The sequence below is a fragment of the Dendrobates tinctorius genome, unplaced genomic scaffold (genome assembly GCF_039654945.1).
Source record: "Dendrobates tinctorius isolate UK_male_01 unplaced genomic scaffold, ASM3965494v1 ptg000155l, whole genome shotgun sequence".
NCBI lineage: Eukaryota > Metazoa > Chordata > Amphibia > Anura > Dendrobatidae > Dendrobates > Dendrobates tinctorius.
This window is the reverse complement of record NW_027361822.1, coordinates 4782958-4915553: the sequence shown is the minus strand read 5'-3', so window position 1 is coordinate 4915553 and position 132596 is coordinate 4782958. Positions and strand designations below refer to the sequence as shown.

The window sequence follows — 132596 nt, the reverse complement described above, 5'->3', positions numbered from 1 at the left end:
TTAGAATGGCACCAGATAAAACTTCCAGAATCATCTCCTTTACCCACTGTATCCTAGATTCCTTTTTGTTATCCAGGCCGGCTAATTAAAAGAAGATCCACATATTCTGACAAGTAAGAGGCAGTTTTCATGGCTCTCATCCAGGAAGCACTGAAAACTGACCTGGCCACTAAACCAGGGCCCTGGCAATTTATTAGCTCATCTCAACTCTTTGCAACAATAGCCACAAACTGTTGTGCTGTACAGTTGTGTCCCAAAAGTTTAGATTGACACAAATTTTGGTTTTCACAAAATTTCTACTTCAGCATTTTTTATTGTTATTGAAGTACATTTATACAAATTTCAGTTTCTAAACGTTTATTAACAAATATATCAAACATATGCAAAGATACAATATTTACAGTGTTGACCATTATTTTTCCAGACTTCGGCAATTCGCCTTGACAAATTCTGGGCCAATTCCTGACTGATAGCAACCTATTCTTGTCTAATCACTTCTTGGAGTTTATCCCAATTTCTGTGTTTTAGGTTTGTCCACCCATATTTTGAGGTCTGTTCACAGGTTCTCAATGGGATTGAGATCATCACAGAGTTTCTGGTCATGGACCCAAATTAACAATGATTTGTTCAACGATTCACTTATCCCTTTTGCCTTGCAACATGGTCTTATGATGCTGGAAAAAGTATTCTTCATCACCAAGTTGCTCCGGGATGGTTTGGAGAAGTTTCTCTTGGAGGATATTTAGAAACAATTCTTTATTCATGGCAGTGTTCTTAGTCAAATTGTGAACGGGCCCTTTCCATGGCTGAAAAGTCCCCACACATGAATGGTCTCAGAACACTTGATTTATTTGCATGACACAGGACTCATGGTAGAGCTCAATTTTTCTTTTTCTTCAGACAACTATTCAGCTGTCCCTAACACTCTAAAGGGGGCTTCACCAGAGAATATTTATTCTCGTTCTCTGCCGTGCAATCTTAGTACTTCTTCAGACTGTTAGTCTGTCCTTGATGTTTCTGTCTTGGGGAGTTTATTTTTTTGCTGACATTCTTAATATTGTTTGTAAAACAAGACTTAGACTTTAACTTAATTTTCAATGCAATTCATCTGATCACTTTTTATAACAATCTAAAGTTAATACAAATTTTCACTATAAAAACAGAAGCCGCAAACTTTTTGAAAAACAAAATTTGTGTCCGTTTCATCTTTTGGCTACGAGTGTTCAGCTCAGAAGGAATCTTGCACTGAAAGAGGCAATTCAGAAATCTGCCAACAGAGCTTACACTTGTTTCCTTTTCTATGAACCAGGTAAAAGTGCTACCAAATTTAATAAGTGGGTGTACCATTTAGATGTTGGTGGTGATGGGGGGGGGGGGGGTGCCTCATCATTTTGGAGTGGTTTGAAATCCAACTTCTAGAGGGCATTATTCAAACTCCACATCCTCTTTGGGCTTATAGGTGGAGCTGAACTTCTGCATGTACAACTTCCTGTACTCCTTGGTTTCATTGTCAAGCTAGATATCTAATTTATAGTAATGTTTCTTGTCACTCTAATTTCATCTTGTCGTAATAGCAAAATATATTAATATATTATTTACATTACAGTGTCCTCTGAATAAAAACTTCTCCAACACTTGGCACACATTTTTAATGACTTGTAGAAAATGAATTTTTTTATGATAAGCCGCTACACAATTTGATTTTTCAAAACCACTTAGTCCTGTCTTCTCTAATAAATGTGTATATTAGAAACCATTTCCCAATTTATGATGTGAGAATGGGAAGGTGGATTAACGATATTGGAAAAGTAGACGTAAAATGTCTTAATCTCTTTTAAAGAGTTTACCAGGTTATAGAGAAATAGGAATACATCTTGTACAGGGATTTCTGGTTTGATTTCAGTGAGATTCTTATCTGAAGGTGGTGTGTATAGTGTATATAATATATATTGATCTTCTTTGGGTCAAAAGTTTTTGTGCAACATAGTTGTTTTGGTTTTTTTTTCAAAGGTACAGTATGTAATACCCTTGCCACAAGGAAACCTAAACATCTAATGTCCAATCTCCCATTAACCACTTCCTATTGCACCCAGTTTTGTTCCTCTGCATAGTGCCACATTTTTTTTCAATTTGACATGTCATTTTTGTGATTAATAAAGATTAGCAAATGAATTAAATTGACCGTGTGTCTGCTTTCCGTTGCTATCATTATTTAATGCTTTTACGATATTAGGAGGCTTTGACGTTTAGCAGCAATTTTCTGTATTTTCAAAGAAATGTCCAAAACCTTTTTTCCAGGTCATCCCTCCTGACAGCACCAATGGAGGTTGTCCTTCTTATCCTTGCTGGGACAGGAAACACATGAGAGGTTTAAAGGACCCTCCCACCTTCACCCCTTAGTGTCTTTTTTCAAGTACCACACCAAGATGGATGCAACCAAATTTTATTAAACAGTATTTGTAAAAACGTTAAGTCACATAAGTATAGAGAGGTAACTAATCGTCCTGTCAGGATGGAAATGTAATTACCGGTAGGTTAGGTCTAATTACCATTTTCCAGGTCATCCCTCCTTATCAGCACCAATGGAGAATACCAAAGTATGGGGCTTTGGTGGGACAGTTGCATGAAGAAACTTGCTACCAAAGTCAACTGAATGTGCTGTCAAGATGGTCTTCTGGAAATACAATTACCAGAAGGTCAAATTACGGTTTTTAGGGACCAATTCAGTTTTTAAGTGGCTTTGAGGGGCTTAAATATTTGAAATCCCACAAAAGTGACCCCATTTTAAAAAACGCATTAAGGAAGTTTGTTAAAGCCGTTATTCACTACTTAGACAAGTCCTTCTCAATAGCTATGTTCACAATTATAAATTAACAGCCTATGCTCCACTGTGGTGCTAGTGAACACAGTTCTTTGGACATCCAGAGGAAGCCAGAGAGCAGCAACACACTCTCACTTGTTCCTGGTGTCCGTTTCATCCAAAGGAAGTGAGAATGAAGTGGCCGCTGATTGGCTGCAGGGCTTGCATGACATAATGTCTCATGAGCCTCAGGAAAGCAGGTGCCGATATGGCTGGAACGGTGCCGATACTGGAGGTGACAATAGACTGTTGTTATTTTGTAAAAAGGAATATAGCAATTGACAAGGGCTTGTACAAGAAGTGTATAACCCCTTTAGTACTTCATGTGCTTGTCAGAAGTTAGCGTGTAGAGTGAAAATATTTTTTTTTTCGACTAATGTGGATTTAACCCCAAATTTTACGTTTTGACTAGATGAATTAGGAGAAAAACATTTCAGAAGACAAAGTGCAGCTATGCTCAATATGTGTTAATGATGTGTTAGCACACGACATACTGTATATTAATGTCATATCATTTATGAAAATACCCTATGTGTGGTTGCACACTATTATTTAGGCACATGACAGAGCCAATAAGGGAAGGATCACCATTTGCAATTTGCAAAGCCTCTGAGGTACTAATACCAATTTTGGAAACTACACCCTCATGAAATTATATGCAGATTTTGGGGGCGTGGCGATGGTTCCAGGTGGATGTGTTCACTAAAGCTCCAGGGGATTCAAGGACCCAAAGCTAAACGCAAAAAAAGAGCTCTAGGACATCAGGCATCGAGTAGCAGCAAAGGAGAGGTGAGGAGGATGAGCAGCTGTGTATTTGTGGTGATAGGGAAGCCTGTGAGAGGAGATTGAAGAGGGCCATGTGCTTTCAAGCTTGCAGCAGAGCAAGATCCCTCCTGCTGAAACTGTCTTAGTCCCCTTGGGACAAATATACTGCAGCCTACTGTGTGGAGAAAAGCAGGTAGGGAGCTGCGTGTCTGTGCTTCAGGTCCCGGTGTGCTCCCCCTGGCAATGCTTATCAGAGATGTCCCTGGACGGCCACACAGAATCTGAGAAGGTTTACCCTCCCCATCAGCACTTAACAGGATGCTCTGCTCTCTAGCTGGCCACATCAAAGCTTGGGATGCTGTGAATAGTGCTGGACAGCCGTCCTTTCCCCTTCCCTCCTGTCAGTGCTTATCAGAAGTCTCTAGCTGCCACATAGATTCTTTGACTCTGAGAAAAGTGCATGGCAGGCAGGAAGACCAGGTGGCAAAAGAAAGCTGATTGTTTATACACTGGAGGCAACAAATCCTCCCTGCGGAACTCTGCCAGAGCCCCCTCTGTATGAACTGAGGGTAGTGTATATGTAAAATCCACTGAGCTCTTTATAGCTAAGAGTTAACTGGATCCTGTGTCACTGAGGGGTTAAGAAGTGAAAGTAAACATTGTGCCCTAAAGACACTGTTAGGCTCCTCAGTCTGGAAGACCAGTGTGTGTGGGATATGGGCAGGAAATGCATGAAGCCCTCCACATCATTAACCCCAGCTTCTTCCAGATCCGATGACATCTAAAGATACTTAACTGAGAAGCCAAGCTCTGCCCCAGATCAAGATTCTAAAATGGCATAAAATGCTCCCTCTCCAACTGCCTCCCCTTCCTCACAAAGGATCTCTCCAGAGAAAATATGCAAGAAGACACAGGAAGGAGACACACCCACTCCAACACCTCTTCTATACCTTCATCAAGCTCTGCTAATGCCCCTGATGGTGACACCATCTCAGAATTTGGCATGGATGATGGAAGAAACCAAAGATCTCCGTTCTCAAATGGGGAATATTCTGACCAAAACAGATATGGATGATTATATTACCCGCTTGGAAAATCTACATAAGTGTGAACTACAAGGCCTGAATGCGTCAATCTCACAAGTCGCCGACAGTGACCCAGTTGGAATCTTCATCTGCCATAGCTGCCGCAGAACAAAAGGTGCAAAGTCAAATAATAGAACACCATTCTATACAGATTGACTCATTATTTGGTATGATAGAGGACCTTTGCAGCATCTTTAATATGCTCCTGGAAAGGTCACCTACCGAAGAAATACTTATTGACAGAGCACACAGAGCTTAAGACCCGCAACAATGACTCAGACATCCCCAGTCATATAATTTGCCAAGTTTGTTGTTTCATAACCAAAGAAGAAATTATGAGACCGGCTCAGTCTGAACGACCAATGGATTTTGTTGAGGCCCATTTACATTTTATGGTGGACTTATCTAGGTAAACCTTAGCAAAACGTAGGGCTCTGTGCCCACTGTTGGAAGTTCTCAGAGAAAGAAATGTCCTCTACTCGTAGCGTTTTCCCTTCCAATTACAAGTGCGCAACCAGCATGTAACTATCTTTCTGAGGAACCCACACGGATTGCGGTCATTCTTAGAGGACCTGGATCTGCCAGAAATTACTATGTCTGATTGGCCTACAAACCCATTGATTCCTTCAGACTCCTACGTGATTCATCGACAAGTACAATTCCAAAGACAAAGAAAACGACCATCCTCGTGTTCTCGTCCAGTTGAACAATATCGCTGGTTGTTTCTGTTTCATTCTAGGAGATACAATGAAAACTTGTCTATTGAATTTTATATATGACTCACCAAGTTCCTTTTTTTAGTGTTTATATTGTGGACTTAGGTGTAACTGGACCTGTTAGAATCATAAGACACTTTATTTTATATAATGTGATCTACATTGTGGATAACCGAGGGTAATGTCATTCGATCTATTTTGCCTTTAAAGGAGATTCTACTGAGCCCTTAGACTAATAATTTACACACAAATATGCAATCTACTCCATGTGAATGTGAGAAGATTTATGAACATACAAGTAGATACTTGTAGTTAGTATGATAGACTAAAACAACTTTCAGAAACACCTAATGGTCTAGAATGACACTGATATGGCACCTTTAAATGGGAATGATCCTTGTCATAGTTGGAACATAGGGTTCTTGTTTTTGTTATCATTTTTATATGCTTCTTGCAATCTTTATTTTGCCCGGGCCAAGATCCCCGGGAGTTATTCAATGTTGCCTTGAAAGACTTCTATCTTTGTTCTTTACCTATATCTTCTCTATCTGTCATTTCTTCCTTGTCCATCCACCCACACTAAGTTGAAATTGGTAATATAAGGTATGGAATCAATTAAGGTTGCTTCTCTAAATGTTAGAGGGTTTAATGTCTCTCAAAAATGTTCTCAAATTCTATATGGGATGCATAAAATGGGAGTTCAAATTCTTTTCTTACAGGAGACCCATTTTAAAAGTAATCACTTCCCAGAAATGAAGAACCAGTACTACACAACCTGGTATCATAGTTTGAATCATACTGCTAAATCGAAAGGGGTGAGCATTGCTATTCACCAAAATTTCCCCTTCACCCTACTAGGGCTTGAAACTGATGATAATGGACTTTTTTGTCATTGAAGATCTCTTTTTTTTTAAATCAAATCTACACACACTAGCTAATTTTATCTTCCCAACAAAAAGCAGGTGAGGACCGACATGAGATACCTGTGGCAACTGGAGGGTCTTATGGAAGGCCTTTTGATTTTGGGGAGACCTCAACCTAACGATGGATAAGATGTGGGACTCCTCAGTGGGTAAGTCTACGATTCCCACTACACACTTATCCTCCGGGAAAAAAAATCTCTTCAAATTGCAGCGAGTGGATGTGTGGCGTGTCTTACATCCTAAAGATAGAGATTACATCCTCTACTCATCAGTTGACAACTCATATAGTAAAATTCACTACTTTTTGGTTAGTTATCATTTGCTTAGCTGGAGTCCCTCCACTTCTGTGGGTGCTATGACCTGGTCAGACCATGCTCCCATCTTCTTTACTTTCCAGCCACCCATCTCTGTACAACGTCCATGGCAATGGCGTTAAACCCAAACCTTCTTGAAGACATTAACTCCAAAAATGCTATAGAACAAGCCATTTCTGAGTTTCTGCATGATCATGGAACGGATGATACCCCCCTCCCCATCCAATGGGAAGTTCTAAAATGCCTAATTAGGGGTGTCCTAATCAAAGAAGACACTAGACTTAAGAATGCAAAAACCCATTTTGAAGCAAATACATTCCCTTGAATAATCCCATAAAAAATCCATCTACTGATATCTTGATTAACTTGAACAAGCAAAAAGATGACCTGAAGGGACTTCTAGACCAAAGTTACTCAAAACATGGGAAAAGGTTACAGCAGTTCTTTTATGAATTTGCAAACAAATGTGGTGGCCCTCTAGCTAGAAGCATCCATCCTAAAACCCCAACGACATTTATCCAATCTACACAGGGTACTACAGAATCCGTAATCAATGAATCCAAACAAGTTGCTGAGGCATTCAATGGATATTATAGCTCCCTGTACAATATTGAGGGCCAATATGTAGATGTCACCAACCCAACTTCATTTGAAAATTGATCAATGCATGTAAGACACTGCTCTGCCCTCAATACCAGATGACACAAATGCATCCCTAGAGCAATCATTTGAAGAAGAAGAGGTACTTCAGGTCATCAAAAGCTCCCCATCTAATAAATGCCCAGGTCCAGATGGTTAGTCTGCCATATTTTTTTAAATATTTACTACACAATTAACACCATTCTTATTCAAAGTATTTAATTCAGGTTTAACTTCAAACCATTTTCCCAGACAATCTCTGGAAGCCCATATTTTGGTGATACCGAAACCTTGGAAAGACCAAACATTATGCTCAAGTTACAGGTCAATATCCTTAATTAACATTGATGTTAAACTTTTCTCTAAAATCATAGAGACCAGATTAGCCCCCTGATTCCTCATATTGTGCACAATGATCACATAGGATTTGTGCCCCAGAAGGAGGCAAGAGACAACACTATTAAAACGATGCTGCTTATCAGGGGCGGACACTGACAGCTTGGTTCCCCTGTGGAAAAAATGTGTCTGGGACCCCTTCCTTTTATGGCGACAAAGCTACATATATATATATATATATATATATATATATATATATATATATATAGCCACACACACATGTATATATATTACATAGTCTCCTTGATTATGTACAGTCATATGTTAAAGTTTGGGCACCCCTATTAATGTTAACCTTTTTTCTTTATAACAATTTTGGTTTTTGCAACAGCTATTTCAGTTTCATATATTTAATGACTGATGGACTCAGTTATATTTCTGGATTCAAATGAGGTTTATTGTACTAAAAGAAAATGTGCAATCTGCATTTAAACAAAATTTGACCGGTGCAAAAGTATGGGCACCCTTATCATTTTCTTGATTTGAACACTCCTAACTACTTTTTACTGACTTCCTCAAGCACTAAATTGGTTTTGTAACCTCATTGAGCTTTGAACTTCATAGCCAGGTGTATCAAATCATGAGAAAAGGTATTTAAGGTGGCCACTTGCAAGTAGTTCTCCTATTTGATTCTCCTATGAAGAGTGGCATCATGGGCTCCTCAAAACAACTCTCAAATGATCTGAAAACAAAGATTATTCAACATAGCTTTTCAGGGGAAGGATACAAAAAGTTGTCTCAGAGATTTAACCTGTCAGTTTCCACTGTGAGGAACATAGTAAGGATATGGAAGAACACAGGTACAGTTCTTGTTAAGCCCAGAAGTGGCAGGCCAAGAAAAATATCAGAAAGGCAGGGAAGAAGAATGGTGAGAACAGTCAAGGACAATCCACAGACCACCTCCAAAGACCTGCAGCATCATCTTGCTGCAGATGGTGTCACTGTGTATCAGTCAACAATACAGCGCACTTTGCACAAGGAGAAGCTGTATGGGAGAGTGATGCGAAAGAAGCCGTTTCTGCAAGCATGCCACAAACAGAGTCGCCTGAGGTATGCAAAAGCACATTTGGACAAGCCAGTAACATTTCGGAAGAAGGTCCTGTGGACTGATGAAACAAAGATTGAGTTGTTTGGTCATACAAAAAGGCGTTATGCATGGAGGCTAAAAAACACAGCATTCCAAGAAAAACACTTGCTACCCACAGTAAAATTTGGTGGAGGTTCCATCATGCTTTGGGGCTGTGTGGCCAATGCTGGCACCGGGAATCTTGTTAAAGTTGAGGGTTGCATGGATTCAACTCAAGAATCAGCAGATTCTTGAAAATAATGTGCAAGAATCAGTGACAAAGTTGAAGTTACGCAGGGGATGGATATTTCAGCAAGACAATGATCCAAAACACCGCTCCAAATCTACTCAGGCATTCATGCAGAGGAACAATTACAATGTTCTGGAATGGCCATCCCAGTCCCCAGACCTGAATATCATTGAACATCTGTGGGATGATTTGAAGCGGGCTGTCCATGCTCGGCGACCATCAAACTTAACTGAACTGGAATTGTTTTGTAAACAGGAATGGTCACAAATACCTTCATCCAGGATCCAGGAATTCATTAAAAGCTACAGAAAGCGACTAGAGGCTGTTATTTTTGCAAAAGGAGGATCTACGAAATATTAATGTCACTTTTATGTTGAGGTGCCCATACTTTTGCACCGGTCAAATTTTGTTTAAATGCAGATTGCACATTTTTTGTTAGTACAGTAAACCTCATTTGAATCCAGAAATATAACGGAGTCCATCCGTTATTAGATATATGAAACTGAAATAGCTGTTGCAAAAACCAAAATTGTTATAAAGAAAAAAGGTTAACATTAATAGGGGTGCCCAAACGTTAACATTTGACTGTTTATTGCTGTCCCTTTTACAGTGCCCTCTCTTGTTATGTACAGTACCGTCCCTTACATATTGGATTATATAGAGCCCTGTTTTTTATTACATACCGTCCTGTCTTGTTAGCTGAATAATGCAATGATGGCTGATGGAGCATGGGAAAGCTTCCTTTCTAATGGAGGAGCTGATGGACTGGTAGTCTGGTCACTGGCTCCTCGATCAGCAGTCATTTTATATCTAAAAAGAGAGGGGTCTATGTAATAAAAGAGGGCGCTGTAAATAACAAAATTATCAAGAATACACTATGTAAGCGACAGCACTATACATAACAGCAATAGATGCTATATAATAAGGCACAGCACCATATATAACTAGAGAGGATGGTACGTAATAAGGGATAATGTCATACATAGTAAAAGAGGAAATTATGTAACTAAGGATGGTGTTATACTGAATTAGTGAGTATACTATATGCTAAGGGACTGTGTTATACATCATAAGTACATACACTATATGCTAAGGGACTGTGTTAGACATAGTGAGTACACTATATACTAAGGGACTGCGTTAGACACAATAAGTGATGTCTTCCTCCACCTCCCCCTGTTCCTAAGGCCATTATAAGTCCCCCTTCCTCCCATCCCAAGCCCCCACACCCCTCATTGTCCCCCCACATCCCATTATTGTCCTCTCCCCCACCCCATCATTGCCCTCTTCACCACCTCCATCATTGCCTTCTCCCCACCACTATTATTATTATTTATTATTATAGCGCCATTTATTCCATGGCGCTTTACATGTGAGGAGGGATATACATAATACATACAAGTACAGTAATCTTAAACAATACAAGTCACGACTGGTACAGGATGAGAGAGGACCCTGCCCCTGAGGGCTCACAATCTAGAAGGGATGGGTGAGGATACAGTAGGCAAGGGTAGAGCTGGTCGCGCAGCGGTTTGGTGGATCGGTGGTTACTGCAGGTTGTAGGCTTATCGGAAGAGGTAGGTCACCCCTATCTTTGCTTTCTCCCCCGCCACTCCCATCATTGCCCATTCCACCACCTCCATCATTTCCTCCTCCTCCACCACCCCATTATTGCCCTTTCCACCACCACCATCATTGCATTCTCCCCCACCACCCCATCATCATTTCTTTTTCCCCCCACCCCATCATTGCCCTTTCCACCACCTCCATCATTGCCTTCTCCCCTACCACCCCATCATTGCCCTCTCCATCACCCCTATCATCGCCCTTTCCACCACCTCTATCCTTGCCTTCTCATCCACCCCATCATTGTCTCCTTCCCCACCACTCCCATCATTGTCTTTTCCACTACCACCATCATTGCCTTCTCCCCCACCCCATCATTGCCCTTCCCACCCCCATCATTTCCTCCACCACATCCCCATCCTTGCCCATTTCACCACTTCCATCATTTCCTCCACCAACATCCCCATCAGTGCCTTCTCCCCATCACCCCATCATTGCCTTCTCCATCACCCCATCATTGCCTTTTTACCCATCACCCCATCATTGCCTTCTCCCCATCACCCCCATCATTGCCTTTTCCCCATCTCCTCCACCTACACACACACAGCACCATTGACCTCTCTGCATATTCTCCCGCAGCGCTATGCATGCAAGCACGCACACACACACCACCACTCATCTCTACACACACACACATATACATACATATAAAACACACACAGCACCTCTCACCTGTCTGCAGCATCGCCGACACCAGCTGCATCCTCGCTCTGGCACAGCCGGCCACTGAATGATGACATCATCCAATGACGTCATCCATCGACGCTGCTCTCTATGTCAGAGACAGGAAGCGCAGGTGCTGGACAGGAAGCAGGACGAATCCTTGCAGCTCCGCTCCTGCTATTTCCTCTTGCAGGCAGCGGAGCTGCTGGGATCGCTCCCTGCCCACCGCACATGAGGGCAATCTGGCCAGCGGCCCTGAGAAACTGGCCAAATTGCCCTCATTATTAGCCGCACCGGTTGAATTGGCGGTATGTCTGCCCATGCTGCTTATGTCCTATATGAAATTGAAAAAGATCCCAGCATGCATTCTGTCGGTTGATGCTGAAAAAGTATTTGACCGGGTTAGCTGGCCATTTCTACACAGTGCTCTTAAACAAATCAATTTAGGTCCCAACATTCTCAACAAAATAATGGCTTTATACCAAGACCCCTGCCAAGGTCCGTTGCAATGGCACCTATTCAGAATCTTTTGGAGTGTCGAATGGAACAAGACATGGGTGTCCACTCTCCCCGTTTGTGTACGTTATTGTGATGGAACATCTGGCAAAGATCCTCAGGAAAAACTCCAAAACTCAAGGAATCCCAGTTGGGCACGAATTTCATAACTTGGCGCTATGTGCAGATGACCTCCTATTTTACATTACTAATCCTAAAACATCACTGCCTTCTATTCTGAAAGAATTTGAGACATGTAGTCGAATGAGTAATTTTAAGGTAAATCTTTCTAAGTCAAGAGATTTTGAACATCAATATCCCACAGGAGGAGACACAATTGTTATAGGGGGCCATTCCTTTCTGTTGGTTTAATGGTTCTGTGAAATATCTTGGGGTCCAATTGACCTCAGACTTGTCCCAGCTCTTCCATCTGAATCATGAGCCTTTGTTCAGTCATGTCAAAGCTGAGCTCAAGGCTCATGACAAATCACAATTCTCTTGGTTCGGTAGAATTAACGTATTAATGATGGACATTCTTCCGAAGCTGCTTTATGTATTTCAAGCGGTTCCTATTGCATTCCCCTGTTCTTTTTTAAGCAACTGAATACAGTCTGTAACAATTTCATTTGGAGATCAAAAATATTGAGACTGGTCATTAAGTTTTTGGCTAGATCTAAATCTCAAGGTGGGCCGGCCTCCCAAATTTTCAACTCCACCATGCTGCTGCTGTGCCGGGGAAGGTGGTGGACTGATTTCATGATGCAAATCAGAAGTGTTGGGTCACACTAGAGTAATTCCTATCATGTTTAGACTTATCTTCTCTACCCTGGATTTCTAAGCACTTTTGTTCTTCAAAGGGACCACCCCCCCATTAACAGTTGGTCTTCTCAGAATTTGGGACCAATTGGCAAAGAAATTTAAGATTTCTAATATTCCAGGACCTATGACACCGATCATTGACAATCCAGAATCCCCCCAGGAGTTAGAGTGAGTAAATTACTGATCTTCAACTATAAAACTAGACTCCATCAGGTCTTTGCAAATTTCATAAATATACCATCGCGAAACGAGCTTAAAGCTCTCTTCCCTGATCAAACCATACCTTGGTTTTCATACCTCCAGTTCCGGTCATTCATTGATTCACTTCAGTCGTTCTCTTTGCTCAAGTCTGACCCTTCTCAGTTTGATTCATTGCTGATCAGAGAAGTTGCACCCAAGCATACGATCTCCAAAATATATTATATTTTGTCATCTCAGACTAATACAGATCTCCTATGGTTCAAGAAAGAGTGGGAGAGATTGGGATGACCTTCCTGGATGAGCAATGGAACAAAACATTCTTTTGCACACACAGACTTACTTTGGCTTGCAAAGCTCAAGAAAAAAAATTACAAAATCATGACTAGATGGTACCGTTGCCCAGCAGATTTCCCTCTGTCGCCAATAAATGCTGGAGATGTGAAAATGGTGAAGGCGCTATGCTTCTTATCTGGTGGGAATGCCCTCAAATAAGTGGCCTCTGGAGCAAAGTTTTTGATGTTCCCAAACACATTTCAGGGGAATCATCATGCAGAACTCCCCAGATCGGACTTCTTCTTTCTATGATACCAGGGTCTTTTAAATCTATCAAGAGTATTGCTGAGACACTGTTTATCCACCACTAGAACAGTCATTCCCAGACACTGATGTTCTAGAATCACTCCATCTATCCAAGAATGGTCTCTTGAATTGGATTTTTGTGCAGAATGGAAAGACTCTCTGCTCATAATAAAATAAGCTCAATTTTTTCTGTACTTGGCAAGGATGAATTTTATTCAGAGATTCCCCAGAGTACTCCTCAATCCTTCTGTCCTGATGAAGATATATTGTACTTGTACATACGTGAATCTGGGTGGATCCATAAAACCTTGCTCATCTCTTCTTCTCTCCTTAGGATCTCTTCTTGACTTTTCTATTTTGTTATTATTTTCTACTAAAAGTTCTTTTCTTTCCTATGTCAGGCTTGACAAAGCCAGACTTGATTGCAAGAAGTTAATGAACAATTTGTTAATGTCATCGTTTTCTTAAAAAAAGGGGGTATTCTGATATGTGATTTGATGTTATCATATTATCTTGGTATTTTTGAAACCTTTTGACAGTATCACTATGGTCTGTACCACTATAATGAAAACTACCTCTTTGGTTGTATTTAGAAATGTAACTATATGCTGTTCTCAATAAATAAACTAGTTTATGAAAAAAAATTCTTTGCAGATTTCGAAGAGGTAAAAAGTACACCATAATTTATTACACAATTTCTCCTGAGTACGGAAATACATGGTCATACACGACTGTTTGGGATCATGGTATGGCTAAGTAGGGAAGAAGCACAATTTGGCATTTGAAGTACAGATTTTGCTGGAAAAGTTTTCAATCACCCTATCAAATTTAAGAGTCCCTGAGGTACCAGTACAGTGAAAATCTCCTAGAAGTGACACCATTTTGAAAAGTCGAACCTCATGAAATTCATCTAGAGGTGTAGTGAGTAGTGACCTTTTTAGATATCACAGGTGTTTTCCAGATATTATTACAAAACGTGTAATTTCAGCGTCCAGTTGTAAAATACAGCTTCGTTATTATGCTGTGATTCCTGGTTTCAAAACCACCCTATATTGTATGGTCCTTTTTGCCTAGAAGTAGAACTGCGCTCATAAGTGAAAGCGCATCATGCACATTTGAGGCTTAATTTTTTTATTTATATCGCATTGACTAACAATTGCTTATGTTCTGAGATAAAATAATAAAAGAAACCCCTGAGGTCTGGCCACGTTTTGCAAACTGTAGCCCACAAGCTATTAATTTATGGGTACAGTGAACATTTTGACTCAACTGATGTCTTCTAGAAATTATCGTGCAGTGCATGTTGCAAAGTTAAAATTGCAAATATGCCATTTTAGTGCCCAATACACTGTACTGAGCTTCTTCTTCCCAAGACATGAACCCTACAAATTAAGTTGGTTTCTTCCCGCTACAGCAATGCCATACATGTAGAAGCGGCTAGGGCACAATGCAAGTGTCACCCGGTGGACGACACAACATATACCAACAGCGGGATGGAATGGGGAGAGGAAGGTCCTCACAGTAGGGAACGAGGGATGGGACACCTCCTGAACTCCAATCTGTGCCTGTCCCTTAATGCCCTATGCGGGTACTTCCCCCCCTCCGCCATCACATGCCTAGTCCCTGATTTTCTCCACTATTCCCTGGCTTGCAAGGACGCTTACCTCGCCACTGCAGATGGTGAACCGCAAAGGAAGAGTGACAAACAAGACAGAAAAAGGGGAAATAGTGCTTAACTACAGTCTCTGCTGCAAAGCACCACACAGCAGGGGATAAGGCTCAGAAGGAAGGAAGGAGAACATTTGGCTTTTAGAGTGCAGATTTTTTTAAACTAGATGTTGGGAGCCATGTTGCTTTTGCAGAACCAAAATGTTCCTTTTTTGGGGGCTTTTCTGGTATTTCAATTTAAGATTTTGGGTTACTGAATTTGTCTGATCTAACTTGCCACTAGTTGACTCCATGGCTTAATTTTGGGTGATAGAGCAGCAGTTTGGGTTTGTATTCTCAGACTAGAAGTGCTATACAAGCAGGGGCTTATTCCTGAGCTGGTGTTGGAATTAACTTCTTTTTATAAGCCTTGGATGAGGCTGACAATATTTAAACACTTGGCTTCCTGCCTCTAGTGGCCAGTATTAAGTTCACTTACTCAGGTTCACATGTATTTCTCTGCCACTGCCCTGCTTATTGATTTCTATTTCTGACCTTGGCATGTGTTTAGAATTTTTATCTGCATGACACTTCTGTTGCTGACTTTCTGGTATCAGCGTGGCTTTCTGACCATCCCCTACCAGCTTGCTCCATCATTCAGAAATAACACCATAAACCCAACCTATGGGCCCCTGCTTAAGTCCAGATCCTTGTGCAAAGGTTAAATGCTGAAGGCCAGGAAGCCTCCCTAGATCTGCTAGATGGAGTGGCTAGCACAAAGCCTGTCTGTGGAAGCCCTAGGCTACCAAATACAGTGCTCCTGTGACAACACTCAATTCAGGACACTGTGCATCATAATTTTTTACTGCATCAATATGACTGTGGTACTTGCAAAATAATTTGTGCTCTAGTATTGTCTAGTTTTTTTCTTCTTCCATAGACCCACAAGCACCAAATATGTAATCACGGCTACATCGATGGTGGCTCTATGAGGGGTTCTAGGTAATGTAATTCAAGTGTCGGGATGCAACTCACAGAGGACACTAGGCAGGAACAATCAGCAAATGGTATTATTCGGTTTAAATGCAATAATAATTTACAGTAAGTCTAAACTATATGTGAAAATAACAAAGTGCATCAAACATGAACGAAACAACAAGATTGAAATAGCACTGCAAGTTCTTCTCTATATAATACTAATGTCCCTTCTACAGAGGTGGTACGCCGATTGAAGGGGTTTACTTCACAAGTTATTCTTGTAGGTCTGGCCCTAGCAGGGGTCATCGGGTTTTCCTGCTAGGCCGCCAGTCTTTCTGACGTAGCCTACTAAAGCACGTTGAGCCTCCCTCACATCATCTGGCCACCTTCCAACCTATTGACCTAACCCGGACCATCCCCGGTACCGTTTGTGAGAGCTGGAATAGACGACCCTGCTTTCACGAGCTCTTCCCCTGCAACCACAGGTATGTCTTTCTAGTCGTCACCTCTCCTTGCGGGTCTTTATGGCTTGACCGTCGAAGGCAGTCTCTTGGGCTTAGGGTGGAAAGGGCTGGGCCTCGGCTCCCGATTAGTGGAGTCTGGTATTTGGGCCTTGACTGGCATAGGGCGCAGATCCAGTCCTTGACTGACATAGCCGGAATGCTGGGTTTTCTTGGCTGTAGCCTGGACCACGTCAGACGGTGCCTGGCACGTTAGCGACTTGAACTTCTCGCTGAGGCTTGCTTCTCTTGCCTCGGCGTCAGCTCTGGGCTGCGTTTACTTTGATCTCCTTCCTGGTGCCAAATCTGCCTGCTGTTGGGTGCGCAAGCCTTTTATATTCTGGAACTCTGTGTTACCGGTCACCAGATCAGGTCCAGCACCCAAAGCTGCTCCGCTCCCCCTGCAAATCTGGAGCAAATTAGTTCCACCTTATTCCACCTGGCCATCTTTCTCCACTAATGAGACCTTCTGCAGTGACTCCTCAGGGATATTTCTGCTTCTCCTTTCAGTAACTTAAACATATAAGTTAGTGCGTGTTGGTACATCACTATATTCCAAAAGCCGTAATGTTAATTAATAAACAAAGTTGTAAGAGGGCTTATTTTTGGGGATGACAAGTTCAGGTCTAGCTAAACCTTTTGTGGATCCTTTTACAGTTTTAGAGATTAGGAAAAAACAGCAACGTTGGGCCCGATTCATTAGAACTTGACTTAGGCCAGGATCACACATTCGAGACACACGGCCGAGTCTCGCATGTTAAAGGGAATCTGTCACCCCATTTTTGGCCTATAAGATGCGGCCACCGCCATCAGGGGCTTATCTACAGCAGGAGCAGCGGCAGGAGTAAGGAGGAGGACATCATCTCTAGAAGATGGGAGGCACTGGACCGGACCACAACACCCACCGCACCCGCCACCGCCGAGTATAATCTAACTTGTTTTTCTGCAATTTCAGGTTACATTGGGGGCTTATCTACAGCATTACAGAATGCTGTAGATAAGCCCCTGATGGCGGTGGCCGCAGCTTATAGGCCAAAAATGGGGTGACAGATTCCCATTAATACCCGGCACTGCCGCCGTCACTCAAGAACGGAGCGTTAAGCTGCATGTTTTTAATACACAAAAAAAATCTACGAAAAAAATCACAGCAGGTTGCTGGGTTTAGTAAGCGCCAGAACCACTCAATATTATCGATTCAGAAAAACGGTTGCAAAGGAGGACCGCACTGGACACCTGAACATGGAAGAATTAATCGAATTGCCTTCTCAAATGTATTACACCTGGCAGTTTTACTCTGAGATAGGACTGTGGTGAGGTCAATGGGCTAAAAGAGGGAGCCCCCTCATACACACACTGCTTGGCTCTCTATACATAGTAAATACATGACTCCTCTCCGTACACTTCATACACACACGCCTCTGCTCTGTACATGTCATACTCACATGGGTCGGCTCTGTACAAACATAGCTCCTCTCCGTACACCTTGTACACACAGTGATCCGCTCCATACACCTTGTACACGCGCGGGTCCGCTCCGTACACCCCGTACATGCGCGGCTCCGCTCCGTACGCTCCGTACACCCCATACACGCGCGGCTCCGCTCCGTACACCCCGTACACGCACGGCTCCGCTCCGTACACCCCGTACACGCACGGCTCCGCTCAATACAAATCATACACGCGCGGCTCTGCTCCGTATACCTCATACACACGTGGCTTCGCTCCGTACACACACGGATCCCCTCCGTACACACACGGCTCTGCTCTGTACACGTGCGGCTCCGCTCCGTACACCTGGTACACGCACGGCTCCGCTCCCTACACCTCGTACATGCGTAGCTCCGCTCCGTACACCTCGTACACACGTGGCTCATGTCCGTACACCTCGTACACACGGCTCCGCTCCGTACACCTCATACACACACGGCTCTGCTCCATACACCCCGTACACACACGGCTCTGCTCCATACACCTCGTACACACACGGCTCTGCTTCATACACCCCGTACACACGTGGCTCCGCTCCATACACTCCGTACACACGCGGCTCTGCTACATCCACCCTGTAAACCCCTCCTAACCCCACACAGAAACTTCCCCTCATCCAGCACCATGACATGCAGGACTCTGCTGTGCTGGTTACCAGTGGCGGATTAAGTGGACTATGGGCCCGGGGCTATTCATAAAACCTGGGCCCCTGTACCCCCCTTCCCACCTGAGCGCTGCGGTCCCCGTGCGGGAATTGACAGCCGTACGGACCGCAGCACTTGGTTTGCTGCGGGTCCATACGGAAAACCCGCCACCATTCCACCACGTGTGAACATGGCCTAAAAAGACGTTGCACATAAGCTGTAGTCCTACGGCCAATACGCACAAAATTGCCCAACGTGATCCTGGCCATAGGGGATCCACGTTAATGTCCCCACTTTAATTTGAAGTCCCCTTACTTCATCCATTGCAGTCCCCTATCACCCACTCACTTCATCTGCAGTGCCGCTTCATCATTTGCAGCCCCTTATCCCCCCTTCCATTTTATCATGTGCAGTCCCCTTCCCCCCAACTTCATGTGCAGCCCCACTCCCCCATCATCATGTGCAGTTAATTTTACCCCCACATCATGTGCAGTCCCCCTTACCCCCAATTCATCATGTGCAGTCCCCCTTACCCCCAATTCATCATGTGCAGTCCCCCTTACCCCCAATTCATCATGTTCAGTCCCACTTATCCCTTAATTCATCATGTGCAGTCCCACTTACCCCTTAATTCATCATGTGCAGTCCCACTTACCCCTTAATTCATCATGTGCAGTCCCACTTACCCCTTAATTCATCATGTGCAGTCCCACTTACCCCTTAATTCATCATGTGCAGTCCCACTTACCCCTTAATTCATCATGTGCAGTCCCACTTACCCCTTAATTCATCATGTGCAGTCCCACTTACCCCTTAGTTCATCATGTGCAGTCCCACTTACCCCTTAATTCATCATGTGCAGTCCCACTTACCCCTTAATTCATCATGTGCAGTCCCACTTACCCCTTAATTCATCATGTGCAGTCCCACTTACCCCTTAGTTCATCATGTGCAGTCCCCCTTATCCCCCACTTCATCATGTGCAGCCCCACTTATCCCCCACTTCATCATGTGCAGCCCCACTCACCCCCCCTTCATCATGTGCAGCCCCACTCACCCCCCCTTCATCATGTGAAGCCCCCACTCATCCCCCCTTCATCCTGTGAAGCCCCCACTCACCCCCTTCATCCTGTACAACCCCAGTCACCCCCCCTTCATCATATACAGCCCCCAGTCACCCCCCTTCATCATATACAGCCCCCAGTCACCCCCCTTCATCATATACAGCCCCCAGACACCCCCCTTCATCATATACAGCCCCCAGTCACCCCCCCTTCATCATATACAGCCCCCAGTCACCCCCCTTCATCATATACAGCCCCGTCACCCCCCCTTCATCATATACAGCCCCCAGTCACCCCCCTTCATCATATACAGCCCCCAGTCACCCCCCCTTCATCATATACAGGCCCCATTACAATGGCGGATCTTAATAGGGGCGGATGGGGCGGTCGCCCCGGGCCCAAGGTTTTTTGGGGGCCCAGGGGCAGGGGCAGGGGCGGGCTGGGCCGGGTGGCAGAGAGGCAAATGCCCCCCGGACCGCTCCCCCAGCACCTATACAGGGCCGGCCGTGCCCTGTGCTGTGACGCCGCCGGCGTCACATTCTATGAGGCCGGGGCCGGGAGCTGTGCACGGCCGTCACCTTGACAGCTGCTCAGCTCCGGCTGTACTTCCGGGTCAGATGTCGGGCGTGCGCGATGACGTCATCGTGCACGCGCCGACATGTCCCGGAGGATGCTGAAAGCAGAGGCGCTGCTGGGGAGCGAGCCGGCTGTGAGGTAAGTATGGGGAACTTTTTTTATTTTTTATTTATAAAATGAATTAAATGGGGGAGGGGGTGAGTGGGGGCTGTACACAATGAAGGGGGGGGGGTGACTGGGGCCTGTATATGATGAAGGGGGGGTGACTGGGGCCTGTATATGATGAAGGGGGGGTGACTGGGGCCTGTATATGATGAAGGGGGGGTGACTGGGGCCTGTATATGATGAAGGGGGGTGACTGGGGCCTGTATATGATGAAGGGGGGTGACTGGGGGCTGTATATGATGAAGGGGGTGTGACTGGGGGCTGTATATGATGAAGGGGGGTGACTGGGGGCTGTATATGATGAAGGGGGGGTGATTGGGGGCTGTATATGATGAAGGGGGGTGACTGGGGGCTGTATATGATGAAGGGGGGGTGATTGGGGGCTGTATATGATGAAGGGGGGTGACTGGGGGCTGTATATGATGAAGGGGGGGTGACTGGGGGCTGTATATGATAAAGGGGGGTGACTGGGGGCTGTATATGATGAAGGGGGGTGACTGGGGGCTGTATATGATGAAGGGGGGGTGACTGGGGTTGTACAGGATGAAGGGGGTGAGTGGGGGCTTCACAGGATGAAGGGGGGATGAGTGGGGGCTTCACAGGATGAAGGGGGGTGAGTGGGGCTGCACATGATGAAGGGGGGGTGAGTGGGGCTGCACATGATGAAGGGGGGGTGAGTGGGGCTGCACATGATGAAGTGGGGGATAAGTGGGGCTGCACATGATGAAGTGGGGGATAAGGGGGACTGCACATGATGAACTAAGGGGTAAGTGGGACTGCACATGATGAACTAAGGGGTAAGTGGGACTGCACATGATGAATTAAGGGGTAAGTGGGACTGCACATGATGAATTAAGGGGTCAGTGGGACTGCACATGATGAATTAAGGGGTCAGTGGGACTGCACATGATGAATTAAGGGATAAGTGGGACTGAACATGATGAATTGGGGGTAAGAGGGACTGCACATGATGAATTGGGGGTAAGGGGGACTGCACATGATGAATTGGGGGTAAGGGGGACTGCACATGATGTGGGGTAAAATTAACTGCACATGATGATGGGGGAGTGGGTCTGCACATGAAGTTGGGGGGGAAGGGGACTGCACATGATAAAATGGAAGGGGGGATAAGGGGCTGCAAATGATGAAGCGGCACTGCAGATGAAGTGAGTGGGTGATAGGGGACTGCAATGGATGAAGTAAGGGGACTTCAAATTAAAGTGGGGACATTAAAGTGGATCCCCTATGGCCAGGATCACGTTGGGCGATTTTGTGCGTATTGGCCGTAGGACTACAGCTTATGTGCAACGTCTTTTTAGGCCATGTCCACACGTGGTGGAATGGTGGCGGGTTTTCCGTATGGACCCGCAGCAAACCAAGTGCTGCGGTCCGTACGGCTGTCAATTCCCGCACGGGGACCGCAGCGCTCAGGTGGGAAGGGGGGTACAGGGGCCCAGGTTTTATGAACAGCCCCGGGCCCATAGTCCACTTAATCCGCCACTGCCCCATTAACCCCCCTTCATCATATACAGGCCCCAGTCACCCCCCCTTCATCATATACAGGCCCCAGTCACCCCCCCTTCATCATATACAGGCCCCAGTCACCCCCCCTTCATCATATACAGGCCCCAGTCACCCCCCCTTCATCATATACAGGCCCCAGTCACCCCCCCTTCATCATATACAGGCCCCAGTCACCCCCCCTTCATCATATACAGGCCCCAGTCACCCCCCCTTCATCATATACAGGCCCCAGTCACCCCCCCTTCATCATATACAGCCCCCAGTCACCCCCCTTCATCATATACAGGCCCCAGTCACCCCCCCTTCATCATATACAGGCCCCAGTCACCCCCCCTTCATCATATACAGGCCCCAGTCACCCCCCCTTCATCATATACAGGCCCCAGTCACCCCCCCTTCATCATATACAGGCCCCAGTCACCCCCCCTTCATTGTGTACAGCCCCCACTCACCCCCTCCCCCATTTAATTCATTTTATAAATAAAAAAAAATAAAAAAAGTTCCCCATACTTACCTCACAGCCGGCTCGCTCCCCAGCAGCGCCTCTGCTTTCAGCATCCTCCGGGACATGTCGGCGCGTGCACGATGACGTCATCGCGCACGCCCGACATCTGACCCGGAAGTACAGCCGGAGCTGAGCAGCCGTCAAGGTGACGGCCGTGCACAGCTCCCGGCCCCGGCCCCGGCCTCATAGAATGTGACGCGGGCGGCTGTCTGCTGCCGGCGGCGTCACAGCACAGGGCACGGCCAGCCCTGTACAGGTGCTGGGGAGCGGTCCGGGGGGCATTTGCCTCTCTGCCACCCGGCCCAGCCCGCCCCTGCCCCTGGGCCCCCAAAGAACCTTGGGCCCGGGGCGACCGCCCCATCCGCCCCTATTAAGATCCGCCATTGCTGCATACACTGAGGCCCCTGATCATGTGACCCCTGACTCCTCCCCTCCTGTGACCTCATCCCAGGTCCTGTGAGTGTACACAGACAATAATTCAAGGTTACATCTAGGTCGGTGATTGTTTGAGGTCCTCTTTTTAATCAGTCCGCTGTAGTGTACACAGCTCAGTGCTGAGGTGATAGATCGGAGTTGCTGCAGTGAGGTCCTCGGATAATCCCCCTCCGCTGTAGACCGCTCAGCACTGACAGGACAAAATGGAGGCTCCAGGATCCTCAGTCTTCCATCTAGTCCCCTCATCCGGCTTTTTAATGTTTTTTTTTTTTTCCTGGAATGGCTGCAGGGTATAATGGCGCAGACATCACAGGTCAGACAGGAAGGGTCTTTCCTCTGGTCTAGAGTTTATGGATTTGGGTAAAATTCTTTTTTTCCTGATTTATAAATCTTACATTTTTATTGTCACTTTCTGTAATATAAGGCTGAGTGCAGACGGACTTTTTAGCCCTGCGGAATTTTCAGCGCAGAATGGAAGAAATCCGCAGGTTAAATGACCAGCATTTTTCCTGCGGATTTCTTCCATTTTTCATGCGGTTTTTGTGCGGTTTTCCCCCTGCGGATTTGGTGACAGGGGAGATGGAAAACCGCACAAAAGAAGTAACATGCTGCGGATTTTGTACCGCGGAAAAATCCGCAGCATCTGCACAGCAGTTTTTTTTTTTACATTGATTTTAAGGCTACTGTACATCACAATGCGGATATGCAACGTTTCTGCGCGGTAAAATCCGCTGTGGATCCGCTGCAAATCTGTATCGTGTGCACACAGCCTAAATAATTCCGCTCAGCGCTGATTGTTCAGTGTCACCAGAATGTGACGTCTCCCGTCTGTCACCGTCCTGTCTGCAGCCGCGACACTGTGAGGAGAGGGCGGAGCTTCACGGGAGAGAGAGAGCGCCACCAACAGGAATCATAATAGAGCGCCACCGACAGGTATCATAATAGAGCGCCACCGACCGGTATCATAAAAGAGCGCCACCGACAGTCACCATAAAAGAAAGCGCCACCGACAGGAATCATAATAGAGCGCCACCGACAGGTTTCATAAAAGAGCACAACCGTCAGTCATAAAAGAGCGCCACCGACAGTCACCATAAAAGAGAGCACCACTAACAGTCATCATAAAAGAGCGCCACCGACAGTCATCATAAAAGAGCGCCACCGACAGTCACCATAAAAGAGAGCGCCACTGACAGTCATCATAAAAGAGCGCCACCGACAGTCATAAAAGAGCGCCACCGACAGTCATCATAAAAGAGAGCAACCGACAGTCATAAAAGAGAGCGCCACTGACACTCATCATAAAAGAGCACAACCGACAGTTATCATAACAGAGCAACCGACAATCATCATAAAAGAGCGCAACTGACAGTCATCATAACAGAGCGCAACTGACAGTTATAAAATAGAGCGCCTCCAACAGGCATCATAAGAGAGCAACTGACAGTCATCATAAAAGAGAGCCACCGACAGTCATCATAACAAAGCGCAACCGACAGTCTTCGTAATGTACAACACAGAAGTGACAAATTATTACAGAGATGTCCAGGGTCACTGGAGAACATTTCTGGTGTAATTTATGCCATATAAATTATGATAATTATAAAAAGAAAATGCCCTAAGTGGCTGCTGCTTTCTCCCTTTCACCCTTCATTAAAGGGGATATTCGGGACTTTATGAAAAACTAGCTGAAGAGCCCGGCGCTGCCCGTGCATAGTAACTAACTACGGTTAGTTATAACAAATTATAATGATTATATCTATATATATATATATAAAGCTGAGTGTATAGCCCCGCCCACTCCGCATAGCCACATTCACTATAATATCCCACATCATCCCGTCAGCCAGAGCTACCGGACTACTACCCCTAATATCCCACATCGTCCCGTCAGCCAGAGCCACCGGACTACTACCCCTAATATCCCACATCATCCCGTCAGCCAGAGCTACCGGACTACTACCCCTAATATCCCACATCATCCCGTCAGCCAGAGCTACCGGACTACTACCCCTAATATCCCACTTCATCCCGTCAGCCAGAGCTACCGGACTAGTACCCCTAATATCCCACATCATCCCGTCAGCCAGAGCCACCGGACTACTACCTCTAATATCCCACATCATCCCGTCAGCCAGAGCTACCGGACTACTACCACTAATATCCCACATCATCCCGTCAGCCAGTACTACCGGACTACTACCCCTAATATCCCACATCATCCCGTCAGAGCCACCGGACTACTACCCCTAATATCCCACATCATCCCATCAGCCAGAGCCACCGGACTACTACCACTAATATCGCACATCATCCCATCAGCCAGAGTCACCGGACTACTACCACTAATATCCCACATCATCCCGTCAGCCAGAGCCACCGGACTACTACCACTAATATCCCACATCATCCCATCAGCCAGAGCTACCGGACTACTACCCCTAATATCCCATATCATCCCGTCAGCCAGTACTACCGGACTACTACCCCTAATATCCCACATCATCCTGTCAGAGCCACCGGACTACTACCCCTAATATCCCACATCATCCCATCAGCCAGAGCCACCGGACTACTACCACTAATATCGCACATCATCCCATCAGCCAGTACTACCGGACTACTACCCCTAATATCCCACATCATCCCATCAGCCAGAGCCACCGGACTACTACCACTAATATCGCACATCATCCCGTCAGCCAGTACTACCGGACTACTACCCCTAATATCCCACATCATCCCATTAGAGCCACCGGACTACTACCCCTAATATCCCACATCATCCCGTCAGCCAGAGCTACCAGACTACTACCCATAATATCCCACATCATCCCGTCGGAGCCACCCGATTACTGCCCCTAATATCCCACATCATCCTGTCAGCCTGGGGTCAGAACCAGAGCGCTGAGTGGAACGGTCCTAACTTCCACACCGGGGATCCCTTTAAGAGAGGCCTAGTGTCAGAACCAGAGCGCTGAGTGGAATGGCCCTAACTTCCATACCAATGATCCCTTTAATAGAAGCCTGGGGTGAGAATCAGAGCGCTGAGGGATTTACCATAACTTCCATACCGGAGATCCCTTTATGAAAGCCAGGGATCAGAACCAGAACGCTGAGTGGATTTGCCCTGATTTGCATATCAATGATCCCTTTAATAGAAGCCTGGGGTGAGAATCAGAGCGCTGAGGGATTTACTCTAACTTCCATACCGGAGATCCATACCGGAAATCCCTTTAAGAAAGCCTGGGATCAGAACCAGAGCGCTGAGTTGAATTGCCCTGATTTGCATACCATTGATCCCTTTAATAGAAGCCTGGGGTGAGAATCAGAGCACTGAGGGATTTACCCTAACTTCCATACCAGAGTTCCCTTTAAGAAAGCCTGGGATCAGAACCAGAGCGCTGAGTTTATTTGCCCTGACTTGCATACCAATGATCCCTTTAATAGAACCCTGGGGTCAGAATCAGAGCGCTGAGGGATTTGCCCTAACTTCTGTACAGGAGATCCCTTAAAGAGAGCCTGGAGTCAGTACCAGAGCATTTGAAGGCAATTGCCCTGACTTCCATACCTGGGATCCCTTTAAGAAAGGCCTGGGGTCAGTACCAAAATGCTGAGTGGATTTGCCCTAACTTGCATACCATTGATCAACGGGAGGGGAGATTCATTTCTGTCATGTGCTCTGTGCTCCTTTCTAGGGGGCAGACAATGACTGGGAGCTTATGTTCCCAGGGATGCTAGATTTCTCCCACCATGTCAGTGTCTGCTGAGGTGTTGTCAAGTGGGAAAACTTACTCATAGCAACCAATCACAGCTCAGCTACTTTTAACCAGCTCTGGTGAAATGAGAGATGCTTAGTGATTGGTTGCAAGGAAAACTGTTGATCATAGCAACCAATCACAGCTGAGCTTCTTTTGAACAGCTCTGGTGAAATGAAAGATGCTTCGTGATTGGTTGGTGATACACACATACATACATTCATTTTTATATAGAGAGATAAAAAATGTGCCTAAGCACTGACAGACAGGTGGTAGTTATTACATCCTCTATGCAGCAACTCCATTCTTGCTGTCTCACTACAGAGATGGCTAGATTGGAGTTGCTGCACTGAGGCTCATGATTTATGTGCACATCCAGTACTATGCCTGCACACACAGTACAAATCCACCACATCCCTCCCACACAATGTACTATGCCCCACAGCCTCCCAACACAGTATGATGACCCCACAGCTCCCCAACATAATTTGATGGCCCCACACAGACAGTATGATTGCCACACAGTATGAGGGATCTCACAACACCCCCCACACATGCTATGATGGTCATCACAGCCCCCCACACAGAGTAATGGCACCCATATCCCCCTATAGACAGTAATGAAGGTCCTTACAGCTCTCGCCATGCACAGGATGGTCCTCACAACCAGCCACACAAAGAATGACTGTCGTCAGAGCGCCCCACACATGTATAATGGTTCTTATACAGAGTATGATCCTCCACAACACCCCAGGCAGTATTTTGGTCACTACAGCCCTCCTATATAGTTTGAACCTCCACACACATTTATATACAGTATGAGCCCCCACACAGCCCTCCAAATATACCGATTAGACCCTACACATACACACAAAAAAAACTTTGCTTCCATTCTCCTTGCTCTTTGCAACTGTGTGCATGCACGTTCGATGTAGTGACATCATCGCATCTGATGTCACAGTTGCTTGTGCTGTATAGTGGGAGGAGCCAGCGACTTTTTTCTCCTCCAATATATTCACACCGGCAGGGTTGCCTCCTCCACTTTATATTGCGACGCCAGTAGATTTGCCTCCTCCACTATATGTTGGAATTCCAACAGGGTTGCCTCTTCCACTATATATTGGGATACCAGTAGGGTTGCCTCCTCCGCTGTATGTTGGGTTGCCGGTAGGGTTGCCTCCTCCACCATATATTGGGATGTCTGCAGAATTGCCTCCACTATATATTGGGACACCGTCACGGTTGCCTCCTCCATCATATATTGGGATGTTGGTAGGGTTACTTCCTCTACTATATATTGGGACGCCGGTATGGTTACCTCCTTCATTGTATATTGGGACAACGCTAGTGTTGCCTCCTCCACTATATATTGCAATTCTGGCCAGGTTGCCTCCTCCACTATATATTGGGACACCGGTAGGGTTGCCTCCTCCGCTATATATTGGGATGCCGGTAGAGTTGCCTCCTCCACTATATATTAGGACATTGGTAGGGTTGCCAATTTGACTTTTTAATTTTTTTCTGGACAGCTTATCAAAAACTCAAGCAAAAAAAATCGTAATAAATAATGACTGTAAGTGATACATAGCTACAGTCCAAAATTCTGATATGAAGACAATAGAGGCATTCACTTTAAAATTATGAGAATTAGTCAAAATTATCTGCATAAATTTCTCCTAAAATAAATGACAAATTTTATTTTACAGACAGGGCAAAACATTGCCATATTTTATAGACTGTCCTAGAATTTCGGTCCGATTGGCCACTTTGGACACCAGGAGAGCGGTCGCATTGGTGCAGCCTGTGGACCACTGTTTTCAGCTCTTTGGCTGCCACAGTCCACCATCCAAACAGCAACAGTCAGACGTCCGGATGTCTTGCGTGCTGCACTACGCCCAGGTCTAATGTATACTATGTACTATAGATTTGAGTTAGTGCAAATTAGGTCATCCTTCTTGGCTAAAATTACTCCTCAAAATTGCTAAGAGGAGCATTTTTACCCCTCTGTAAAATATGTAGTGTGACCTCTGCCAAAACCTGTCCTATAAAGCAGTGAGGGCACCAACACTGAGACCCTCAATAACTGATGGCACTTTAATAAAAATCGGTAACAAATGTTGTCCTATATGACTTCTACAACTGATCAGGCTGTATAGGTCACAGAGAATGGTAAGTGGCCACAGAAGGCCGACATACACTGCTGGGACCTAATAGATTGGTTACATAAACGATTGTCATATTTTAATTTTATTTTTTTTTATTTACCTTATTTTTCAGACTATAAGATGCACTGGACCATAAGACACACCCCAAATTTTGGTGAGGAAAATAGGAAAAAAAGATTTTTAATAAAATGGGGGTCCATCTTATAGTCCGAATTTATGGTAGCTTACCTGGGGGGGTGGCATGGTGGAGCGGAACCATGGGAGACAGGGTCCCTGCTGCAGGAAGCCGGCTGCGGCACTTCTAGTGGCTATTTTCTTGAAGCCCACTGTTGGTAAATCAATGCACAGAGCGGGGACTCCGCTCCTGCTTCATTGCAGACATCCCTCCTTCCAACCAAGGTCCCACAGCCTCGCCCCACTTCTGCCGCTGTCATCCTGCAGCAGTGACCCCGCCTCCTGTGACACCACTCTACCACCCCCTGTAAGATATATTTGAGCTATAGACGCACCCCAATTTTTCTTCCAAATTTGGCGGAGAAAAAGCGAGTCTTTTAGTTCTAAAAATGTGGTAAATGCTGCTGGGGCAGGAAAGAAATCGTCAGCGAGATATGAACAATTTAGTGCAAGTCTTCTGGTGAGGACTTTGCTGAAGATTGTTTCCCCAACAAACTGCGTTGTGTGAACATACCCCGAGCTTTAGAAATGAAAACTCATCCCATAGTTCTCAAACAGTTTTATTAAAAACACAAATCAAGTTTTAGACCATGTTACCTGTATACACCCACACAGTGTGTTTTTGCAGGAAACTCACTGGATTTATGGAAATCATCCTCCGCTCCGTAGCAAGCATTACCCGTACTGCATAGAGGCTTCTTTTTCAAAGAAGAAACGTGGGGTTGCCATCCTGTCCCATAGAAACCTTGACTACGCCATTCAAGATGTGTTAAGAGACAAGGCGGGACGATATTTGCTGATTAGGATCCTTGCTGAGCAGAGGGAATACTGAATTATTAATGTTTACGCACCTAATGCCGCTAACCCTTCCTTTTTTTCTAAGCTTGTAGAAGTCATCCATAGCTGGCATCCTACTAATATTTTATTAGGTGGGGATTTAAATGCTCTTCATGATATCTTTTTAGATAGGTCTACCTCACCGCCTGCATCCCTCTCCCCGGTTGGAATGATTTCCATCTTATTAGGTAGGCTTGACTTATTGGATTCCTGGAGATGCTGCCATCCTACGGAAAAAGAATGTACGTTTTACTCTAGGGTTAACGAAGTACACACTCTACCCTTCTTTTTCATCTTTAAAATCGGTTGAGATTCTTCCAATGGTTATTTTAGATCACTCTCCTGTCCTACTTACCCTAGACCTTCCCACAAGAAAAACTCTCTCCTTTCGTTGGCATTTTCCCTCATATCTTTATACGTCGGATGATTTAAAAAAATGTTTGGCTGGCTGGTGGGAGACAGACATGGAGAATAACTTGGAACACTTAGAAGACATCATATTCTTCTGGGTTACCGCTAAAACAGTGCTCAGAGGACATATTATCTCTTATGTGTCTCAGAAAAAGAAGAAATTGTTGTCCTTGCTGCCTCTTCTTGACCAGCTCACTCAAACCTATAGAGATTTCTGGCTACACAATACCTCCTCATCCAAGGAGGCTTACCTCACTGCTAAACATAATCTAGACACCTTACTGCATGAACAAGCACATAACAAACTTGCCTACCAACGAAACCACTTCTTTTGTTGGGGCAATAAACCTCGGCGCCTTTTGGCATCACTAACGAAACCCTTCAAAACGGCTACTTAAATCACCAACATCAAACATCCTAATGGTTCCAATATCCGTGACCCAGTTCAAATATGCGTGATTTTCAGAGATTTTTATGCAGATCTCTATGGCCCACCCAACAATTCTCAGGAAGAAGGCTATAATTTCCTTCACAAGGTTGATCCTCCAAAACTTTCCATCTCTCAAAGAGAAATTTTAAATAAGCCTATCTCTCCTGGGGAAGTTGGATTGGTCATCAAGTCTCTTAAATTGCTTAAAGCCCCTGGCACGAACGGTTACTCAGCAGAATTCTATAAAATATTGCGACCATTACTTATACCCCACCTTAGCTCTCTTTTTAATCATATTATAGATCCAAGTTCCCTTCTTGACCGCTTCAATGAAGCGAGCCTTTCATTACTACCAAAGCCGGGTAAAGACCCCCTTCTCCCTGCCTCGTACCGCCCAATCTCCCTTTTAAACGTAGATTTCAAATTGCTCACCAAAATTATGGCCAACAGATTACAATCTATACTTCCCAATATCCTCACCACGTCCCAAAGGGGCTTTGTCCACGGCCAATCCATCACCTACAATATTAGAACGGCATTAGCCGCTGTTATTCATATTCATCAAACCAAAGCTAAACAAAACATCTTGGTTAGCCTTGACGCCTATAAGGCTTTTGTCCGGGTATCTTGGTCCCACCTCATCCGAACTCTTAAATACAGAATGTTTGGATTTTCCTTTTTCAATTTTATCCAGACGATTTGCTCCACTCCTCAGCCTTAATATAGCTGCATGGTATTCAGTCATCCCCTTTCTCAATTTTCAGAGGTACGAGGCAGGGATGTCCTTTATCCCCCTTATTGTTTAATATTGCCCTAGACCCTCTACTTAGATATCTGGAGATGATTCCTTCCTTTGAGGGAATTGGGATAGGCCACCTTACACTCAAGTCCTTGGCATTCGCTGACGACATACTACTCATGATAGCCAATCCTAAGGAGTCCATTCCTTTTATAATGAGGGCTTTCCATGAGTTTGGAGAAATCTCTGGATTCCGCATAAATGTTAACAAATAGAAAGGCTTTAGCGATCTTCAGGGATGCTCGACAAAAGTGGCCCTTTCCTTTTCCATTTCAGTGGGGGCATGGTTCTTTACGATATCTTGGTATTCTTCTACCCTCCAACCCACATACTATTTACCAACTTAATATCCGTCCCTTAATATCTGCCATTACTCGGGAAATACAATGTTCGACGTCTTTTAAATTATCTTTCGCGGGTAAAGCTCAACCTTATTAAAATGGTTTCCTTTCCTAAAATACTCTTCCCTATTCTATTATCTAAAGCTGACGATCAACTCCTAACTAAGATTTTTTGACAATTTATATGGGGCTCGAGGGGGAGATTTAGGATCAGTATTTTTAAATTGCAACAGGCTAAATCTTTGGGGGGCCTTAATTTTCCAAATTTAAGATTGTATAGTGTTGCAGCCATTTTCAGACATTCTCTTGATTGGATTTGGGCCCATTCTAAATTTACCAACACCCCATTAGATGAAGCAATGTCTGGACCGATCAGTCTTCCTACCTTACTCCATTTACAACAAAATAGAGTTCCCACTGCAATTAGGGATAATCCTCTGCTATGCTCTGTGATATTGGCATGGCGTCATGCTAGGAGGATCAGCTTACTAGACCTTTATACCTCAGTTTTCCTTCCCTTTCAAGGTAACCCTTTCTTTTTAGAAGGCAGACCACCCCCAATTTACCAAGTGCTGGGGGAGAGAGGGTGCAGACTAATCTGCAATCTTCTGACAACTGCTCAATGTCCTCTTTCTCTGGAGGGTATTTTCTCCAAATATTCAATCTTAGTGGGTAATATTTTTATTACTACTCAGATTACGTTGACTCGGTCTTCCGAGGCATACCAGACAGTGTCAGAACCTGTCCTCTCCATCTCGTCTCCCTTGGCGCTCGTGCATGAGTTTAGTCACTAAGTCTTATCTATAAATCAATTAAACCTTCTATTTCATGGTCAGATTCTTCACCAGGCCTGGGCAGATGGGTATCACAACTATCTAATTATAGACTGACTGATCTTTTGAAAGCCACTCTATGTTTAAACTCTTCATTCCTATATGACAGCTACTCAACTATGGCCCTCGTGATTTTCCATAGGGCTTACATCTACCTCGGCTAATCCCTCTTGTCCCAAATGTTTACACTCTCCAGCTGACATCTTTCATTGTCTCTGGGATTGTCCGAAGATACAGGAGGTTTGGGATATGCTTCTTCGCCATCTCACTAACACCTTCAACATTCGCTTTACATTATCTCCAGAATGGACGTTATTTAATATTCTCCCACGGGATCAACTACTCGGACACTCTGCTCAGCAACGACGTGTTTTAACTATTTGGGTGGCAGCTACCCGCAAGAGTATTCTGCATTTGTGGGCACAAGACGCAATCCCTTCACTAAATCTAATTTCTTCGAAGGTAGCATATTTGTTTAAAATGGATTGGATTGAGTCCATACTTCATAAAGAAAGTCATACGGAGCGTGTTTTCCTCACATGGTCCTCCTTTATTGATCTGCAGCCACTATCAGTACGTCAAGCATTACATGGTTGCTTTCAATTCACCAATTGGTATATGAGAGAGCTTATACCTGGTAACACACCTATTAGGCTTACCTGATTAAACCTGCAGGGTTTCAGACGTGCCTGGGGGGAGTTGGGGTCGGGACTGACTGTTATACTGAATAACCCCATCTTCTTTTGAATCTTTCAAGCTACACTTTCTGGATATTGTTATGTCCTTCTTTGTCTTTATATGCTATCTATGTTACTGATTCTTATCTTGTTTGCAGACGGTTATAAATAAATATTAAAAAAAAAACACAAATCAATCTCTATGTATAAAAATGAAGGTGTGTGTATCACCAACCAATCACGAAGCATCTTTCATTTCACCAGAGCTGTTCAAAAGAAGCTGAGCTGTGATTGGTTGCTATGACCAACAGTTTTCCTTGCAAACAATCACTAAGCATCTCTCATTTCACCAGAGCTGGTTAAAAGAAGCTGAGCTGTGATTGGTTGCTATGACCAACAGTTTTCCCACTTGACAACACCTCAGCAGGCACTGACATGGTGGGAGAAATATAGCATTCCTGGGAACATAAACTCCCAGCCATTGTCTGACCCGCCGAAAGGAGCAGTGAGTACATGACAGAAATGAATACCCCCCTCCCTTGCCTATATACACATCCTCCATCCCGTAGGCACATCTCCTCTCTTAAAGGGATCATTGGAATGGAAGTCAGAGCAAATCCATCCAGCGCTTTGGTTTTGACCCCAGGCCTCTCTTAAAGGGATACCCGGAAAGGAAGTTAGGACAGGTCCACTCAGCCCTGTTGTTCTGACCCCAGGGTCTCTTAAAGGGATCATTGGTATGGAATTTAGGGCAAATCCACTCTGCGCTTTGGTACTGACCCCAGGCCCTTCTTAAAGGGATCTCTCTGGTATGGAAGTCAGGGCATATCCATCCAGCGCTTTAATTCTGACTCCGGGCCTCTCTTAATGGGATTCCCCGGTATGGAAGTCAGGGCAATTGCCTTCAAATGCTCTGGTACTGACCCCAGGCTCTCTTTAAGGGATCTCCTGTATGGAAGTTAGGGCAAATCCCTCAGCGCTCTGATTCTGACCCCAGGGTTTTATTAAAGGGATCATTGGTATGCAAGTCAGGGCAAATCCGCTCAGCGCTCTGGTTCTGATCCCAGGCTCTCTTAAAGGGATCCCCGGTATGGAAGTTAGGGCAAATCCACTCAACGCTCTGGTTCTGACCCAAGTCCCCTCTTAAAGGGATCCTTGGTAGGTAAAATCCACTGTGCGCTTTGGTACTGACCTCAGGCCTTTCTTAAAGGGATCTCCGGTATGGAAGTTAGGGTAAATCCCTCATGGCTCTGATTCTCACCCCAGGCTTCTATTAAAGGGATCATTGGTATGGAAGTCAGGGCAAATCCACTCAGCGCCCTTGTTCTGACGCCAGGCCTCTCTAAGGGATCCCCAGTATGAAAGTTAGGACCGTTCCACTCAGCACTCTGGTTCTGACTCCAAGCTGACAGGATGATGTGGGATATTAGTGGTAGTAGTCCGGTGGCTCTGGCTGATGGGATGATGTGGGATATTAGGAGTAGTAGTCCAGTGGCTCTGGCTGATGGGGGATATTATGGGTAGTAGTCCGGTAGCTCTGGCTGACGGGATGATGTGGGATATTATTGGTAGTAGTCCGTTGACTCTGGCTGATGGGACGATGTGGGATATTATGTGTAGTAGTCCGGTAGCTCTGGCTGACGGGATGATGTGGGATATTAGGGGTAGTAGTCCGGTAGCACTGGCAGACGGGAGGATGTGGGATATTACAGTGAATGTGGCTATGCGGAATGGGCGGGGCTCTACACTCAGCTTTATATATATATATATATATATAGATATAGATATAATCATTATAATTTGTTATAACTAACCCTAGTTAGTTACTATGCCCGGGCAGCGCCGGGCTCTTCAGCTAGTAAGTCTGATAAAAAGGAGAAAGATATAACTATATTGATACATACAAGTCTATAACAATTAACTTTACAAATCAATACGTAGAACTAAGACACATTACAGATAGGTAACAAAAAGCACACAAGTGACATCAGCCTCTTCTCCCCACAAAGCCCCACCACGTGACGGACATCGCCCTCTTACCTGTGCAGACCAACCACCCCACATGCAGCCCCATGCCTGTGAATTCAAGCCCTTCCCTGTACAGCCCACCCCAGCACATGCAGCCACACGCAAGTAGCAGGTCGGCATACAGCCCCACATGACATAACCCCCATTCTCCAGGCAGACTCCCAACATGCAGCCCCATGTTATTTTATGCGATCCCCTTCCCCTTTGCAGCCTCCCAGCATGCTACTCCACATAGCACCATCATGCATCAGTCCCCCAACATGAGCATGCAGCCCCATGAAAGTAACATCACCACAATCCCCGCACAGCGTGCCATGAGTGATATCACTTCCTTCGCTTCACAGCCCCCAGCATGCAGTCCTATGCAAGTAATATCATCCCCTTCCTTGAGCAATCTCCAGTATGCATCCCCATGCGAGTGACATTACCCTCTTCACTATACAAGAAATATGTTTGGGCCTCCCTCCCTCCTCAGCATGCCGCTTTTGATGAGGATAATCTAGCCATGGGACCTCCCTGAAGCCTCGGGCTCTGAGCAACAGGCCAGATTGCCCTCATGATCACCGCTTTGCAAGCAGGGGCGTACATAGAGTTCACAGGGCCTCATAGCAAAATTTAAGCAAGAAATAACTTACTGACTTTTGGGGGACTAACAACTGGGACCCTTAGCAATCCTGAGGATGGGACTCTGCAGCGCAGCCATGATTGGAATGGAGAGCTGCATGCTTGACTTCTGCTCTATTCATTGTCAATGGAAATAGTCGAGCGCAGCGCTCAGCAGCTCTATAGATAATGAAGAGAGCAGAGGCCAAGAGAGCACAACTCTGCTCCATAAGCCCCCGATGTAACCTGAAAGATAAGAAAAATGAGTTAGATTATACTCACCCCGGGGTCCGGTCCGATGGGTGTCACAGTCCGGCGCCTCCCATCTTCATACGATGACGTCCTCCTTCTTACTTCTGCCGCGGCTCCTACTTTCTCTTCCCTGTTGAGGGCAGAGTAAAGTACTGCAGTGTGCAGGCGCCGGACCTCTCTGACCTTTCCCGGAGCCTGCGCATAGCAGTACTTTACTCTGCCCTCAACAGGGCAGAGAAAGTAGGAGCCGCGGCAGAAGTAAGAAGGAGGACGTCTTTGTATGAAGATGGGAGGTGCCGGACCGGACCGCGACACCCACCGCACCGGACCACGCCCCCCTGTGAGTATAATCTAACTTGCTTTTCTTCTCTTTCAGGTTACATCGGGGGCTTATCTATAGCATTACAGAATGCTGTAAATAAGCCCCTGATGGCGGTGGCCTCAGCTTATAGGCCGAAAATGGGGTGACAGATTCCCTTTAAACTTTAAAAAATACAAGCCCTTGGCCTGTTTTGTTAAAATTTGCCTTGGGCAAATAACTTGCCTAAGCTATGCCTGTGACTGCACTTCTCCAGCCTCCATATACTTCTTTACTAGTGTTGAGCGATACCATCCGATATTGAGAAAGATTGGATCCGACCGATACCCAAAAAGTATCGGGTATCGCCGATTCCGATGCTGGAAACCCCATTCAAGTCAATGGGACAGAAATATCGGAATTAAAAAAAACCCTTTCTTGTACATCCAGTTCGGGAGGGGGGAAGAGTGTGGGCGGTGTGTGGGCAGACACTGTGCGTGTCTGTGTGTGTGGGCAGGGTCTGTACGGGCCTCTCGGGGGTCTGTGCGGGCCTGCCGGGGGTCTGTGCGGGCCTGCCGGGGGTCTGTGCGGGCTGCCGGGGGTCTGTGCGGACCTGCCGGGGGTCTGTGCGGGCCTGCCGGGGGTCTGTGCGGGCTGATGGGAGTCTGTGCAGGCTGTCGGGGGTCTGTGCGGGCCTGCCGGGGGTCTGTGCGGGCCTGCCGGGGGTTGTGTGTGTGTGCAGGCATTGTCCGATGGGACTACAAGTCCCATCGGGCTATGCCTGCTACAATGACAGTCATTGACACATTAGCCAATGATGGGACAGTAGTAGTCCCATCATCCGGCTAATGTGTTGAATGTAAAAAAAACCCATACATACTACATACATACTACATATATACTACATTCATACAACATTCATACAACATACATACTACATATATACTACATTCATACAACATACATACATACTACATACTACATACATGCTTCATATATACTACATTTATACAACATACATACTACATATATACTACATTCATACAACATACATACTTCATATATACTACATTCATACAACATACATACATACTACATACATACTTCATATATACTACATTCATGCAACATACATACTACATACATACTTCATATATACTACATTCATACAACATACATACTACATACCTACTACATATATACTACATTCATACAACATACATGCAACATACAGTTGTGGCCAAAAGTATTGACACCCCTGCAATTTGGTCAGATAATACTCAGTTTCTTCCTGAAAATGATTGCAATCACAAATTCTTTGGTATTATTATCTTCATTTAATTTGTCTTAAATGAAAAAACACAAAAGAGAATGAAGTAAAAAGCAAAACATTGATCATTTCACACAAAACTCCAAAAATGGGCCAGACAAAAGTATTGGCACCCTCAGCCTAATACTTGGTTGCACAACCTTTAGCCAAAATAACTGCGACCAACCGCTTCCGGTAACCATCAATGAGTTTCTTACAATGCTCTGCTGGAATTTTAGACCATTCTTCTTTGGCAAACTGCTCCAGGTCCCTGATATTAGAAGGGTGCCGTCTCCAAACTGCCATTTTTAGATCTCTCCACAGGTGTTCTCTGGGATTCAGGTCTGGACTCATTGCTGGCAAACCTTAGAAGTCTCCAGTGCTTTCTCTCAAACCATTTTCTAGTGCTTTTTGAAGTGTGTTTTGGGTCATTGTCCTGCTGGAAGACCCATGACCTCTGAGGGAAACCCAGCTTTCTCACACTGGGCCTTACATTATGCTGCAAAATTTGTTGGTAGTCTTCAGACTTCATAATGCCATGCACACGGTCAAGCAGTCCAGTGCCAGAGGCAGCAAAGCAACCCCAAAACATCAGGGAACCTCCGCCATGTTTGACTGTAGGGACCGTGTTTTTTTCTTTGAATGCCTCTTTTTTTCTCCTGTAAACTCTATGTTGATGCCTTTGCCCAAAAAGCTCTACTTTTGTCTCATCTAACCAGAGAACATTCTTCCAAAACGTTTTAGGCTTTTTCAGGTAAGTTTTGGCAAACTCCAGCCTGGCTTTTTTATGTCTCGGGGTTAGAAGTGGGGTCTTCCTGGGTCTCCTACCATACAGTCCCTTTTCATTCAGACGCCGATGGATAGTACCGGTTGACACTGTTGTACCCTCGGACTGCAGGGCAGCTTGAACTTGTTTGGATGTTAGTCGAGGTTCTTTATCCAACATCCGCACAATCTTGCGTTGAAATCTCTTGTCAATTTTTCTTTTCCATCCACATCTAGGGAGGTTAGCCACAGTGCCATGGGCTTTAAACTTCTTGATTACACTGCACACGGTAGACACAGGAACATTCAGGTCTTTGGAGATGGACTTGTAGCCTTGAGATTGCTCATGCTTCCTCACAATTTGGTTTCTCAAGTCCTCAGACAGTTCTTTGGTCTTCTTTCTTTTCTCCATGCTCAATGTGGTACACACAAGGACACAGGACAGAGGTTGAGTCAACTTTAATCCATGTCAACTGGCTGCAAGTGTGATTTAGTTATTGCCAACACCCGTTAGGTGCCACAGGTAAGTTACAGGTGCTGTTAATTACACAAATTAGAGAAGCATCACATGATTTTTCGAACAGTGCCAATACTTTTGTCCACCCTCTTTTTTATGTTTGGTGTGGAATTATATCCAATTTGGCTTTAGGACAATTCTTTTTGTGTTTTTTCATTTAAGACAAATTAAATGAAGATAATAATAACAAACAATTTGTGTTTGCAATAATTTTCAGGACGAAACTGAGTACTATCTGACAAAATTGCAGGGGTGTCAATACTTTTGGCCACAACTGTACATACTACATATATACTACATTCAAACAACATACATACATAGTACATACTACATACATACAACATACATAAAACATGCTACAGACATACAACATACATACTACATACAATACATTCATACATTCATACAATTCATACATATAGACATACAGTACATACAACATAGAGTACATACTCACCATCACTTGTCACTTTGATCCCTGAATCCAGTGTCATCTTTAAAAAATATTAAAATAACAAACAACCGATATACTCCCTGATCTGCAGAAATCCACGAGTGTCCCACGACGATCTCCCGTGGAGAACAGCAGCATCAGCTGATGCCACCGCTCTCTAGGGGCCCCAAGAATACAATGACTGGAGGTGGGTATCCTTACGCACTGTATTCCTCCGCCACTGTAAAAAAATAGTCCCTAGTCTCACTTTTGGCATTGCTGTGTGAGAAAGTTCCCACGCAGCTTTTGCCATAAAGTGAGACCAGTGAACTATAATAACCTCTCAGTGATGCACTGCAGGAAATCGTCGTGGGACACTCGTGGATTTCTGCGGATCAGGGAGTATATTGCTTGTTTGTTATTTTAATATTTTTTACAGTGAGATGACACTGGCTTTGGGGATCAAAGTGACAAGGGATGGTGAGTATGTACTCTATGTTATATGTACTGTATGTCTATATGTATGTATGTATTGTATAAATGTATTGTATGTAGTATGTATGCATGTATGTATGTTGTATGAATGTAGTATATATGTAGTATGTATGTAGTATGTATGTTGTATGAATGTAGTATATATGTAGTATGTATGTAGTATGTATGTTGTATGAATGTAGTATATATGTAGTATGTATGTATGTTGTATGAATGTAGTATATATGTAGTATGTATGTATGTTGTATGATTGTAGTATATATGTAGTATGTATGTATGTGTATGAATGTAGTATATATGTAGTATGTAGTATGTATGTTGTATGAATGTAGTATATATGTAGTATGTATGTAGTATGTATGTTGTATGAATGTAGTATATATGTAGTATGTAGTATGTATGTTGTATGAATGTAGTATATATGTAGTATTTATGTATGTATGTATGTTGTGTGAATGTAGTATATATGTAGTATGTATGTATGTTGTATGAATGTAGTATATATGTAGTATGTATGTTGTATGAATGTTGTATATATGCAGTATGTATGTAGTATGTATGGTTTTTTGGGGGGGTTTTTTACATTCAACATATTAGCCGGATGATGGGACTACTACTGTCCCATCATTGGCTAATGTGTCAATCACTGTCATTGTAGCAGGCATAGCCCGATGGGACTTGTAGTCCCATCGGACGATGCCTGCACACACACAACCCCCGGCAGGCCCGCACAGACCCCCGGCAGCCCGCACACACCCCCGGCAGCCCGCACAGACCCCCGGCAGGCCCGCACAGACCCCCGGCAGGCCCGTACAGACCCCCCGGCTGCCCGCACAGACTCCTGGCAGCCCGCACAGACCCCCGGCAGGCCCGTACAGACCCCCAGCAGGCCCGTACAGACCCCCAGCAGGCCCGTACAGACCCCCAGCAGGCCCGCACAGACCCCCGGCAGCCTGCACAGACCCCCGGCAGCCCGCACAGACCTTCGGCAGGCCCGCACAGACCCCCGGCAGGCCCGCACAGACCGCGCATCATGATGCGCACAGGCCGCGCATCATGATGACATCATTTCAGCAGCCAATCACAGCCACAACACTGGCTCATTGCATTCTGGGAACTTCCGATTCCGGTATCCGATATTGTAAAAATATCGGTACTCGGTATCGGAATTCCGATACAGCGAATATCGACCGATACCCGATATTTGCAGTATCGGAATGCTCAACACTATTCTTTACACATCCTGGGTGTTAGGCTGGCAGAATGCACCAAATAATAAAATAATAATGAGGTGCGTTCGCAGCCTTGGGTCCACCGTGTAGAGATGGAATACTGTAGCTAAGTATTGGCAGATACTATATGGCGGTGTAATAAGCGAATACACGCGGGTTAGCGTCACCCGGAGTGTACGAGGTGGACTCTGTTGCCTCACAGAGCCGCACTACTGCCGAATATAATCGCCGAAGCCTGTTAAGCTCACAGAGCTCGGCAAAGTGAGCGCTGGTGTAAAGTCACAGGACTCTGCCCCAAGACGCAGGGTCGGAGTCCCTCTAGACTCACCAGCATTTAGCGCCGCCGTAGATGCGGCACTTTTATGCTTTGTGCTGGATGGCACAATATGGCGCTATGTGAGGTGCTGACCTGGAGCACTGTGGCCTAAAGCCTAGCCACTGACAGGCGCTGACTCTGACCACTAGACCCTAACAACAGGCACAACCAAGGGTAGGGGTTTCAAATGAGTCAGTCACCAGATGCATGCATCCAACATCATACACACCTTTAGCATAAGAGTCTATACTAGCGCATGGCCGAGCGGTCATGCGACTCTTTTATAGTGGCATCCTTCCGTGACCTTCCCAGTGGTGGACCAATCCGAGCAGGAGCGGGACCTGCACATGTGACCTCCGACCTCCAATGAGTGGTCGTCCCACGGGCATGCTCAGTAGGCAAAATACAGGACTTAGTCCCTGGAGCGTCTGCTTGCTGCTGATTCAAGCCTGGTGTTACAGCAGAGCCTGAAGGAGCAATCAGACGCCTAGCCTTAGCCTGGGAAAGACGTCTGGACCGATGCCTCTGCTGAGCAGGAATCTCTGCGGCCGCAGAGGAATGGGAGACCGCAGAGGACATGGTTTGAGATTCCCCCTGTGCAGTAGGATAAACTCGACGCCTAACACTGGGGGACACATAGCGATCCTCACATATGACACCGATCACTGTTCAAACTTGTTGGGTTGAACATTTCTCACCATACAGGGGGCCCATGACAGGGCATACGCATTTCCCTGTGACTTCCCTGCCCGATGTTTCACTGAAAAACTAAATTTTTGTAGGGACAGGAACCATTGGGTGACTCGAGCGTTCCTCTCTTTTGCGTTTCTCATCCAGATGAGGGGTGAATAGTCCGTTACTAAACTAAACTGACGCCCAAGCAAATAGTAGCGTAGGGACTCCAAGGGTCACTTAATAGCCAAGCACTCCTCCACAACATTATAAATTTTTTTCCGCTGGGGTCAGTTTCCCTCTCAAATAGGTGACTGAATGCTCCTCCCCGTTCACCTCTTGTGACAGCACCGCTCCTAGGCCTACCTCTGAGGCATCCGTTTGCACGATAAAGGTTTCCTTGAAGTTGGGGTTGATGAGGACTAGTTGTCCACACAATGCCAACTTCAGGGACTGGAATGCTTCCTCCGCTTTAGGATTCCAGTGGACCATCACTGTCTTCTTACCTTTTAACAGGTCCATTAGGGGTGCTGATTTCCCAGCAAAATTGGGTATAAAGCGGTGATAGTAACCAATGATGCCAAGGAATGCCCTCACCTGTTTGGTACTTAATGGCTTGGGCCAGTTTTGAATGGCCTTGATCTTGCTTACTTGGGGCTTGATAACCCCACGGCCGATCACGTAACCTAAGTACCGGGCTTCCGTGAGTCCTATCACACATTTCTTTGGGTTCACTGTTAATCCCGCCATCCTGAGAGACTCCAGCACTACTTGTACCTGGGACAGGTGGGTATCGCAGTTGGTACTAAAGATGACTATGTCATCAAAATAGGCCGACACATAACTCTGATGAGACTCTAACAAAATGTCCATCAGCCTCTGAAATGTGGCTGGAGCCCAATGCAACCCAAGAAGAAAGACAACGTACTGGTAAAGGCCCTCTGGTGTGATAAAAGCGGTCTTTTTTTTTTGCTGACGCTGTTAACGGGACCTTCCAGTAGCCTTTAGTGAGATTGAGCGTGGTGAAGTACTGGGCCTTCCCCAGTGTCTCAATTAGGTCGTCGACCCGTGGCATGGAATAGAGGTCAAATTTTGATATCTCATTTAATTTTCTGAAGTTATTACAGAAGCATAATGACCCGTCTGGTTTTGGAATCAGGACAATGAGGCTGGCCCACTCACTCCGGGACTCCTCAATGACTCCCAACTGGAGCATTTGCTTCACCTCGGCCGTGATGACTTGCCTTTGGGCACTTGGTACGGTTTCATCCTTACCCTTACCCAGGGCTCGGTGACAATATCATGCTATTATCACAGACGTCCGCCCTGGCAGCTCCGAGAATATGTCTGTATTCCGTTGCACCGAGCCTCCTGACGCTGCTGTTTTGTGAGAGCGTCACTTATTTTAACTTGACCCCCTGCAGGGTCCTTGGCTGGTGTCAGAGGGGTCGCATCCATGACCAAACATTCCCAGTCCTTCCAGGCTTTTAGCAGATTGACATGGTAAATTTTCTCAGGTTTCCTTTTCCGGGTTGGTACACCCTATAATTCACTTCTACCTTCCCCCTTATCTCATATGGCCCTTGCCACTTGGCCATGAGCTTGCTCTCTGGGGTGGGCACTAGTACCAGCACCCGGACCGCTTATTTAAAGACCCTGACCGTGGCTCTTTTATTATACCCACGGCTCTGCGCAGCCTGAGCATCCATCAGATGCTCCTTTACTATGGGCCATACTACTGAAATCTGGTCCTGTATGCTTGCCACATGCTCGATGACACTCTTATGTTGGGTGGGCTCCTGTTCCCACATCTCCATGGCTACATCAAGCAGACCCCTCGGATGCCTGCCATACAATAGCTCAAATAGGAAGAACCCCGTGGATGCCTGCGGTACCTCATGGACAGCGAACTTCAGATAGGGCAGTAGCATGTCCCAATCCCTCCCGTCCTTGGCGACCACCTTTTTTAGCATGGACTTAAGGGTTTTATTAAACCTCTCCACCAACCCGTTGGTTTGTGGGTGGTACATTGACGTGCGTAGCAGTTTGATCTGGAGCAGCTTACATAGCTCCCTGGTCACCTTGGACATAAAAGGAGTCCCCTGATCGGTAAGGATCTCCTTTGGCAGCCCAAGACATCAAAACATTGCAAACAGCTGGCAGGCAATTAGCTTGGCTGAGGAGTGGCAAAGTGGTATCGCCTCGGGTTACCGCATGGCGCAATCCACTACGACCAGAATATGTTGGTGGCCCCTGGCAGATTTCACTATGGGGCCTACCAGATCCATTGCTATCCGCTCAAATAACTCTATGATGGGCAGAGGTACCAATGGACTCTGGTAGGTTGCGGTGGGTAAGGATAGTTGGCACTCTGGACACGTGTCACAGTACCACTAGACCTCTGCGCAGACCCCAGGCCAAAAAAAAACGCTGCAGAATGCACTCCTGCGTCTTTTTAGCCCCCAAGTGCCCTCCTAGCATGTGGATGTGAGCCATGTCGAGCACTGCCCGAAGGTAGGATTGGGACACCACCAACTGTTCCACCACTTCGTCACGAATTTTATCTACCTGGTACAATAGCTCCTGTTGGATAGCCATGTGAGGAAAAACTGTCTCAGCACCTGGTTGCTGAGCTATCCCATTGATTTCAACCAGCCTTTCTTGTGCCCGGACCAGGGTGGGATCCCGGAGCTGCGCTGTCCAGAACTTACCAGGGGACACCTCCAGCTCAGGGATCGGTGGGGTCTCCTCGACCTCTCCTGCCAATACCTCTAGGGGAAACCTATTGGGATGACACTCTGTCCCTAGGTTTACGACCCTTACGGCAGGTATCCCTGACTCGGGATCTTCGGGTTCTGCACCCGGAATAACATTTACCTTGCGAGGGTTAACCCTGGTCTCCCACAGGGACCAAATCGGGCAAGTCTCTTCACAACACAGTCCTATATGGAAGGGTCTTCACCACTCCCACCACATGTTTAATGTTTCCACACAGTGTGGAAAAATTAACCTCCGTGGTCGGGTACTCTCAGAGCTCCCCATGTATGCACACCACCCCCACTTTATGTCCATTGGGGTTGTACCGGGCAACAAGGGAACCATGCACCAGAGTCACTAAGCTCCAAACAGAGTCTCCGTCTGGTACCCATTGACGAGCACCTGGCACAGTTGGGGCTTGCTGCTGGCGGTGCGTGAAGTTGTGGTGCAGATGGGCTAGGCGTGCATAGACACTCGGCGAGTATACCCGCAGTCCATGGGTTCGGATGTTAGGGGGCAGTTGGCAAACACATGTCCGGGCCCTTGGCACTGACAACACTTAATAGCTGCAACATGAGGGAACCTTGGGGCCAATTTAGGGGACACAGGTCTGTTGTCACTCTCCTTCTGGGATACCCCCTCAGTACGGGCACGTTCCGGATTTGCCCCCGTGTGGAATTTTCCCAGGCTCCTGAGTTGGCGGGGCTTTACAAGACAGCCAAAGTGGAGCCGTGTCCTGTATAAAGTCCTGAGTGAGTAGCTGTATACCGATCAATCAGTTCTACCACCTGGTCTAGAGTGCCTGGGTCCCCTTGTCCCACCCAACGCTGTATGGTTGCTGGCAGATCCCTCACCAGCTGGTCAACTACCACACTCTCTACCATCTAGAGAGGATTTAAGGTCTCATAATGCAGCCATTTTTAAACCAACTGCAGCAAGTCATAAGCCTGAGATCTGGCAGGACACGACTCCACAAAAGTACACTGAAATACCCGTTGAGCCCGCACATAAGTATCAACCCCCAGTCGGGCAAGGATCTCACCTTTCAGCTTCCCACAGGTCAGGGTATTGTCCTGACTGAGGTCCAGTTAGGCCTTCTGGGCATCTCCTAACAGGAAGTGGGCCACCACTTCAGCCCACTGGAAAAATGGCAAGCTCTCCTGCTCTGCTGTGCGCTCGAACACTTTAAGGAAAGCCTCCATATCGTCCTAAGGACTCATCTTCCTCAGTGCCGACCGGACCTTGTACCGGGCCTCAGAACGGATCAAGGTTGTTGGTGAGGGCACCTCTCGTAAAGCCACAATCTGTTGCAGAATCAACTGGTTGGTATGCTGCTGCTCCTTCTGCGACTTCTGCTGTTGCACTTGAGAGATGGCCAACTGTCTTAGTATTTCCTCCATCTTGTCAGCTGGCTTGAGCTGCAGCATTGCAGGGTCTAGTAACCGACATGCAGCACACATTGGAGTATGCCTTAGTTCACACTGCCCGCATTCTGTGATGCAGCGGTATCGACGCTGTGCAGTGACAAGGCAGTGACCCAGCAAAGTTCAAAGTAAAGTCTCTTTTAATGCACGGTGTACTCACAAACAGAAAGTACATCAGATCCTCTAGATTGAAGCCGGGAAAACAAAGACAGTCTGTGACCTGTTGCCATGGGTGACTGCACTGCCATGTATGCTGATGCTGAAGGTGCCAGGCCTTTTGGCTCCCCTGGGCCCTGTGTTGCCTCATGCAGGTTGAGCTCTGCAAAGCTGTCTGCTCTGCTTGCTTTCAAGACCCAAAACTGACACACCCAACCCTATGCTGAATGGGTTTTTACAAACAAACCTGTGGCCACATGGAAAATCTGGGCCGGAGAAGGAAATAGACCGCCCCACTACCATCCTGTAGTCCATTTAAAAAAATACAAGTCTATGGCCGGTTTACTTAAAATCCGCCTTAGACAAATACTGTAGCTTGCCCAAGATCAGCACTAACTTCTATTCTGCCTTGCAATCACAGCTATGCCTGTGACTGCAACACACTTCCCTGGCCTCCATATGTTTCTTTACACATCCTGGGGACACATCGACATAAAGTATCTGGTAATGTTTAGCTTGCAAAAAAAGAAGGCTAAGAGGAGAGTTAAAAGCTATGAATATCTGAAGGGAGTTCACGGTGTAGAGGGATCATTATTACTCTCACTTACACATAGAAACACAAGAAGCACTGGGATGAAACTGAAAGGGAGAAGATACAGAGTAGATATTAGAAAATCTTTTTCACAGTGAGGGTGATCAATGATTGGAACAGGCTTCCACCAGAGATGGTATGGTCTCCTTCAATGGAAGTCTTCAAACAGAGGCTGGACAGACATCTGTCTGAGATGGTGTAGTGAGTCCTGCGTTGAGCAGGGATTGTACCCTTGAGGTTCCTTCCAGCTCTAACATTCTAGGATACTATAAGTTTTATTCCTCTGTCCCACACTTTGTACTCTAAAGCCAGTGTTAGAGTAAGAGGATTCCCTCCTAGAGAAATACCAGACTCTTAATTTCTACTTCCCAATCCATGGATATGTTGTAACTGAGATGCAATAAAATACAGCCAAGGTTCAGGAATGGCCAATCCACCCTCATCCTTATTACGTTGGAGAGTTTGTACTTTTTTTTTTTTTTAACTCTTTTTATTGAAGGATTCCACAACATAGTTTATCAAACATAGAACATTACAGTATAAAGTCAGAATTATTCATAGTGACATAACCACGATATCATATTTTCAATAATAAGAAACAAACAAACCAAATACAACACAGTATTCTACACAATACATTATACCATTCATTGCATCTTCTAGCTTACAGGGTCTATTTTAAGATCCGTGAGTTCGTATCAGGTCAGATTATAAAAGACACATATTCTAAAATTCACACAGATCAAAGCTTGCATGGTCTAGAAGTGATATACATCATGGATTATATCTCGAAATCGAAGAGACTAGAGCATTAGGAGCCAAGTGTATCAAAGGGGAATCACACCACCTTTACCAAATCTTATGGAACTTCTGGGGACATTTTCTGTTTTTATACAATATGTTCTCATAAGGCATTATGTCATTCACTAATTTCTTCCATTGATTAATTGAAGGGGACCTCCCTCTCATCCACCTCAACACCACTGCTTTCCTAGCCATAAATAGAGCCTCGCGAAGAAATATTGTATCATAATGAACCCACTTCTCTTCATCCACAACACCCAGGAGACATAATTCAGGAGTGCATTCAATCGGTATTCCCAATATTCGTTCCAATGTATACATGACATCACTCCAATACCCCTGTATACTACCACAGCTCCAGATAAGGTGCCAAAAATCCGCCCCCGATTCCCCACATCTATATGGCATTCATCTGTTGCCCTTCTACCGAATTTATGAAGTCTGCTTGGGTTCAAATAAGACTGGTGAAGGATATACATTTGGATTAACTTGTTGTTTGCAGCTGGTGACACCATCGTATGTGCCTGTAGGGCGTCATTCCACTTACTTTCTACAACGAGCTGAGTGGATGCAATTTTAGAGTTCAATAAAAAGGTGTGGAGAGAGGAAATCTCCCCCGAAGGTCACTGAGTTGATAATATTCCTATCAATGGGTATTTCGATATTCTCATTCTAGAAAACATGGATTTATACATTATGGCATGCCTCAGCTGCAGATATCTCTAAAATTCTCTATAAGAAACTCCAAATCTTACATGAATTTGTTCAAACGATAATAAAATTTTGTCTTAAAAAAAATCTGACTAACTGTTATTATTCCATTCTGTTTCCAAAAATTTGGATCTTGTAAATTCTGAAGGTGTGGGTACTCAGGATTATCCCATATCTGAACATCCCCAATCTGATCAGTGAATTTCACAATACGTTACTTTTTTGCCAAATTTGTATCGCTAATTTATGCGCAAATAACAATCCCTGGAGTTTTCTATATGAACCTTCCAATCTTACCCACTGTGGATGTCCATCCAGAAAGTGCATGAGATGTGCCTCTGCATTACCGGGCCTAACTCCAGTTAACCAGTGTTTTAAATGACGCAATTAACCAGCTAAATAGTATAAATACAGGTCAAGGAAAGCATAGCCACCCTGGTTTTTGGGCCTCTGCAGGGATCCAATACGCAATCTAGATCTGGATGATCCCCATACAAACGTTGCCATCATGCTATGTATTTCTTTAAAGAAGCCCTTAGGGACCCTTATTGATATGTGCTCCAGAAGAATAATCTTTTTTATCAATCCAATTCTACCCGCAACAGATAGTGGAACTCGAGACCATATCTCAAATTTTTTCCTCATCATATCTCCTAGGGGGTATATATTATCTTTAAGGTCATCGATCAGGTTTTGATTTATTATGATACCTAAGTATTTAAATTTTTGCACTACCTGTAAGCCACATAGCATAGGCACGGTTATGTTATCTACCAGCGGCATAATCACAGATTTGCTCCAGTTGATTTTAAGACCGGATAGTTCCCCAAATCGATTAATGAGGTCAATTGCCCTTGGCAAAGATTAATCTAGTTTATCCAGAAAGAGCAGAAAAAATTATCAGCATATAATCCCACCTTATCCATCCTGGAGCTTATATTGATTCCCTCCACCACAGTATCCTGTCTAATCCTCAGTGCAATCGGCTCAATCACCAGAGCAAAGAGCATTGGGGATAGTGGGCAGCCCTGTCTAGTTTCCCTGCCTAAATCAAAATAATCTGATAATAAGCCATTAACAAGGATATTAGCTCTGGGCCTATGATAAAGTAATTTGATCCACCCACGAAACTTATCTGAAAAACCAAATCTCTGAAACACCCACTGCAGGAAACCCCACTCCATTCAATCAAAAGCCTTTGCAGTGTCTAAAGAGGCTATCGCCCAAGGTTTCTTATATTTATGCCTTATTTACGTTAATACCTGTATCCTTCTGATATTAGCGGAGGTGGATCTTCCTGGCATAAAACCGGATTGATCTTCATGTATTATGTTAAGAATTTCTGCTTTAAGCCTATTGGCGATAAGCTTGGTGAGTATTTTATAGTCTGTATTAAGCAGAGATATGGGACGGTAAGAGCCACACTCCTCAGCAGGTTTATCTGGTTTTGGAATTACCACTATAGTGGCATCATAAAAAGACTGGGGGAGTGAGTGCCCAGCCAATGCCTCGGAAAAGGTCTGAAACAAAACCGGACCTATCTGATCAATATATCTTTTATAGAGTTCTATGGGCATTCCATCAGGGCCTAGAGAGAGACATAGCGGTTTCCCGGATCTCCTCCAGCGTGATATCCTTATCCAAAAACATCCTATCCTCGTCCGACAATGTGGGGAATATTATATGGTCTAAATATTCGTCAAATTTCTTCTATGGTATGATTCAGTTGCGAATCATATAGATCTTTAAAGTAGTCTTCAAATCTAATTGCAGTTTGGTTAGATTTAAGTAGTGGGGTTCCTTCCTTAGTATTTATGGCTAGTACAGGTAGGGACAATTGATTTTGCTGGACTATATATGCTAAGAATGTACTCGACTGGTTACCCAATTCAAAGTAAGTCTGTTTAGACAATAAAGTTGTCACGGTTCCCGTGACTCCAGTCGTGCGCCACGCCGCCCCCCCCGTCGCGAGCGCTCATTTTTACCCGGCGCCGCAGCCTTGCTCCCTCCTGCTCCAGCGATGCCATCCTCCTCTGACCGGCCCGCGGCCTGTGACGTCATTGCGTGCTCTGCGCATGCGCCATAGGTTGCGGCCGGCCCTCTGCCTGTGATCTTAACGGCCGGTGGTGCCCGGACCCGGTAGCACCGCCGGACCAATGGGGGCACATCTGCAGGTATATCAGGCCGCCCTCCCTTAGTGGAGGTGCCTGATCGTTCTGACATCCATCTAGGTCCTGTGGTTTGCCTAGCAGCTTCCATTCTCTCTCACTGCCTTGTGCTTCCTTGCAGTCCAGCATACCTGTCTCCGCACCTGCTGTCCTACTCCGGTCCTGCCTGTCTGTGTCCGCACCTGCAGTCCTGTTCCAGTCCAGTCTACCCGTGTCCGTACCTGCTGTCCTACTCCGGTCCTGCCTGTCTGTGTCCGCACCTGCAGTCCTGTTCCAGTCCAGCCTACCCGTGTCCGTACCTGCTGTCCTACTCCGGTCCTGCCTGTCTGTGTCCGCACCTGCAGTCCTGTTCCAGTCCAGCCTACCCGTGTCCATACCTGCTGTCCTACTCCGGTCCTGCCTGTCTGTGTCCATACCTGCAGTCCTGTTCCAGTCCAGCCTACCTGTGTCCGCTCCGGTCCTGCCTATCTGTGTCCGTACCTGCTGCTCTGTTCCAGTCCAGTCTACCCGTGTCTGTACCTACTGTTCGACTCCAGACCTGCCTTCCCGTGTTAGTCCCTGCACTCCACTCCGAGCCGCCCCTCTTGGTTCCGGCTGCCGTGGCATTTGAACCCCTGGACCTGCTCCTAACGATCCCTGTATAGGGGTCGGATCCACCTGGTTGCTCGTCCGGGGATCCTCGGTGTCACGGTCCAGAGGGTCCACTCCGGGATGTCCACCTTGTCTAGTGCCAAGCTAACAGTACGATCAGGCCATGGATCCCGCCGGTGCCTCTGCTCCCGGTCAAAAGGAGTTGCTCTTTTTACGGGAGAACTAGGGGAGCATCATGTCCGTAATGAAGTCCATGGAGTCACGCCTGTCTGCCCTACAGGCTGCCGATCCAGGGAACGCCGCCCAGTTGGCCAGCCTCCAGCAGGTACTGGGTCAACAGCACGACGCCCAGTCCCATATCCTGTCCTATATGGCCTCTGTAGACAACCGTTTGGGGGCTCTCCAGTCCGCCGTTGCAGCCTCGGCCGCTACCCCTGGTCCCGCTTCGCTTCCCTCTCGCCTTGCCAAGCCACCTCAGTACAGTGGTGACCCCAAACAGTGTAGAGGGTTCTTAAACCAATGTAGCCTGCACTTTGAGCTTCAGCCACACCAGTATCCCTCTGATAGGGCCAAGGTGGCCTTTATCATGTCCCATCTGGAGGGGGAGGCCTTATCCTGGCTGAGTCCTCTCTGGGAGAGGGATGACCCCGTGGTTTCAAACATTCTGGTTTTCCTGGACACCTTTCGTAGAGTGATGAGCCGGGACGGGTAGCTTCCCTCACCGAGTCGCTTTTCAACCTTCACCAGGGCAACCTGACGGTTGGTCAGTACGCCATCCAGTTCTGCATGTTCTCTTCCGAATTGGGTTGGAATAATGCGGCATTGGTCGGAGCCTTCTGGCGTGGCTTGTCGGACAGGATAAAGGATGAATTAGCGGGTTGGGATACTCCCACCATTCTCGAGGACCTTATTTCACTGGCAACTCGAATAGACCTCCGGTTCCAGGAGCGTGCGCGGGAGTCAGCTAGGGACAGGAGACCTACTAGGCCAGCCCCAACTACTACTCGTTCCTTTAGTTCGTGACCAGCTGGGTCGGGTCACACTCCGCCTCCCGAGCCCATGCAGGTAGACCGGGTCCGGATGGCTGAGACACGTCAGAAAGAGAGACGGGCGCAGAGTCTCTGTCTTTATTGTGGAGGAGCATCCCACTTCATCCGTTCTTGCCCTGAAAGACCGGGAAACTCTTCCACCTAGTTCAGGTAAGAGAGGCCTCCCTAGGTGTAAATGATTCCTCTCAAGCTCTCACGTTATCTGTTCTTTTACTTTCAGGGGAGAGGCATGGGTCCGAGGTGGCCTACGTGGATTCGGGCGCTGCAGGTAGCTTCATCCGGCGTGAAGTGGTGGACAAGTATCGGGTTCCCGTGGTTACCCTGAAGAATCCCAGACTGATCGCTTCTGTGGACGGCAGACCACTACAGGAACCCATCACGGCGGTCACAGAGGAGGTGGTTTTGCAAATCGGCGCTCTCCACCAGGAAAAAGTGGCCTTCTACGTGTTACCCGATCTGTCTCACGCCATTCTGCTTGGTCTCCCGTGGCTACGGACTCATCAGCCGGTTCTCAACTGGTCATCGGGAGAGGTTTTGCACTGGGGAGATACGTGTCAAGGCCGGTGCCTGAAACCTATTCGTCCAACTGTCTCCACGCATCCACCTCTGGAGCTTTTGGGGCTTCCTTCGGCCTACTGGTCCTATGCAGACGTCTTTGACAAGAAGGAGGCGGAGGCCCTTCCACCACACCGGTCCTTCGACTGTCCTATCGAGTTGATCCCTGGTTCCACTCCTCCTAGGGGTAGAATCTACCCACTCTCTCCCGCGGAGACTCCAGCCATGTCTGAATAAGTCCAGGAGAATCTTGCCAGGGGTTTTATTCGGAAGTCCTCCCCCGCAGGAGCCGGTTTCTTCTTCGTTAAAAAGAAGGACGGTTCGCTACGCCCATGCATCGACTATAGAGGTCTAAACAACATCACCATCAAGAACCGGTACCCCCTCCCTCTCATTCCAGAGTTGTTCAACCGTCTCAGAGGGGCACGGATCTTCTCCAAGTTGGATCTCAGGGGAGCATACAATCTTATCCGCATCCGTGCCGGCGATGAATGGAAGACCGCCTTTAACACCCATGACGGTCACTATGAGTAAAATAGGGGGGGAAGCCAGCACTGCTTAAGGCTAGAACGCATAAATTGAAGTGCACATGCACATAATATTCAATTGTATTCAAAAATGAGATATTTGGCAAAAAAATTGATCAATTTAATGGAGCCACCCCGCCGCGCCAAGGCAATCTCATGTGGGGGGTCCTACTCTACATTTATAATAAATACTGTGCCATTACGGCCTCCTAAGAGCATGACCACATCAAGTGCAATCTGTACCTGAACATTGCTGGATCGCTCCCATGAAGCCAGATGAAGCAAGTGCAGATGAAGGCCAACCAGGTCTGAACACAGATATATCAGGATTGACCTCCACACATTGCCCGACCAGCAAACATAGATGAAGGGCGATGTTGGCCCAGACACAGGTGCACAATTAAATAAAGCTTGGGGCAGGGCGGGGCTGCCGTGTGTGTGCACAGCAGCCTAGATCCATCATAATGAACACAGAAAAATTATAGCGGACATAGCCAAGCGTGCACGGCAACAGTGGTGGTGAGCCACAAACCAACAACAAGAAAATAGGGGGGGAAGTCAGCACTGCTTAAGGCTAGAACGCATAAATTGAAGTGCACATGCATCTGCACCCGCTTCATCTGGCTTCATGGGAGCGATCCAGCAATGTTCAGGTACAGATTGCACTTGATGTGGTCATGCTCTTAGGAGGCCGTAATGGCACAGTATTTATTATAAATGTAGAGTAGGACCCCCCATATTGTGAAGGGTTAATACTAAAATCAGAGCTGAGGTTTCGTTTTATCCATTCTCTGTAAGGTTTCGTTTCTCCGTTTTTGTTGTTGCAAGACAAATTTTTATAATTGGCATGGGCTGTCATGAAACCAGACTGTTCCCATCTGTATAAGATAAGGGAGGTGGGAATGTAAAACTCTGAAGAATATGCCATTATACTACTTTCTACGCTATCTAGGTACGGACATATATGTAGTTTCCGGTTTTCTTGCAATATTATTGTCTTATAAAGTGAAATGATGCTACTGGTACTTGAGAACCTTGCATAATTAAGCAAAAGATTATAAAAGATGTGACTAAAATAAAGGGGCTTAGTGATCTGCCTCGATCCTCCCGTACAGAGACCCCAGTCTCCGTGTGGTCATTTGAGTTGCTAGCAACACTGGAATAATTTGGAAATCACTGGCTCAACCGTGAAGGGTTAATTTAGCCCTCCCAAAATAGCTACCTCGACAGTGGCGCCCAAACGTGGGGCCCCCCGGAATAGGGACGCCTCTGCCCCCCGGAGGACAACAAGACAAAGGACCCTCGGAGCGGACACAGGTGTTGGAAAATTGGGACTGATCACCCCCCACAACCACGGTAAGTTGGCAGTTATACTGTTCAGACTGACCGTTGGTGTGGTTTTCCTATGCTTGTTGCTGCAAAGAGGATCTGAGGTTTGTCCCCTGGTGGGGTGATTCATGGGTGGAATCATATAGAGGTGTAGTCCCATTGGGGGCCCAGTGCTTGAACCGTACCTCATAAGGGACGGACACCCCGGATTGACCAGTGATTGTGACTCTTTATAGTCAAAATATCCTGAATTCCTGGTCATTGTTAATTATCAGGCGTGGTGAGTGATCGAAGATGGGTAGGATACGTAACTCAGGTATATATAGAAAGATATATATAACCAGAGGTGTCCGGAGGGATAGTCTGAGACGCCCTCCTCCTTTCACTGAGTACCGCGAATTTTGGGCTTCCCAGAGGGGGTTGACCCTGTGGAACAAACGGAGACGGCTGCTCCAGTATTGTGCACAATTTAAGTAAGGGTATTTAGCTCTAAAAGAGAGAATTATGTTTCAGGTGAAGACTGTGGAAGAAAATGAAAAGTTTGGAGTTGTGTGAAGGATCAGATACTGTTAGTCTTATGATTCAAAGACGAGGAAAGAAATGTGTCAGGAATGCAGGAAAAATATTTTCGATTCTGGGATTTCCTAAGGGCGGGAGGTTGCAGCCTACGCTATGGGACGAAGGAGTTAAAAGATTGACTGATGATGGATTACTTAAAGGCGCTGAGGAATTCCGTGGCTTGGCAGATAAATTGTATAATGAAGGTTATGTGGACATTGAACAGCAAGTGAATTCTGATTGTTTCTGTTACTGCTATGTTGAAGAAGGAAAAATTGTACAGGGACTGGATGATTTGTGGTTCTAGCAAGTGACTGTGGTTTGACAATGTGATTGATTAAAGAAGGAACTAAGATTGATATTAATGTGTTAGGGAAATAGTTAAAAGTGATGATTTGAAACAAGAGGTCTCCCTGCTAGATGACAATTGTACAAGGAGACCGAGAGTTGCAGCCCCCACCTCTGCTAACGGCACCTATTATCATCCACCACTAGCCTGAGTCCCCGTTATTGCTAGTGGTTATGAGTAGCCACCCCTTCCATTTACCAGCTCCAGAGGAAAAAAAAAAAAAAAGTTTTCAGACTTTAACCTGCTTTGTTCAGGAGAGAGAGAGAAAAAAAACAAAACAAGAGCAAACAGCAGCCTCTAGCCCCCACCGCAGCTGCGATCACACAGTGTGCCCTTCAGCCCACACAGCAAACTCTGCCCCCCCTTCCTCGACTTCAGCTAGTGGGAATCTTGCTCCTCAGCCCCTCCCTGCTAATTCTCGTTACTGCTCAGTTTGTAATCTCTCTCATATGTCCAGTAAATTTACTAGGGGTAGATTTATTATCACAGTTCCGCTCCAGAATACAATTCCAAGATGATAGTCAGATGGTTTTTTTTGTTATAAAATCTCTATGTAGATGAAGACAGTGAGGAAATCTGTATTTTGCATGCCCTTCTTACAGTTATGATGGCCCTGATAGGCCCAGATCCACCCCCAATATTGCCTGAGGATCAATGACTCACCCCATACCTCTCAGAGATACTATCTAAACTCCTGTCAAAAGGGTCAAATGATATAGGGAAAATGCCTGTAGAACCAGTAAAAGTGTTTCTCAAACCTGGTGCCTAATCCTCATACTCTTTTGTCCCAAATACCCCAGGATGCTGCTTGGTTTACAGTTATTGATCTTACCAATGCCTTCTTTAGCATTCCGTTACACCCAGACTGCCAGTTTCTATTTGTATTCACTTATCAGGGACGACAGTTAATATGGACAGTTATGCCACAAGGGGCACAAAACAGTCCCAACCAGTTTGCAAAAAATATGAGCAGGTGTCTTTTGCCATTTCTGCCACTGTTAGCCTCCTTAAGTATCTGGCAGCACTGAACTGTCGGGTTTCGGCCTCGAGACTTCAGTTCTGCCTTGGTCAAGTGATATTCTTGGGTCACTGTCTCCTTCAGGGTGCCAGACACCTCGCAGAAGAAAGAAAAATAGCTGTCAGCTCCCTTCCTTTCCCAAAAGATGAAACTGAACTCCAGCGTTTTCTTGGACTATGCACTTATTTTTGTCAGTGGACACCGGATGCATCCCACATAATGCAACCCCTTTACAATGCCTTGAAAGACGGTATAATGAACTATAAGGAAAGATGGCAGTGATGAGGATTACCTCCAACATGATTGTTCCCAATTTCTGATAGAAGAAACAGCTTCTCCACCAAATGTCAATGAGAATCCTCTCCCAAATCCTGATCTGGTGTTATACACGGATGGTTCAAGATATGCTGATGAGTTTGGTAGATTCCACACGGGATATGCTGTTACCACAGAGGACACTGTAGTGCACGCAGCTGCGCTCCCGCCTTCACAGTCAGGACAAGAAGCAGAACTCCAGGCTCTGTCTACTGCATGTACTTTGGCCAAGAACAGACGGGCTAATATATACACGGACTCACGGTATGCATTTTGTGTTGCTCACGATTTTAGGGCTCTATGGGCCAATCGAGGGTTTATTACTACTGCCGGAACCCCAGTGAAAAATGCTGAAGCTGTTAAAACCCTCATGGACTCAATCAAATTACCTATTCAGGTGGCTATTATCAAAGTTAAGGCGCACGGCCCTAGGACCAGTCCACAGACTGTTGGCAACACATTTGCGGATATGCAAGCAAAAGCCGCCGCTCTTTTACCTGTAGAACCAACTATACCAACTATGGTGACCACACGCTCTCAGCGTAAACAGTTACAAGAAGCACTGACCCTACAAGAACCTGATGATCTACAACAGACTGAAGTTTTCTGTCGGACCCTGCAAGACCGCTTAATGACGATGCAGAGAATGTCTCCAAAGGAAGAGGTGAAGCAATGGAAGACTGATGGGGCACGTATGGATAATGGTCTTTGGAAAAGGACCGACTCGTGTGTCTCCCTAAGCGGATGTACCCTGCTATTGCCACATGGGCCTATATATCAAAGAAAGAATCACGCCCTCGCACTGGTGCAAAAATTCTACTGGGCCCCGGTTCTCCACAGTTGGCCGGAAGCATTCCCTGTTACCAACATGACTGCAAAGACCACAGCGAAGAAATTGGTGATGGAAGTTATATGCAGATATGGGGTTCCAGAAGTTGTTGAAAGTGATCGAGGCCCGGCCTTTTCTTCTCATGTGTACCAAGAAGTTCTGACAATGCTTGGATCCACTGTAGCCCTCCATACTCCGTACCACCCACAATCCATTGGGGAAGTTGAGAGGTTGAATGGCACACTGAAGGGACAATTGACCAAAATGATGCAGGAGACGATGGCTCCATGGCCAGAGCTCCTACCCATTGTACTATACCACATTCGTACTACCCCTACTGTAAAACATGGCCTGTCCCCATATGAGATAGTTTGGTGTTAGGCCCCCAGTTGCAAGTTTCCAGCCCCAGCAGTTATCAGAAGAAACTGACCGTGCTGTTCAATGTGTTATTCTGCTTAGTAAAAATCTTGCTAACACCTATGTTCTAGTTTTCTTTTCTTTTCCAGATTCAGCAGAAACCGGCACTTGTTATAACCTGAAGCCTGGTGATTTGGTAGTCGTGAAGAGGCATGTCAGGAAGCACGGACTAGAACCCTTGTATGACGGTCCCTATGAAGTCCTCCTCATCACCCAACAAGCCAATATCAAATAAAGGGGGCATAATGTTTTGGTTTTTCGCATTTTCATATTATTATTATTGGTAGAAGATAACAGTTAAAGTTAGAAGATATTCAATGACTCAGAGATTAATACGATAAAGACAATGATCGTAATAAGGACAGTTGGTGGTCAGACACCTTCTCCTTTCTCAATCCAGCCAATTGATTTAAGGGAATTGGGGGCTGGAGAGCTGGGATCTTACAAAGCTTGTTACACATTGATACTAATACTTGTTCTTTGGTGTATTTCTGTATGTATTAGGAAATTCTGCACTAAGACATCTAATGATGATACCAAAGGTGTCGTTGCCCCTGGTCTTCTCTGCACCGATCTCAAAAGGCTATTTGATGAAGATGTTGAAGCCAAGTACATGGCTACCTACAAAAGATCCCCACCACCATCATCAAAAATTGTTATTCGTGAACTGCAGTATACAGGGGGGACGGGTGCGCCGCGACAGCCATGACTGGTAACACGGCATCAGTCATGTGAAGACCAGTACCCCTCAAGCTGTTAGCTTGGGATAGCACCTCTGATGCTGCATATGTGTTAAAAAAATTTATCTAGGGGGGAATGTGAAGGGTTAATACTAAAATCAGAGCTGAGGTTTCGTTTTATCCATTCTCTGTAAGGTTTCGTTTCTCCGTTTTTGTTGTTGCAAGATACATTTTTATAATTGGCATGGGCTGTCATGAAACCAGACTGTTCCCATCTGTATAAGATAAGGGAGGTGGGAATGTAAAACTCTGAAGAATATGCCATTATACTACTTTCTACGCTATCTAGGTACGGACATATATGTAGTTTCTGGTTTTCTTGCAATATTATTGGCTTATAAAGTGAAATGATGCTACTGGTACTTGAGAACCTTGCATAATTAAGCAAAAGATTATAAAAGATGTGACTAAAATAAAGGGGCTTAGTGATCTGCCTCGATCCTCCCGTACAGAGACCCCAGTCTCCGTGTGGTCATTTGAGTTGCTAGCAACACTGGAATAATTTGGAAATCACTGGCTCAACCGTGAAGGGTTAATTTAGCCCTCCCAAAATAGCTACCTCGACAATATGAGATTGCCTTGGCGCGGCGGGGTGGCTCAATTAAATTGATCAATTTTTTTGCCAAATATCTCATTTTTGAATACAGCTGGATATTATGTGCATATGCACTTCAATTTATGCGTTTTAACCTTAAGCAGTGCTGGCTTCCCCCACTATTTTCTTGTTGGTTTGTGGCTCACCACCACTGTTGCCGTGCACGCTTGGCTATGTCCGCTATAGTTTTTCTGTGTTCATTATGATGGATCTAGGCTGCTGTGCACACACACGGCAGCCCCGCCCTGCCCCAAGCTTTATTTAATTGTGCACCTGTGTCTGGGCCAACATTGCCCTTCATCTATGTTTGCTGGTCGGGCAATGTGTGGAGGTCAATCCTGATATGTCTGTGTTCAGACCTTGTTGGCCTTCATCTGCACCCGCTTCATCTGGCTTCATGGGAGCGATCCAGCAATGTTCAGGTACAGATTGCACTTGATGTGGTCATGCTCTTAGGAGGCCGTAATGGCACAGTATTTATTATAAATGTAGAGTAGGACCCCCCATATGAGATTGCCTTGGCGCGGCGGGGTGGCTCAATTAAATTGATCAATTTTTTTGCCAAATATCTCATTTTTGAATACAGCTGGATATTATGTGCATATGCACTTCAATTTATGCGTTCTAACCTTAAGCAGTGCTGGCTTCCCCCCTATTTTCTTGTTGTTGGTTTGTGGCTCACCACCACTGTTGCCGTGCACGCTTGGCTATGTCCGCTATAGTTTTTCTGTGTTCATTATGATGGATCTAGGCTGCTGTGCACACACACGGCAGCCCCGCCCTGCCCCAAGCTTTATTTAATTGTGCACCTGTGTCTGGGCCAACATCGCCCTTCATCTATGTTTGCTGGTCGGGCAATGTGTGGAGGTCAATCCTGATATGTCTGTGTTCAGACCTGGTTGGCCTTCATCTGCACCCGCTTCATCTGGCTTCATGGGAGCGATCCAGCAATGTTCAGGTACAGATTGCACTTGATGTGGTCATGCTCTTAGGAGGCCGTAATGGCACAGTATTTATTATAAATGTAGAGTAGGACCCCCCATATGAGATTGCCTTGGCGCGGCGGGGTGGCTCAATTAAATTGATCAATTTTTTTGCCAAATATCTCATTTTTGAATACAGCTGGATATTATGTGCATATGCACTTCAATTTATGTGTTCTAACCTTAAGCAGTGCTGGCTTCCCCCCCTATTTTCTTGTTGTTGGTTTGTGGCTCACCACCACTTTTGCCGTGCACGCTTGGCTATGTCCGCTATAGTTTTTCTGTGTTCATTATGATGGATCTAGGCTGCTGTGCACACACACGGCAGCCCCGCCCTGCCCCAAGCTTTATTTAATTGTGCACCTGTGTCTGGGCCAACATCGCCCTTCATCTATGTTTGCTGGTCGGGCAATGTGTGGAAGTCAATCCTGATATGTCTGTGTTCAGACCTGGTTGGCCTTCATCTGCACCCGCTTCATCTGGCTTCATGGGAGCGATCCAGCAATGTTCAGGTACAGATTGCACTTGATGTGGTCATGCTCTTAGGAGGCCGTAATGGCACAGTATTTATTATAAATGTAGAGTAGGACCCCCATATGAGATTGCCTTGGTGCGGCGGCTCAATTAAATTGATCAATTTTTTTGCGAAATATCTCATTTTTGAATACAGCTGGATATTATGTGCATATGCACTTCAATTTATGCGTTCTAACCTTAAGCCGTGCTGGCTTCCCCCCCTATTTTCTGGTCACTATGAGTACCTGGTGATACCTTTCGGTCTGTGCAATGCCCCGGCTGTGTTCCAGGAATTCGTCAATGAGATCTTTCGGGATCTCCTGTACTCCTGTGTGGTAGTGTACTTGGACGACATCCTTGTCTTCTCCTCTGATCTTCCATCCCATAGGAGGACTGTCCGCCTGGTTCTTCAGCGTCTTCAGGAGAATCGTTTGTATGCTAAGATGGAGAAATGCCTGTTCGAGCAAACTTCGCTGCCATTCCTGGGCTACATTGTCTCCGACGCCGGGCTGCAGATGGATCTAGAGAAACTGTCTGCCATTCTCAAATGGCCCCGTCCTGTTGGCCTAAGAGCCACCCAACGTTTCCTCGGATTCGCCAACTACTACAGGCAGTTTATTTCACACTTTTCTTCACTTTCCAAGCCAATTTCCGCTCTTACCCGTAAGGGGATCTCTTCTAACTCCTTGACGCCAGAGGCCGAGGAGGCCTTCCAGTCGCTAAAACGGTCTTTTTCCATGGCTCCTGTATTGTCCCGTCCTGAGAGCGGCAAACCTTTCGTGCTGGAGGTGGACGACTCTTCGACAGGAGCCGGGGCTATCTTATCCCAGAAGACCTCTTCTGGTCGCCTACGCCCTTGTGGATTCTTCTCCAAAGCCTTCTCCTCTTCCGAGTGTAATTGCTCGATTAGCGACCGTGAGCTTTTGGCCATCAAATTGGCATTGGAGGAGTGGCGTCATCGTCTGGAGGGAGCAATCCACCCGTTTGTCGTTTACTCGGACCACAAGAATCTGGCCTACCTTCCGTCCGCCAAGAGACTTAATCCTCGACAGGCCAGATGGTCCTTGTTTTTTGCTCGCTTTGATTTTGAGCTCCACTTTCGCCCTGGGAACAGAAACACCAAAGCCGATGCCCTGTCCAGAGTCTTTCAACCGCCTGAGGTTGGGGAGGAACCGTCCCACATCATCGAGCCCGCGAAGAATATCACCGTGGCACCGCTGAGGCTGCTTTCTCCACCTCCTGGTAAGACTCTCGTGCCGGAGAGTGCCAAAAGAAAAGTTCTTCTTTGGGGGCATTCCTCTAAATTGGCTGGCCATGCCGGAATCCAGAAGACCCTTGCACTCATATCCCGGTATTATTGGTGGCCAACTCTCCGCCAAGATGTAGCTGACTTCGTTGCCTCCTGTTCTTCCTGCGTTAGGAATAAAACACCTTGTCGACCTCCGTTTGGTCTGCTGCTTCCTCTGCCGGTACCTACATCACCTTGGGAGAATGTTGCCATGGACTTTATCACTGATTTGCCCCGCTCCTCCGGCTGTACGGTGATTCTAGTGGTTATGGACCGCTTCTCCAAAATGGCACATTTTATTCCTTTGAGCGGCCTTCCTTCTGCACCTGGACTAGCCAAGATTTTCGTCCATCAGATTTTTAGGCTTCACGGCCTACCTCAACGGATCGTGTCTGATCGTGGAGTCCAGTTTACTTCCAAGTTTTGGAGAGCGCTTTGCCTACTTCTGAATATATCCCTGGACTTCTCTTCTGCCTATCATCCACAAACCAATGGGCAGGTAGAGCGAACCAACCAGACGTTGACTGCATACCTTCGTCATTTCTCCAATGCCCACCAGAATGACTGGGTTGACCTGCTTCCTTGGGCAGAGTTTGCCTATAACAATCATGTCAGCAAATCCTCTACCAAGTTGCCCTTTTTCGTGGTGTACGGCAAACACCCAAGTATACCTCTTCCTGTAGTCCCAACCTCCGAGGTACTGGCAGCCAACTCCTTGTCTCAAGAAATTTCTGAAATCTGGTCCGAGACCAATACAGCCCTCAAAAGGGCTAGTGAGCGGATGAAGAATCACGCAGACAAGAGGAGGTTGGATCCGCCACCATTTCGCATCGGGGATAAGGTCTGGCTCTCGTCTAAGTATATCCGGTTAAAGTTACCCTCTTACAAGCTGGGTCCCCGGTACATTGGCCCTTTCGAGATCCTGGATCGTGTCAATGAAGTCACCTACAAGTTGAGGTTACCTGCTTCACTCCGCATCCCGAACACCTTCTCTCTCCTGAAACCTGTGGTACTAAATCAGTTCCACTCTTCACCGTGTCCTGCTCCTCGGCCAGTGGGTTCCGATGACACCTTCGAGGTAAGAGATATTCTCGCCATGCGGAGAGTTAGAGGGAAGACCTTTTTCCTTTTTGACTGGAGGGGTTTTGGCCCTGAGGAGAGGTCCTGGGAGCCCCGGGAGAACATCAACGCTCTCCACATTTTCAGGAGATTTTTTCTCAATCGCAGCAGGGAGCGGCTTAAGGGGGAGGGTACTGTCACGGTTCCCGTGCCTCCAGTCGTGCACCGCGCCGCCCCCCCGTCGCGAGCGCTCATTCTAACCCGGCGCCGCAGCCTCGCTCCCTCCTGCTCCAGCGGCGCCGTCCTCGGCCTGTGACGTCATTGCGTGCTCTGCGCACGCGCCATAGGTCGCGGCCGGCCCTCTGCCTGTGATCTTAACGGCCGGTGGTGCCCTGACCCGGCAGCACTGCCGGACCAATGGGGGCACATCTGCAGGTATATCAGGCCGCCCTCCCTTAGTGGAGGCACCTGATCGTTGTTGTTCTGACATCCATCTAGGTCCTGTGGTTTGCCTAGCAGCTTCCACTCTCTCTCACGGCCTTGTGCTTCCTTGCAGTCCAGCATACCCGTCTCCGCACCTGCTGTCCTACTCCGGACCTGCCTGTCTGTGTCCGCACCTGCAGTCCTGTTCCAGTCCAGTCTACCCGTGTCCGGACCTGCTGTCCCACTCCGGTCCTGCCTGTCTGTGTCCGCACCTGCAGTCCTGTTCCAGTCCAGCTTACCCGTGTCCGTACCTGCTGTCCTACTCCGGTCCTGCCTGTCTGTGTCCGCACCTGCAGTCCTGTTCCAGTCCAGCCTACCCGTGTCCGTACCTGCTGTCCTACTCCGGTCCTGCCTGTCTGTGTCCATACCTGCAGTCCTGTTCCAGTCCAGCCTACCTGTGTCCGCTCCGGTCCTGCCTATCTGTGTCCGTACCTGCTGCTCTGTTCCAGTCCAGTCTACCCGTGTCTGTACCTACTGTTCGACTCCAGACCTGCCTTCCCGTGTTAGTCCCTGCACTCCACTCCGAGCCGCCCCTCTTGGTTCCGGCTGCCGTGGCATTCGAACCCCTGGACCTGCTCCTAACGATCCCTGTATAGGGGTCGGATCCACCTGGTTGCTCGTCCGGGGACCCTCGGTGTCACGGTCCAGAGGGTCCACTCCGGGATGTCCGCCTTGTCTAGTGCCAAACAAACAAAAGTTTTCTCTGGGCTTTTTCCTGCAAATGCAACAGATATTCCCTCCCTTTCCCAAGCCACCTATGCAAGGAATCATCAGAGGGGTTACTGATATATTTTACACTCCTCAGCTAGTCTCTGCTCCCTCTTACAGGATTCTCTTTTAATATATGAGATCGTGGATCTAACACACCCCCTCAGATATGCGTTGAGTGTATCCCACACCACTAATCTATCAGGGAAGTCACCATGGTCCGTTATAAACACCTCCAGCTGGTCTGTTATTCTATGTTGTTCTCCTATGATGGACAGCCAGAATGGGTGTATGCGGAATCTCTGGGGTCTATCAGGACCACCCAAACAGAAGCACATCACTAGTGGAGCATGATCAGATATTACCCTGGGGAGGTACTCAATTTCACTTAAATATGATAATATAGCATTATTTCCAAATGCATGATCAATTCTGGATAAACAGCGGGCAGCTGGCGTGAAGCAGGAAAATTCTTTCTTAAAGGGATGTTGCCTCCACAAATCAACCCATCCCATCTACATTATAAAAGCCCCCAGCATAGTAGTGTCTTGGTTACCAGACCTAGAACCTGTAGCACTTAGTCTATCTAAATGGGAGTTAAGAATCATATTAAAGTAACCCGTGCATACCATTTTAGCCTCAGGGTACTGTGCAACAAAAATCGCAGCCTGTTGGAGTATATCCATTTTGGCTGGTGGCGGATTATAAATATTAAGCAACACATAAGGCACCATATCTATGAATGCATAAATGAAGATAAATCTACTGGATTTCTTTTCACTACTTGCGCCAACCACAGCAAGGATCTATGAATCATATTGACCACACAGCTAGAGTAGGACATATGTGTGGCGTGCCTCTGCCATTGTATCCAAGGTTTATTCATTCTAGATATAGTGTCTGGTGTTAGAAGAGACTCTTGGAGGCAGATTATCTGCGCCTGTGCCTTACGTATCTGAGAAAACATCATATTCCATTTCCTAGCAGTCCCCAGTCCCCTAATGTTCCACGAAAAAAGTTTAAGTAATGTCATGTAGACTCCAAAACAAATTTGTACCCAAAATAATATTCACTTCTTTTACCGTCAGCTCCATTACATATAAATCTTTCCTGAATAATAAAGTATAGATGCAACATTTGTTTCCAGCTAAATTCCTGATTAAAGGAAAAAATGCTTACCAATAATGTTCATGAAAATACAACAAGGGATGCCCATGAACTTCTTTAAACTGAAGCACAGGCAAAACTCGAATTCCTATACTCTCATCCATCCATCCAAACCATCAATAACATATATATCGGATCTATCACATACTTGAAAGTAAGGTCCCCAATTCCCCCTCCCAGTACGGCAGACACAGTATTATTGGTCCAGTCACCCAGTTTTTACTTGACCCTGAGGGTAACCGAATTGTCAGACCAGGAAGAGCGACACCAGCGTCCCGGAGATGAACACCCCGTCACTCCTCCATTACCAACTCTTTTGTCAACCTCCCCATGGACAGGAGCTTAACTGGTCATATGTCCAGCACATATAATATCTAGAAAAGAAAAAGGGGGAGGGGAGAGATTTAACAGCAACAAAACAGCCAACATATTAGGTTTAACAGACCTATCTATAAACACTAGTAATAAGCCATTGTAGTACCCAGTCCAGGTATAAGCATAAGTAATACAAGAAACATTAGTGTTTGACCATAGTAATATACACTACTGTTGTTACTTCTGCCGTCTTTCTCTCCCAGAAATCCATTCCTCCGCCTCTATCGGGTTCTGAAAGAAAATTACCCTTCCATCATCTACTACTCTTAGCCTGGCTGGGTACGCCATAGAATAAATCACATTTGAGCTCTTCAAGCATCTTTTGAATGAAGTAAACTAGGCTCTTCGCCTCTGCTAATCTGCCGAAAAATCTGGAAATAGCATCACAGTAGCATTATCATACTTTATTACTTGGGCCTTCCGTGCCAATTGTAGGATATAGTCTCTGTCTTTCCAATTGAGAAATCTGGCCAGCAGGAGTGTTGGAGGCGCCACTGGAGGATTTGGTCTCCCAGGTACACGGTGTGCCCTCTCCACCGCATGTGCAGCAGAGAAGGTGGTACGGATCCATTTTTCCACAAAATCACTCGGATTGGTCCCTTCAGCTCTCTCCAGCAATCCAATGATACAGATATTATTTCACCTCGATCTATTTTCCAGGTCATCTTGCTTTTGTACACATAGCTCTAAACTGTGTTCCAATACTCTGATCCGCTCATTTAGAGAAGCCGTTTGGTCCTCAAGACTTAAGATTCTGTCCTCCGCCTGCCGGACCTTCTCTCCCAAGTTAGACATATCGTTGCAGAGGAGTCCCAGGTCAGTTTTAATTTCTTCAATTTTCCCGGTCAGTGAGGCCGTACTACCTTGGAGAGTTTGTACTTTATTGTGATTCTAATTTGGTTTTTATTCTAAGTCACATTTCAAAGCTCATTAAAGGGTCAATAGTGACTTGTAGGATCGCTGCTTCCAAGACCTGGTGCTATAGAGTTCAAGTCTTCTTTCTCTCTGAAGAGGAAATTTGCATAGTTTTATTGGAGCATGCTGTTTACGACATATTCATTCCTTGAACATGGGAAATATGGAGGGAGGAGGAAGCCAGCAAGGAAGTGTCATGTAACACATATATATTTATTGCAAAAGGAACATTTTGATAAGATTTCGTCTACCTATAACTGATACTGGGAATTTGTACAATGCATTCACCCTAGTTCTAAATTTACCTTACAAAGGATATATATTACATGTTCTTTAGGCTTTGTACTGACAGTTATTCCCAAGTATTTAAACTTGCCTACAAAATGTAACTGAGAATGTTCCATTATTTGAGAAGAGGATCTACTGGCATCGGGACAGATTTATTCCAATTAATTGACAAACCGGACAACCTTCTGAAGTCTGTTATGATTGACATTTTTGTTCTGATTGAGGATGTTATCTATAGAAAGCAGCACGTCATCTGCACAGAGACTCACTAGCTCCCCTATTTCTCCCCATTTAAAGCAAACTTGTCAGCAGGATTTTCTAAGTAAACTGCAGACACTGTCAGGTTGGCAGTGTTATACTGATTATAATGATACTTGGGGTGAAGAAATCCATCTTATCGTTCCTGTGTAATCAGTGATAGAAGTTTTCAGTTAATGAGATGCCCGTGCTCTGGGGCAGGAATGTAGGCAGAGTCTTATCTTCCTTCTCTAGGCCAGAGAAACCTACCCACAACTCGTACACACACGGCTCGTCTGCATATATGTTGTACACATGGCTCTGCTCCGTATATCTTGCACACACACTGCTCCGCTCTGTACACCTCGCACACACGGCTCTGCTCCGTACACCTCATACACACGCGGCTCTGCTCTGTATATCTTGTACACACACTGCTCCGCTCCGTACACCTCGCACACACGGCTCTGCTCTGTACACCTCATACACACGCGGCTCTGCTCCGTACACCTCATACACACGCGGCTCTGCTCCGTATATCTTGCACACACACTGCTCCGCTCCGTACACCTCGTACACACGGCTCTGCTCTGTACACCTCATACACACGCGGCTCTGCTCCGTACACCTCATACACACGCGGCTCTGCTCCGTATATCTTGCACACACACTGCTCCGCTCCGTACACCTCGCACACACGGCTCCTCTGCATATATGTTGTACACATGGCTCTGCTCCGTATATCTTGTACACACACTGCTCCGCTCTGTACACCTCATACACACGCGGCTCTGCTCCGTACACCTCATACACACGCGGCTCTGCTCCATACACCTCGTACACATGCGGCTCTGCGCCGTACGCCTCGTACACACGCGGCTTCGCTCCGTACACACGCGGCTCTGCTCTGTACACCTCGGACACACGCAGCTCTTCTCCGTACACCCGCGGCTCTGCTACATACACCTCGTACACACGTGGCTCCGCTCCGTACATGTCGTACAGACATGGCTCAGCTCCGTATACCTCATACTCACACGGCTCAGCTCCGTATACCTCATACACACACGGCTCTGCTCTGTACTCCTCGTACACACACAGCTCCGCTCTGCACACCTCGCACACACACGGCTCCGCTCCATACACCTCGTACACACACGGCTCCGCTCCGTACACCTCGTACACACACGGCTCCGCTCCGTACACCTCGTACACACACGGCTCCGCTCTGTACACCTCGTACACACACGGCTCAGCTCCGTACACCTCGTACACACACGGCTCCGCTCCGCACACCTCGTACGCACATGGCTCCGCTCTGTACACCTCGTACACACGCGGCTCCGCTCCGTACACCTCGTACACACACGGCTCTGCTCCGTACACCTCGTACACACGCGGCTCCGCTCTGTACACCTCGTACACACACGGCTCAGCTCCGTACACATCGTACACACACGGCTCCGCTCTGTACACCTCGTACACACGCGGCTCCGCTCCGTACACCTCGTACACACACGACTCTGCTCCGTACACCTCGTACACACGCGGCTCCGCTCCGTACACCTCGTACACACACGGCTCCGCTCCGTACACCTCGTACACACACACGGCTCTGCTCCGTACACCTCGTACACACACGGCTCCGCTCTGTACACCTCGTACACACGCGACTCTGCTCCGTACACCTCGTACACACGCGGCTCCGCTCCGTACACCTCGTACACACACGGCTCCGCTCTGTACACCTCGTACACACACGGCTCTGCTCCGTACACCTCGTACACACACGGCTCCGCTCTGTACACCTCGTACACACACGGCTCCACTCTGTACACCTTGTACACACACGGCTCTGCTACATCCACCCTGTAAAGTTGTAAACCCCTTGTGACCCCACACAGAATCTTCCCCTCATCCAGCACCATGACAACCAGCACAGCAGAGTCCTGCATACACTGAGGCTCCTGATCATGTGACCCCTGACTCCTCCCCTCCTGTGACCTCATCCCAGGTCCTGTGCACACAGAACAGCCATATATGTGGTGTGCGGCTCTGCAGGTGGAGGTAGGTGCTGGAGATTCCCCATTACTGGGCAGAGGGGGCAGTAACCCCCTCAGTGCTGCGGTCACATTCCAGGAGACAGAACGTGTTCCCGTCTGTGTCACTACACTGACAAGCTAAAGAATAACAATGTTTGAAACTTGACTTTCAGGCTCCATATCTCACCATCTATTACAGCTTTGAACATCATTTTATGGATAATCATCTTGGCTATCATACATAAATTTGACTTGCAACTATTTAACATATTATTAGTTATGTATATTTTTGTCATGTCACTGCACTATTACTGTTTTGCTCCTAAGTATAACTTTTAATTTTTATTATTTTGAAAATCCACCTTTTGGCTTTCCTTAATACTTCTGGGCACCCTCTCCATCAAGCATGTCTCGACCGACATCTGATCCCAGGTCTTTTATACACGTTACCAAAGTTGGTGCGTACTGGTTGACTCACTTGGGTATGTATACAGCTTTTTCTTCAACTCAACCCACAAATGTTCGATTTGGCTGAGGCCAATCCAGCGCCTCTACTTCATCGTCATTAAACCATTTCTTCACCGATCTCGACCTATGCTTTGGGTTGTTATCCTTCTGGAACACTGTCTTTCTTTTCATACCTGTGGTACCCAAGTGTATGAAGTAACTCGTCTTGAAGATAACTCACTTATAGCTCAGCATTGAGACCACTGTGGATTCTGGTCAAGTATCCAACACCTTTGGCTGCGAAAAAACCTCAACTCATTAGGCTTCCTCCACCGAACTTGACATCACGGTGGCTCAGTGGTTAGCTGAACACCGTGTAGGACGCTTGGCAATTGTCACAGAATACCAGGATTGGCAAATTCGCCGCTGGCACCCTGTGCTCTTCACAGATGAAAGCAGGTTCACACTGAGCACATCTGACAGAGTCTGGAGACGCCATGGAGAGCAATCTGCTTCCTGCAACATCCTTCAGCATGACCGGTTTGGCAGTGGGTCAGTAATGGTGTGGAGTGGCATTTCTTTGGAGGGCCGCAAGGTGTTGAGCTGTGAGCACAACCCCCATCTGTGGACGTCGGGCACTAAGACCATCTTCATGGAGTCGGTTTCTAACCGTTTGTGCAGACACAGATGCACATTTGTGGCCTGCTGGAGGTCATTTTGCAGGGCTCTGGCAGTGCTCCTCCTGGTCCTCCTTGCACAAAGGTGGAGGTAGCGGTCCTGCTGCTGGGTTGTTGCCCTCCTATGGCCCCTCCACATCTCCTGGTGTACTGGCCTGTGTTATACGTCGAGTTTCCCCCCACTCCACAAGGGGAATCTCAAGCCATGTCCTCTGCGGTCTCCCATTCCTCTGCGGCCGCAGAGATTCCTGCTCAGTGGAGATGTCATTCCCGGCGTCTTGCCTAGGCTGATGCTAGGCGTCTGGTTGCTCCTTCAGGCTTTGCTATAACACCATGCTTTAGTCAGCAGCAAGCAGATGCTTCTGGGACTGAGTCCTGTCTTTTACTTACTGATCATGGCCGTGGGACAACCTCTCACATGTCGGAGGTTACATGTGCAGGTCCCGTTCCTGCTCAGATTGGTCCACTGGGAAGGTCCCAGAAGGACGCCGCTATAAAAGAGTCGCATGGCTGCTCCGCCATGCGCTAGTATAGACTCTAATGGTTATTGGTGTGTATGATGATGGATGCATGTATCTGGTGACTGACTTATTATAACTCCCCTCCCTTGGATACGCATGTTGGTTAGGGATTCAGAGTTAGAGTCGGCACCAATGGATGGCTATGCTCATGCCACTGTGCTCCTAGTTCTCAACACACACTAGCGTCCGATGGTGTCACCCCCTGAGGGGCACTATCGTACCGCGGCAAGTGACATCCACCGCCTGTGCAGCGCCATGCGCAACCTGTGCGCTTATCTGGCCCAACCAGGGACAATGCAGTTGCACTGCCGCACACTATTGAGTTGAGAGGGATTCTATCCCTGTGTCCTGGGGGGGCAGAGTCCTGAGACTCTACACTAGCGCTCCATTTGCCGAGTCCTGTGGAGTTAACAGGCTCCGGCATTTGTGCCAGCAAACTCAGTGAAGTAACAGAGTTCGCTCCTGTACACACCGGGTCAGTGGTTACCCGCCAGTGTTTAGTTTGCACTCCGCCATTACCAAGCAGCAGTTTACCATCTCTGCACGGTGGACCCCGGGTTGCGATCGCACCTCCTTATATTTTATATTTAGTGCGATCCGCAACCCTAACATTATACTAGCGCCAGGGTCTGGCTAGTAATGGCTGGCAAGCAGCGACTCCATAGGTACATCCAGCAGCTGGAGGGTTGGCGGCTCTCGAGCGCTCAACCTCAGCTGTGGATCTTACTGCAGTCACTGTTCAGGCAGCCACAGAGGCTGTCTCCCATGTGTCCACTACCATCCCTGTCCCGACTTTGTCCCGCCTCCCGCTGCCCGAGAAGTTCTTTGGCGATAGTGCTTCTTGCAGGTTTTTCGTGAGCCAGTGCACTATACAGCTGGAGCTGCTGGCTGCACGATTCCCCTCCGAGCGGACTAAGGTGGGATTTATTATTATTATTATTATTATTATACATTTATATAGCGCTATTTATTCCATGGCGCTTTACATGTGAAAAGGGGAAATATAGAAAAGTGCAATAAACGTGTAAGACAAGGGACACACAAGTACAGAAGGAGAGTGGACCCTGCCCGCGAGGGCTCACAGTCTACAGGGATGGGTGAGGATACACTAGGAGAGGGTAGAGCTGGTTGTGCGGTGGTTCAGTAGACTGAGGATCATTGCAGGCTGTAGGCTTATCGGAATAGGTGGGTCTTCAGGTTCTTCTTGAAGCTTTCTGTTGTTGGTGAGAGTCTGATGTGTTGCGGCAGAGAGTTCCAGAGTATGGGGGAGGCACGGGAGAAGTCTTGTATGCGGTTGTGGGAAGAAGAGATGAGGGGGGAGTAGATAGGGAGATCTTGAGAGGATCGAAGATTGCGTGCGGGTAGGTACTGGGAGACCATGTCACAGATGTATGGAGGAGACAGGTGGTGGATTGCTTTGTATGTCATGGTTAGGGTTTTGAACAGGAGCCTCTGGGCAATAGGAAGCCAGTGAAGGGCTTGGCATAGGGGGGAGCCTGGGGAATAGCGGGGGGACATGTGGATTAGTCGGGCAGCAGAGTGTAGGATGGATTGGAGTGGTGCCAGAGTGCTGGAGGGGAGGCCAGAGAGTAGGAGGTTGATGTAGTTGAGGCGGGAGATGATAAGGGTGTGCACTAGTGTTTTTGTGGTTTCATGGTCAAGGAATGTGCAGATCCAGGAAATATTTTTGAGTTTGAGGCGGCAGAAGGAGGCAAGGGCTTGGATATGTGGTTTGAAAGAGAGGGCAGAGTCGAGAATCACTCCAAGGCACCGAGCATGCGGGACTGGGAAAAGTGAACAGCCATTAACATTGATCGATAGGTCTGGTGGAGGGGTAGAGTGAGATGGGGGAAAGATGATGAATTCTGTTTTGTCCATGTTCAGTTTGAGAAAGCGAGCAGAAAAGAAGGCTGAAATAGCAGACAGACATTGTGGAATTTTGGTCAGTAAGGAGGTGAGGTCAGGTCCAGATAGGTAGATCTGCGTGTAAACTGCATAGAGGTGATACTGCAAGCCGTGGGATTCTATGAGCTGTCCCAGGCCAAAGGTATAGATGGAGAAGAGTAGGGGTCCTAGGACTGAGCCTTGAGGAACACCGACAGACAGGGGGCGAGGTGAGAAGGTGGTGTGTGAGAGGGAGACACTAAATGTTCGGTCTGTTAGGTATGATGAGATCCAGGATAGGGCCAAGTCTGTGATGTCAAGAGATGAGAGAATCTGTAGCAGGAGGGAATGGTCCACGGTGTTGAAGGCAGAAGACAGGTCCAGGAGGAGGACAGACTAGTGTCGCTTGCTCTTGGCGGTTAGTAGATCGTTAGTGACTTTAGTTAGGGCAGTTTCAGTTGCGTGATGCTGTGGGAAGCCAGATTGTAACCGGTCAAAGAGGGAACAGGAGGAGAGGTGGGAGGACAGTTCAAGATATACATGCTGTTCCAGTAGTTTTGAGGCGTAAGGGAGAAGAGATATTGGGCAATAATTAGACACAGAGGACGGGTCAAGGGAGGGCTTTTCGAGGATGGGTGTGATTGAGGCATGTTTGAAGGATGAGGGAAAGATATCATTTGTAAGTGAAAGGTTGAAGAGGTGGGTTAGGGTTGGGATGAAGACTGTGGCAAAGTTAGGGATGAGGTGGGACGGGAGCGGGTCAAGCGCACAAGTGGTGAGGTGTGATCTTGACAGGAGGGTGGAGAGCTTATCTTCTGTTATGGTAGAGAATCTGGTTTTGGAATAACAGGGCTGAGTGGCTAAGAGGCACATTGGGGGCTGCGGGCCAAAGCTTTCTCTAATCGTATCGATCTTCTGCTTAAAGAAGAAGGCAAAGTCTTCAGCAGAATTTATTATTTCCCTCTTGTCAGGCAGGGCTTTGGAGTGGGCCACACTGCTGTGGGAGCATAGTGATCATGTGGTGCAAAGTGCCTCGCAGTTCTTGGGCATTCTGAAGCAGGACTTCCTGGGACCGCGAGTAACCCATGACACCGCGCTTCAGCTGTTGGCATTGTCACAGGGCTCGTCCATGGTCAGCCACTTCGCCATCCAGTTCCGGACGCTGGCCTCTGAGTTGGAGTGGCCAGGTAAGGTCCTCATTCCGGCATTCTGGAGAGGTTTGACTGACAATGTGAAGGACGCCCTGGCCACAAGGGAGATTCCCATCACACTGGAGGAGCTTATCACCGTTTCCACCTGTATAGATCTTTGCTTTGCTGAGCGAAGGTTGGAGTGGTCCCAGTGTAGGCACAGGTTTAGGTTGGCACTCAGTTTTGCTAATCCTCTGGAATCTCCCGATGGGGCGTACGAGCATCAGGGGGCTTCCTGTGTGGGATCCAAGCCCGGTCCACTCGAGCTCCTGTGATCTGTCATGTTTGCCGGCAGTCTGGTCACCTTGCCAACCGGTGCCCAGAGCAGCCGGGAAAACGCTCGCGTCTAGTGGCCGTAGGAGGCGGCTCACTAGTATCAGCGGCATTTTCCTCCAAGCTGTCCTTTAAGGGGACACTTGAGTTTGGTTCTTCCACTCTGGCGGTGGAGGTTTGCGTGGATTCCGGAGCGGAGGGCAATTTTATGTCATCTGCATTCGCTCAACGGCACGCAATACCCCTGGTTATGATATCTAAGCCAGTCACTGTCAGAGTGGTGAATGGCTCAACTCTGCCCTCACAGATTACCCACAAGACCTCCCCATTGTTACTCTCTGTGTCTCCATCTCATCAGGATCTGATAACCCTCCTCATCATGCCCGAGGGTATCGACCAGGTCCTTCAGGGGGTCCCCTGGTTTCGGTATCATTCTCCCCATATTGGGGAGAATTCTTAGTTGGAGTAAATCATGTGAGGGTAGATGTCTGAGGGAGTGTTTCCAGGTTGCCTCCACCGAGGTCCCCGCAGATCTTTCCTCGCTCCCCAAACACTATCGACAGTATGCAGACGTGTTCTCAAAAAAGGCGGCAGAAACCCTTCCACCGCATCGCCCCTATGACTGTCCTATTGACCTCTTGCCAGGTGCTGAGCCTCCCCGGGGTCACGTCTACCCCTTATCTCTCCCGGAGACAGAGGCCATGTCTCAATACACCAGGGAGAATCTGGCAAGAGGATTCATTAGGAAGTCAGTATCACCAGCGGGGGCGGGATTCTTCTTTGTCCAGAAGAAGAAAAGAGAACTGCGTGCCTGCATCGATTACAGGGGTCTTAACGCCATCACCGATAATAACAAGTATCCTCTGCCCCCTGATATCTGAACTGCTTAATAGATTACGGGGAGCAAGAGTTTTCACAAAATTAGACCTGTGGGGGACCTGTTGTGAACTTGCTAGGCATCAGATTCCTGCAGCTGCACAGCTGGAATTCAGAGCCATACATCCAGCTCAGGGACCTGCACAGCAATCTCGGTGATCCAGGCACCCTGCTCAGACCAGCTCTTTGGCTCTGGATGTTGCTGCCACCTCTGGACCAGCAATGGTAGTGCAACCTGCTTTGCAGGAAACCACTCCAGAGGCTAAGTCCTCTCGCCGCGCTACTGGGCATGCCCACGAGACGATCTCCCAGTGGAGATCGGGGGTCACATGCTCAGGTTCCTTGTCCTGATCTGATTGGCCCATCTCAGAGGTCTGGAAGGTCCCGGAAGCGCATGGCTATAAAAGGCCCGAATGGCCGCTCGCCCATGCGCTAGTATAGACTATACTTGCTATGTGTGAATGGTGATGGATGTATGATTCTGGTGACTGACTCATAATGAAACCCCTTCCCTCTGATATTACGCATGTGGATAGGGAATTAAGAGTTATAGTCAGCGCCAGTCAGTGGCAAGCCATACGCCACAGTGCATACCGCACCACTACACTAGCGTCCGACAGTGTGAAGCCTCACGGCACTATCGTGTAGCGGCAGTAGTTACCGCCGCGCTGCAGTTAGCAGCACTTGCGCATGGTAGGTCAAGACGGACGCCGACCTCTGTCTTGGGCCGTGTCCTGTGACCATATACCGTGTGTGCATGCCAGGTGAGACCTGTGAAGCTAACAGGCTCGGCGTTTATGCTTTAGCGCCTCTGTGAGTTAACAGAGTCCGCTCTGCGCACCTCGGGTGACGTTTAACCCGAGTGCAGTATACCGCCATATAGCGAGTCCGCCATTACTCAGTAGCGGTTGTTGCACCTACTGCACGGTGGACCCCGGGCGGCGAACGCACTTCCTATTATTTATATTTAGTGCGTTCTGCCGTCCCTAACAGAACTATCTCGATTTGACTTCTGGGTCAGGGCTCCCTCTGGTGGTTACTGTGGGTAGTGGAGCTGGCCAAAGTCTGCCACCTGACGACAAGGATTGAAGATCAGGGGTCACTGATTGGATTATTTAAGTGAGCAGGCTTGCTCCTGTTCCCTGCTGGTGATTAGTTTTCTTCCTGTGCATTCTGAGGTCTGATGTCTCCTGCCTGATCCTGCATTTTTCAGTTAAGTTGTTCATTTGCTAATCCTTTGCATCTGATCTGGTTTTGCTTCTTTCTGCTTGTTGTAAGGGTTCAGCGTGCTCCGTGCTGGGGGCAGTGCTGGACCCTACTCCATATGTTACAGCTTGTGTCAGTTTATTCAGTCCCCTGTTATATTAGTCTCTTTTGCTTTGCTGCCAGTTCATACCAGAATGCTGATATAGTGGGGGCGAGGTCCTGAGACGTCAGTGTTTTTTTGTACATCAGACGTGTTGGGTTTTTTTTGTGTGATTGCAGACAATGTCTTTCTATTCCTATCCTATCTAGTTAGTTTGGGCCCCATCATTTGCTCAGTCTATTTTCTGCCTGCGTTTGTGTCTCATCTTGTCTCACGACAATATATGTTTGGGGGCTATCTATTCCTTTGGGGTCTACTCCGGGGCAGTTTAGATTTCACCTTAGCTCTCCGGCTGTGCTGAGGCGTTTAGGGCATCGTAGGTACGCTCCACGGCTACTGCTAGTTGTGTTTTTAGGTTTAGGGGTCTGCAATCAGCTAAGTTACCAACCTTTCTGGTTTACTGGTGCCTAGCCTATTCCTGCCATCCTCCTCGGTGACCAGTTCATAACGGGGCCTATAACCTGATATGCATCTGTGAGGGGGACGAATGGAAGACTGCATTTAACACCAGGGATGGCCATTATAAGTATCTGGTCATGCCCTTTGGTCTTTGTAATGCGTCGGCCGTCTTCCAGTACTTTGTCAATGATATCTTTCGGGATATGCTCTCCACCTCGGTGGTTGTCTATCTGGATGACATCCTCATCTTCTCTCCAGATATGGACTCCCACCGAGAGAGAGGTTGGCAAAGTCTTCGCCCGCTTACGAGCTAACTCCATCTAAGCCAAGTTGAAGAAGTGCCTGTTTGAGCAGGAGTCCTTGCCTTTCCTGGGCTATATCATCTGTGCCCAGGGTTTTGCTATGGATCCTGCCAAATTGCAGGTGGTAATGGACTGGCAAGAACCCCATTCCCTTAAAGCGGTGCAGCACTTTTTGGGGTTTGTAAACTACTATCGCCAGTTCATTCCCCACTTCTCCACCTTGGTAGCTCCCTTGGTCGCCCTCAGCACGAAGGGAGTTAATCCCAAGGTGTGGTCCGAACAGGTCTCCAAGGCCTTCTCCTCCATCAAAACTCATTTTGCCAGCGCTCCCATTCTGCATCGTCCCGATGTGGACAAACCCTTTATCTTGGAGGTGGATGCCTCTTCCGTCGGTACTGGAGCGGTCCTCTTCCAGAAGGACGCTCCAGGTCGGAAGCAACCCTGCTTCTTTTTCTCCAAGACCTTTTCACTGGCGGAGAGGAACTATTCTATCGCGGACTGGGAGTTGTTGGCAATGAAGTTGGCCTTCTCAGAGTGAAGACATCTCCTGGGGGGGGGCCGGATCCCCACTCAGGTATATACCGACCATAAGAACCTGGTGTACCTGCAGAAGGCCCAGCGGCTAAATTCTCACCAGGCCATATGGTCGCTTTTCTTCTCCCGGTTCCACTTCACCCTTCATTTTCTGTCCGGTGAGAAGAACGTCTGGGCCGATGCTCTCTCTTGCTCCGTAGTGTTATCAGAGGAGGAGGAGACAGAGCCTCGGCTGATCGTCCCATCCGAGAGCCTGTGGACCGTGGCTCCGGTCGCCCTAGAGTCGGTGCCCCCCGGGCAATACTTTTGTCCCTTCCCGTCTGTGACTGGAGGTTCTCTTGGGCTCACGCGTCCAGGGTGGATGGACACTTTGGGACAAAGCAGACAACTGAGCTCCTGGCGAGAACGTACTGGTGGCCGCATATGGCCGAGGATGTCGGAGACTACATTCGGGCGTGCGTCTCCTGCACCCAGAACAGGTCTTCTCGGCAATGGCCCGCTGGGCTGCTTTACCCCCTGCCGAAGGTGGACAGGCCCTGGGAGATGGTCGGCATGGACTTCTTGGTAGGTCTGCCCAAGTCCAGTGGCAGCACAGATATTTGGGTTGTCACCGACCATTTCTCTAAGATGGTGCACCTGGTGCCCCTCTCGCGGCTACCTTCTGCACGGGGCCTGGCAGCGCTGTTCATTAAGCATATCTTCCGCCTACATGGCATGCCAGACAAGATAGTCAGTGACCGGGGTCCCCAGTTTGCGTCTCAGTTCTCGAGAGAGAGCTCTGTAGTCTACTTAGCATTGAGCTCAATCTCTCCTCGGCCTATCATCCTGAGACGAACGGGTTGGTAGAGAGGGCCAACCAGACCTTGGTCACATATCTAAGACATTTTGTCTTGGCAAGGCAGGATAACTGGGCATCCTTGCTACCATGGGCAGAGTTTGCTTTTAACAACTCTGTGGCCAATTCCACCGGCCAGACCCCTTAATTACGGCCAGCATCCGTGCGTCCCTGTGCCCATGCCCATGTCACCCACCGACTCTAGGCTGGCAGACTGGGCTGTGGAGGCACGTGATATTTGGGACCGCACCCAGGATGCCATCCAGGCCTCCAAGGAGAGAATGAAGGTCTCCGTGGACACACACCGGCACCCTGCTCCAACCTTCGCCCCTGGTGACTTAGTGTGGCTCTCCGCTCGTAACATCAGGCTGCGGGTCGAGTCCACTAAGTTCGCGCCTCGCTACATAGGTCCTTTCAAGGTCCTCGAACAGGTTAGCCCTGTGGTCTACCAGCTGGCCCTTCCTCCACGCCTGGGTATCCCCGATACCTTCCACGTGTCCCTCCTTAAGCCCGTCCACATGTCCCGGTTCGCCGAGTCATCTGCCGGGACATCGGACTTGTCCTCCGACGAGTTCGAGGTGAATACTATCGTGGGGTGCAGGATGATACGTGGAAAAATGTATTATCTGGTGGATTGGAAGGGTCATGGCCCAGAGGATCGGACGTGGGAGCCTGTGGAGAACATCCGCTACTTGTTGCGGCCTTTGCACATAGCGAGGCTCAGGGGCAGGGGGCCCTGGGGGGGAAATGTTAGGCATCGAGTTTCCCCCACTGCACAGGGGGAATCTCAAGCCATATCCTCTGCGGTCTCCCATTCCTCTGCAGCCACAGAGATTCCTGCTCAGCGGAGACGTCGGTCCCGGCATCTTGAACAGGCTGATGCTAGGCATCTGGTTGCTAGTTCAGGCGCTGCTATAAAAACCATGCTTGAGTCAGCAGCAAGCAGACGCTTCTGGGACTAAGTCTTGGTTTTTGCTTACTGAGCAAGCCCGTGGGATGACATCTCGTTGGAGGTCGGAGGTCAAATGCACAGGTTCCGTTCCTACTCTGATTCGTCCACTGGGAAGGTCCCGGAAGGACGTCGCTATAAAAGAGTCGCATGGCCGCTCGGCCATGCATTAGTATAGACTTCTAATGGTTATTGGTGTGTATGATGATGGATGCATGTATCTGGTGGCACTATCGTACCGCGGCAAGTGACAGCCACCGCCTGTGCAGCGCCATGCGCAACCTGTGCGCCTATCTGGCCCAACCAGGGGCGATTGGCGGCGTCCGCCTGAGTGGTACTGTGCACACTTGCACGCTCGTTTGTAATTATATCTGTTTTTTTGGCAACGCAGTTGCGCTGTCGCACGCTAGTGAGTCGAGAGGGATTCTATCCCTGTGTCCTTGGGGCAGAGTCCTGAGACTCTACATTAGTGCTCCATTTCCCGAGTCCTGTGGAGTTAACAGGCTCCGGCTTTTGTGCCAGCGAACTCTGTGAAGTAACAGGTACACACCGGGTCAGTGGTTACCCGCCGGTGTTTAGTTTGCACTCTGCCATTACCAAGCAGCAGTTTACCATCTCTGCACGGTGGACCACGGGGTGCTCCTTATATTTTATATTTAGTGCGATCCGCAACCCTAACAGCCTGTCTCCTGGTAGCGCCTCCAGCCTCTGGACACTACACTGACAGACACAGACACACAGCAAACCTTCTTGCCACAGCTTGCATTGATGTGCCATCCTGGATGAGCTGCACTACCTGAGCCACTTGTGTGGGTTGTAGAGTCCGTCTCATGCTACCACAAGTGTGAAGGCACAACCCACATTCAAAAGTGACCAAAACATCAGTCAGAAAGCATTGGTACTGAAATGTGGTCTGTGGTCCCCACCTGCAGTACCACTCCTTTATTGAGGGTGCCTTGATAATTGCCAATAATTTCCATCTGTTGTCTATCCTACTCTCTAGGCTCCAGTCACTAGGCATTAAGGACACTGCACTCTCCTGGTTCTCTTCCTATCTCTCTGACCGCTCCTTCAGTGTTTTGTTCTCTGGCTCCACGTCATCTCCTCTTCCTCTTGCTGTCGGGGTACCTCAGGGCTCAGTCCTTGGAACCCCTTCTTTTCTCTCTCTACACGGCCCCAATTGGACAGACCATCAGCAGATTTGGCTTTCAGTACCATCTTTATGCTGATGACACACAACTATACACGTCTTCCCCCGACCTTACCCCCGCTGTACTACAGAACGCCAGTGACTGTCTGTCCGCAGTCTCCAATATTATGTCTGCTCTCTATCTGAAACTCAACCTCTCCAAAACTGAACTTCTTCTGCTCCCGCCGTCTACTATCCTCCCTAAATCTGACATTTCCCTCTCCGTGGGTGGTACCACAATAACACCCCGGCAGCAGGTGCGCTGTCTGGGTGTTATGTTTGACACCAATCTCTCCTTCACATCCCATATACAATCCCTTGCCCGCTCTTGCCGCCTACACCTAAAGAACATCTCTAGAATTCGCCCTTTTCTCACTATGGAAACAACAAAAACCCTCACTGTTGCATTGATCCACTCTCGCCTGGATTACTGCAACGCTCTATTAATTGGCCTCCCCGTCACTCGACTATCCCCTCTCCAGTCCATACTTAATGCAGCGGCCAGGATCGTCCATCTGGGTAATCGGTACTCGGACGCGTCCGCTCTTCGCCAGTCCTTACATTGGCTGCCCATTCATTATAGGATCCAATTCAAAGTACTTGTTCTCACCCACAAAGCTCTCCACAGTGCGACACCCCCTTACATCTCTTCTCTCATTTCTGTCTATCGGCCTAGCCGATCGCTGCGCTCTGCAAACGACTTTCGACTAACCTCTGCACTAATCCGTACCTCCCACTCCCGACTCCAAGACTTCTCCCGTGCTGCTCCTATCCTCTGGAATGCTCTACTCCAAGAAATCAGGACTATCCACAATTTGCATAGTTTTAGGCGCTCCCTCAAAACACACCTGTTCAGAGCGGCCTATCACATTCACTAATCAAAGTCATTCTCTGTGTAAGTGTGCGTGTGTAGCCCATTCACTATCTCCATCCATCCTTCACTCCCGCAAGATGGCTGGACCTTCACTGTAAATACACCACTGTAAATACACACCTGTACTCTGTATCTCCCTCACCTCATTGTAGATTGTAAGCTCTCACGAGCAGGGTCGTCTTATTTCGTCTTATTTTGCTTTAATTATTGTATTGTTAGCGTTGTTACTTATGACTTGTGTTTTGAAACTGTTAAACTGTAAAGCGCTGCGGAATATGTTGGCGCTATATAAATAAAGATTATTATTATTATTATTATTCCATTTGCACAACAGCATGTGAACTTGATTGTCAATCAGTGTTGCTTCCTAAGTGGACAGTTTGTAGTTTGTTTTCACAAAAGTTTAATTTACTTGGAGTTATATTCTGTTGTTTAAGTGTTCCTTTTATTTTTTGAGCAGTGTATATATACACACCTATACTATGTGTATATTTCTATTCTACTGTAAGCTTTCAGTGTGATTTTACTGTACACCGCACTGAATTGCCGACATTTCAGAGGACACTGGTGCGTATTTCTCGCAGGTCACACAGATGGTCCGTGTGGTATGCAAGTTTTTTTTGCACCCATAGACTTGCATTGACGATGATGGGAGCTGCCTCTTAGATTAACAGTGGTCCGAGTGCTATGTAATTTTTTTTCTCGCATAGCGATCGTCCGTATTACTATCTAGTGTGACTCCAGCTTTTTAGTATACAGGAAGAAAAAGATTTTTACACCACCAAGAAAAAACAGTAACAATGCAGTGATATAAATAGTTGCAAGTCAAATTTATGTATGAGATGGCCTATATGATTTATTTATTTTACTCATTTATATAGCGCCATTAAATCCGCAGCGCTTTACAGAAATTATCAACACTGTCCCTAATGGGGCTCACAATCTACATTCCCTATCAGTGTGTCCTTGGAGCATGGGAGGAAGATTGAAAACCTTAAGGAAACCGACGCAAACACGGGGAGAACATAATAACGCCTTGCATATGTTGTCTATAAAATGATGGTAGTTTCGCATTCATAGCATGTGGATGGTGAGATCTGAAGCCTGAATGTAAACATTTCAAAACATTGTTACTCTTTTCCTCGTCAGTGTATATCAGGGTCTCTGTCTGTATTGGATTACTTTGGGTCACTTCCCACCTGACGTCGCTCGCTGCTCTGTTACTGTACAGTCTCCATTATGGCCATCGCCCGCTCTATGTTGTTGCTATCCGCATATATTGACCCGTTTCTGCCATTAGACTTACTATTCCGTCCATGTGACCTGGGACTTAATGCCCATGGATGGAATAGTATGTCATATGCGATCAGCCGCGCTCACGGGGGGAGTGCGGCTGATCGCGACCGGGTGTCAGCTGATTATCACAGCTGACACGAGGCACTAAATGCCAGAAACGGTCACGGACCGCTCCCGGCACTTTAAGATGTTAAGATTGCAGCATTCTAGGAGCAGGCAGAAGGGCTGTCAGATGTGATAGCCCCTCTGTCTTTGTATCGGAGACCCCACAGCATGACGCGGGGTCCTGATCGCTGCCATGGAGACCCGATGTTGTCACGATGACATTTGGGTCTCCACTGCTGAGAGACTTCGTGTCATGTGCACTGATGACCAGGAAGTCTCTCAGGTCAGTGTGCAACTCCGTGCAGCGCTGACAGCTTCTATAGCATGCAGATCTGTATGCTGTAGTAGCGATCAGCCTGCATAAAATAAGTGTCCCATAGTGGGACACAGTGTACAAGTAAGAATTAAATTAAAAAAAAGTTTTAAAATAGTTGTAAAAATATTAGAAAAATAATAAAAATAATAATAAAAAAATCAATATTTATTCAAACAATAAATAAATATTTATATTAAAAAAATTTAAACAATAAAAGTACACGTATTAAGTATCACAGCATCCGTAACGACCCGCCCTATAAAACTATCCCACTAGTTAACCCCTTTAGTGAACACCTTAAAATAAGGCAAAAAAACAATGCTTTATCATCATACCGCCGAACAAAATGTGAAATAACACGCGATCAAAAAGATGGATATAAATAAATGTGGTACCGCTGAAAACGTCATCTTGTCCTGCAAAAAACAAACCCCCATACAGCGTCATCAGCGAAAAAAACAAAATCGGAATAAAAAGCGATCAAAAAATGTCATGTGTACGAAAATGGTAGCAATTAAAACGTCAACTCGTCCCACAAAAAATAAGACCTCACATGACTCTGTGGGCCAAAATATGGAAAAATTATAGCTCTCAAAATGTGGTGATGTAAAAACTATTTTTTGCAATAAAAAGCGTCTTTTAGTGTGTGACAGCTGCCAAACATAAAAACCCGCTATAAATAGTAAATCAAACCCCCTTTATTACCCCCTTAGTTAGGGAAAATAATACAATAAAAATGGATTTATTTCCATTTTCCCATTAGGGTTAGAGATAGGGCTAGGGTGTGGGGTTAGGGCTAAAGTGAGGGTAGGGTTGGGGCTAAAGTTATGGTTAGGGTTGGGATTAGGGTTAGGATTAGGGTTAGGGGTGTATTAGGGTTAGGTTTGTGGTTATGGTTAGGGTTGGGATTAGGGTTAGGGTTGGGTGGGGTTACGGTTGGAGTTAGAATTGGGGGGTTTCCACTGTTTAGGCACATCAGGGTCTCTCCAAAGGCGAAATGGCATCTGATCTCAATTCCAGCCAGTTTTGCATTGAAAAGTCAAACGGCGCTCCTTCCCTTCCGAGCTCTGCCATGCACCCAAACAATGGTTTATCCCCACATATGGGGTGTCAGCTTACCCAGGACAAATTGCACAACAACTTTTAGGGTCCAATTTCTCCTGTTACCCTTGGGTAAATAAAAAATTGTGGGCAAAAAGATCATTTTTGTGAAAAAAATATGATTTTTTTTTATTTTTACGGCTCTACATTATAAACTTCTGTAAAGCACTTGGGGGCTCAAAGTGCTCAGCACACATTTAGATAAGTTCCTTAGGGGGTCTACTTTCCAAAATGGTGTCACTTGTGGGGATTTTCCACTGTTTAGGCACATCAGGGGCTCTCCAAACACGACATGGTGTCCAATCTCAATTCCAGCCAATTTTGCATTGATATGGGGTATATAAGAGGTATCAGCGTACTCAGGACAAATTGTGCAACAACTTTTAAGGTCCAATTTCTCCTGTTACCTTTGACCCTTGGGAAAATAAAACAAATTGGACCTGAAGTAAATTTTTTGTGAAAAAAGTTAAATGTTTATTTTTTTTAAACATTCCAAAAATTCCTGTGAATCACCTGAAGGGTAAATAAACTTCTTCAATGTGGTTTTGAGTAACGTCAGGGGTGCAGTTTTTAGAATGGTGTTACTTTTGGGTATCTTCTATCATATAGACCCCTCAAAATGACTTCAAATGTGATGTTGTCCCTAAAAAAAAAAAAAAAAATGGTGTTGTAAAAATGAGAAATCGCTGGTCAAGTTTTAACCCTCTCCTGCTGCACTTTCGTATGGCGGCTTCCACCTTTCTCACACCCCCCGCCCCAGCAGCAAACATGGTGGAGGAGTTGGTTTTCTCCTGTCAGATACCTGCTCCTTCACCCCAATCCCACTGCCACCCTCTGTTACCCTCCCTTCCTTTGAGGTGCACTCTGTGCGCATCTACTCCCCCTCCAACCTCCAACTGGCTGTCATCTACCGCCCCCCAGGGCCAGCCACCACCTTCTTTGACCACTTCACCACCTGGTTACTTCATTTCCTTTCCGCGGACATCCCTACTATCATCATGGGCGACTTCAACATCCCCATCGACACTTCCCTCTCAGCTGCCACTAAACTTCTATCTCTCACTTCCTCCTTCGGCCTCACTCAATGGTCTTCTACAGCCACCCACAAAGATGGCCACACACTGGACCTCATCTTCACCCGCCTCTGCTCCCTATCTAACCTCTCTAACTCACCTCTTCCTCTCTCTGACCACAACCTGCTCACATTCTCTTCCCTCTTCACTCCATGTCTACAATCCCCACCCCACAAACTTTCACACCCTCGCAGGAATCTTAAACACCTTGACCTACACTCATTCTCTGAATCCCTCCTCCCTCTTACAGATATAAGTTCCTTACACAATGCGGATGACGCTGCCGCTCTATATAACACCACAATAGCTGTAGCTTTGGAATCCGCTGCCCCACTTACACATACCAAAACTCGCAAAATCAACAGACAGCCCTGGCACACCAGCCTGACCAAAGAGCTGAGGCGAGCTTCCAGGGCTGCTGAGCGCAGATGGAAAAGATCCCACTCCAACAAGCACTTCATCGCATTCAAACAGTCCCTCACTACTTTCAAGACCACACTCGCCACAGCTAAACAAACCTACTTCTCATCTCTCATATCCTCCCTGTCTCACAACCCTAAACAGTTATTCAACACCTTCAATTCTCTCCTCCGCCCCCCAGCACCTCCTCCCTCCCCACTCATCTCAGCTGAAGACTTTGCCTCATTTTTCAAGCAGAAAATTGATAACATCAGGGACAGTTTTGGTCAACAACCCCCAGAGCCCTTCCTCCCGACTTCCCAGCCCTCCACCTTCAAAACCAACTTCTCCACCATTACAGAAGATCGACTCTCCACTCTACTCTCAAGATCACATCTCACCACCTGTGCACTCGACCCGATCCCATCCCACTTCATCCCAAACCTCACCACAGTCTTCATCCCAACCCTAACCCATCTCTTCAACCTGTCACTAACAACTGGTGTTTTCCCCTCAAGCTTTAAACATGCCTCCATCACACCTATCCTCAAAAAGCCCTCTCTTGACCCATCCTCTGTATCTAGCTATCGCCCTATATCACTTCTCCCATACGCCTCCAAGCTACTGGAACAACACGTCTACCTTGAACTGTCCTCCCATCTCTCTTCTTGCTCCCTCTTCGACCGCTTACAATCTGGCTTCCGGTCACACCACTCCACTGAAACTGCCCTTACTAAGGTCACCAATGACCTCTTAACTGCCAAGAGCAAGCGACACTACTCTGTCCTCCTCCTCCTGGACCTGTCGGCTGCCTTTGACACAGTGGACCATTCCCTATTATTACAGACCCTCTCATCCCTCGGCATCACAGACTTGGCCCTCTCCTGGATCTCATCATACCTAACAGACCGGACATTCAGCGTCTCCCACTCACACACCACCTCCTCACCTCGCCCCCTATCTGTCGGAGTCCCACAAGGTTCAGTCCTTGGGCCCCTGCTGTTCTCTATTTACACCTTTGGCCTGGGACAGCTCATAGAATCTCATGGCTTTCAGTATCATCTTTATGCTGATGACACACAGATCTACATCTCTGGACCAGATATCACCTCCCTACTAACCAGAATCCCTCAATGTCTGTCCACTATTTCATCCTTCTTTTCCACTAGATATCTGAAACTCAACATGGACAAAACAGAATTCATCATCTTTCCCCCATCTCACGTGACCCCCCCTACGAACCTATCAATTACAGTAAATGACTGCCCACTCTCCCCAGTCCCACAAGCTCGCTGCCTCGGAGTAATCCTTGACGCTGATCTCTCCTTCAAACCACATATCCAAACCCTTTCCACTTCCTGCCGACTTCAACTCAAAAATATTTCACGCATCCGTTCATTCCTCACCCAAGAATCTGCAAAAACCCTAGTCCATGCCCTCATCATCTCTCGCCTTGACTACTGCAACCTCATGCTCTGTGGCCTCCCCTCAAACACTCTCGCACCCCTCCAATCTATTCTAAACTCTGCTGCCCGACTAATCCACCTGTCCCCCCGCTATTCCCCAGCTTCTCCCCTCTGTCAATCCCTTCACTGGCTCCCAATTGCCCAGAGACTCCATTACAAAACCCTAACCATGACATACAAAGCAATCCACAACCTGTCTCCTCCATACATCTGTGACCTCGTCTCCCGGTACTTTCCTGCACGCAACCTCCGATCCTCACAAGATCTCCTTCTTTACTCCCCTCTTATCTCCTCTTCCCACAATCGCATACAAGATTTCTCTCGCGCATCACCCCTACTCTGGAACTCTCTACCACAACATATCAGACTCTCACCTACCATCGAAACCTTCAAAAAGAGCCTGAAGACCCACCTCTTCCGACAAGCCTATAACCTGCAGTAACCACCGATCGACCAAACCGCTGCACGACCAGCTCTACCCTCGCCTACTGTATTATCACCCATCCCTTGAAGATTGTGAGCCCTCGCGGGCAGGGTCCTCTCTCCTCCTGTACCAGTTATGACTTGTATTGTTTAAGATTATTGTACTTGTTTTTATGTATACTCCTCCTTACATGTAAAGCGCCATGGAATAAATGGCGCTATAACAATAAATAATAATAATAATAATAACCCATATAACTTCCTAACAAAAAAATTTTGGTTCCAAAATTGTGCTGATATAAAGTAGACATGTGGGAAATGTTACTTATTAAGTATTTTATGTGCCATATCTCTGTGATTTAAGGGCATGAAAAATCAAAATTGTAAAATTGTGAAATTTTTTGCCAAATTTCTTATTTTTTTTTTTTTTACAAATAAATGCAAGTCATATCAAAGAAATTTTACCACTAACATGAAGAACAATATGTCACGAGAAAACAATGTCAGAATCACTGGGATCCATGGAAGTGTTCCAGAGTTATTGCCTCATAAAGGGACAGTGGTCAGAATTCTAAAAATTGGACCAGTCATTAACATGCAAACCACCCTTGGGGATAAAGGGGTTAATGCTCTATCGTTATCTGTTAATGAAGTCCCTGTTTCTGCGGTCACGATCTCTGTGGATGTTCCCTGCACTTTATAACTTTGTCTTCTTTTTATGAAATATTTAACAAATATTCAAATATATTAGATTTTAATGTTAGATTTTTTTTTTTGTTTCTGGATATGAAGATATTCTGTGATAATTCCTTGTATCTATATATATAATCGTCTTATGGTGTCTGTCTGTCTGAAACTGAAATCCTGCGTTGCTGATCGGTCGCGGCCGCCAGGCCTCGACCAGTCAGTGACAGGCGCAGTGCGCAGGAGCAGTCCTCAATTAGACTGGCGCATGGGCGTCAGCGGCGACGCAGTCGGGAGATGACCAGCTAGCGGTACCCAGGGTCCAGAGGAGAGGAGACTCCTACGAACCCTGGGTACCATAAACTTGTAAAAAATAGAAGTAAAATAAAAAAGAGTGATATACTCACCTTCCGACGGCCTCAGGACTTTTTCTCTCCTCTCCACACTCCCGCGATCTTCCATTCCCAGTAAGGCTTTGCGCCAAAGACCGCTGATGACGTCGCGCTCTTGCGAGAGTGACATCAGCAGCGGTCTTTGGCGCAAAGCATTACTGGGAATGGAAGATGCCGGGAGCGTGGAGAGGAGGGACACAGTCCGGGGGCCGTCGGTTGGTGAGTATATCACTTTTTTTTAATTTAATCTCCTGCTGGCCATATTCTAGAGTACCCGATGCTTTAGAATCGGCCCAGCAGCTAGTGTGACTATAATCGGATTGTGTGCTGTACTGGGGGCAGAACGGGGCCATGACTGGATGTAGTGATCAGATCATGGGAAGCTGGTAACAGCTCCAGAGATTTCTTACGTGGGATCTTTATGATGTTACATCGTCATCTCCTCCCCATTCAGGTCCCTACAGTATTGGATCCTCTCAGTGGAGATCTTCAATATAAGAGAATTCTCCTGAGTGACCCTACAAGGATGGATAGGGACAGGGACAGGATGGCGGAGAGGATATTACACCTCACCCTAGAGATCCTCTTCCGGCTTACTGGAGAGGTGAGAGATTCTGATGACGTCACATTACATCATTCTTATCTATGGAAATAACAGATGGACAGAACTGGAGAGGTGAGGACTCTGGAAATGTCTGTAGTGAGATTTATTAATGTGTCTCTCCATAACCAGGATTACACAGTAGTGAAGAAGACCTCTAGTGAGCGCTGTCAGGCCCCTGTGTCTGAGGGATGGGGAAGACCCCTGAGCCCAATCACGGGGCCTCCACCTCACCCCCTGATACATGAGGACATCAATGACCAGAAGATCCTAGAACTCACCTACAAGATGATTGAGCTGCTGACTGGAGAGGTGACACTGCTGGGAATGCTGGGACATTATACAGTAATGCTATGAAGGGATTGGGAGATGACTATATCATTGTATGTGTCAGGTTCCTATAAGGTGTCAGGATGTCACCGTCTATTTCTCCATGGAGGAGTGGGAGTATTTAGAAGGACACAAAGATCTGTACAAGGATGTCATGATGGAGGTTCCCCAGCCCCTCACATCACCAGGTAATAGACAGGACTAAATACGGCCTATAATTATCTGTATGTAAAGAATGAATTCAGTCCCTGTATGTGTTTCCTCCAGTTCTATCCAGTAAGAGGACAACACCAGAGAGATGTCCCCATCCTCTTCTTTCACAGAACTGTAAACAAGAAGATCCCGATGTTCCTCAGGATCATCAAGTAGCTGGAGAGAAGGTGTCATGAGATCTCCCTTATGATGTGTAGTAGGCTGTAAAGGTCTTGTATTCAGTCTTCTTTTATACTTGTGTAATGAGAAATGTTTGATTCAGGGTAAAGATCTGACCCCTATGAATACTACAGAGACATATGTGAGGAGTGATGAGCAATGTAAAGAGAAGATTCCTAATTATCGCATCGGTGAGTAGTTACCATTAAATGCAGTCACAGATTCTTCTCTGTCACTGACTTGAAATAGATGTTGAATTTTTTAAGGTTTGTTCACACAGAATTTTTGCTGTGGATTTTAAGCATAAAATTGTTAAAACATTTTTTTACACTTTTTTTTTCTGTACAAGGGTGTCTAAACTGGAGCTGTTACATCCAGTTGGATGAAAAACATTGGGTGGGTTACGCTGTGCTGGAATCAACTGATTCTTCAAGAATGCTAAGATTTTTTTTATTCACAATGTGTTTCAACGCTGTACTGCGTTGAAACACTTTGTGTGTGTTTTTCATCTAAGTAGAACCAATATTTCTTAGAGGATCTTATCCACCTGCCACAAGGCAGCGGCACTTGTTTTTCTTCATGCCTACATAGGAGTTGTGCCTATTACAGTGGCTTGCGAAAGTATTCAGCCCCCTGGAACTTTTCAACCTTTTCCCACATAACATGCTTCAATTATAAGGACACCAAATGTAAATTTTTGGTGAACAATCAACAACAAGTGGAACACAGTTGTGAAGTTGAACGAAATTTATTGGTTAATTTAAATTTTTGTGGAAATTAAAAAACTGAAAACTGGGGCGTGCAATATTATTCGGCCCCTTTACCTTAATACTTTGTTGCGCCACCTTTTGCTGCGATTACAGCTGCAAGTCGCCTGGGGTATTTCTCTATCAGTTTTGTACATCAAGAGACTGAAATTCTTGCCCATTCTTTCTTGGCAAACAGCTCGAGCTCAGTGAGGTTTGATGGAGATCATTTGTGAACAGCAGTTTTCAGCTCTTTCCACAGATTCTTGATTGGATTCAGGTGTGGACTTTGACTTGGCCATTCTAACACCTGGATACGTTTATTTGTGAACCATTCCATTGTAGATTTTGCTTTATGTTTGGGATCATTGTCTTGTTGGAAGGCAAATCTCGGTCCCAGTCTCAGGTCTTTTGCAGACTCTAACAGGTTTTTTCCATTCTACATGACGGCACCACGAGAGAGGGGATCCGCCCAGCGAGGACAGGAAACCTTCAAGATAAAAGGGCGGCTCCTCTCTCCGCATCAGTTGGTTTCCTGTCCTCGATGGGAAACCCTCAAGATGGAAACCTCTTGATGATTGGAAGAAAGAAGAGGATGCCTGGGCCTGGGTCGGGTGATCAAATAGCAGGCACCGGTCTGCTACACCTGATACCAGGTGCCGGTAGTCGCCTCAGGGGTCATATATTCCTATGTCCCCCCTGAGCGAGTGCATGGCCACAGCCCATGGGGCAGATGCCCGGGTGAAGCTGGATACCTTGGAGACCACAGGCGGTGTACCCTCCAAGATGTAAATGTACCCCGTAAGACGTCCACGGAGGCCACTTTCCGTGTTCCGTCCCTGTCGACATACGGTGGCCATGCAGCCCATGTGACACATCGGTGCCTGGGCGAAGATATTGCTCCTCGGGAGTGCCACATTGGCGTACCCGCCCTGTTGAGACCAGACGCCAGTCCCCGCAGAATTCGGCTCTGGAAGGTTTACCTGGTGTATACGTTGGTGGTATAGTGGATCGTCCATCCTTTCTCCTCAGGTAAGAGGGAGAGCGCAGGTGACCGGTATGGGGCCCAGGCGCTCACCGGAGAACCCAGGTTCGCGCCGCTGAGCACACCAGGGCGGCAAGAACGCGCGCATTGGTAGCGCGCATGGCGGGGCCTTGCTGGGAGGAAGCCGACGCTAAACCGGAAGTGGTAAGCGGCGACCCGGAAGTAGAGGTGGCGCGCACAGCAGAGACACAGGAGGGTGTGCGCAGTCACTAGGGGGCGCGCGGACACAGGTAGTGGGGCACGCGCACAGACGGCGCAAGCGGCGGCAGGTACGGGGACCAGGCGGTCCAATTTAAAAAAAAAAAGAGGAATAACCTTCCCTCTTAGGCTGAAGGTGACTGCTCTCATTAGGTGGCACCTGCTAAGCAGCTTGAAGCTGGGGGCTGCTATTTAAACCGGAAGTGTCGGGAGTCACTACACCATTACATGGTCGGGTGTGACTGCTCTCAGCACAGGATAGCAGCAGACATATACGGCAGGATGGAGAGCCCCTCGCCAGAGCATATACAACCACGCCAGGAAGCAAAGGAAAGGCGGTCACGCTCACACGAAAAGAGCCAGACACGCCGCAGCAGCAGTGGAAGCCGCTCGGGCAGCGCACGGGCGGATCGTCAACGCAAGAAGGAGGGGTCCCTAGTCTCCTTAGGAGGCAGTGAGAAGACCAGTCAGCCTCCAGATCCGGTACCCGTTTTGTGAAAGCGTCCGAGTGGTGAGTGAACTACGAGAAAGTCCAGTACTCTAATGTCTGTTCTCTTTCTCTTGTCTCCTCTCTTCCCTCTCCTCCCTCTCTTACATACATTGGCGGGGTGGAGTATAGGAAGTCCCTAAGAAAAGTAGGGGAAAATCTAAGAATAAAGAATGTGCTTTATGCAAAAGTCCCGTAGAAACAGCCTGGAATAAAAAGTTATGCCAGGAGTGTATTAACAAAACAATAGCGGAGGAGACTCCCTCATTCTCGGATAGTCTGAGGTCCCTAATTCAAACAGAGGTTTGTAAGTCAGTAAGTGCATTACAATCTGCGGATGCAGATAGGAAAACTAGGGATAGATCCAGCCCCTCAGGGGTCTCTCAAGAAGACTCTACAGGGTCAGAGGAGGACTCAAATAAAACGCACTATTCAGATAGTAGCTCAGATGGGGAAGATACGTTCCCAATAGAATCTACGGATGAACTTATTAAAGCAATCAGATCTACCATGGGGCTGGTAGAGGAGCGAGCAAAAAAGACAGCCCAAGAACTCATGTTCAGTGGACTACAAAAGAAAAAGCGTAAGACCTCCCCTATTAATGAGCAACTAGAAGGGCTCATAAAACGCGAATGGGAAAAACCAGAGAAAAAGTCCCAGATATCTAATTCTCTGAAGAGGAGGTATCCCTTTGAGGAAGAGGCATCCTCATCCTGGGATAGGGCTCCCAAAATCGATGTAGCGATATCAAAAGTCGCCAGGAAAACCTCCCTACCCTTTGAGGATCTGGGGTTTCTGAAAGAACCGCTGGACCGGAAGACGGACAATTGCCTTAAGACAGCCTGGGAAACCTCGGCTGGGGCACTAAGACCGGCTATCTCAGCTACGTGTGTGGCTAGGTCTCTAAAGATATGGGTAGACAACTTGGAGGATCAACTAGAACATGGAGTTCCCAGAGAGTCAATTCTGGAAGCATTACCGGCTATTAGAGCGGCGGCAGACTTTCTCGCAGAGGCTTCTGCAGACTCGGCCAGACTAGCAGCAAAGTCAGCAGCCTTAACCAATGTAGGACGGCGTGCAGTATGGCTAAAATGCTGGCCGGGGGACACTCAGGCAAAGATGAAACTGTGCTCTCTGCCATGTGAGGGAAATTTCTTGTTCGGACCAGCATTGGATGACGTGTTGGAAAAAGCGGGTGATACAAAGAAAAATTTTCCAAAACAACCATTTCAAGCGTTTCGGCGCTCCTTTCAGAGGGGCCGAAAATTCAGAAAGCAACAATTCAGAGATCGAGACAAAAACAATTCTGACAGGCGATCCAGAGGTGGGAGAGGCTTCTATTTCGGCAAGCCCTCCAAAGATGCCAAAAAACCCTCCCAGTGACGGTCCTTCTCAGGTGGGGGGAAGGCTCTCTCACTTCCTCCCAGCCTGGGAGAGAATCTCATCCAGCACCTGGATCCGACAGATAGTAGGGTCAGGTCTGGAATTAAAGTTCCACCATTGGCCACCACAAAAATTAATTCAGACTCCAGTGCAATCTTCTCAAGAAAGACAAGAGAGTCTGGAAGAGGAGGTATTGTCACTCATACAGAAACTCGTACTGGAAGAAGTTCCGGAAAAAGAAAAAAAGGAAGGCTTTTACTCCCCCCTATTTCTAATAAAGAAACCAGACAATTCCTGGAGGACAATTATAAATCTGAAAGGCCTCAACAGATATTTGATAGTCCCATCATTCAAGATGGAAACCATAAGATCTGCAGTGAAACTCCTCTTTCCTCGGTGTTACATGGCGGTCCTGGATCTCAAGGATGCTTACTATCATGTCCCGATCCGGCAGCAAGATCGCAAATATCTCAGGGTGGCAGTCCAGATAAAATCTCAGTGGCATCACTTTCAATACAGGGCTCTGCCCTTTGGGGTAGCAATAGCCCCCCGGGTCTTCACGAAATTAATTGCGGATGTCTCGGCACATCTCAGGGAAAAAGATGCTCTGGTAATACCATATCTGGACGACTTCCTGATAGTGGGGAGAGATTTCTCTCACTGTCAGGAACAAGTCAAGATAGTGATGAGACACTTCAGACTCTGGGTTGGCAACTGAACCTCAAAAAATCCAAATTGGAACCAACAATGATCCAGAATTTTTTGGGCCTAACAATAGACTCGGTGGTGCAGGAATGTCGCCTCCCAGAGGAAAAAGAAGAAAAAATCAAAAACCCTAATCAGGACAACATTAAGAAAGCCAGTAATGACTCTGAGGAAGGCCATGTCAGTGTTGGGATCCCTAACTTCCTGCATACCAGCAATAAAATGGGCTCAGTTTCACACAAGGGAACTTCAGTGGTGTGTGTTACAAAACGATCTGAGGCTTCAGGGGCAGTTAGAGCAAAAGCTCACCATCCCGGACCCTGTACTCCAGTCACTCAGGTGGTGGTTACAGATAGAGTCCTCTCCAAGGGGAGTACCCTGGACATATACAGCCTCCAGAGTAATCACGACAGATGCCAGCCCTTGGGGCTGGGGAGCCCATCTAGACACCCTATGGCTTCAAGATCCTTGGGCTCAGGACGAAAAAGATCTATCCTCAAACGAGTGGGAGCTGCTAACCATCGAAAGGGCGCTGGAAGGTTTACTGACACACCTGACAGGACATCACGTGAAAGTCCTATCAGACAATCGTACAGCAGTAGCATATGTGAACCATCAGGGGGGCACCCGTTCTCGGTCATTAATGAAAATAGCGGGAAGAATGCTGACTCTAGCGGAACGTCAGTTTCTCTCATTATCGGCCCTGCATATCCGAGGTGTGGACAACCTGAAGGCAGACTTTCTGAGCAGGAACCGGTTGAAGCAAGGCGAATGGTGCCTAAAAGAGTCCATTTTTCAACGGATTGTGCTTATGTGGGGGAAACCCATAATAGATCTCTTCGCCTCAAAAACCAACAGAAAGGTTCAAAAGTTCTGCTCTCTAAGTCCAGCAGACATGCCACTGGCGGTAGACGCCTTCAGGATAAAATGGACATCAGGTCTCCTGTACGCCTTCCCTCCGATATGCCTCATTCCATTAGTCCTGAAGAAGATCAGGGAGGACCGAGCCAGAGTAATTATGATAGCTCCCTTTTGGCCAAAAAGGCCGTGGTTCTACTGGCTAAGAGTGATGTCAGTGACGGACCCATGGGTACTCCCAGAGGACCACGACCTCCTAACACAGGGTCCCTTCAATCACCCTCCGAACTCCAGGTTGCATTTGACAGCCTGGAATTTGAAAGGTCACTGTTAGAGAAAAAAGGGTTTTCACAAACTTTAATTTCCACCCTAATCAGTAGCAGAAAGCCAGTGACTACAAAAATATACGGGAGAATATGGGGAAAATTTTTGTCCACCTCAGGCCCAATACGGGAGGGAGAAGTACCGGTGAGGGCAGTGCTAGAGTTTCTGCAAAGGGGTTTAGACTTGGGCTTAGCTGTCAGCACCCCCAAAGTACACGTTTCAGCCCTGGCAGCATTATTCAACTATGACCTAGCAAATGATAGATGGGTGGCCAGGTTTATCTGGGCCTGTACTAGAGCTAACTCTGTCCCATCTCCTAAACCTCCTCCCTGGGATCTAAACTTAGTCCTATCATCTCTAACAGAAAGTCCATTTGAACCACTAGACGTGACATCAGATAAAGTGTTAACTTTAAAAACAGCCTTATTAGTGGCACTTACATCGGCACGTAGGGTGGGGGACTTACACGCACTGTCAGCAGACCCGCCATACACTCAGGTTATGGACGATAGAGTTGTCTTAAGATTAGACCCAGCATACCTCCCTAAGGTAGTGTCGAAATTCCACAGAGCTCAGGAAGTAGTCTTGCCATCCTTTTGTTGTAACCCCGGTAACAAGAAGGAGGAGAGGCTACATTGCTTAGATGTTAGGAGATGTATCCTACAATATTTAAAGATGACAAAACCCTGGAGGAAACAGAGGGCCCTGTTTGTTTCATATCAGGGGGCAAGGAAGGGCCTTAAAGCCTCTAAGCAAACTATAGCTAGATGGGTGAGAGAGGCCATCATACTAGCATATAGTAGTGCAGGCAGGGCTGTTCCAGAGGACCTAAAAGCCCATTCCACGAGGGCCATGACAACGTCCTGGGCGGAGAGCACGGACGCCTCCATCGACCAAATCTGTAAGGCGGCCGCTTGGTCCTCTCCGTCTACCTTTTTCAAGCATTACAGATTAGACCTATCTGCTACCTCTGATCTCACATTCGGGAGAAGAGTGTTACAAGCAGTGATCCCCCCCTAAAGAGAATACAAATCTCTGTAACTCTCTCGTGGTGCCGTCATGTAGAATGGAAAAACACGGGTATTACATACCTGGTAATGTGTTTTTTCATGAGACATGACGGCACCCTTATATTCCCACCCTATTGATCACGTCATTAGTTGGGTGCATTATTAGTATTATACACTCCCTTGGTGTCGGAAATTTAGCAGTATTAAAGTTGTATTATTTATGTGTACACTAACCTGCGGAGTTCCTCTCGTGCTCTGTAAAACAACTGATGCGGAGAGAGGAGCCGCCCCTTTTATCTTGAAGGTTTCCTGTCCTCGCTGGGCGGATCCCCTCTCTCGTGGTGCCGTCATGTCTCATGAAAAAACACATTACCAGGTATGTAATACCCGTGTTTCTTCAAGAATGGTCCTGTATTTGGCTCCATCCATCTTCCCATCAATTTTAACCATCTTCCCTGTCCCTGCTGAAGAAAAGCAGGCCCAAACCATGATGCTGCCACCACCATGTTTGACAGTGGGGATGGTGTGTTCAGGGTGATGAGCTGTGTTGCCTTTACGCCAAACATATTGTTTGGCATTGTTGCCAAAAAGTTTGATTTTGGTTTCATCTGACCAGAGCACCTTCTTCCACATGTTTGGTGTGTCTCTCAAGTGGCTTGTTGCAAACTTTAAATGACACTTTTTATAGATATCTTTGAGAAATGGCTTTCTTCTTGCCACTCTTCCATAAAGGCCAGATTTGTGCAGTGTATGACTGATTGTTGTCCTATGGACAGACTCTTCCACCTCAGCTGTAGATCTCTGCAGTTCATCCAGACTGATCTTGGGCTTCTTGGCTGCATCTCTGATCAGGCTTCTCCTTGTTTGAGATGAAAGTTTAGAGGGATGGCTGGGTCTTGGTAGATTTGCAGTGGTATGATACTCCTTCCATTTCAATATGATCGCTTGCACAGTGCTCCTTGGGAAGTTTAAAGTTTTGTAAATCATTTCGTATCCAAATCCGGCTTTAAACTTCTCCACAACAGTGTCACTGACCTGCCTGTTGTGTTCCTTGGTCTTCATGATGCTCTATGTGCTTCAAACAGAACCCTGAGACTATCACAGAACAGGTGCATTTATATGGAGACTTGATTACACACAGGTGGATTATATTTATCATCATTATTCATTTAGGACAACATTGGATCATTCAGAGATCCACAATGAACTTCTGGAGTGAGTTTGCTGCACTGAAAGTGAAGGGGCCGAATAATATTGCACGCCCCACTTTTCAGTTTTTGAATTTCCACAAAAATTTAAAATAACCAATAAATTTTGTTCAACTTCACAATTGTGTTCCACTTGTTGTTGATTATTCACCAAAAATTTACAGTTGGTATCTTTATGTTTGAAGCATGATATGTGGGAAAAGGTTGAAAAGTTCCAGGGGGCCAAATACTTTCGCAAGGCACTATAAATGTTGGAAGAGGAGGAACTGCAGGGTCTATCTTACTAAGCCATGAGAAAACAGCTGTAGTTTCTCATAAGAAGGAAACTTCAATATAAAAAAACATAAGTGCAAGCTTAATAACTGCAGAATCTTAAGGTGCATTTACATATGAAAATGATGAGTGGGCAAAACACTCATTTGTCTGGTGAAATTATTTTTAGTTTCAATAAATTTTTATTTAGAAACTTATTAAACCAAGTCCAAGTTATGAACTCCCATGCAAGGGAGTGTAAAAACTAACAATTTAACATACATTCAATAAACTTCAAATAATATAATGGAAGACAGGACATAGACAGGGGTAGGGAAAGACACAAAGGATTTAAATTTACAATATCCAATAATCTATAATGGTATCATCAACAACCAATCCAGGGCATTTAAAGTGGTTATGCAACCCACTTTTGTAGGATCTTATATGAATCCCAGGCCGTGATCAGTTCTCAGTTGGCTACGGAGAGAGCCTCAGTGCCTGATCCAGTCGATTATCTGAGTGAAGCTCCATCCAGGTATGCCAGATCCTGAAGAAAGAATCCCACATGTCGGTTCCAGTTGCTTCTATTCTTTCATATAACATAATGTTGTTCATCTTCTCTTTCACCATAGGTATTGACAGTGCGGGTGACTTCCACTTTGCCGCAATGTAGATTTTAGTGGCCATACATAAGTAATTTACTAGCTTCTGAAAGCTTTTTGGAAGCCCGGTAGGCCTGGTTCCCAGTAAAAGGGTAGAAGGTTCCAGAACAACCGGTCCACCATACATCTGTGCTGTGAAATTATTTTTAAACATGCTTTAAAAATATCGATTTAGGCAGCACGTAGTCTTGTGTAAACAACAAGTATATGGGCTTTGTGGATTATGGGCTATAAGTGATAACATCAAGGTGGGGTATATTTGCATGTCTGAACCCATTTGAAGGGTAGGATAAGTGGTAGGTTTAAGATCTATATAGTAATCTGCACAAGCCATTGGTTCATAACAAACACCCCACCCCTCCCCCTCCTCCTTTCCTGTGAGGTAGGGGGTGATTGTATTTCATTGTTTTCACTTCTTGGAATAACCTATACCAGCTTTTTTCATTGTCTGGGCCCATTGTCTTTGCGCATATGCACCATTTGAGTGTTTGTACTACACATTGTTTAACTTGATTTTAGACTTCTAGAATTAAAGTTAATTTTAACATAGTAACATAGTAACATAGTTTTGAAGGCTGAAGGAAGACCTTATGTCCATCTAGTTCAGCCTATTTTTAGTGCAGCTGTTCTGCATTGTTGATCCTGGGGAAGGCAAAACACCCACAGAGTAGACGCCAATTTTCTCCATAGGGAAAAAATTCCTTCCCCTAAGCTGCGTCAACCATCTACCTATAATATTATGTTATTCGTAACCTTCTATACTGTTACTCACAAGGAAAGCATCCATTCCTTTCTTAAATTCATTCAGTGAGCTGGCCATCACCACTTCCTCAGGAAGAGAATTCCAGAGCCTCACTGCTCTTACCGTGAAGAACCCTCTTCTATGCTGGTGCAGAAATTGTCTTTCCTCCAAACGAAGAGAATGCCCCGTTGTTCTTGTCACAGTCTTTGGTACAAACAGTTCATTGGAGAGATCTCTGTATTGCCCTATGATATACTTGTACATATATATTAAGTCTCCCCTAAGTCTTCTCTTTTCTAGAGTAAATAGACCTAATTTTGATAACCTTTCTGGGTATTGTAGTGAACCAACTCCATTTATCATTTTAGTAGCCCGCCTTTGAATTCTTTCAAGTTCAGTAATGTCTATCTTGAGCACCGGCATCCAAAATTGCACACAATACTCCAAGTGTGGTCTGACGAGTGATTTGTACAGAGGGAGAATTATGTTTTCATCTCATGTCCCCACACCTCTTCTAATGCATCCCATGACCCTATTTGCTTTGGTGGCAGCTGCCTGACACTGGGCACTCCAATTTAGCTTCTTATTGACTAAGATGCCTAAGTCTTTTTCCATGTCTGATTTCCCCAGCAGTTTCCCATTTAGTAAGTAATTGTAGCATCTGTTTCTCCTTCCCATGTGCATAACCTTACACTTATCTGTGTTAAACCTCATTTGCCATTTTTCAGCCCAATTCTCCAATTTACTCAAATCTGTCTGTAGTTGTAAACTGTCCTCCTTTGTGTTAACTACCTTACATAGTTTTGTATCATCTGCAAATACTGATATTTTACTGTGTAAGCCATCCACTAGATCATTAATAAATATATTAAATAGTAGGGGGCCCAATACAGAACCCTGTGGTGCCCCACTAGTAACCCTGGCCCAGTCTGAGTATGCACCATTAATAACCACTCTTTGTTTTCTATCACTAAGCCAGCTACCTACCCATCTACACACATTTTCCCCTAGCCCAAGCTTTCTCATCTTACTTACCAATCTTTTATGTGGGACAGTGTCAAATGCTTTAGAGAAGTCGAGATAAATGACATCCAATGATTCTCCTTGGTCCATTTGAGAGCTTACATCCTCATAGAAGCTGATCAGGTTAGTTTGACAGGAGCGATCCTTCATAAATCCATGTTGATATGGAGTTAAACATTTATTAACATTGAGATATTCCATAATGGTATCCCTTAGAAACCCTTCAAAAATTTTACCCACAACAGATGTTAAGCTTACCGGCCTATAGTTTCCAGGTTCCCTTTTACACCCCTTTTTGAATATTGGTACCACATTTGCTTGCCGCCAATCAAAAGGAACAGACCCTGTTTCTATAGAGTCTTTAAATATAAGGAATAGAGGCCTGTCTATCACATTACTTAACTCCCTTAATACCCGAGGGTGAATGCCATCAGGGCCTGGTGATTTGTCAATTTTAATCTTACTAAGGCAGTTCTGCACTTCTTCTTGGGTTAGGCTGGTAATACTTAATGGGGAGTTTACATTATCATTCTGCATTTCCCCTGCATTTTATTCTGACTCCCATGACAGCACCACGAGAGAAAAAAAAAGGGCGGCCACCTCTCCCACGCATCAGTTGGTTTCCTTTTCCTGATGAGACTGGATCCTACAGACTACAGGATGTCCCCAGGCCCGGCCAGTCGGCTCAGGTAGCGGGGGGGTCTCTGACCTCGATCGGTACGGGGGTTTTGGAAGAGCCATGTTGGTCCTCGATGGATGGCACAACAGTGAGCGAGCAACAGGGAGCGGGGTCCGGAGGATCGCCGTCTGTGGAAGTAGCCAGCATTGAGGTAAGTATCTCCTGGGCTCCCTGTGGCACTGGGGTGCGGGGGGCTCCCTGTTACCCGGGTCCGGCGGTGTCTTGATGCGGGGCACTTGCGGCTCTCTTCCGGGCGTCCCAGAGCGGCCTCTGGTGGGTTCGGCGGCGTCGGGGGGCGGAGCCGGCGGTCGCTTCCGGGTCACTGGCATCGACTCCCTTCTGCATGCGTGGGGGTTTTCTGGCGCCAGGAAAATGGTGGCCGCCATCCTAGGGGACCTGAGCCCTGATTTAGATCCCACTGGGACTCAGGCACTTTCGGGGGCAGGGGATGCCAGGGAGGAGGCGCGGCATCACCTGCTCACCCAGATACCGGAGGGGGAGGTATATATGGCTGACAAGCAGGGGGATCCATGCTTCTGGCCCATTTTCCTTGCAATGGATGATGAGCAGCTACTGCAGCCAGAAGAAGCTACAGAGCAGCAGACTATGGAGAAGCCTCAGACCTGACAAAAAAACCGGGATGCAAGTTTTGGCCAGTTGAGTGACCGGAGGAGCTCTTCCAGAGAGCAGACACCAGCATCAGTTGAGAAATTCCCCCCTCGTATTCCGGTACCTATTTCTGCAAACACTGGTAAGTGATGCAACCTCCCCCTTATGTTTTATATTCCTAGGGGAAGAAATGCACAGAAAAGGCAAGGCACAGAGAATGCACCCTCTTTAGATGCCCCTGACCGGACTCTTGTCCAAAAAGATTATGCCTCCCCGTATCCAACAGACGGTGAGGTCTCAGGAGGCGGGAGCCGCGTTAGCTTCTAGAGAGTCTATATTGCCCATTAATAGTCCCCTAAGGTGGCAGAAGAGACTTCCAACTTCACCTCAAGTCTGAGGGACATCATCAGGACAGAAGTAAGGGAGTCCATAAAATCCCTGACTCAAGGTGAAAGTTCTAGGCAAAAGGATCTCCCAGAATCAGATTCATCAGTAGACTGGAGGAGAGATGACGATTCCCCTGAATCATCTTTCTCGGCTTCTTCCTTCGAGGAAGATTTGGGACGCTTCTGCCTGCCCCTAGACAGTGTAGATAAACAAGTAAAGGCAGTCAGGGGAACAATGGGGATAGTGGAACCCTGGCCAGAACTGTCCATGCAAGACATTACGTTTAAGGGATTGGATCAAAAGAAACGTAGATCCATTCCCTTGAATGAAAAGATTCAAGAACTGATTCTCTGGGAGTGGAAGAGACCAGAAAAGAAGGGCTCCTTCCCTCCGGCCCTCAAGCGGAGATACTCCTTTGGTGACCCGGCCGTTAACGTCTGGGATAAAGCCCCTAAGTTAGATACAGCAGTCGCCAAAGCATCAAAAAGATCGTCCCTGCCCTTTGAGGATATGGGGGCCCTTAAGGATCCCCTAGATAGAAAAGCGGACTTTCTTAAAGCAACTTGGGAGATGGCGGCCGGATCCCTGAGGCCTGCAGTGGCATCCACTTGCACGGCCAGATCTATGATGGTCTGGCTAGACCAACTTGAGTCCTAGCTAAAAGAGAGAGCACCTTGGGACACAATTCTGGGAGCCCTTACAACAATTCAGGGGGCCGCGGCCTTTCTGTCGGATGCCTCAGTGGATTCAGTCAGGATGGCGGCAAGGGCAGTGGGCCTCCAACGCGGCCCGCGGAGCGCTGTGGTTAAAATGCTGGCCAGGTGATATCCAAGCAAGATCTAAGCTCTGTTCCATTCCATGTGAAGGGGGGTATCTCTTTGGTTCAGTCCTGGACGAGCTGCTGGATAAGGCAGGGGATTAAAAAAAAAGATTCCCCAACCTAGCGTCTTCTTCTTACCAACGTCCTTTCAACAGGAGAAAATTTGGTCAGAGAAGACCAACAAGAGACCGTTCCAAATGGGATAAAGAAGAAGAAGAGAGGTACTGTCTTCATGTTTAGGCGTTCGTCACGGGAACGTAAAAAACCATCCCAAAGACTAGCGGTCCCCGTAAGGGGTAGACTATCGGCCTTTTATCCTGCCTGGTCTCTTATCACACCCTGCACCCAAATGATGTTGGTAATATCTGCAGGACTAAAGCTTGAGTTCCTTTCGGTCCCAGGGGATAAGTTCAAGATGACTCCTGTCCATCCCTCTCAGATAGAACAGTCAGCCCTTGAAACAGAGATTGTTCTGGAATCCGAGGAGGGTAGAGGTTTTTACTCTCCCCTGTTCTTGGCTCGGAAACTGGATAACTCTTACAGCACCATTATCAATCTTTGGTCCCTTAATAGGTTTCTGGTAGCTCGACCCTTTAAAATGGAAACAGTTGGCTCAGCAATAAATGATGTTTCAAAACTGTTTTATGGTGGTTTTAGATTTAAAGGACGCGTACTACCATGTGCCTATTCATGCAAATTACCAACACTTCTTGAGAGTGGCTGTTTCCATAGATGGCGTTGTCAGGCATTTCCAGTATAGAGTCCTCCCCTTTGGCCTTTCAGTAGCGCCAAGAGTCTTCACGAAGTTAATTTCTGAAGTTTTGGCCCACCTTCGAGAGTCGGACATCTTAATTGTTCCCTGCTTAGACAACTTCTTGATTATAGGCAATTCGGCAGACCATTGCCTTTTCCAGGTAGAAATTCTCTCGGACAACCAGGTGACTGTGGCCTATATCAACCACCCAGGTGGGACCCGATCCGAGGCTCCGATGGAAGTAGCAGAACGCCTTTTCCAGACAGCGGAAAGACATTTTCTATCTTTGACAGCGCTACACATAAGAGGAAAAGACAATACCACAGCAGACTTTCTAAGCCGCAATACACTAAGACAGGGAGAGTGGTGTCTGAATGGAGCCATCTTCAGCCAAATTGTCTGTATGTGGGGTCAAGCGGACGTAGACCTCTTTGCCACCGGACAGAACAGAAAAATAAAAAAGTTCTGTTCTCTGAATCTGAGGGAGTGTCACGCGGCGGCTGCCGCGGACCTCCTCTCTTACCTCCCTCCGGCCCCGGCTCACCCGCTCTCCGGGGGTCACCTCTCTGCCTCACCGGCCGCTGCGGGCCTCGGCGCGGCCTCTCCCGGTCCCCCGTCCACGGCCCACGCCTGCCTCTGTCCGGCCCCCTGGTGCGCGCTCCCGCTCCTCCTCCTCGGCGGGTGCGTCTCCTCACTATGGCCGGGCGCGCGCTCTCCCCCGCCTGAGGACGCGCGTCTCCTCCTCCAGCTGGAGGTCATGACCCGGCAGGCCTTCGCTCTCCCTATATCAGGCCGCCTCCTTCTGGAGGCGATGCCTGACTATCATTAGTATTTGCTAGTGACTCTGGCCGCTCTCCTAGCGCTCCCCTGCCTTTTCCGTGCATTTACCTTGCTCCTCTTGTGTTTCCTCTCCTAGGTTCTGTGGCTTCAGTCCTCGCCCGTTTCCCTCCTGTGTCTTCAAGCCTTGCCATTCCTCCTGTCTCGCCAAGACTTGCCGTCTCTCCTGTGTCTCCGAGCCGTGTCGTCTGTCCAGTGCCTGTCCTTCGGATCCACCTCTCTGACCGCCCTGACCTTCCCGGGTACCAGCTACCGTGGTGATAGTCCCCCGTGGGCCTGCCCCATACACTCCCTGTATAGGGGGTGGTCCACCTGGTCAGCTCGCCCTTGGGGGGTTCGTTGCCACGGTCTAGTGGGTCCACCCCAGGAGTACCTTACAGTATAGTCAGGCCATGGATCCCGCTGGTACCTCGACCCCGACCCAAAAGGAACTTTTGTTCCTTCGTGAGAACCAGGCGAGGATCATGTCGTTCCTCAAATCGATGGATTCCCGACTTTCCGCTTTGCAGACCTCCGATCCGGGAGTTGCCTCCCAGATCTCCGGCCTGCAGCAGGAACTGGCCCAGCAGCGCGACACCCAGGCCCATATTTTGAACTACATCGCCTCTGTAGATAACCGCTTACTAGCCCTACAGGCGGCAGCCGCAGTACCGGCACCTGTGGCAGTTCCACACGCCTCTCCCCGGTTGGCTAAACCCCCATGTTATAGCGGAGATCCCAAACTCTGTCGGGGGTTCATCAACCAGTGCCAGTTGCATTTCGAGTTGGCTCCCCTACAGTATCCCTCCGACCGGGCCAAAGTGGCCTTTATGATTTCTCACTTTGAGGGTGAGGCACTGTCCTGGGTGAATCCCTTGTGGGAACGCGATGACCCGATTGTCTCCCAGCTCGCGACTTTCTTGGAGACCTTTCGTAAGGTCTTCGATGAGCCCGGTCGCCTGGTCTCTGCTACCGAGTCTTTGTTCTGCCTGCGCCAGGGTACCCTCTCGGTTGGACAATACGCCATCCAGTTCCGTACGTTATCCTCGGAGCTGGGGTGGAACAATGAGGCCCTGGTTGGGGCTTTTTGGCGAGGCTTATCATCCCGAATCAAGGACGAGCTGGCAGGCCGGGATACACCCTCGACTTTGGAGGACCTCATCTCGCTGGCAACACGAGTTGATCTGCGTTTCCGGGAGCGTTCCCGCGAGATCGCCAGGGAGAGAAGGCCCAATCGTTTTTCTCCTCCTACACACAGCCCACCACGCTCACGGTCCTCCGCCGCAGCCACAGCTCCCGAGCCCATGCAAGTGGACCGACTAAGGCCCGCGGAGCTTCGCCGCCAGGACAGACTCGCTCATGGCCTTTGTCTCTATTGTGGCAGCGCCTCCCATCTCCTACGTTCCTGTCCTGTGAGGCCGGGAAACTCCTCCGCCTAGGACAGGTAAGAGAGGCCTCCCTAGGTGTCACTGACACCTCTCTACCCTTGACCCTTTCTGTTGTGTTTTTCCTGGGCTCCAAACGTTTTTCGGAGTTAGCCTATATTGATTCGGGGGCTGCGGGAAACTTCATCCAACTCGAGGCGGTGAAGAGATTAGGGATACCTGTCAGGTCCTTGGAGGTTCCCGGCAGTTAGCCTCTGTCGATGGTGCTCCCTTGCGCGAAGCCGTTACCCTGGTCACTGAAGAGCTGGACTTACAGATCGGGGTCTTGCACCGTGAAAAGATAACCTTCTTCGTGCTGCCGTCTTTGTCCCACACCGTGCTTCTGGGTCTTCCGTGGTTGCGGATGCATGAACCTGTTCTGGATTGGTGCTCCGGAGACATCCTTCGTTGGGGCCGTTTCTGCCAGACCAGATGTCTCCGCCCAGTACGACCCCTCAAATGCTCGTCTCCTGTCTCGGGCCCTGCGGACTTGCCTTCGGCTTACTGGGCCTTCGCGGACGTCTTCGATAAGAAGGAAGCAGAGGTCCTTCCTCCGCACCGGCAATATGATTGTCCCATCGAGCTTGTTCCTGGCTCGACTCCGCCCCGAGGGCGGATCTATCCGTTGAGTCCACTCGAGTCCCAGGCCATGACCGAATATGTACAGGAGAATTTGGCTAGGGGCTTCATCCGAAAGTCTTCCTCCCCCGCTGGAGCGGGCTTCTTTTTTGTCAAGAAAAAAGACGGGTCCCTGCGCCCCTGTATTGACTATCGTGGTCTCAACGAGATTACCGTTAAGAATAGATATCCGCTACCTCTCATCCCCGAGTTGTTTGACCGGCTGCGTGGGGCACGAATCTTTTCTAAATTGGATCTCCGTGGAGCCTATAATCTCATCCGTATTCGCTCTGGAGATGAGTGGAAGACCGCCTTCAACACCAGAGATGGACACTATGAGTATCTCGTCATGCCCTTTGGGTTATGCAACGCTCCCGCAGTCTTTCAGGAATTTGTGAACGACGTCTTCCGAGACCTTCTGTATTCCTGCGTGGTTGTGTACCTCGACGATATCCTGGTCTTTTCTCCTGATCTGTCCACTCATAGAAGAGATGTCCGGCGCGTCCTGTTCCGTTTGAGGGAGAATCGTCTGTACGCCAAGTTGGAGAAGTGTGCCTTTGAGCAGTCCTCTCTCCCATTTCTGGGCTATATCATCTCCGACTCTGGTCTGCGTATGGATCCTGAGAAGGTTTCGGCCGTGCTTAACTGGCCACGTCCTCAAGGGGTGAAAGCCATTCAGCGTTTTCTCGGCTTCGCAAACTACTACCGGCAGTTCATCTCCCATTTCTCCTCTTTGACTGGCGCTATCTCATCTTTGATCCGTAAGGGAGCCAACCCACACGTCTGGACCCCTGAAGCAGAAGAAGCCTTTCTATCTCTGAAACGTGCCTTTGCCACGGCCCCCGTACTCCGTCGCCCTGAGGTCAACAAACCATTCGTCCTTGAGGTGGATGCATCCGCAACAGGAGCCGGAGCTGTTTTGTCTCAGAGGTCCTCCTCCGGCAGGCTCGTTACGTGCGGTTTCTTTTCAAAATCCTTCTCCACCCCAGAGCGGAATTATTCCATCGGAGACCGAGAACTGCTTGCCATCAAGTTAGCGCTAGAAGAGTGGAGGTACTTGTTGGAGGGCGCCGCACATCCCTTCACAATCTACACAGACCATAAGAATCTGGCGTACCTGCGGTCTGCACAAAGACTCAACCCTCGGCAGGCCAGGTGGTCTCTGTTCTTTGGCCAATTCGATTTTGATCTGCATTTTCGTCCAGGCAACAAGAACCTCAAAGCCGACGCCTTGTCCAGGTCCTCTCTTTCCACGGATGTCGAGGAGGAACCTGCACATATTTTGGATCCATCCAGGTTCATCACCGTGGCTCCGCTTTCTCTCCTCGCTACCCCACCTGGTAAGACTTTTGTTTCTGAGACAGACCGAAGACGAATCCTCCACTGGGGCCATGCTTCTAAACTGGCAGGTCATCTCGGCCATAAAAAGACACTTCTTCTGGTGTCCCGCTATTACTGGTGGCCGACCCTTTCCCAGGATGTCCGGGATTTCGTCGCCTCCTGTCTCTCGTGTGCCAAGATCAAGGTGCCTCGGCAGCTGCCTTCTGGTCTTCTACATCCACTTCCAGTACCCTCGTCGCCTTGGCAACACATTGCCATGGACTTTATTACGGACTTACCCTCCTCTGCCAAGTGTACTGTCGTCTTAGTAGTAGTGGATAGATTCTCTAAAATGGCCCACTTCATCCCTTTGCCTGGCTTGCCATCGGCTTCCGCCTTGGCGAAGATTTTCGTCCAGCACATCTTTCGTCTCCATGGTCTGCCCCAACATATTGTCTCGGACAGAGGAGTCCAATTCACCTCTCGCTTCTAGAGAGCTCTATGCAAATCGATGGATGTCACCCTTGACTTCTCCTCATCTTATCATCCACAGTCCAACGGTCAGGCAGAACGGACGAATCAGAGTTTGGTGAACTACCTCCGGCACTTTTCTAATATCCACCAGAACGACTGGTCTGAATTACTCCCGTGGGCTGAGTTTTCCTATAATAACCACATCAGTGAATCTTCTGGCAAATCCCCGTTTTTTGTTGTCTACGGTCTACATCCTGGTGTACCTCTACCAATTCCCCCCGCCTTGGGTGTACCGGCGGCTGATCTTCTGTCCGGCGAATTCTCCAGGATCTGGCAGGAGACCAAGACCGCTCTCGAGTTGGTGCGTAACCGGGTAAAAGGATTCGCAGACAAGAGGCGCCTGGATGTCCCACCATATCACCCAGGTGACAAAGTTTGGCTAGCCTCCAAGTTTATTCGCCTCAAGGTCCCATCCCACAAACTGGGTCCCCGCTATATTGGACCTTTTGAGGTCTTGTCCCGTATTAATGATGTCTCCTATAAATTGCGTCTTCCCGCCTCTCTCCGCATCCCTAATGCTTTCCATGTGTCTTTGCTTAAGCCAGTTATTTTCAATCGTTTCCTTTCTGAAGCTCCTCACTCACCTCCGCCTGCCGCCGCAGACGATGTATTTGAGGTGAGAGATATTTTGGCCATGAGAAAGCAAAAAGGGAAAACCTTTTTCTTGGTTGATTGGAAGGGCTTTGGTCCTGAGGAGAGATCCTGGGAACCCCAGGAGAATATCCAAGCTCCTCGAATCCTGGCTAAATTTTTGTCCGGTCTGCAGGGGAGGGCGCGTAAGGGGGGGGGTACTGTCACGCGGCGGCTGCCGCGGACCTCCTCTCTTACCTCCCTCCGGCCCCGGCTCACCCGCTCTCCGGGGGTCACCTCTCTGCCTCACCGGCCGCTGCGGGCCTCGGCGCGGCCTCTCCCGGTCCCCCGTCCACGGCCCACGCCTGCCTCTGTCCGGCCCCCTGGTGCGCGCTCCCGCTCCTCCTCCTCGGCGGGTGCGTCTCCTCACTATGGCCGGGCGCGCGCTCTCCCCCGCCTGAGGACGCGCGTCTCCTCCTCCAGCTGGAGGTCATGACCCGGCAGGCCTTCGCTCTCCCTATATCAGGCCGCCTCCTTCTGGAGGCGATGCCTGACTATCATTAGTATTTGCTAGTGACTCTGGCCGCTCTCCTAGCGCTCCCCTGCCTTTTCCGTGCATTTACCTTGCTCCTCTTGTGTTTCCTCTCCTAGGTTCTGTGGCTTCAGTCCTCGCCCGTTTCCCTCCTGTGTCTTCAAGCCTTGCCATTCCTCCTGTCTCGCCAAGACTTGCCGTCTCTCCTGTGTCTCCGAGCCGTGTCGTCTGTCCAGTGCCTGTCCTTCGGATCCACCTCTCTGACCGCCCTGACCTTCCCGGGTACCGGCTACCGTGGTGATAGTCCCCCGTGGTCCTGCCCCATACACTCCCTGTATAGGGGGTGGTCCACCTGGTCAGCTCGCCCTTGGGGGGTTCGTTGCCACGGTCTAGTGAGTCCACCCCAGGAGTACCTTACAGGGAGAAACCTCTTGTGGTAGACGCCTTACTGAGGAAGTGGGATTTCGATCTGGCCTACCCTACGCTTTCCCCCCATGATCCCTGTTACCTCTGGTAGTAAGGAAGATCAGAGAAGACAGGGCAAGGATCATTCTTATTGCCCCATTCTGGCCAGAAGGGCTTGGTTTTCAGGGCTTTTTCAGGACAATGGTAGTCTGCGTCCCCTGGGTACTTCCAGATCTTTTCTTCCAGGGCCCAGTCAATCACTCGCGAGTTGCAGGGCTCCACCTGACGGCGTAGAGTTTGAAAGGGCATTATTGAAGGATAGAGGATTCTCACCCAATCTAATAGACACCCTTCTGAAAAGTAGAAATTCAGTTACAACCAAAATCTATGCTAGAACCTGGAAACAATTTCTAGCCACTTTTGACTTGAAGAGGGGGTTCCTATAGGGCAGATTTTAGAATTCTTGCAGAAGGGTCTGGAATTAGGTCTAGCTTCTAGTACACTGAAAGTGCAGGTTTCAGCCCTTGGTGCCTTATTTGTGATATCGCAAAAAAATACTGGATATCCAGATTTAATAAAGCAGCTGGCAAATCTAGGCCCATACACAGGGTAAGGTGCGTACCATGGGACTTGAACTTAGTCCTTATGGCTATGACAGAGGCTCTGTTTGAACCCATGGTATCTCCCTCAATTAAGATTCTATCCCTCAAAGTAGCCTTTTTGGTAGCTATTACATCAGCACGTAGAATAAGCGATATCCATGCACTCTCTAGAAACCCTCCTTACGCGCAGATTTTGGTCAATAGGGTAGTATTTAGGCCAGACCCTGCCTACTTGCCCAAGGTTGCCTCAGACTTCAACAGGACACAAGAGATAGTTCTCCCCTCCTTCCTCCCTAACAGTAGGAGGAAAAACTTAATACTTTAGAAGTTTAGAAGATGTCTATTAGAGTATCTTTCTGTCACTATTCCCTGGAAAAAAGACAGCGCCTTATTTATATCCTTCCAGGGCGCTAGGAAGGGTTTTAGAGTTTCAAAGTGTACATTAGCAAGATGGATTAGGGAGGCTATCTCTCTAGCTTATACAGCAGGTGGCGGTCCGGCTCCGCAGAACTTAAGGGCGCATTCTACCCGAGGCATGGCAACCTCTTGGGCAGAAAGATCTGGAGTTTCCATCGACTAGATATGTAAGGCTGCTACGTGGTCATCCATTTGCACCTTTTTTAACCATTATAGGCAAGACATGGGTGCTTCCTCAGATCTCACCTTTGGGTTAAGGGTGCTGCAGGCTGTAATCCCTCCCTAAGATAGTGTTACATCTCTGTAATTCTCTTGTGGTGCTGTCATGGGAGTCCGAATAAAGCATTAAGTTACGTACCGGTAACAGGATTTTTCGGAAGCCCATGACAGCACCCTTAGTCCCCTCCCTTTCATGTGTGGGTGCACACTTCTTCCACTTATAAGTTTCACATGGGTTAAATTGTTCAAGTTGTGTATATATTATGTGCCATTAACCATGGAGGTCCTCTCAAGCTCTGTAATCCAACTGATGCGTGAAAGAGGTGCCACCCCCGTTTGTATCTGTAGGTTTCCTGTTCCTGAAGGGCGGATCCCCGCTCTCGTGGTGCTGTCATGGGCTTCCAAAAAATATCGTTACCAGTACGTAACTTAATGCTTTTAACCTAATTTTGATATATCTGATATTTATCTTATTGAGATTTTGTAATATCCTAGCTTTTATTGAGAACCAAAATGGACAAGCCATATTGTTCACGCACACACTTCTCGGCACGTGACGTGGGGTGCACCTGCAAGGGTTAATTTAACTCCTCTCACTCAATCCAGCTGTCAATCTCTGTTTTTGGTATAAAGTGAGCATAAATCACACCCTGACACTGTCAAGACACCCCAGTTACTTAACACCACCACTCATCAAACACACAGGTTGACGAGTCCCCAAAATATATTACTATCAGACAAGCAAAAGGTCACACACTCTCTCAAATGCTAAGGATACTTTAGAGCATACAAGGATCAAACATATTAAAGATTTTAAGCTGTCATATAAAAATATACCGGACTTACATTAAAAGATATAAAAAGATAAAACTAAAGTGACACACAAATAGGCAAAACAGTATATATAATAAAAAGGTAGAAATAACCAAAATATCAACTTTTCCAGCTTCAGTTATCTTGTCTTTCCTTGAGGGAAGGAGAAATGAGTTATGGATCACATCAGCGTCCTAGGCAGCCCTCACATGTGAACAATTTCTTTTGCGCCACCCAGCTTTTTATAATTCTGACCATAGGCTCATATTTCCGGGATCACCTGATTGGACTATTTAAAAATTGCTGTTTGGTGACTGGACAGGGAGCTTGTATTTCAAGTATCCTGTGCCCCCCCCACACGCTTCTCTATACAATCAATTGGAAATATTCTGATTCTGCCTAGTACTGACTATTTGCTAACCCCTTTGAAACTAGGATCCAGGACTTAAGTTTGATATCTCTCAGTATTCTCTGAGTAGACCCCCACCCCTGGGTTCTGAGTTCCTGCAATAAAAGTAGGCAGATGTTATGTCCTTTTGTGTAGAGACAATTATGTGGATGCAGCCTCAACTCATTATTTCACTGATATTATAGTTTCTCATACAATTATACATTTCCTTCAGACCCTCCTCCCTTTTGAACGTGCATGGGAGTTTGACTTATTGTCACCTTCCTAGCATGTATGCAGTTGCCCGGCCCCTTTGGCGGGATAAAGCATCAGCATTGCCGTAATCAATTCCTTTCTTAGGTTGAATTGTAAAATCATAATGCTGCAAAACAATGCTCCATCTGAGAAACTTCTCATTATCCTCTACTACTCTTTTGAGCCAACTCAATGGGTGATGATCTGTGATCACAGCGAAGTTGCGCCCATAGAGGTATGGTTGTAGTTTTTGCAAAGTCCACATAATTCCTATACCATTGTAATTGTAATTGTGGTATAAACAACCTCTCTGGGCAGGAGTTTCCTGCTCAGGTAGAGAATTGGGTGATCTTCACCTTGCCAGTACACCTGGCTGAGAACAATACCTAGCACATAAGTCCTGGCATGAGTCTGCACCACAAAACTGCGAGTGAAATCTAGGACCTGAAGAATAAGTGAACTAATCAATACTGATTTTAGGGCACCAAAGGATTCCTCACATTGATAAGTCCAGGAAGTAATTTGGGGAAGCTTCTTCTTTGTCAGGTCAGTTAACGGCTCAGCCAGAGCACTGTAGTTTCGGACAAACTTCCTATAATAGCTAGTTGTACCCAAAAAGGACATTATCTGCTTCTTGGTTCGTGGGGTAGGCCAGGCTGTGATGGCTTCTACCTTCCTTTCTTCAGGTTTTAGAACCCCTAACAACATAATCTATTATCTGCTGCTTTGAAATCTTTTATTTGTGTCAGTTCATAATTGAATCGTATTACAATGCATTCTGAAATATATAAATAAAAATTTTCATATAGTTTACCTACAGTTTTGTTGAAAAATAATAAAATCAGTTTTATTCTTGGCAGATGACTGTACCAGGAGCTCAGAGGAACATCTGATATGTTCAGATTTTGCTGCAGATGATCATAGTGTCTCACCAGATATATGTGGCGAACATTTCATTATTCCAGGTATACCTCGATCCCATCTCAGAAAAAATCTATCATCTGACCTTTTTCAACAGTTCCTATCATTTGCTTCTTCAAAGACCAGTATGCAGAGCAAAAGTCACCGAAGGGCTGTTGAACATGAAATAGCTCATATAGGGGAGAATCCAAGTTCATGTTCAGAATGTGGGAAATATTACCATATTAAATCAAGACTTGTTGCACATCAGAGAATTCACACAGGGGAGAAACCATTTTTATGTTCAGAATGTGGAAAATGTTTTAATGTGAAATCAAATCTTGTTAGACATCAGAGAATTCACACAGGAGAGAAGCCATTTTCATGCTCAGAATGTCGGAAATGTTTTAATGTGAAATCAGATCTTGTTAAACATCGGAGGACTCACACAGGGGAGAGACCATTTTCATGTTTAGAATGTGGGAAATGTTTTAATGAGAAATCAAATCTTGCTCGACATCAGAGAACTCACACGGGGGAGAGGCCATTTCTATGTTCAGAATGTGGGAAATGTTTTACCGATAAAACAGATCTTGTTAGACATCAAAGAACTCACAAAGGGGAGAGGCCATTTTCATGTTCAGAATGTGGGAAATGTTTTAGTCGGAAAAGAAATCTTCTTACACATCAAAGAACTCACATTGGATACTAGTGCTTTTTATTTTTAATCATCTTATTGACAACATGTACAAGAAAAAACAGTTTTAGTAAAGTCACATGTCTACAAAAAAGGAAACAATTTTAGCATTAATTCATTATTAGAAAATTTATACAATTACAAATTATTATTTGTTACTGAAATGTAATTGATATCCAAGTAATCACTCTGAACATTGAAACTGCACAACAAAAAAAGACAACCATAAGATTTTACAAACGATCAAACTTTCAAACGCGTAGCTTCAATACAGCCAGATTAATACTGTTTTTTTTAGCCGTTTGAAGACCAAAAAAAATTTGATCAAGTTGGATGATTGTGTGCTGCCTCTTGATCATCAACATGCCACTTGTGGCCAACTGAGAGAAAGATAATCCTTGATTGAAAGACCTTGGTTTATCACTGTGGCAGATCACTTGTAGGCCGAGATGTTAGCACTACTTCTGTATGAATGGATCATCAGTTTAGAAAATATTGCACGTCGTGAACCAATATACCAAGCTTAAGTAGTCAAGCAGTGAATACATAAACTATCATAAGACGTTTACACAATATTGTGCTATGAGTCAGTCATCCAGCTACTGGTGTTCCACAGATCTCACACCACCACTCTCAAAGGCTGCCATGGTGCAGTGCATGATGGCAATGGAGGTCTATTTAAGTCAATAACAAGTCCTGCTTTTGTCTTGGACCTAATGATACTCAGAGATTCAGCTGGAGACCATGTGGGCAGTGCTATGGAGAGGCCTTCATAAGGGAATATCACACCAGTGCTACTCTCAGCATTATGGCATGGGGTGGCATAAAGTATGATAACCAGACCCCCCATAGTCTTCATTCCCTATGCGAAAAGATCTGCATTACATTGTTTTGGTGGCAGAACCAAGTGACCAGTGGCATGGTCATTTCTCTAAAGTTTCCCGTAAAGTGTTTTTACAATAAGACAACACCTGGCAACATGTTGCTTTTGATACTTTCAGCCTAAACATGCTATCATGGCTGGCAACAATACCAGGCTTGTCGTTCATCGAGCACAGATGGGACATTGGTAGGCAATAGCAAAGGTTGCTGCAAGCAATGGATTTTGTTGACTTGCATGCTCAAATGCACTTAGCGTGGCATAACACTTCTCAGACAACCGTTAAAAACCTCATTGAAAGAATGTGAGACGCGTTTAAATGTGTGTATTTCTGTACGTTCGCTCATAATCAATACTCAATAAATCAAGATGTTTTGAAAATTTCGCTTGTTTTTATCATTCAGATCAGTAACATGTCTGTCGATCCTGTCATTTCCATAATCCTATGACCTCTTCTTGGGGTTAAGTAGTATGAATATAAAAACCACCCAAAAGAGAAACCTTCACACAGCTTTATTTATGAAAAATAAAAAACATTGCAGGTCTCGCAAAACTAACTAAATTTCTTTCACCACTTAAATAAAAAAAAAATAGTCTGTGTTTGGTATTGCTGTAATCATGGTGTCCTAGAGGATCATATTTCTAGGTCAATTTTAGTATACCATATAGAAACAGAATTGACTTGGAATAATTTTCTAATGTTTTAGTACACTGTATAGTAAAATTAATAGGATCATTAAAAACTACTACTCGTCCAGCAAAAAAAGCCCTCATGATTATGTGGTTGGAAAAAAAAAATTATGACTCTTAGTAGGGTTCTTAAAGAGTTAAAAATGTTCCTACAATTATCCTTGGACCTTTCATGATGCGGATGCTTGCCATGCGTTTATATATATATATATATATATATATATATATATATAATGTCGTGGCTTTTTGACAAGCAAAAGATGAAACATTATGACTTTTCGGGAAGTAAGAACAAGCTTGCAGATGGTAGAAGAAAAGAAGGTGGTACTTTGATACACGTAAATTTCTTTGGTGAACTTTATTCCTTAAACAGATGATGAAAACATGGAGCCGGAGAGTGGGATTCCTGTGCATTCTGGGCCAGAAGGGGTCGATCAGTTTGACCTTGGCTCCCTCTTCTTTTGTCTTCTTTATCACCATTGGAATTAGCGAAAAGGGTGGAAATGCATAGGCCAGATGAAAATTCGACTTCTGTAGAAGGGCATCAACCCCACTTGGGGGTTCCCCTGGATTCAGGGGAAAAATGTTTTCAACTTAACAATTCTCCCTTATAGCAAGTAAGTCTATTTCTGGAAGTCCCCACAAGGCACAGATCAGGCTGAAAATACCCAGATTCAAAGCCCATTCCCCTTGGCAGACTGCATGATGGCTTAGGTATCAGCTATGATAGGGCTTTTTAAGTGGCGGGCAAATAAGAAAGAAAGATTCTGTTCAGCTAACTGGGAGGTCTTCATTACTTCGTTCATCAGAGAACTTGATTTGGTCTCACTTTGATGATTTATGTAGGCCACCATTGTCATGTGGTCGGTTATGACCCCCATGTTTCTTCCTGGAATCCACTTCAGTGAAACTTGTAACACGTTCCTTACTGCTGTTAATTCCTTTAGATGTGATTAATTTTTCTTAATGGTAATGTACCATTGACCCTGAAAAATGTGACCACCTATGTGGGCTCCCCACCCTTCTGGACTTGCGTCCATGTAACTTACTATCTGTTTCTGAACTGTCCATGCAGCTCCACTCAAGAGGTTCCCTGTTCTCCACAAGATTATTAAATCTCGAACTTATGCTGATAACTGGATTTTTTTGGTCTAGATCAGACCTGGGAAAAGTGCTGCCTGCTGGCCACATCCAGCCCACTGACTGACCGAGACATCTGAAGGGTTGAAACAATGGTTCACGGGCCGCACCCTACCATCTCCCACTGTCCATCTGATGACGCCCGCTGTCACCGCTATCCTCATCCTTGGTCCACCTCTTCCACCAGTCAGAGTGTGAGACAGCTGATACGATGATGTCATTTATTCGTGTTAGCTCTGCACTGCGGAGACTCAGTGCATCTGAGACAGGAGCAGAGTTACAGGGGAAGGGGAGCAAGGTGAGTATGTGATATTTTTTTTCATGTGTAAGGGATGTTTGTATGTACATAATAGGCTATGTGAGTATCGCGTTGTATATGGAAGGCTATGTGGGGCTCACGCTGTATATTTGATGCTTTGTTGGGGCTGGCGCTGTGTATGGGAGGCAGTGTGGGGGCTGGCGCTGTTCATGGGAGGCTGTGTGGGGGCTGGTGCTGTACATGGGAGACTGGGTGGGATCTCACGCAGTACATGGGAGGGCGTGTGGGGACTCGCGCGGTACATGAGAAGCTGTGGGGGCTCAAGCTGTGCAAAGGAGGCTGTGTGGCGGCTCGTGCTGTGCATGGGAGGCTGTGGGGGGTCTCGCACTGTATGTAAGGCGCTGTCTGTGTCTGCTACTTCCGCTCCAGTGACCTCCAGTGTGCACGGACATAAGGTGCTCTCGCCACTTACAGTGACTCGCCTGCACAGAAATAAGAAGCCAATGCATATAGAAGAGCGGAAACATCAAGTGTAAGTGTAATCGCGCTATTGCAGCCCGCAGGCGCAGAATTCCGGGGCCACCACTACACATCACAGGCCACTGTGACGCTGATGGAAGTGGACTGGTACACTAATGAAGATTGGAGGTAAGATCCTATCCCAATACAGTATGTAGTAGGTATAATAATGTTAGCAAATACCTCCAATTAGAAATGTACTATAGTTCATCTGATTCGCTATGTCTCTTTCCTTATGTGCAGGCATTGCAGGACCTTAGGTATCCATGGTTACTACTAGAGTTGAGCGAAACGGGTCGAAAAAATTCAAAAGTCGCCGATTTTTGGCAAAGTCGGGTTTCATGAAACGAAACCCGACCCTAGGATGAGGTCGGCCACGAGGTCGGCGACTTACGCGCCAAAGTCGCGTTTCAAAAGTTTGTTTTGCGCTCTTTTTCAGCCAATCAGGATCCACGGACACTGTGGGCAACGTGATGACATAGGCACGGGTCACCACCATCTTTCAGAAGGGCATGCAAGTGATTGGCTTGCTTTGGTGGGCGTCACAGGGGGTATAAAAGGGCGTGCACGCCGACCGCCATCTTACTTCTGCCGATCTTAGTATAGGGAGAGGTTGCTGCTGATTCTGTAGGGAGAGCGTTAGGCAGGGAAGAAGACAAAAAAACTGCTTCTGCTGCTAGCGATTTGGCCTGCACAACACACCAGTCACTGTGTGTGCAGTGCAAGGGGAGGCTATATAGTGGTGTATCAGTGGTGTTGGTTGTTGGGCTGCCTTCTAAGGCTTCCTGACATTCCTGCATTGCTGTTTACCCACTGCTCCGCAAACTGCTTTTTTAAAAGCAATCCCAATTTTTTTTTTTTGTCCTGCTGAGAAGAAAAAAAAACTGCTTCTGCTGCTAGCAATTTGGCCTGCACAACACACCAGTCACTGTGTGTGCAGTGCAAGGGGAGGCTATATAGTGGTGCATCAGTGGTGTTGGTTGTTGGGCTGCCTTCTAAGGCTTCCTGACATTCCTGCATTGCTGTTTACCCACTGCTCCGCAAACTGCTTTTTTAAAAGCAATCCAATCTCCCTTATTCTCTAGTCACTTTTGTCACAGCTGTGCCATCGAGCCTGTCACATAGCGCTCAGATATCAGTGGGCCTCACACAATCCAAAAGTGTCCAGTGTCCAAAAGTGTGTGCAGAAATTCAAAATCTCCCTTATCCTCTAATCACTTTTGTCACAGCTGTGCCATCGAGCCTGTCACATAGCGCTCAGATATCAGTGGGCCTCACACAATCCAAAAGTGTCCAGTGTCCAAAAGTGTGTGCAGAGATTCAAAATCTCCCTTATCCTCTAGTCACTTTTGTCACAGCTGTGCCATCGAGCCTGTCACATAGCGCTCAGATATCAGTGGGCCTCACACAATCCAAAAGTGTCCAGTGTCCAAAAGTGTGTGCAGAGATTCAAAATTTCCCTTATCCTCTAGTCACTTTTGTCACAGCTGTGCCATCGAGCCTGTCACATAGCGCTCAGATATCAGTGGGCCTCACACAATCCAAAAGTGTCCAGTGTCCAAAAGTGTGTGCAGAAATTCAAAATCTCCCCTGTCCTATAGACACCTTGTACCTTGTTTTACATTACTATATAGTTTGTTGGATTTTGTCTACATTTCTACCAAAAATGAGGAAGGCTGGTGGAAGAGGCCGTGGAATTGGGCGGGGGTTGGCAGCTGGTAATGATGGTGTTGGTGGTGGATCTGATGGTAGTGGCAAGAGCAAAATAGGACCGAATGCAGGAGGTGCTGACCCTGCGTCATCGTCTGGCTACATAAGGCCTCGAACGCTTAGTTTTCTAGGAGTTGGCAAACCGCTTTTAAAGCCAGAGCATCAGGAAAAAGTTTTGTCTTACATTGCTGACTCAGCCTCCAGCTCTATCGCCTCCTCTTCTTCAGTTGTAAAAAGTAAAAGCACTGAGTCGTCATTGGAGGCTCATGTTCATGAACCACACCTTTCCTTGTGTCCTTCACCCCAACCAAGATTGAAGGATGACGCAGGCCATACTACTGATTACTCCATGGAGCTGTTTTCACATACCATGCCTGGATTATCAAGTGAAATGGTGAATTACCCAGGCCAAGATGAATCTGACATGGAGTGCACTGATGCACAGCCGCTGATGGATGATTCTGCTGGTACATTCACTCAGAGCACTACATTGTCCTCGCAGTGTACAGAGCCAGATTCTGACCCTGATGAGACTCAGGTGCCCCTTCCCGCACACTATACCACCATACACGGTGACACAGAGGAAGGTGCACATGACATAGAAGAGGAGGTGATGGATGACCCAGTTGTTGACCCAGATTGGCATCCATTGGGGGAAGAGGGTGCTGCTTCCAATAGCTCAGATGAGGAGCATCCACAGCAGACATCGACATCGCAACAGCTGTTATCTGGCAGGCCCGGAGCACTCCAAAGACAGGTTCCAAACATCAAAAGAGTTGCTGGACAGCTTGTCCAGAGGGTCAAAAGATCACAGCGTGCTAGGCCGCAAAATGTCTGCCAAAGTAGGAAGAGTGCAGTGTGGCACTTTTTTGAACAAAATCCTCATGATCAGGCCAAGGTTATCTGTAAGAAGTGCGCAAAGACCTTTAGCCGAGGGAAAAATCTGAAAAATTTGAATACCAGTTGCATGCTTAGACATTTAACCAGCATGCACTTGCAAGCGTGGACACAACACCAAACCTCAAGTGCCACATGTGCAACTGATCACAACGAAGGTAGTCAGCAACGCTACATTGTTTCCCCCACTGTAAGCCCACCGGTTAGCACAGCAGCAAATGTTGAGGTGTCGTTGCAAGACCACAGCAGTCAGGGAATCCCACTGTTATATCAACGAAAGACTGATTCTAGGCCATCAGAAAGAACACCAACTCCATCACCATCATCAACCCTCTCTCAGTCCGCCCTGTCCACCGCTACTTCCACCATATGCAGCTCTCAAGTCCAGCTCACCCTCCCAGACACTATGAGTAGGTCAAGAAAGTACTCAGTCTCTCATCCGCGTACACTGGGTTTGAACGCCCACATTGCCAAACTAATCTCGTTTGAGATGATGCCCTTTCGGTTGGTGGAAAGCACAGCTTTCCGCGAACTCATGGCCTATGCAGTACCACGCTATGACCTACCCAGTCGCCACTTCTTCTCTCGCAAAGCCATCCCAGCCCTCCACCATCATGTGAAAGACCGCATTGTCCATGCACTCAAGCAGTCAGTGAGCGGAAAGGTGCACCTCACAACTGATGCATGGTCCAGTCGGCATGGCCAGGGCCGTTACGTGTCCATCACTGCGCACTGGGTTAATGTGGTGGATTCAGGGTCCACAGGGGACAGCGGTGGTGGGACAGTGCTGCCTAGCCCACGGTATAGGAAACAGTTGGCTGTAGGCGTTCGACCCTCCTCCTCCTCCTCCTCCTCCAGAAGCGAAAGCTCGTCCACAGAGCGCAGTCGTACGAGCACTCCAGCTGCAGCTGCCACTGTTGCACACGATGTGTCCCCTATCGAGCAGCTAGTGGAAAGCGTCAGCAGGCTGTGTTGCAGATGATGTGTTTGGGCGACAGACACACCGCCGAGGTGCTGGCCGAGTACTTGAAGCGACAAACTGAGTCATGGCTGGGCAGTGTACATCTTGAGGCAGGCAAGGTAGTTAGTGATAACGGCCGTAATTTTGTGGCAGCCATAGCCCTTTCAAAACTCAGCCACATACCTTGCTTGGCTCACACCTTGAACCTGGTGGTGCAGTGCTTCCTCAAAAATTATCCGGAGTTAACAGCCCTGCTCCAGAAGGTGCGAAGACTGTGCGCGCACATCCGCCGGTCGCCTGTACACTCCGTTCGTATGCAGAAGCTGCAGCGATTGCTCCACCTTCCCAACCACCGCCTCATTATCGACATTGCAACAAGGTGGAACTCCACCCTGCACATGGTGGAGCGGCTGTGCGAGCAGAGGCAGGCCATAATGCATTTGTGGGAGGATACACGGCCAGGCACTTTGAGAGCAGACATGGAGTTGACAGGTGTGCAGTGGTCGAAGCTGAAAGACCTTTGTAAAGTCCTTCAGTGTTTTGAGGAATGCACACGGCTGGTAAGCGCAGACGACGCCATCCTAAGCATGAGCATCCCACTTATGCGTCTGCTCATGCAAACTTTGACGCACCTTAAGGAGCAGGCGTCTGCAGCCAATGTTGATGAGGAGGAAGAGGAGGAGGGAATCCTTGATGACATTCAGCCATTGTCTGCTCAGGGACCTCTCCTGGACGAGGTGGAGGAAGAAGAGGAGGAGGAGGAGGATGATGGGGATGATTACTTAGGGGAGGAGGATGCATCTCGTGGGGCAAGTGAAAATGTTGGCGTGGCAAGGTCTGGTACAGGGTTTGTGCGTGACTGGAGGGATGTGGATTTGCCAGAAAGTGCTCCTCCAACCAGCACTCGCAGTGCATCATTGACACCGGGAACATTGGCCCACATGTCAGATTATGCCTTGCGGATCCTAAAAAGGGACCCCCGCATTGCCAAAATGATGAACGATGACGACTACTGGTTGGCCAGCATCCTGGATCCACGCTATAAAGGCAAATTACAAAACATCATGCCACAGGAGAACCTTGACCTAATATTGGCTAATAAACAATCAACTCTGGTAAATCGGTTGCTTGAGGCATTCCCAGCACACAGCAGCGGTGATGGTTCTCACACGAGCCGTACGGGCCGGGGGCAGCTTGGCAGAGGTGGTCGTGGTGCACACAGCAGAAGTGGCGTTGGAGACAGGGGTTTCATGACAATGTTGTGGACTGATTTTTCAAATACCGCTCACACAACTGGTAATACTGCATCGATGGAAAGTGACAGGAGACAGCAGTTGTCAACTATGGTTACAAACTACTTTTCCTCCCATATCGATGTTCTCCCACACAGGTCATTCCCCTTTGACTATTGGGCCGCTAAACTGGACACCTGGCCTGAATTGGCCCAATATGCCTTACAGGAGCTCGCTTGCCCAGCTGCAAGTGTGCTATCGGAAAGAGTCTTCAGTGCAGCTGGATCAATCCTGACAGAAAAAAGGACCCGTCTGTCAACCCAAAATGTGGATGATCTAACCTTCATTAAAATGAACCACGCATGGGTTTCCAAGGATTTTGTCCCACCTTCCCCTGATGACACATAGGGTGACAGAAAAATGGCTTGCTTTGGTCCACCTCTTCCTGGTACTTCACCTATTTCGCCTTTTGCATCAGCTGAATGTCCAACATCAACATATGCCACTTTCTAAAACTCCGTAACTGTGCTGCCAACCCCCCCATGGCCGGGGTCACCACCTACCGCATGACACCGTGCGAGTGCCGTTGCCCTGGACAGGTGGGTAGGCCGACTCTTGGGCGCGGGCACTGGCACAGGGTCCCTCATAGTGCAATCAAGTGTCTCTGATGGTGGTGGTGCACACCCGCCGTCAGACACACCGCTGTACTATGAGGGGCCCAGTGCCAGTACCGACGCCCACGAGTGGGCCCCCCTTGCTTGGGCAGGGCCCCAGCATTTGCAATCTTTACCTCTCCCTGCTCCTCCGCTGTGTAATCTGGGCCGTCAAATCCATACTGTGCCTGACACCGTCTGAGCCTGCCTCCTGAGACATATATTTTTAATGTGTACGCTATCCATACATGTTATCCAGGAATACGGTACCCTTTCTAACCTTTATGCAATCCATACTGGGCCTAACACCGTCTGAGCCTGCCTCCTGAGACATATATTTTGAATGTGTACGCTATCCATACATGTTATCCAGGGATACGGTACCCTTTCTAACCTTTGTGCAATCACGTGCAATCCATACTGGGCCTAACACCGTCTGAGCCTGCCTCCTGAGACATATATTTTGAATGTGTACGCTATCCATACATGTTATCCAGGGATACGGTACCCTTTCTAACCTTTGTGCAATCACGTGCAATCCATACTGGGCCTAACACCGTCTGAGCCTGCCTCATGCTGTATAGACATATATTTTGAATGTGTACGCTATCCATACATGTTATCCAGGGATACGGTACCCTTTCTAACCTTTGTGCAATCACGTGCAATCCATACTGGGCCTAACACCGTCTGAGCCTGCCTCATGCTGTATAGACATATATTTTAAATGTGTACGCTATCCATACATGTTATCCAGGGATACGGTACCCTTTCTAACCTTTGTGCAATCACGTGCAATCCATACTGGGCCTAACACCGTCTGAGCCTGCCTCCTGAGACATATATTTTGAATGTGTACGCTATCCATACATGTTATCCGGGGATACGGTACCCTTTCTAACCTTTGTGCAATCACGTGCAATCCATACTGGGCCTAACACCGTCTGAGCCTGCCTCCTGAGACATATATTTTGAATGTGTACGCTATCCATACATGTTATCCGGGGATACGGTACCCTTTCTAACCTTTGTGCAATCACGTGCAATCCATACTGGGCCTAACACCGTCTGAGCCTGCCTCATGCTGTATAGACATATATTTTGAATGTGTACGCTATCCATACATGTTATCCAGGGATACGGTACCCTTTCTAACCTTTGTGCAATCACGTGCAATCCATACTGGGCCTAACACCGTCTGAGCCTGCCTCATGCTGTATAGACATATATTTTGAATGTGTACGCTATCCATACATGTTATCCAGGGATACGGTACCCTTTCTAACCTTTGTGCAATCACGTGCAATCCATACTGGGCCTAACACCGTCTGAGCCTGCCTCATGCTGTATAGACATATATTTTGAATGTGTACGCTATCCATACATGTTATCCAGGGATACGGTACCCTTTCTAACCTTTGTGCAATCACGTGCAATCCATACTGGGCCTAACACCGTCTGAGCCTGCCTCATGCTGTATAGACATATATTTTGAATGTGTACGCTATCCATACATGTTATCCAGGGATACGGTACCCTTTCTAACCTTTGTGCAATCACGTGCAATCCATACTGGGCCTAACACCGTCTGAGCCTGCCTCCTGAGACATATATTTTGAATGTGTACGCTATCCATACATGTTATCCAGGGATACGGTACCCTTTCTAACCTTTGTGCAATCACGTGCAATCCATACTGGGCCTAACACCGTCTGAGCCTGCCTCCTGAGACATATTTTGAATGTGTACGCTATCCATACATGTTATCCGGGGATACGGTACCCTTTCTAACCTTTGTGCAATCACGTGCAATCCATACTGGGCCTAACACCGTCTGAGCCTGCCTCATGCTGTATAGACATATATTTTGAATGTGTGCGCTATCCATACATGTTATCCAGGGATATGGTACCCTTTCTAACCTTTGTGCAATCACGTGCAATCCATACTGGGCCTAACACCGTCTGAGCCTGCCTCATGCTGTATAGACATATATTTTGAATGTGTACGCTATCCATACATGTTATCCAAGGATACGGTACCCTTTCTAACCTTTGTGCAATCACGTGCAATCCATACTGGGCCTAACACCGTCTGAGCCTGCCTCCTGAGACATATATTTTGAATGTGTACGCTATCCATACATGTTATCCAGGGATACGGTACCCTTTCTAACCTTTGTGCAATCACGTGCAATCCATACTGGGCCTAACACCGTCTGAGCCTGCCTCATGCTGTATAGACATATATTTTGAATGTGTACGCTATCCATACATGTTATCCAGGGATACGGTACCCTTTCTAACCTTTGTGCAATCACGTGCAATCCATACTGGGCCTAACACCGTCTGAGCCTGCCTCATGCTGTATAGACATATATTTTGAATGTGTACGCTATCCATACATGTTATCCAGGGATACGGTACCCTTTCTAACCTTTGTGCAATCACGTGCAATCCATACTGGGCCTAACATCGTCTGAGCCTGCCTCCTGAGACATATATTTTGAATGTGTACGCTATCCATACATGTTATCCAGGGATACGGCACCCTTTCTAGCCTTTGTGCAATCACGTGCAATCCATACTGGGCCTAACACCGTCTGAGCCTGCCTCCTGAGACATATATTTTGAATGTGTACGCTATCCATACATGTTATCCAGGGATACGGTACCCTTTCTAACCTTTGTGCAATCCATACTGGGCCTAACACCGTCTGAGCCTGCCTCATGCTGTATAGACATATATTTTGAATGTGTACGCTATCCATACATGTTATCTGGGGATATGGTACCCTTTCTCACCTTTGTGCAATCACGTGTAATCCATACTGGGCGTGAGAACGGCTGGCGAGCTGTTAAGCAAGCTACAGCACCTGTCCAGACAAGTACAGGGATTCCCTAGCGAGGAGACTTATTTGATTGTTTTCAATGTTGGGACAGCAATTTTTGGGGAGCACTATACTCTGGAGAATGATAGATGGGGCCCACCATACACTGGAACATTCCAAAGGTGGACATCAGACACTGGAGCAGCATTTACAGGGCCCATTATACACTAGAGCATTAGAAATGGGGCCCATTATGTTTGGAGCATTATTTGGTCCCATAAGACAGTGGAGCTTCATCCATGGGGACCAACATATACTGTAGCATTATGTGGAGCTCATCATATACTGTTTCAAACATTATATGGGACCAATGATTCTGTATGGAGAAATAGATGGGCCTCGTCATGAGATGTAAAAAGTGAGGTATTTTTCATTGGACTATACCGCTATTTCTCTGCCGTATCGGAGCATGATGAGTTGTGGTATGTGTTAAAGGGGCGCTCTTTCGCCCAGGGCACATGAAAACCTGCAGCCAGCCCTCCCCCCCCACAACTTTAGCCAAATAACCCCCATTTTTCAGTGCGTAACTTGTATTATGAAGTTAATTAAGGTTGACAAGCTTAAGAAAGAAGAATTGATGCTTTTGGCATTCAAATGGGCACTGTAGGTGTGTTTCCTGTCCTCCTCTCACTGCCGACTTTTATTCCCCATTGACTTACATTGGGTTTCGTGTTTCGGGACGACCCTGACTTTTCCCTATAATCGGACGATCTTGCTCGACCCGACTTTTGGAAAAGTCGGGTTTCACGAAACGAAACGCGACCCTAAAAAACCAAAAGTCGCTCAACTCTAGTTACTACCACTAGCAACTAGCTGTCACTATATCAGTGGTCATAACCATGGATACCTAAGGTTCTTCAATGCTTGCACATGAGGAATGAAACATCGAAAATCTGAAAAATATGCTACATTTCTAACAGGAGGTATTTGCAATTGTTATTACATCTACTACATATTGTGATAGGATCTTGGAGATGGGAATACAAGCTGGGCAACCGTTCATTACATAAGGCACCTGTTTTTACTTTTTGCTGACTTAGTCCATACTGCCACGTCTGGCTGTGCGCCCCGGGTGAACTTCTCTGCCCTGGAAGCACTGTCATTCCTCGGAATGTGGACACCTGCGTGATGCGTCACTTCTAGCTCTAACTCCTGAACTCTGAAGTGGCCCGCTGGTAGCAGAACGGTGTCTCCTCCCCAATGCAGAAACTTCCCAGAAGGACAGGGAAGGACAGCAGACATCATCAACTGAATCAGAGGATCTTGAAGAAATTTTTCCAGGTATCTCCAACTTCACCCTGAAGGGCTGTAGGTCCCCTCTCTTTGAAAAGGAAACCACACTGAGGTGTATGGAGAGGTTCCTGTGGAGGAATGCACACAGACCCGTTCCTCCCACGTCACCACCGTGACGTAACTACACAGGCACAGCTCTCCGGCGCCTCCTTTGTCTCTCAGGTCAGTAAGGGAACTGCACCTAGAGCAAATGGTCGCCGGGGAGGAGGTCCTGTTACCCGCTGGGGGTTCTAAGATTCGTGATCAGAGTAAAAGCATCAGCCCAAGATTAAGTTTATAGTTTAATTGCCTTAAGGGCGCACTAGATAATTACAGAAATATACAGTAAATTTGCAGTCAGAGAAAAGATATAACAATAAGGGTACAAGACTTAAGATATTAAGCTGGAGGTCAATTTACCAGATTGTAGGGTCATGTGGGTGCTGGGGAGCTCTGCAGTCCACAGGTACAAGAATGTTAGTTGCCGGACAGACCCCCAAAGCATGGGCCGCTGCTCCCCTCGGCAGGTCTGTCCCCAGGTCCTTCTTAGATCGTCATCGTCTGGATCTTCTGTGTGCAGGAATGACTGCCAGGGGCTGCTAGTCCTTAAACACGCTAGGTTCCTCCCCCTGTGTCAGAGGGTGGGCTAATAATCCACACTCCTAGGATGGAGCCAAAGCCTCTGGGACACACAAAGGACGTATATTCCTGCGTCTGCTAGCAGGTACATTCTAATTGAAGCCCTAGGCTTTTTTCCGGCCCCCTGCTCGCACGGCTCCGTACCTGAGCTTTGAAGCTCTGTTTTGGGCCTATCCTCATTATCACACCAATGGCCCTGGCTATTTTGCATTGGAACACTAAATCCTGCTTGTATTTGCTAAGTACACAGCACCTGGGGGTATAGAAGCCGTTATCTGCCTGTAATTCCTGAACTTAGACCAAAATGGATGCCAAGCTCAGACATGTGGCCCCATATCTAAGGTGGCGGCTGCTCCTTCATCACAGTTCCGCCTTTTTATTCTGTAGGTTTCCTGTTCCTGGGGGCAGATACTCTCTCTCCATAAGGTTCTGTCAGGGTGTAGGGAAAAAATTGTAGTTTTTTTGCGATCTCTAACAGATGTATTATTTGGAAAATGAAGAAGCAATGGTTTTTGTATAAATCAAGTTTATTGAATTGAATAAACAATACAAAGATGCAGTCTCGAAAATAAACATGGGTATAACTTGATCATAGTCATGTAATTATGAAAACATGTCATTTATAGTATATTTTTCTGTTTATATTTAATAACATTTCCAACAACTTCTGCTTATTGATATTGATTGCTAGTGTCATTAGAATCAATAAAGAAAATTTATGTTTTATTAGCAGCTGTTTTAACTGAGCTTATTCATGAATAAAGAGGTAGGTAATATAAAGTTTAAGATGTGAAAGAGGAGGTAAAAGGGGAAGAGAGGAAGAAGTATAGAAGGGAAGGAAAGGAAGGGTTATTTGGGGTGGGGGACAAGGAATTGAAAGTAACCCCTTTCTGCCATATGATGTACTATCCCGTCCATGTGCCCCGGGACTTAATTCCCAAGGACTGGATAGTACATCATCATCGATCAGCGGTGCTCACGGGGAAGGGGGGGGCAGCTGGGTGTCAGCTGATTATCACAGCTAATACCCGGAACTATGTGCCAAGACCCGTCACGGTACATTAACCCCGTCACACTGCGATCAAGCATGATCGCAGTGTTCCGGTGGCATAGGGAAGGATCGGGCAGGAAGGTATCGCTGTCATCGTACTAACCTGAAGAATAAAACTGCTATATCAATTTTACCACATGTGGGATGGTATTAATGCCCCCCCAAAAAAAGAAATTCATGAATTGCTGGTTTTTGTTCATTCTGAGTCCCAAAAATAGGAATAAAAAGCGATCAAAAAATGTCATGTGCCCGTAAATGGTACCAATAAAAACGTCCTGCAAAAAATAAGACCTCACATGACTCTGTGGGCCAAAATGTGGAAAAATTATAGGTCTCAAAATGTGGTGATGCAAAAACTATTTTTAGCTACTTTTAGCGTGTGACAGCTGCCAAACATAAAAACCCGCTATAAATAGTAAATCAAACCCCCCTTTATCACCCCCTATTTATTTTCATTTTCCCGTTAGGGTTAGGGCTAGGGTTAGGGCTGAGATTAGGGTTAGGGGTGTGTTGGGGTTAGGGTTGGAGTTAGAATTGGGGGGTTTCCACTGTTTAGGCACATCAGGGGTTCTCCAAACGCAACATGGCATCTGATCTCAATTCTAGCCAATTCTGCTTTGAAAAAGTCAAACGGTGCTCCTTCTCTTCCGAGCTCTGCCATGTATCAGTGTAGTCAGGACAAATTGCACAATAACTCTTGGGGTACAATTTCTTTGTTACCCTTTGGAAAATAAAAAATTGGTGAAAATATCATTTTTGTGAAAAAAATATGATTTTTTATTTTTATGGCTCTACGTGATAAACTTCTGTGAAGTTTAAAGTTCTTACCACGCATCTAGATAAGTTCCTTGGGGGTCTAGTTTCCAAAATGGGGTCACTTGTGGGGGGGTTTCCATTGTTTAGGCACATCAGGGGCTCTCCAAATGCTACATGGCGTCCGATCTCAATTCCAGTCAATTTTGCGTTGAAAAGTCAAACTGCGCTCCTTCCCTTCTGTGCTCTGCCATGCGCCCAAAGAGTGGTTTTCCCCCCACATATGGGGTATCAGTATACTCAGGATAAATTGCACAATATCTTTTGGGGTCCAATTTCTCCTGTTACCCTTGGCGAAAAAAAAAAAACGGACCTGAAGTAATTTTTTTTGTGAAAATAAGTTAAATGTTCATTTTTTTTTAAACATTCAAAAAATTCCTGTGAAGCATCTGAAGGGTTAATAAACTTCTTGAATGTGGTTTTGAGCACCTTTAGAGGTGCAGTTTTTAGAATGGTGTTACTTTTGGGTATTTTCTATCATATAGACCCCTCAAATGACTTCAAATGTGATGTGGTCCGTAAAAAAAAATAGTGTTGTAAAAATGAGAAATCGCTGGTCAACTTTTAACCCTTATAACTTCCTAACAAAAAATATTTGGTTCCAAATTTGTGCTTATGTAAAGTAGACATGTGGGAAATGTTACTTATTAAGTATTTTGTGTGCCATATCTCTGTGATTTAAGGGCATAAAAATTCAAAGTTGGAAAATTGCAAAACTTTCAAAATTTTTGCCAAATTTCCGGGGTTTTTTTCACAAATAAACGCAAGTTACAGTATATCAAAGAAATTTTACCACTAACATGAAGTACAATATGTCACGAGAAAACATTGTCAGAATCACCGGGATCCATGGAAGCATTCCAGAGTTATGACCTCATAAAGGGACAGTGGTCAGAATTGTAAAAATTGACCCGGTCATGAACGTGCAAACCACCCTTGAGGGTTAAGGGGTTAAAATTGGAATCTCTCCATCTGGCAGACCCAGCCCCCAACAGGCAAGGAGAGGGAATGAAGGCTTAGTTAATTGGTTGTATGTAAACGGAGCAAACCGATTTAACTTATCCGTGTTATGAAGGTGTATATTTTATTCATATGTGTGAGTTAAGACCCAAATAGCCAAGAATCTAGATCTGGGATTTCCCAAAACACAATCCAGGGAGCCCAGGTGTTGTATGTCTTATCTGGATCTCCCATTACTTGACCTATCATTTGTTTCATTCTGTAGATGTTATTGAGTTCCGCAACGAATTCAACACGTGAAGGTGATTTCTCTTGTTTCCAGAGCTGAGGAATCAAATTTCTAGTGGCGGTGAGGAAATGTCTAAAGAAGACCCTTCTTAACCCCTTAATGACCGGATTTTTTTTATTTTCGCTCCCCTTCTTTCCAGAGCCATAACTTTTTTATTTTTCTGTCAATATGGCCATGTGAGGGCTTAGTTTTTTGTGGGACAAGTTGTACTTTTGAAGGACACCATTGGTTTTACCATGTCGTGTACTCGAAAATGGGAAAACAATTCCAAGTGAGGTGAAATTGCAAAAAAAGTGCAATCCCACACTTGTTTTTTGCTTGGCTTTTTTGCTAGATTCACTAAATGCTAAAACTGACCTGCCATTATGATTCTCCAGGTCATTACGAGTTCATAGACACCAAACATGTCTAGGTTCTCTTTTATCTGTGGTGAAAAAAAATTCCAAAGTTTGCTAAAAAAAAAACAACAAAAACGCAATTTTCCGGGACCCGTAACGTCTCCATTTTTCGTGATCAGGGGTCAGGGCTTATTTTTTGCATGCCGGGCTGATGCTTTTAAGGATACCATTTTTGTGCAGATTCGTTCTTTTGATCGCCCGTGTTACATTTTAATGCAATGTTGCGGTGACCAAAAAAAACCGCAATTCTG

At 46.9% G+C, this 132596-nt stretch overlaps 1 protein-coding gene across 1 annotated transcript; it reads left to right on the top strand.

Moving 5' to 3' along the window:
• Nucleotides 1-69786: 69786 nt before the first annotated feature.
• LOC141050989 (uncharacterized) lies at nt 69787-116353 on the top strand. The gene is made up of 7 exons (XM_073547759.1): nt 69787-69838; nt 89839-89988; nt 90118-90297; nt 90380-90503; nt 90583-90695; nt 90791-90878; nt 114341-116353. The coding sequence occupies exons 1-7, from the start codon at nt 69812-69814 to the stop codon at nt 115105-115107; spliced, it is 1449 nt and encodes a 482-aa protein (XP_073403860.1). The 5' UTR covers nt 69787-69811; the 3' UTR covers nt 115108-116353.
• The last annotated feature ends 16243 nt before the right edge of the window (nt 116354-132596 follow it).

Bases quoted from the DNA above. Each gene is read 5' to 3' on its own strand.
- LOC141050989 (XM_073547759.1), top strand. From the start codon at position 69,812: ATGTGGTGTGCGGCTCTGCAGGTGGAG. The intron at 90,298-90,379 runs GTGACACTGCTG...TGTATGTGTCAG, and splicing joins TTGAGCTGCTGACTGGAGAG to GTTCCTATAAGGTGTCAGGA. The intron at 90,504-90,582 runs GTAATAGACAGG...TGTTTCCTCCAG, and splicing joins CCAGCCCCTCACATCACCAG to TTCTATCCAGTAAGAGGACA.